The sequence below is a fragment of the Epinephelus fuscoguttatus genome, linkage group LG2 (assembly GCF_011397635.1).
Source record: "Epinephelus fuscoguttatus linkage group LG2, E.fuscoguttatus.final_Chr_v1".
NCBI classification, from domain to species: Eukaryota; Metazoa; Chordata; class Actinopteri; order Perciformes; family Serranidae; genus Epinephelus; species Epinephelus fuscoguttatus.
Genome location: NC_064753.1, coordinates 4,565,940 through 4,680,758, shown reverse-complemented (window position 1 = coordinate 4,680,758; position 114,819 = coordinate 4,565,940). Strand labels below are relative to the sequence as shown.

Sequence of the window (114,819 nt, the reverse complement as noted above, 5' to 3'; positions counted from 1 at the left end):
ACGCGGTTATTTTGCGTGTGGTATTTGTGTAATTTCTCCTATTCTATTTTATTATTCCTGCATATTGGGGTCCGTAAACAGTATTACAGTTGGATAAATTGGGGCTGACTGTAAAGCTGTGACTCTTGTGGAGTCAGTGAGCCCCATGTATTCATGTGCGTGCCATGTGTTTACACTCTTGCCTCATAATAGGCATATCATTGTAGTAATTTCACTGTATATGGTGAGCTGTTTTTGATATTTTATACAGGTGAATCGAATCGAATGCCTGCTACTGACGACACAATAAAACATCCATTGGTTAAAAGTAATTAATACACTGAGTAGTTTTTGTTACCTCAAGCCTGGATTATTGTAACTCTCTATTATCAGTTAGCTCTAGTAAGTCCTTAAAAACTCTCCAGCTAATTCAGAATGCAGCAGCACGTGTACTAACAGGAACTAAGAAACGAGATCATATTTCTCCTGTTTTAGCTTCTCTGCACTGGCTCCCTGTATCCAGAACTGAATTTAAAATCCTACTGTTAACTTATAAAGCTCTAAATGGTCAAGCTCCGTCATATCTTAGAGAGCTCATAGTGCCATATTATCCCACCAGAACACTGCGCTCTGAGAACGCAGGGTTACTCGTGGTCCCTAAAGTCTCCAAAAGTAGATCAGGAGCCAGAGCCTTCAGCTATCAGGCTCTTCTCCTGTGGAATCATCTTCCTGTTACAGTCTGGGAGGCAGACACCGTCTTCACATTTAAGACTAGACTTAAGACTTTCCTCTTTGATAAAGCTTATAGTTAGGGCTGGCTCAGGCTTGCCCTGTACCAGCCCCTAATTAGGCTGACTTAGGCCTAGTCTGCCGGGGGACCCCTCTATAATACACCGGGCACCTTCTCTCCTTCTCTCTCTCTCTCTCTCTCTCTCTCTCTCTCTCTCTCTCTCGTATCCTATTACTGCATCTTGCTAACTCGGCCATTCTGGATGTCACTAACTCGGCTTCTTCTCCAGAGCCTTTGTGCTCCACTGTCTCTCAGATTAACTCATATCGCAGTGGTGCCTGGATAGCATGACGTGTGTGGTTGTGCTGCTGCCGTGGTCCTGCCAGATGCCTCCTGCTGCTGCTGCTGCCATCATTAGTCATTAGTCATACTTCTACTGTTATTATTCACATATGATTATTATCACACATGTATACTGCCAGATACTAATATATACTTTCAACATATTGTACCACAGTAGCCAGAACTATAACAATAATATTATTACTTTCATTAATGTTGTTGTAAGCTACTGTCATTACCTGCCGTCTGTACTGCATCTCTCTCTCTCTCTCTCTTTCTATCTCATTGTGTCATACAGATTACTGTTAATTTATTATGCTGATCTGTTCTGTACGACATCTATTGCACGTCTGTCCGTCCTGGAAGAGGGATCCCTCCTCAGTTGCTCTTCCTGAGGTTTCTACCATTTTTTTCCCCGTTAAAGGTTTTTTTTGGGGGAGTTTTTCCTTATCCACTGTGAGGGTCCAAAGGACAGAGGGATGTTGTATGCTGTAAAGCCCTGTGAGGCAAATTGTGATTTGTGATATTGGGCTTTATAAATAAAATTGAATTGAATTGAAGAGTACTTTGTACTTTTACTTAAGTATTTTTTAAACACCAGTACTTTTACTTGTAATTGAGTACAATTTAAGCAATGTAACAGTATTTTTCAGTACTCTTTCCACCTCTGTATATAATTGCAATAAAGTGATGACAAAGGTCCATTAAAAACAAATAAGTAGCAGCAATGTCTATCAAGTATTATAAACAGCAATATAAAACAGTAAAAAGATGAAAAAGTTAAATAATTTAGAATAGAGTCTGCCATAAAGGACAGATATATAACAACAACAACAACAACAACAATAATAACAACAATAAAAACAGTAATATGTAAAAAATAATGTCTGTCAGTCAACCAAAGCAGCAACACTGTAAAACAACCATATCATCTAGCATATACTTGAAATGATCTACCAATTTCAATATGTCTTGTAAATTGTTCCATTAATGTGGGGCGAAAAAACTAAAAGCTAATTTACCTAGCTCTGTACTGATTAGAGGAGTTTCGAGGGATAAAAATGTGATCATGTGATCATGTGCGATGAGAGATGGATTTGATTTTTAAAAGAGAAGTGATGTAGAAGAGTAGCTTTCCAATCAATGCCTATAAACAAAAAGGAGACTTTTTCCCCTTCCATCATTGAGAGATGACCATCCCACATTCTGATACAGGTCACAGTAGTGAGTTATAAAATCATCCCCAGTAACAAAACGGAGACAACTGTGGTAGACTGTATCAAGGGATTTCAGTGTGGATTGAGCTGCATGCATATACAAAATATCGCCATAATCTGACATTATAGTTGACTGAGCTTGTCATCTAGCCAGATGCCAAGGTATTTGTTATCTGTAACACTTTCAATGTTGGTGCCACTGAGGGAAAGGATGGAAAAGGCGACAAGATCACACTTCATTGACCTTGTGAATAACATGAATGAAGTTTTGGTTTAATTTAAAATAAGTCGAAGTTTTTTGAGGGATTTCTGCACGCAGTCAAATGCACACTGAAGGTTTGATACAGCTTCTTCTAGTGATGGTGCACAAGCATAAAGAATTGTGTCATCTGCATAAAAATCTTCCACTTTTTTAATCTTAAAAACTGGGTTCTATCAGTGAGGTAATCCTGAAACCATTTAGAGGATGCTTCATCAAAACCCAGCAAGGCCAGTTTATGCAGAAGCAGTATGTGACCAACAGTATCAAAAGCCTTTGACAAGTCTATAAATAAGGCCACACAGTGTCTCCTACGATCTAACGCTGAAACTATATCATTTAGAAACACAGTTGCTGCTGTAATGGTGCTATGGCCGGATCTAAACCTCTATATATGTATATTGTATATACTATATATAAACTTTATTAATCCCACTCAGGGCAAATTCAACTTTTTTCACTCCGTTGTCATTAACACACAGGTCCTAAATACACACACATGCACAAACAGGACCTATACATGCACAAAGTGGAGAGATGTCAGAGCGAGGGGGCTGCCTTGCTCAAGGGCATCTTGGCAGTGCCCAGGAGGTGAACTGGCACTTCTCCAGCCACCAGTCCATGCTCTGTGTTTGGTCCTGATGGGGACGTGAACCGGCAACCCTCCAGTTCCCTATGGAACTGCCGCCCATTTACAAAATATTCCAACACTTTAGCTAGGTAAGATAGTTTGAAGATGCTTTATTTCTTTGTAAAATAAACTCACTTAAATCATTATTAAACCAAGGGTTACATCTGTTTTTAATCCACAGTCTCCTAACTGGTGCGTGCCTATCCGCTAAGGAGTTAAAAACAGACAGAAAGCATTGCAGTGCCAGGTCAACATCTGGGATGAGACTTATGAGAGAGAGGTCCCTGACATGTAGGTCATGTAAGAAAGCCTGTTCAACAAAGTTTTTAAATGACCTCTTATGGATATACTGCGGTCCCATTCTTTTTGATTTACAATTTCTAATGCAGCCCACTGGGCAGTGGTCGCTAAAATCAATAGGGAACACACAACTATGTGAATAATGATGTGGTCTATTGGTAAGAATGAGATCTTAGCAGGGAGGAATGACTGTGAATTTTCATATTCGGTCAAGTCGGCTCTGTGATCGTTTGGGTGAGATTTAATTCTGTGCAAATGTCTTTCAAATCATCAGCTACATGGGACATCCAATTTAGGTTAAAATCTCCTAAAATAAGTGTTTCAGAACTTATCAGAGTGATAAAAAGATCTGATGAACTGTTAAGAGCATCTGAACCAGCGGAGGGTGGAGGATATACACCTACAGTACAATAACCAGAGTGCAGCCATGCAGACTCATTTTAATGGTAACGGCTAATATTTCGAACTGATCTGGGACAGAGTTGGAGATTTTTACAGATGCACTTAAGTTGTTTCTGGCATAAATAGCCACTCCATCACTAGGAAAACAATACATTTTTGCCAAACTTCATCTTAACATTCCGGACTATGTAGTCTCCTATGATCACAGTCGTGAATTCGGATGGCGTGGGAGCTATGCTGGAAACGGCTGGTGTGTCATGAGTTGGCATGGATAAGGACGGAGATGTGCAATGTGATGATGGATGCGGCAATGTAGACATCACCCTGGAGCTTCTTAGTGGCTCTGGAGTAACTGCCAGGGTGGAGGCAGGCCGCCTTTGGAGAGCCGGACTGGCTAATCGCTCTGTGGTGCCCATAGAAGAGCGTCTCATCACGGCATCTTTCATAAGCCTACAACAAGAAGGGGATATCTTTGGACGGGATGAGGGCCGTAGATTTGCCTTTCCAGTGGACTCGGAAACCACCCCTGCACTGTTATCCAGCAGCGCCAAAGAGGCTGCAACTGCCGGGGCCGCTGTCGGAGGGGGGTCCAGGTGACAAACACACAGACCCGTGGCGGCAGGGGCGGCAGCTGGATGGACCGGAGCGTCAGCAGACACGAGAGGGACCCAGCTGCAGACATGATGGCGGACATGGGCGCCGCCATATATCCAATCCATACCGGAAGTCCATACCGGAAGTTGGTCTGTGTGTGTATTATTTGCGGAAGAAGAAGAGGAAGAAGACAAGGGAGAAGACGAAGAGAAGAATGCAAACAATAACTTACACGCATGACTAAGAGAAAGAGCGGTAAGGGAACGAGTCTTTTAATTATTAGAATTAGACAACTTTATTGTCTTTGTACATAGTACAACGAAATTCTGTTCTGCACTTAGCACTAGCAGTACTAGCTAGTAGCTAGCACTAGCATAGAGTACCAAGCTGCTGCGTTTATACGCGCCATCATCTTCATTATCTTTTAACATGTGTGTTATGTTCTCTAAGATGCAGTTCTACGTAATCTCGGCATGCACAAATTACTACCACCGGATGGGTTTAACTACATTTGTTGTGGAGGGCACGATTGGTATTAACTTAACGTTAGCTGCTCAAGGTCTGTTGTGCTCCCTTTCATCAATGTCTGTGTGTAATCAATCAATCAATCAATTTTATTTATACAGCCCAATATCACAAATCACAATTTGCCTCACAGGGCTTTACAGCATACGACATCCCTCTGTCCTTATGACCCTCGCAGCGGATAAGGAAAAAGGAAATGATGATGATGGCAGCAACAGCTCCCCTTTAACGGGGAAAAAAAAACGGTAGAAACCTCAGGAAGAGCAACTGAGGAGGGATCCCTCTTCCAGGACGGACAGACGTGCAATAGATGTCGTACAGAACAGATCAGCATAATAAATTAACAGTAATCCACATGACACAATGAGACAGAGAGAGAGAGAGAGAGAGAGATGCAGGTAATGACAGTAGCTTACAACAACATTATTGAAAGTAATAATATTATAGTTCTGGCTACTGTGGTACAATATGTTGAAAGTATGTATTAATATCTGGCAGTATACATGTGTGACAATAGTCGTGTATAATAACAGTAGAAGTATGACTAATGACTAATGATGGCAGCAGCAGCAGGAGGCATCTGGCAGGACCACGGCAGCAGCACAACCACACACGTCATGCTATCCAGGCACCACTGCGATATGAGTTAATCTGAGAGACAGTGGAGCACAAAGGCTCTGGAGAAGAAGCCGAGTTAGTGACATCCAGAATGACCGAGTTAGCAAGATGCAGTAATAGGATACGAGAGAGAGAGAGAGAGAGAGAGAGAGAGAGAGAGAGAGAAGAAGAAGAGAAGAGAAGGTGCCCGGTGTATTATAGGGGGGTCCTCCGGCAGACTAGGCCTAAGTCAGCCTAACTAGGGGCTGGTACAGGGCAAGCCTGAGCCAGCCCTAACTATAAGCTTTATCAAAGAGGAAAGTCTTAAGTCTAGTCTTAAATGTGAAGACGGTGTCTGCCTCCCGGACTGTAACAGGAAGATGATTCCACAGGAGAGGAGCCTGATAGCTAAAGGCTCTGGCTCCTGATCTACTTTTGGAGACTTTAGGGACCATGAGTAACCCTGCGTTCTCAGAGCGCAGTGTTCTGGTGGGATGATATGGCACTATGAGCTCTCTAAGATATGACAGAGCCTGACCATTTAGAGCTTTATAAGTTAACAGTAGGATTTTAAATTCAATTCTGGATTTTACAGGGAGCCAGTGCAGAGAAGCTAAAACAGGAGAAATATGATCTCGTTTCTTAGTTCCTGTTAGTACACGTGCTGCTGCATTCTGAATTAGCTGGAGAGTTTTTAAGGACTTACTAGAGCTACTTGATAACAGAGAGTTACAGTAATCCAGCTTAGAGGTAACAAAAGCGTGGACCAATTTTTCTGCATCTTTTCGGGTCAGGATAGGCCTAATTTTCGCAATATTACGCAGATGAAAAAATGCAGTCCGTGAGGTTTGTTTTAAATGAGAATTAAAAGACAAATCTTGGTCAAATATTACTCCGAGGTTTCTTACGGTAGTGCTAGAGGCCAGAGCAATGCCATCAAGAGAAACTATGTCATCAGATAAAGAGTCTCTGAGTTGTTTGGGGCCAAGTACAATAACTTCAGTTTTGTCTGAATTTAACATCAGGAAATTGGTGCTCATCCAAGTTTTTATGTCCTTAAGGCAGTTATGGAGTTTAGTTAATTGATTACTTTCTTCTGGCTTCATCGATAAATACAACTGAGTATCATCCGCATAACAATGGAAATTTATAGAGTGATTTCTAATGATGTTACCTAAAGGAAGCATATATAGAGTAAATAGGATTGGTCCGAGCACAGAACCTTGCGGAACTCCAAAACAAACTTTGGTACGTAATGACGATTCATTATGAATGTGAACAAACTGAAAACGATCAGATAAATAAGATTTAAACCAGCTTAGTGCAGAACCTTTTAGGCCAATTAAGTGTTCCAGTCTCTGCAGTAGAATTTGATGGTCAATTGTGTCAAACACCGCACTAAGATCTAATAAAACAAGTACAGAGACAAGTCCTTTGTCCGAAGCAATCAGAAGATCATTTGTAATTTGTAAACAATGTTAATGTTGGTCAGAGACTATTACTGCCCTCGCTTGATGTGTTGGTTAATTTAGATGTGTAGTTTGCAGCGGGGTTAATATGTGTCCCTCTGCTTTTTGGTATGTTGTGGTGTAAAACATTTGTGCACACACTCATTGCACACAAGCCATTTTTTCCCAATTTTTGGTTCACCTGGTGTCCTTGTGTATTAATGCTTGTATAACCTCAACCCTGTACTGCTCAGTCAAGTTCTATACATCATACATATTCTAAAAATAGTAACGAGAGTCGTCTCATGTGGTATACAACATGAGCGACCCCGAGGGTTAACCGGGTCAGATAAATAACGTATACATAACCCCGGGTGTCCGCAAAAAATACATTTGTATTATGTTTTAGTAATGCATCAGAGCACTTAATACACATACATATGTGGATACATAAATAGCTGTAGTGCCTCCTCCACCATGAGTCCTTTAGATCGGTAAAATATGGTTGATGTTCAGTATGTTTTTCAGCTATCAAAGTTGACTGACTTCTCCTTTTTTCAGATGCACACCCTCTATACTGAGTGATGAAGCCAGTCTGGGGCACACAACCCTTTCACCATCAGAGTTTGGGTGTCCTCTCTGCCCCAAATTTAAAACCACAAATGAGAGCGCAATCCAGAGGCACCTGAAAAACCATACGGAAAATGCACTTCATTTCCATGGTATGTTGATGAGAAGTGTCTGTTTGAGATCATATACTTCTACATGTAACAGTAACGTTTAATGATATTTGTTTGGGACTAAACAAGACATTTTAGGTTGCATCCTGGAATCTTGTGATTTATGGAACAGTGGTTGACATTTTATACCATTTTCTTACACTTTATAGACCAAACAAATTATTTTACTGTTTTTCCATTTTTTGCCTTTGTTTTTTTTCTACTTTTGAGATTGATATGGATATCTGGAATAAAACCTTGTTCACAAAAAAAGAGAACTTCAAGTCTACTTCTTTATGTTGCCAGTTCAATAGTATAATATTGTGTTTACATGTGTTCCTGAAATATAATAGAATACATCTGACAATATGACAATCTAATTATTACGTTCATTTAATACTTAAATAGTTACAATTAACCATATTGATGTAAGAGTAAGTATGACATTTGTTGTGTCCATGGTTTTCAGTTGTTTTGAATGACCTGACAGTAATCTGCATGTTGCAACTGTAGCCCAATAAAGTGCTCACCTTATTTAATCTTTGTTAAAACTTAATCCAACTAAAATTCATGTGTTTGCTGATCTTCTGCAATTTTTGTGGGTTTAACTTGTTGAGGTCAATGTTATTCCAAACAAAACATGATTGTATTTAAAATCATTGTTGAAATAATTGTATTATTATTATTAATATTATTATTATTTATTTTATAATATATATACAGTACAGGCCAAAAGTTTGGACACACCTTCTCATTCAATGCGTTTTCTTTATTTTCATGACTATTTACATTGTAGATTCTCACTGAAGGCATCAAAACTATGAATGAACACGTGGAGTTATGTACTTAACAAAAAAAGGTGAAATAACTGAAAACATGTTTTATATTCTAGTTTCTTCAAAATAGCCACCCTTTGCTCTGATTACTGCTTTGCACACTCTTGGCATTCTCTCCATGAGCTTCAAGAGGTAGTCACCTGAAATGGTTTCCACTTCACAGGTGTGCTTTATCAGGGTTAATTAGTGGAATTTCTTGCTTTATCAATGGGGTTGGGACCATCAGTTGTGTTGTGCAGAAGTCAGGTTAATACACAGCCGACAGCCCTATTGGACAACTGTTAAAATTCATATTATGGCAAGAACCAATCAGCTAACTAAAGAAAAACGAGTGGCCATCATTACTTTAAGAAATGAAGGTCAGTCAGTCTGGAAAATTGCAAAAACTTTAAATGTGTCCCCAAGTGGAGTCGCAAAAACCATCAAGCGCTACAACGAAACTGGCACACATGAGGACCAACCCAGGAAAGGAAGACCAAGAGTCACCTCTGCTTCTGAGGATAAGTTCATCCGAGTCACCAGCCTCAGAAATCGCAAGTTAACAGCAGCTCAGATCAGAGACCAGATGAATGCCACACAGAGTTCTAGCAACAGACCCATCTCTAGAACAACTGTTAAGAGGAGACTGCGCGAATCAGGCCTTCATGGTCAAATAGTTGCTAGGAAACCACTGCTAAGGAGAGGCAACAAGCAGAAGAGATTTGTTTGGGCCAAGAAACACAAGGAATGGACATTAGACCAGTGGAAATCTGTGCTTTGGTCTGATGAGTCCAAATTTGAGATCTTTGGTTCCAACCGCCGTGTCTTTGTGAGACGCAGAAAAGGCGAACGGATGGATTCCACATGCCTGGTTCCCACTGTGAAGCATGGAGGAGGAGGTGTGATGGTGTGGGGGTGTTTTGCTGGTGACACTGTTGGGGATTTATTCAAAATTGAAGACACACTGAACCAGCATGGCTACCACAGCATCCTGCAGCGACATGCCATCCCATCCGGTTTGCGTTTAGTTGGACGATCATTTATTTTTCAACAGGACAATGACCCCAAACACACCTCCAGGCTGTGTAAGGGCTATTTGACCAAGAAGGAGAGTGATGGAGTGCTGCGGCAGATGACCTGGCCTCCACAGTCACCGGACCTGAACCCAATCGAGATGGTTTGGGGTGAGCTGGACCACAGAGTGAAGGCAAAGGGGCCAACAAGTGCTAAACACCTCTGGGAACTCCTTCAAGACTGTTGGAAAACCATTTCAGGTGACTACCTCTTGAAGCTCATGGAGAGAATGCCAAGAGTGTGCAAAGCAGTAATCAGAGCAAAGGGTGGCTATTTTGAAGAAACTAGAATATAAAACATGTTTTCAGTTATTTCACCTTTTTTTGTTAATTACATAACTCCACGTGTTCATTCATAGTTTTGATGCCTTCAGTGAGAATCTACAATGTAAATAGTCATGAAAATAAAGAAAACGCATTGAATGAGAAGGTGTGTCCAAACTTTTGGCCTGTACTATACATATATATATATATATATATATATATATATATATATATTCATAATTGTTGGTTGCTTCAAAGTTTGTAAATGTATTGCTAAAATAAATAATATAAAAAAGACAGACTTAAAAACCGACTTCTGAGGGAAAAAACTGACTTCCGGTATGTATGAAACTTCCAGTATGGACTTCCAGTATCGTCGACACGAAGAGGATTGACTTCCGGTATGGACTTCTGGTATGGATTGGATATATGGCGGCGCTCTTGTCCGCCATCTTGTCTGCAGTTGGGCAAAGAGCATGGATACCAAGAGGCGAAGCTCCGTTGAATTTTTGCCAACAGCCACTAGGGGCGCTAACGCCATTTTGGACTGTTGAGCTTGGACTGTTGCGCCCAGACAACATGCAAGATGTCAAGGAGAGAGGACAAAAAAAATAAAAGAAAACAGTGTAGTGCAATTAACTGCAACAACTATCAGTGGAACACCCTGCACCTGGCCTTCCACCGTTTCCCGAAGGATCCCGACAGGTAAGAACTCCTGAGGTGTACGTTTTAAAGTGTTTTAATATCAATTTAATATGCCAGTTTTGGAGGGAAGATAACACTTACAGAAGATTAACTTAATTACTCCTTCAAAATCACCCCATAAGCCACTCTACCAATATGTATATATATATATATATATATATATATATATATACATACACATACATACATACATACATACATATCTATCTATCTATGTACAGCTATATATATATATATATATATATATATATATGGCCTCTTGGACCATTTATTTCAGAACTGATTACTGCTTTAGCATTAAAATATATCATATTAAAATAGCATATATATTATTATTATTATTATTATTATTATTATTATTATTATTATTATTATTACTGTCCCCTTACTGTACAAACTGTAAATAAATCTTTATTCCTGAATATATGACGTCGCCACTAATGTGTTTCTAGTTAAAATATTGATTTTTTTTTTAAAAATTTTTTATTTTTTGGTAGATTGGCTTATGGAGTGATTTTGAAGGAGTAATTAAGTTAATCTTCTCATAAGTGGATGTAATATGTAGAGATACCATCTAGGCCGTTTTTCTTTGTTTGTTTTTTTTTAAAGTCTATATTTTGCTTTACAAAAGCATTGTAAGCATAATTAATAGTGATATACTTCAGTTTGTCTGTGTGTTTTTGTATGCAAGCGGGTCTGCTGCGGTCTGCTGACAGTCCAATATGGCGGTAGTAGGACAAAACCATGGGTGAGTCTGTTGCTATGGGGTGGAGTAAGATGTAGTCCTCAGAGTTTACAGATGGCATGGTTTGTGGACTTATTTCTCCAATAATTTAATAGCCAGACGTCCAGTAAAAAAATTCATATCCGGTTAAAAGACATTGTTTAAAAACATCCAGTATTTGCAGAGTGTATCATAAAGGAGAATTAAAACCGGGTAAAACAGTTCATGAAGGAGCTGTGTTGACACCGATCAGCTGACTGTCACTTTGGATGCGGAAATCACAGAGGCCTGAAACAAAGAGGAGAACAAAACTCGGCAGAAATGGTGTTGTTGATGGTTAAATGATTGGGTGAGACAATCCAATTACAGCTGGTAGCTTCTTGTTGTCAGAACCTACTGATATGGGCCCAAAAACTGGGCCTGCTGCCAAGATCAGGCGCTGGTAGGTTTGCGCTGGTGCGGTTTGTCTCACAGGAGTATGGCAGCGGTCGGACTCTGTTAACTTGAAATCCAAGTGTCCAAGTGTAAGTGAAGCCCTTTGACCATTAAGAATATGTAGATAAAAACAACCACAATCTAAAAGGTGTATTGTTAAAAAGGGCTTAAAAACTGGTTAAAAAGTCAATTTACGACAGAGACTCTGTTAACTTAGGTTTGGGAGCGGGGCCACGCCTAAACCACATCCCTTACTTGTCAAGCCTACTTATACCTGGTCAACCCACCCTGCTCCGCTTGTCTCAGATTTCTCGACCCACCCTTTCTTTCCCTTCTCTTCATCCATCACCCTCCCTACCTCATCCCTACCAACATTCTTTCATCCTCTCTTCCCTTCCTCCACCATCTCTACTTAGTCAATCTGGTGCATGACTTACCTTTTTACTAAAGCCTTTTGATGTATTTTATCATGGTGTCTGTTTTTAACTCTTAACATAGCATATCTGCACTGCCTTCTGTAGCACTTTGAAATTTGTTTTTTATGAAAAGTGCATTACAAATAAAATTTATTATTATTATAATTATTATGCCTCTCCCATGTCTCTTCTAGGTATTGTCTGGGGGGCCTTTTAGCAGCTCAGGTGGTTAAAATGCCTGAGACGGAACCCCCACACTGAGTCTCCCTCTGCCCGACTTCCAGTTCATCCTCCCAGACCAGCCTAACAGAAGTCATCCCTCTTTCACCTTCACCCCCACTTACATCTATTCACCATTCCTCAACAACTAACACCTCCTGAATAACAATAAACATTTAAACGACATATTGCTGTGGCGTGGTCCTTGCTAGTGAAAGGCAAATTAAATGCATTTCGTATAAACAATTATGTGACTTGGTAGGTACGTTGTTGCTGTTTTGTTTTGGACCTTAAAGTGTGTGTAAACACACACTTTAAGATCCAAAACTTTTTGGTGCACTCAGATATATTTCTCTGAAAGTATGGTGGCAAATCTGTTCAACTCTGTGTTAGTAAGCACTTCTTTATCACACCTTACAAGTGTGACATATCAAGATGCTGATCAAACAGGTGTGCCTTGGGATGCTCACAATAAAAAGCGTCTCCAAAATGTGCAGTTCGATCTCGCAACACAATGTTACAGATGGGGTGTGCCATTGGCATACTGTCTGCAGGTATATGCAGCAGAGCTGTTGACCGTGAACTGAATGTTCATTTTACTACAATAAGACGTCTTCACTGTCATTTATGTGAATTTGGCAATACATCCAACCAGCCTCACAGCTGCACAACAACAAACTGCAGTCAGGTCAAGACTTTGATAAAGATGATGAGCATGATGATGAGCTTCCCTGAGATGATTTCTGATGGTTTGTTGTTGCAGAACTTCCTTGATTGTGCAAACCAATAATTGCATTAGCTGTTTGGGTGGCTGTCCTCAGACGTTCTTCTTCCCACGAGCTGTTGCTGCCATCATCATCATTTCCTTTTTCCTTATCCGCTGCGAAGGTCATAAGGACAGAGGGATGTCGTATACTGTAAAGCCCTGTGAGGCAAATTGTGATTTGTGATATTGCGCTTTATAAATAAAATTGAATTGAATTGAATTGAATCATCCCTAACACTGACTGTGAATAACACACTGAACATAAAATGGGCTGATGTCTGGGACTGACTTGTCTGCATGATTTGATCTACTTAACTTGTTTCTATTTTTTTATCTTCTATTTGATCTATTTATGCTTTATTCTTGAATGTGTGTATACACAATTATGATGCTAGAGCTGCCAAACTGTGTTTCATTGTTCTTTTAACAGTGACAATATATTTCTATTCTATTCTTGCAGATGGAGGATGTGGAGGAGCTGGTGTGGTTATACATGGTCTGCAGTTGTGAAATGTACTGCCAAAATAATGAAAACAACATTGAAGACATCTTATGGTAGTAAAATGAACATTCAGCTCATAGCCAATAGCTCTGGTGTACATTCCTGCAGTCAGTATGTCAATGGCATGCTCCCTCAAGGTTTGCGACATCTGTGGCATTGTGTTGTGTGATCAAACTGAAAATTTTCGAGTGACCTTTTAATGTGACCATCCCAAAGCATAGTAAGCTGCTGTTTAATCAGCATCTGACTTGTCAGGTGGATGGATTATCTTGGAAAAGGAGAAATGCTCGCTATCAAGGATTTTAGCACATTCATGACCAAATTTGAGAAAAAATATACAAGGCGCATAAATAAGTATTGGATCTTTAACTTAAACCTGTGAAAAACGGAAGCAAAAACAAAAGCGTTATGTTTAAATTTCTGTTAAGTGTAATTTCTAGGAGATGGGGTTGGGTCTGGAGCTGTTAGGACAAGGGTGTTCTTCCAACTTTGCGTCAGCAGTTTCTGGAAGGTCATCTCCTGTTCAGCATGACAATGTCACCACGCACAAAGCCAGTTCCATTAAAAAAATGGTTCTCCCAGTTTGGTGTTGAAGAACGTTTGCATAAACCTGACCTCAGCCCCATCCAACACCTTCAGGATGATCTGGAGCCCCAGTTACATTGGACCTCACTAATGTGAAGGGGAGCAAATCTCTGTGACCAAATCAGGTAGATTATTTCAGACCGTTATAGACTCAAACCAGAGACTATAATACCAAAACCATACCATATATAGGATTCATTTTTAATGCATAGCATAAAACAACTGAGGAGCAACAAAGCTTTAAACATGAATTCAAATGAGACCACATTAAACTAACTGCAACAATGTAGTTAAATGATTGATTAATGTGATTAAAGGGCCACTGTCTAAAATGGGTTGAAAACCGTTGAAAACAGTGACATCAGTGGTCAAATTCTAGATTGTAATGAATCCCTCATGAGCAAGAGACCAGAGTAGCGTTCGGGAAAAAGGCCAGTTTATTTGAGCACTCCAAAAACTCCGGTAACACTCCAGGGGGTAAAAGACTCCGTCCCAAACTCTGACTCTTCTAGCGTAACAGACACAAGCCGTAACTTTACACACATACTCGTTTACCATACCGAGTGGGGACCCCACCTCCCCTCTCTGCTCCACCAATCTCCAGCCCCACACTGACTGACAGCGTAGCCTGTAAACAGAGCTCAGCTGGGGCGTCAGTGGCTTGGTGGTGGAGCAGGCGCCCCATGTACAGGGCTGTTGCCGCAGCGGCCCGGGTTCGAATCCAGCCTGTGGCCCTTTGCTGCATGTCATCCCCCCTTCTCTCTCTCCCCCTTTCACGCTTACCTGTCCTGTCCATTAAAGGCAAAATGCCCCAAAAAATATCTTTAAAAAAAAAAAAACAGAGCTCAGCTGTTTATTTAGCCTAGCAATATCTCTGGACTATAGTAGCTGCAATGGACGACTTTGAACGTGATTTTGAAGAGTTTCTTGTAGCGGACACAGACCCAGAGCCATACCTGTTTGAGCCGGAGCATACAGATGAGGAACTTGGATGCTGAGTGGGCGAGAAGAGAGGCTGAATCCTCTGCTCCCATTTTGCTGCACAGAATGGGATTCGGTGCTACTGCTACCATCGTTGGGGAGATATATCATCAGGAGGAAAAGCGCTGCAGAGAGTGCATCACAAGGAGTGAAGTTGCGTCTTCTTTTCCTCACAGATGACGGTTTGGGTTCATTCTCTCCTGTTGTGTGGTAAGTGTGGTCCGTTCGCAAACTTTATAACTAAAAAAACTTTTCACTACTCTCTATCGATGAACTACTAACACTCTCTGCTGTTTCCTCCTCCTACATGGCGGCGCAAGATGGTGACCTCTCTAAAGCAAGGCCCTTGCTATATATATATAAGAGCATAATTATAAGGCTACGAAAACCAAACAAATTTTATTTTATAGCAATTATACACTTATATAAACATATTAATGGGTAGAATATTCAGATTCAGATTCAGATTCAGATTTGACAATAAACCATGCCAAATATTACACACTGGCCCTTTAATCAATTAAACAAATAAGAAAACTGAACAACGGGAGGACCATGCTGTATGGTGAGGGAGGCTGGGGTAGGGCTATGCAATGAACAATGAAAAAACAAATAAATCACAAATTATGTGGGCAAACTATGGATTAAACACAACACACAAATTAATCAAAATAGATCAAATAAATCCACAACACTCAAACGTAACCTACTTAAAGAAAAATAATTCAAACCACACAAAGCACAAAAAGATTTGCTAGCCATACTGACCACTCTCCCCCTTTAATGTGGCAAGGCCTCGCACAACAGAACAAAATAAATGGCCCACTAAATTCACATATTAAAGGAGCTATATGTAAGAAATCTAAAGCAAATAGTCGTAAAATCCTCCTAATATGTCACAGAGACTAAGGAATAATGTTCATATAACATACTGATCTCACCAACAACAATAGTACAGCCAGAAATATCCACATTTAAAAAAAAATTTTATGGTCCGCAAATCATGTTTGTGTTTTGAATTTGTGTTTTGGCCTGTTGCACCACCCACCGCCGTCTACCAGTCACGCAGTCAGTAGAGTCTCAGCATCAGTTACAGTTACGACTGAGCTACAGCAGCACGGCAAGCAGCATTAGCAGTGTCCCAGTACATAGCATTAGCAGCCGGCTCCTCAGCTGTATCCCGGCAGCAGCGTTAGCAGCAGAGAAGCCGGACTTGCTCGAACGGTCTGCTGGAAAACCAAAGATCAAGGACGCTGCGACGCGGCCCTGCCACGGCAGCCACCCATGGGCAATCAAATCTCCAGTGTCTCCAGTGTGCCGCTGTCCAGCAACCTCGAATCTGTAGGGGAGGGGGGGCGGACACGACTCGCGGCAGTATTTTGAATTTGAGTGCAGTAACCGTTTTGGTCACATTCTTACATACAGCGCCTTTAAAGGTGCAACAAAATCAACTAGTTGTGGGAAAACTGTGGTTGGCTCCTCTATTTAGGTGTTGGTTTTAACTTGTAAAACAAGAAGAAAGTTGTTCCTCTCAGTGAGAGGCTTGCAGGTGACTGGACTCTTAATTCTTGGCTGGCATGCTTCGGCAACCACTCCAAGGTTTTATTTCAACCAGACTAACCCAAATCAAGCAGAAAACAATTGCAAGCCTCAGTTCTCCTCTCAGGTGTGTCTCAGTGCAGGCAGAAAAGCCCAGGTGAGTTCCCCTCTCATCTTTATAGACTCTGCCCGCTTGCCTTGGTCCCAGTGCTGGACCTGTTGCCCTTCCCTGCTACATCTCTGCAGCAGGTTCAGTATGTGATAAAAAAAAAAGACTGAAACCAGAAGAGTGAAGCAAGTTACGGCAGCACCATAGAAATCCAACAGCCCATCCATGGACCCTCATAAAGGCCTTATTTGATGATTATGATATGCTGTATTTGCTGTTGTTTAAATGGTTTTCTCATATGACCTTTTCTAGTTCAAAAGATCAAAAAGTGTCTCAGTCAGACAAAGAACAAATAAACAGTTAGAAATTCACCTAGAAGAGAACAGAGCAGAAACAGCACTGATACAGTTCTCAAACACTCTCAAAGTTCCAGACAATCTAAATCCAGAGAAATATTTAGTCCAAACACATTACCAAATACGTAAATGTCCACAAACTGCAATTACATTATTTATTATTATTATTATTATTATCATTCTTATTCTTATTCTTATTCTTATTATTATCATTTCTTCATATTTCTCCATATTATCAATAATTTCCTCCATTCACATGTAAATATGCCAACTGCTTGCTGTTAAAATGGAGGTGAACTCTGGGCTTTTCGACTGACACCTCTCTTGAGCCAACAGGAGCTTCTAATGCTGTTGCTATCCTATCGCCTTGATAGCTGATGAGGGCCTGTGTTGAAATGAAGTGCAACCCTCACACTTCCTGGTCTACCAATAGCCAGTGACTGGCCCTATGGCTTATGGGTCTTGTAGTCAATGACATTCTGGACCTCCTCAGGAGGTTTGAACTGCTTCCTGGCGCTGCAGACTGTTATAAATGTACTTAAATGGTGAACAAATGGTATCCATCCATCCAGCCATCCATCCATTAGGAGAAAAAACACAGTCTTTCTTATCAATATAGGTTTTCTGGAAGTGTTTTTATATACAGTAAGCTCCTAGATAAATTTTTCTGTCTGTGTTTACTTGTTTTTCACTCATAATCACACATTCAATACATTGTTTTGGGATTCTTTTTTTTTTTTTTTGAAAAGCGCTTGGACAAAACCTTAGAAAAACCTGTAAAATGTTTATTTTCTGTGATATTGTTATCTACTTTAAATTTGGACTAAGTGAGCCTTCATGATATGGTCCCACTGTGTTTTCCAGCCAATAAGTCCCAGTTCCACTCATCTGCAGCATCTTTTTTCAGAAAATATTCAGGCAAAGGTAAAACAATAACCCATTTATTTCAGTGTGTTAAAAACTTCTATAAGGGCGGCATGGTGGTGTGGTGGTTAGCACTCTCGCCTCACAGCAAGAGGGTTGCCGGTTCGATCCCGGGCGTGGGAGTCCTTCTGTGCGGAGTTTGCATGTTCTCCCCGTGTCAGCGTGGGTTCTCTCCGGGCACTCCGGCTTCCTCCCACAGTCCAAAGACATGCAGATTGGGGACTAGGTTAATTGATAACTCTAAATTGTCCATAGGTGTGAAAGTGAGCGTGAATGGTTGTTTGTCTCTATGTGTCCCTGTCCAGGGTGTACCCTGCCTCTCGCCCGATGTCAGCTGGGATAGGCTCCAGCCCCCCCGCGACCCTCAAGAGGATGAAGCGGTTAGAAGATGAATGAATGAAAAACTTCTATAACTCAGTGACATAAGCACTTTACTGAATTTTACACAACCTTAACACCCATGGTTTCAAAATGCTTGCATGTCCACATACTTTGTCCACAGACAGTGTAAGCTAGCTTGCATTGTTAGCTGCCAAATAACACATCCCTTGGCTGGAAAAGAAAAAAGAGTCTCATCTGAATGTGGCTGTTGTTAACTCCACATTTTTGCATTCAGTTTTCATCAGGAAATACTTGCTGCAATGGACAATTTCTCACAAACAAGCTCCAATGCAGTCCCTTTCTGAGTCTGAAATAATACATAGAACAAAAACACAGTATTGTACTGTACACAGAACTGTACCCCATTAACGCAGACAGACAGCCGTGCTCTAACAAAAAGGTCATGGCCTTTGAAGAGCTGGAAAAAAAACAAGAACTATATTTGTGTTATAAGTGAAGATTTATTTCTATAGCAATAACCTTTCAAAACAGAAATTGCAGTGTTCTTCACAATTAAGCGCACAAAGCGCACAAGAGGCAGAATAGAATATAATAAAGAATTAAAAAACAGGACATTATTAATAGAATCAGAATCAAAATCAGAATCAGTTTTATTGCCAAGTAGGTTTTCACATACAAGGAATTTGGCTTGGTGTATTGGTGCATAACAAAGAATATAAAATATAGAGTAATTAGAAGCATATAAAAATGAAATACTATAAACAATTAAATATAAAATCTGAATGCAAATAACAATAATAATAGTAATATAAATAATATGCACACTGTAAATATGAATAGGGTTGTGTGCAAATAACAGTTGTGCAAAGTACGGATGTGCAAAATCAACAGAATGCAGTGTATAACAGGTGAATGACCAGGATGATGAAGAGATTTCCGACTGTGTGTTAGTTGCAGGGGCTGTGGGGGGCAGAGTAATAAAATGTTCCCCACTCCACACACTCTAACATGAATAAACAACAACTGCTAGTAGTACAAGGATGTCAACAACAAGGACCAGAAGAAAAACTTCATTATTCTTAAAGGCAAGGGTGGAAGTGAAAGATTCTTTTTTTTTTTTTAGCAGTTGAACGTATTATCCTTTCATTATGGAGAAATTCCTACGGGGCAGTAAATAAGCGAGACTGAGCTGACTTAATTTGAGGGAGAACTATGGCAATTAACAGTAGGATCTCCACCCAGTGAGGCTCTGCCCTGCATTCTCTCTTTGAACCAGCTGATAAGCAGAGTTTTTCTGGGTGCCTTCATAGCTATGTAAATAAACAATTAAGATCTGGAATTCAAGATGAGGGAAACATGCTTGCACTGTGTTATTCATACTGTCACAACCTTTCCTTCTTCTTTCTGTTTTCGCTCTCCATATTTTTCTCTCTTTTATCAGCAATTCTCTGGCTCAGTCTCTCTCCGCACACAGAAACACACATTTATCAGGTCTGTTATGAAATACTGTCAGTAGCATGTGTGGATTGTGTTTGTGTCTGTTTGTGGATTCAAATGACTGCTTTCTGGATGAAGCTCCGTATGTCACATCAGCATATTATGAACTGATTGTTGTTGCTTGGACTTCCGGGAACAATGTAGCTTTGTTTGTTTATTTGTTTGTTTGTTTGTGGCCGCAGGATGTCTCAGTAGTTGAACAGATAGTTTGAGCAGAGAAAACATGCAAAAAATACAGCCCGTTCTCATTCCCAAGTCATTAAATGCTGCCTCTCCGTCAGTGATTTCAGTGTCGGACACAGATGCAAAGAGCCACCTTTCACGGTGGTATGATATATCCCATCACACTGCCAGGCAGCATCAGTTTATAACGCAGCTGGACAACGTCAGTTTGAAATGTCGCTGACAACAGTGTAATATAAAGAGCTGGAAAGTCCCTATAGGGCGGGCAGGAGGGGTGGGGGATGGGTCCAACAAAACCCTGAGTTTCACCTAGGAGTTTGCTGTTCGCTTACCATGTGAATGTTGAGTCAAACCGTGATGTTTTTTCTAAACCTCACCACATGCTTTTGTTGCACAAGGAAATAAACAGAAATACCAGTGGGGTTTTTAGGCCTGGGAGTCCGAGGCTTCAGTTCCAACGTTTCAGAAATAGCCTCAGATAAATGTATAGGCTGTATATGTTTATATGCTAGGCTTTTAACCAAAACCAGTAAGTACAATCACGTCACACCGATTTTAGCCTCTTTAATTTAGCTTCCTGTTTGTTTTGGGATTGACTTTACAATCTTATTGCATACTTTTAAGACTCTTCATGGCCTGGCTCCAGATTACATTTCAGTCCTTTTAGTCCCTTATGAATTTTTACGTAGTTTGAGATCTTCAGGCAGATGTCTTCTGTTTGTTCTAGAGTCCAGGCTGAAGACTAAAGGGGACAGAGCTTTTAAAATCACAGTCCCAAGGCTCTGGAACAACCTGCCCGAGGATATAAAGCTGTCTGAGTCACTGGGCTCTAGTTTCACAGACCGGGCGAGGCGGGGGCGCAGCGCACCTGCGCTTCGCCAACGGGAACTGCCCATTGGTTCGACAGCCCATTGTTCCGACCATATTAAACTCATTGTTCCAAAGTCCGTTCCGAAATCATCATGATGCCCTGTGGTTAAGGTCTGGTTAGGTTTAGGCACAAAAACCACTTGGTCAGGGTCAGGAAAAGATCATGGTGTGGGTTAAAATGAAAAAGAAAGTGACAAACACATAAGCTGTGAGCCTGCTCTGCCTCAAGCCGGTCACAGCGCACCATACACCCGCCGCGAGCCGTTCAGCACCGCAGACAGTCGGACTAATGGGATGTCGAACCAATGGGCTGTTGAACCAATGACATGGACCCTCGCCAACTGGGTGTGGCCAGGCAGATTTCACAAGTTTGGCACACTGGCGCAGCTACTCCTCTTTCCCACCTCCGTCCCTCCTACCTGCGCAAGTCGGAAAGAGGGAGGAGAGAAGGCGTGGAGTGGGTTTAACACACATCACACCAATCAAATGAGCCCCTCTCCTCGCCCTTAAATGTGCCGCACAAAGGCGTAATGAGAGTTTACTCAATTCGCCATGGCAGAAGAGAGCAGCAGCGTCAGATGGCCAAACTTCTCCCAGGAGGAAACTGATGTTTTGGTCTGCGAGGTCCAAGCTCGCAGTGTCCGAATATACGGAACTGCGAGCAGACCTCCACGGGCTGACGATGCAAAGGTAGCCTGGGAGGAGGTCACCACAATTGTAAATCAATGTTGCTTTCCCCCCTGTGCACGTGTGCGCTCTCTCTTTCTCTCTCGCAGTCTCACTCTGTTTCTTTTCTTTTGACTTTTCTAAGATGACAGATGCTGAATATATACTCCCTATCTGATGCTGTGGCTGTTTGTGGTTGGCTGAGAGGGGTGTGAACTCAGTAGTTTCCAGCTGTGTTAATCAAATCAGGTTGGGTTTCCATTACGCGTGCCAAACGTGCCAAACGGTGCCAATCCCCTTTGATCTGACATCAGATGTGACGGGACAGTCGATATAGAGATACATTTATGTGCTGATTGCAGATAGTTGCATTGAATAGTGTTTTTTTTTGGGTATTTATTGCCTGATATTCTGGAAACCTGCCTGTGAGGTTTTGGTGACATGTGCGCACTGTCCGCCAGTCAGCTAAACTTCGGCTTATACCGGTTGCGCTCCGCCTGCGCTGACAGTAGACCTGGTTTCAGCTGGCGAGCTTTTAGCGCACCTTGGGTGAAGCCTTTTGGCACTAAACTGTCACTGCGCCAAGATGGATCTGTCGACACCTCCCCCTGCTGCGCCGCCACACCCATCTCAGCGCACCTCGGTCTGCCAAACTACCAAACTGAGCGCGCCGCGGGTTTCGCTGCTCGAAACTAGCTCTGCGCGGGATTCACCACCCTGTGTCACTTTGCGCTGCGCCGGGAAACTAGAGCCCATAGTCTTCATTTAAGTCTCTCCTAAAAACGTACCCTTATCAGTTGTCTGAGAGTTGTCTGTCTATTTTTTTGCTATATTATTGATTTTATTTCCCATTTATTATCTTGATTTTTGTTTTTGGCCTTCTTTATTTTATCTTTTACTTTAGTGACATTTACTTAATTTTCTATTCTCCTTGTGTTTTGATAATTGTGTTTGGTTTTATTGTACAGTACTTTGTAACTGTGTTTTGAAAGGTGCTATATAAATAACGTTTATATAGAATAAGCATTAGAATAAACTTCATGATAAAAAAAAATGCCCCAGATTGTACTTGGTAAATGGACCTGCATTTGTATAGTGCCTTTCTAGTCATCCGACCACTCAAAGCGCTTTATACACTACGAGTCACTTTCACCCATTTCCATACACATTCATATACTGGTGGCCGAGGCTACCATACAAGGTGCCACCTGCTACTCAGTTTTTAACACACTCACACACTGATGGAAGCATCATCGGGAGCAATTTGGGGTTCAGTATCTTGCTAAAGGATATTTCTACATGCAGACTGGAGGAGCAAGGGATCAAACTGCTGATCCTCCGATCGGTGGACGACCCACTCTACCTCTGAGCCACAGCTGCTACTTCAATAATATACTTAGTTATATTCCACCACTGTTAACATAAATACATACATTTAACAATTTTTCCAGCTCTAGTCAATACATGTTTAATGACAGCAGTTGTAAAGTATTCTGTTTCCACTCAATATGTATTACTAATAACTGCTAATATCTTCAACATCACAATTCATATATACTAAAAAATTAAAAAAAAATAGTTTATAAGGGTTAATAAGGTAACGTATTGCATAAAAAAGTGTAAAAGAAGAGCTTGTTTAAATTGTACATTTCCTGTGAAAACAGAAGGGTATTTTGAAAAGACATAGTGCATACAACAAGCTTAACTTGACGCGGTGTCCTGGAACTTTAACAGCAGACATAGGAAGATATAGTTCATATGTAGACCATTGGGAATATGAACACTTTGGAAAACATCAAAAGTTTTATCAGATCAATTTTTAACTATTATGGGTTGAAATACGTAACAGTAAGTAGGGGCAAGTAGAAATAAAACCACAGCAACAAAGATAATACTATATCATAGTCAGTCACTGACCCAATTAATCTGCTTCCCCACTCAACTTGTCACAGCGGATGGGGAAACAACAGAAAATACAGAGGAAGCAGAAGACAGAGAGGAAGACATAAGGAGTGAGAAAGGTTTAATGTCTAGTTGAAATGAGTCCACTTCTCCCTTATTGTCATTTTTGTTCTCTTCCAAGTCAGTGAATTTATTCTTACAGTGAGTGGAGCCATTTACTGAAAACTTTTTCAAGGCAGTGTCCTCATGAAAACTGCAGCAGCAGAAGAGTCCGCCTGTCTGTGTGGATCATCAGATGGATGTTAAAAATATTCCACAATGCTAAAATACAAGGAGAGAGTGAGAGTTGACTGTGAGGGAGCAGACCTGGATCTTTTGCAGACAAATTGCAGCTGTATATGACAAGAGTTTTAAAGCGATACTCCACCAAAGCCTATGTTTTGAGAATTAAATTCTCCTGTAGCCTTTAAATATGGGTCTTAAAGGAGATGTAAGCAACATGCAGAACATTAATATAGCGGCAAACCTCTATCGGCTACGTAAAGATATAGTGCACTAATGACATCAGAAAATTAAGTCACACTACTTCTGTGTGTTGTAATCTGAACTTCTCTGTTTGTGTTGTGGTAGACTGTCCAGCCATGTGTGCATGTTAGTGCATGTGAGTCCCTCTGTGTGTATCCCATTGGCTGGCTAATCGTCAACACTCTGCATATGCCAGTCACCGCTGATATCGGGAGGGTGTCATTGCAGAAGCATAGCACCCAACCTCAGCCTTTCCTCCCAGGTTAACAATATTAGCTCTGTCAGCACTGTTGTTGTCTAGCTTATGGAGTTAGCACTGTTAGGTGCTAGCCACCAGCTCATCAACCCCATACTAAAACTTGTGTGCAGACAATTCCGCCCCAGATTCTGATTCATGTAATTGCTGTATACAGCTCCTTTAAAGGTAACGTTTGCTCCTTCATGGAGGACAGTAGCTGTAATCAGCTCTAAGAGTGGATTTTGGAGGTGACCCAGCACATCAAGGACTCATATCAGAACTCCAAAAAAAAAGTTTCAAACCACTCCTGCAGTCATCTACCTGTGTTCTATCTAGTAAAATGTGTCTAAGTACACAGCTTCCATCGCCAGTGGTGTTACATTTGTTTGTAACCATGTGGTTAGATTTAGGAAACAAAAACACCTTGGTTATGTTTAGGAAGAGATCTTGGTTTCAGTTGAATGTTAATAAATGAAACACACTTCATTCCTCAGACTGGGTTTTGGATTGGAAAAGGGGTGGATCTTGAGGCCCCGTCTTGGCAACCCATTCACATTCTCAGGTTGTCAAATAATGACACTGTTACCTATTCACAAAACAAGAGACGCATGGGGCTTTTAGCAATCCTCAATGCAATAGTAGACACTCAGAGTAACTGACATAGTAAGCCCATGTAATTAGGAGTTTGGGGTGGAGGGATGGGTCAGACAAACACAAGACTTCCACCCAAGAGACTACTGCTCCTGTCCAGTGTGAAACCAAAAGTCACTGTTGAGTTATTTTAATTATATAAGTCGCGTGACTAGTTAACTTACATTAGTTAGTGGCAACATACCTATTTTAACCCAAACCATGATCTTTTTACCTAAACCTAATTAAGGAGTTTTGTCTCCTAAACCCAACCAGAGGTTATTTTGACAAGACTGTACTCATGTAACAAGCTGACTTGTCCTAAAGTGACATAAGTTGGGTTCTTAGAGTGTCAGAGTTTAAAATGCAGGGCTGCTGCATCTATCGTTTCCATTATGGGACGCCATATCAATACATGCATTGTGTCTTTTAAAATACACTTCTGTTTTCATAGGAAATGTACAAATTCTGCTTGTTAGGTGCATACAGTCTTATTCAAAATAAACTTCCAATGTTGGTAAAGCACCCCATGTTTCTGATTATTTTGTTGTGCAACAAAAGTATGTGGTTGGGTGTAGAAAAAAACATCATGGTTTGACTCAACATTCACACTAGAAGTGAACAGCAGGCTCCTGTTTGTTGGACCCATCCACCACCCCTCCCAGCTGGAGTTCCAGCTCCTTATATCAGGCTGTTGCTGGTGGCGTTACAAACTGCCGCCGACCGGAGCATTTCACAACGCTGTGAAAGGTGCCTTTGTACGTCTGTATCTTACGCAGACATTCACAGACATAGCAGTGGTATTTGACGACTTGGGTTGGTGCCCACTGCATCAACAACTGCTACCGCCCGGTGCATATTATACCACTGCAAAAGGTGCCTTTGTGTGCAGTATCTTACACCCCAGTCACTGACAAAGAGGGGGTATTTGACAAGTTTAGAATGAAAACAGGCTGGTCTGTCCGTTCAGAATGTGTCTGGCCACAAAACCAAAACAATGTCCAAAAAAATAAACATAAAGAAAGCTTCTCAGAAATAATGATTGATTTTAAACCCCATTATATAGATTTTATCCATTCCCATAAAATTTACTTATCACTGCTGTCAGCACATTTATAGCTCAGTGGATAAATATCTCCTGCACAGAGAGGACAGAGGAAGAAGTCATCTGGACCTGTGATATTATGCACGGTTGAAGGAGTCAGGGGTCTTGAACTGATAGCCAGGAAAGACCTTGTTGCTATGGCAACTAATGAATCATGTTGGGAGGGGGGGCATGCATATAGTACAACATCTCCAGTAAAGATGCTGAAGAGGGCTATTTTACCAAGAAGACTAGTAATAACACTCATTTGTTGGGTATCGGCAGTCTCCTCCCTCTTCCCTCATGTTTCTTGTGTTTTCCCCTCTCCCCTGTGTGTCTTGTCTGTCTCTCTCCCCTGTCTGTGTTAGTCTCTCCCTTGCTGCAGGGCGTGGCTGGTCACTCTCTATCTCCTGTTCATCCCTGCCTTCTCTGCCTCCACTGCCTCAACTACACACCTGCTGTCAGTCAGCCTATCAAGAACTCACCTGCCTATCCAATATAAAGACTCCAGTTCAACTTCCAGTATTCATCAAATCATCCATTTCCCATAGTGGTAACAGCACTGACTGAAGAACCTTTGTGAATGTTTTGCTGCCTGTTTTTGCCTTTTTGTCGGCTCTTTTTCCCTGACTGCTGTCTTCTGTGCTTCAGGTCTCATCTACAGTCGTAAGCCAGCCTTGCCCTGCTTTGTGTCTGTCCCTGAGACTCTGAGGATTGTGTTTGGACTTCTCTGCCTGTCCACTCTCTACCCCTTTATTTTTGGAGAGTTTTTGTTTGGTGATATTTTTACTTACTTCATTTTTACATTCCATTAAATTTTTATCATCTTTTGACTTTTTGTCTCCGAGTCTGAATTGTTGCGTAGTGGGTTCTATTCAGTACTTAAACCTAACATCATTAGGAGAAGCATCCAATACATCCTGACTCAAGCAGGAGTAATGATGGACCAGTTGAACGAAAGGTGGGATAGATGACTGGGCCACATGTGTCCATGTATATAATGTTATCAGTATGAGACAAGGAGGATGAGAAGATGAAGACGACTCAGTAAGAAAGAGGAAGAAGTGGAAGATGAGTCAGCAGAAGTTCTGACCAGCTCTCGAAAAAATGAAGCGCTGGATGTCTGTCAAGGCCTGTTTGGAAGTGAACCGAATTCCAGAGGAGACGAAAGGCAGTCTGAAAGTTGAGAACAGTGTGAGGCTGCATCACAGACGGCCTTCAATACCATGCAAACACACACATACACATACACACACCAGTAGTCTGCAGTGCAGGAGGATTCTCCATCTTGCTGTTCCTCTCTGTACACTCCAGTAGCAGACCTAATTGCAAAGTGGGACATTATATAGGGCACATTGAAAAAAATGTAGGGCTAAAAAAAGAGAAAAGTGAGAGAAGGCAAGTGAGAGCAGTGATGCAGTAAAGTCCTGCAGTGTCCAGACCATGCAAGCACACACACACACACACACACACACAGTGTGTGAGGTTTCATGTTTAAGGTACAGGCCTATGACATTTCCATTGCCAGGTCACTTACACATGTTCATTAGGCACAAGTTGTGTCTAATGTTTGTGTCTTTTAACTTGATATGTGGCCGATGGCTTTGATTGTCTGGCAGCATGCGTTTCCCCTCAGGGAAACGTTTGAACTACATTTACAACTACAGTGTGTGGGACACTTTGGCAGAAGCATTGATAACAATAAGAAAATAAATAAATAAAAAACAGTGGGAGAGATCTTTGTTTTGGTTCAAAATGTCCACTTTTTATTGATAATACATTTTCTCCTTTTTTTAAAGGGCCACTGTGTAAAATGGGTTGAAAACCGTTGAAAACAGTGACATCAGTGGTCAAATTCCAGATTGCAGGGCTCACCCGCTCACCCCTCCCGTCGGGTAAATGACGGTGGCCTCGTAGGGACAAAAGCCTTGCGCAGACATGAGTTTTTCAGGAGTAGGTCTATCTAGCGACGAGGTGAATGTTTACTTAGAAATCTAAACCATGTTACGATATTGTAATGAATCTCTCACGAGCAGGAGACCAGAGGAGCGTTCGGGAAAAAGGCCCGTTTATTTGGGCACTCCAAAAATCCAGGGGGTAAAAGACTCCGTCCCAAACTCTGACTCTTCTAGTGTAACACACACACTTCATACACACATTCTCGTTTACAATACCAAGCGGGTACCCCCCTCCCCTCTCTGCTCCACCAATCTCCAGCCCACACTGACTGACAGCGTAGCCTGTAAACAGAGCTCAGCTGTTTATTTAGCCTAGCAATATCTCCGGACTATAGTAGCTGCAATGGACGACTTTGAACTTGATTTTGAAGAGTTTCTTGTAGTGGACACAGACCCAGAGCCATACCTGTTTGAGCCGGAGCATACAGATGAGGAACTTCGATACTGAGCAGGCAAGAAGAGAGGCTGAATCCTCCGCTCCCACTTTGCTGCACAGAATGGGATTCGGTGCTACTGCTACCATCGTTGGGGAGATATATCATCAGGAGGAAAAGCGCCGCAGAGAGTGCATCACAAGGAGTGAAGTTGCGTCTTCTTTTCCTCACAGATGACGGTTCGGGTTCATTCTCTCCTGTTGCGTGGTAAGTGTGGTCCATTCGCAAACTTTATAACGAAAAAAACTTTTCACTACTCTCTATCGACGAACTACTAACACTCTCTGCTGTTTCCTCCTCCTTCTTCCTTCCTTCCTTCCGCTGTCTTCGTTGGTTCATTTATACACGCGAAACGCGTTCTCTGGCTGGCTGGATTGTCCGTTCGGTCTGCCGTACATACATGGCGGCGCAAGATGGCGACCTCTCTAAAGCAAGGCCCTTGCTATATATACATATAAAAGCATAATTATAAGGCTACGAAAACCAGACAAATTTTATTTTATAGCGATCATACGCTTGTATAAACATATTAATGGGTAGAATATTCAGATTCAAATTTGACAATAAACCATGCCAAATATTACACACTGGCCCTTTAACTATAGCTTTGTGGTGCAATGGAATAAGTAATGTAATTGTGTGCTTTTACATTAAAAAGTCAGCATTTATCAAAAGTATTCTAAAAAATGTCTTTATCATATTATGCATGCATACTCTTATCATGATGGCCCACCGGCAGATGGAGACATGAAATACAATGCTTTTCAATGTATGTAATAATTATTCATTATGTAATATAAGAAAAAGCATGTTGGCTGATTCTCATAGTTCATTTCAAAGCCAGTATTGGCTGATACCGATTACATGCTGATATTATCGTGCATCCCTATTTAATATCAACCTAAATAATAAGGTCTATGAAAGTAAGTTTTGCCACAGAAGTTCCCTGTACAGCTCAGGACCCTTAGTGGGTACTGTGTGTTTTAGTGCTACATATTCCCAAACAAAAGTGCAGTCAAATTACTAAAACTGACCTTTTGCTAAGTCCCACCCCAAAAATACAGTCTGGCAAATCACAGTGTAGTTTAGCCCAGCTCCAAAACAGGTCTGACAACTACACAGCTGTGCTCTGTAGGTTCTCATGCAATCTTCAGATTCTTTATTTTCAGGCTGGTTTTGTAGATTGAGCTAAACGTGCCTGGAGCACATGTAATGATGAAACTCATTGTTATCTGGAGAGTTTGGAAGGAGATATAGGCTATGTGTATTCTCCATTCCAAAACCAAAATAAAACTCTGAAGTGTGAAGTTAGATTGCTAGCTAGCTACTAAAGGTGTAGCCTACTGAACATGCTACTTGTCACGGAGTAAAACCCAAGTTTTAAATTGACTGTTCTGATGGGGAGCACTCTGTTCAAAGCAGCAGACAGACAAGTTCAAGGTGTGCAACAAGACCCAGCCCCGGCTAAAAGTCCTTTTCCTATAATAAAATCAGTGTCCAAGTCTTCTTCCTTGGGGTCCCAGGAGAGGCAGAGTCCAGGAGAAGGTCGGTACAGAGCCTGAGTACAGAGAGTTTTGTTAAGAATTGGGTTCGTTTGTTCAGCAGCTTCGAGATGTTATAGTTATATACTCAAATAAATAAAACTAGAAGTCCATGCACTGGGTCGTTAGTTATAAAAACACAGTAAAGTAAAACAAGCAAAATTTGGATTTGAAGACAATAAATGACCCAGGCTAATTCTGGTGAATAAAAACAGTTCTAGGACGTAGTCTTTTCTTCGTGACAGATGGCTTTAGAATCAGGAAAAATTAAGGAGAGGTACTTAGCTGACAGGAGAGGCGAAGCGTGCTTCACCTCTCCACGTGTCTCAGTGCGTCTGCTCTCTTTCTTCCGCTCCCTCGCTGGAGCCTTTCCGCTGCCGGGGCACCGCTTCCGCCGTTCTCCCAGTCAGCCTCTCTCAGTGGTGCGCCTCCTGATTCTCCTCACGGGGCTACGCGTCGTCGGCCCCTCCGTTGCCACTGCTGCTTCTGCTGCTGCTGCTGCTGCTTCACCCTCTCGCCCTCTTGCTCCGGTACTCTTCGTCTGTCTCCGGCTCGCTCCTCGTGCTTTCTCCTGTAGCGTCTTCCCCCTCTGTTTCTCTTGCACACCTGTGTCCGATTGCCTCCCCGCACACAGAGAGAAAACCCACACCCCTTAAGTGCGCGCAGCAAGCGCGCTCTCCCAGTGCCGACAGGTGTTCCAAATCAAAAATTAAGGTTGTGCACCCAGGAGAAAGGGGAAGAGGATAGACTTGTGCAGAAACAAAAAACGAAATAAGGAAAAGGTTCCGTCACACACACACACACACACACACACACACACACACACACACACACACACACACCCTGTAACACTACTAATGCTTTATAACGATCATAACATTAAATAAAGACCCACCCTGCTCTACAGGAACCAGTGAAGGGAAGCAGCAGCTGATTTTCAACCAGCTGTGTGACATCACAGTGCGTGCAAATGAACGGTGTTTGTTTCCTCCGGGGCTGCAGTAGCTCGGTCCATAGGGACTTGGCTTGGTAACTGGAGGGTGGCCTGTTCGAGTCCCCGCTCGGACCAAAATATGGAGCGTGGACTGGAGAGGTGCCAGTTCACCTCTTGAGCAAGGCACCAAACCCCTCAACTGTTCACTCTGACATCTCTCCATTTAATGCATGTAAAAATGGTCCTGTTTGTGCATGTGTGTGTATTTCGGGCATGTGTATGTATAGGACAACAGAGTGAAAAGTGAAAAATTTCCCCCTTGGGAATTAATAAAGTATATAAAATTAGGTCCAGTGGCTGGTGGTGGCATGGGGGGGGGGAGCCAAACAATATTCATCTGCACACTGTGATGATGGTGATAATGCTGACGAAAACTGGCAAGGTTTCCCTTTATATTCAGTGTCTTCTGTCTCGATTGCCAGTGATGTGGTGCTTCACTTTTACACTATGATTTTTGTTGCAGAGTGAGTTTGACATCCTGCATATATCTTTCAAACAGATATTGTAGACTGCCTCTCTCTGAAATAACTTTTATGTTTTCACAAAAATTTGATATTTCTTGAGGGTGTGCAGTTAGTTAAAGTGTGGGCACACCATAGCTTCTACAGCTTGATGGACCATCACAAAGGGGCGGGGCTAAGCAAAGGGTCTGAATAGGACTGAATAGGACTTGAGTGTCTTTTTATAAATCATTCAAATTGTTGTAATTTTTGGTATTAGCTTAATCATGTTGTGACACCTGTTACTGAATTATCCTGTTGAATTAACCTGACCAACAATCACCTTCTTTACCCCACCAGGCCAGTTTTTGCTTCCGGTATGAATGTAACATCAAGTCCTGTAATTTTTTTCCAAACTTTATCATGTGTTTTGTTGTTGAAGGAAAAAAAAAATATGGTGCTGTACTAACATAGTACGTTTATTTTGAAAGAGACTGTGGGACTGTATGCAAACTGTACATTTCCTGTGAAACATAAGTGTATTTTGAAAAGACAAAATGCATGTGACAGGCTGAAGTTGACACAGTGTCCCAGAACGTCAACAAGAGAAGCACCCAGTGTGATGAGGTCTGAATGACAATGTGTTGCCTGTTTAATACTAACAAATAAATAAATAAATATGCAACACTTAAAATATAACCTTGGTGGCATGACATCTTAGAAAGAAAGAAGCAGAACAAGATGAATGTAGAATATCACAGAGCAGAAGCTTGACCATTGTGGAACACCATATTTCAGATAAACTGCAGGAGCTGCGACATTTAAAAAATGAAAGTGAAATCAATCCTGAGCCCCAATTTGTGGGGGGGCATGGAGGTCCCTGCTGATGGCATCAATACTCAGGAGGATCAAAGTGGGATGATTGATGATCGCAACCCTGCTGATTGATCTGAAAAGAGTTCTGCCTGCTTCCCTGGAGAAATAAAAATCACTAAGTCACTGACCAGCAGTTCCAGAGACACCTGGGTGATTTTTACTTTGTGGATGAGACCACTGCCTTCTCTCTCAACATTTGGTGGATCATCATTACCCCTCTGATACAGTTCAAGTTCCTGTCTTCCTTTTGCAGATATAATTACTTAAGTATTTCTTTTTATATGCTTGCATGCTCCAGTGCTTCAAGTTGATGCATTAAGATGAAGATGGGGTCATCTATTTGTTGAGCGCACCTTTGGCGGAGCCTACTTGTACACTGTTCACCAAGTGTACACACATCACAGATGCCCCTGTTTGCTTCACTCTATCTCTCTCACTAACTCCCTTTCTCTGAAAGCACATTAATCATAGCAGACTCCCACATGTTTTCACCTCTACCTCCTCCCCACCCTTTTTCTCCCACTCCTCCGGATCTCTTCCTCTGGTGCTGGAAGCATGTGGGTCACCAGCAACTGGAGGACTGTTTTCGCTGTGGTGGAGGGAGAACCAGCTGAAGGCTGTATGAGCCAAATGAGACACAGCTTTCTGACAAGACGGCTTCTTTTATTAGAACCAAGTCTTGGTGGTTTCCTCCACAAACCATGAGATCTGAACCAAGTTGACTTTATGTCAGTGTAAGTGTAAAATTGTGCAGTTCAGGCTTATAAATGTGGAAATGGGTGATTCATCCCCCTGAGAAATAAAAAGGAAAAGTCTAATCTTGGACTGTTTCATATTTGAACAGACAAAAAAGGACATAACTGACAACGTGGTGAAGGGCAAGAGGAAACTGAAGGCAAAAAGATGTAATTTCCCTTTGATCAGTGACCACAAGGGTTTTCATAAAGAACATAATAGCAGCTAAAAATTGAAGACCCACTGAGAAAACTCGGTCTATCCCTCTACATATCTGTAACACTGTTTTTCACAGAACATTGTATCAAACGAGATCATGAAAGCGAAGAAGGGAATTTCTTCATGAATATCATAAGGTTGAAGACTATTATAGCTGCAGCTCAAAAAAGGGATACACCATTCCATACCAAACCATAGGTCATATAAAAGGATGGGATACAGTTCGAACCTGCTTCTCCCTTTCATGATTAAATATACTGAAACACAGAAAAAGTTAGTTTTACACTGCAGATCTGGTTTGTTGTTCTGATATTAAATTAGGAGACATTGCCATCTAGTGGCTTCATATGCACATTACATTATTCTGTAATACATCACCTATCAGTGGTGGACACTCACTCAGTACATTTACTCAACAACATAATGAATACATAATATATATAATATAAATCTCCGAAAAACACCACTCTATATATAATAAGCAATGACTTTCAAATTTGAGCTAATAATGCAATTAAAATGACATGTATCAGCAACTAATTGGTGTGTTTAATTTGCACTGTTATATGATCTTTTCCACAAAAAAAATAATGTCAGTTAGATTAAATACATTTCCCTCATATATGTTTTTTTCCACATGTAGGCTGGCCTGTAGTCTGCATGTAGCCTCTCTCACTAAGAAGATGAGAAAATATCATCTAAAACTTTAATGATCCCTGTGAGGAAACTCAGTCATTTGCAGCAGTGGATAGTAAAGGGATATGAAAAAGGAATAAAAGAATATAACTGAGCATGGACTTAAAAAGGAGCAGAATATTTGTCCGAAGATGAGAAACAGCATCGAGAAACACATCATGAATATTATATTTAGCAGGATTTTTTTTTTTTTTTCATTCTTGGCTTTGAAATGATGAATCTCCTCCTCTGTTATTGCACTCTAGCATTCAGCTCTCACTGAAATTGCACAATATTGTGAAAGTGCAGAAGCAACACCCATTGTTTTTTAAAACCCAACTGTGTGTTGTTACTTCAAAGACGTGTGTCCTCTTCTGTTCTCAGGCTGCAGTCTCTGGAGAGATCGCTTTGTGTGTCCCTGTGTGACTGCCGGTACAAAATGTGGGTCTTAAAACAATCCTTTCTTCTTTGACTGTGAGAGCCGCAGACACCAAACCTGAAGAAGAATTAACTTTTCTTTTTTTCTTTTTCTTTCTTTTTTTTTTTTTTTCGTAAATTGTACATTAGCAGCACCTTTTAAGTTTGGATAGTTCTGCATGATAAAAAAAAAAATTATACTAAATTTTTTTCAACATTAAAGTGTTTCAAGGTACCTCTTTTTAAGTATTACAGTATAATATATAGGCTACACTGTAAAATATCTGGCCGTACATCTACAGTAAATTACTGGCTACTGGTTGCATTACTTTCACAGTTAGTTACTGTATCATTTTTATAGTGAAATGACTGTGAAATGACAGCTGTATACTGTGATCGCACAGTAGTTATGCCTGCATATTATTGTGATTTAGCAGTGATTTCCCATAAAGTTATTGTATTTATCTGTAACTTCACAGTTTATGTACATTGGATTAGCAGTATGCTTCTGCAAAATGACTAAATTTACCTGCAAGAATTTCACAATAAAATTCTGAATACATTTAAGTTTCACAGTTGTAGCCTTTAAGATGATAATAGAGTAATTTATTGTGAAATGTAACAGTTACTTTCTGGAAATAATTTGCAGTGTATATTATTAAGTTAATGTGTTTTTTTGTGTGTTGCATGCACACATGCCCTGCGTGATTATTCATCATTATTAAAGGTCCAGTGTGCAGGATCCAGGGGGAGATATTGGCAGAAATAGTATAAAATGTGATAAGTGTCTTGTCTTTAGTGTATAATCACCTGAAAATAAGAATTGTTGTGTTTTCGTTACCTTATGAGCCATTTAAATCTGCACAGGGAGCAGGTCCTCATCTACAGAGATCACCATGTTGCACTGCCCCCAGTGACACCTACCGGGATTTCAACATTGATTTCTAGTTGAAAACTGGTTGATATTTGGTCTGAACGTCTAAGACCTCTTTTCACCCTCCTTTCAACCAGTTAAAATATGGTTACAACATCAATGTGTCAAAATTACTGATTTGTTCAATTATTCTGATTATTTGTCCAGTTGTAGGTCAGGAGAGAGACGATACTGATTAGTGTAGAATGTAAGGTATTTCTCCAAATTCATATTGCGCTGGTGGGTGAAATGTGGTTTACATAAAGACATAATTTCAACGCATATAATGTTTAATATAAAATGTCATAAATATGGAACTATCTAACATTTAACATGTAGATTTAGATTTAACATTTCGATTTCACATTAAACATCTAGATTTAGATTTAACATTTAGATTAAACATTCAACAATTAGATTTAGAGTTAATATTTAGATTTAGATGTAACATTTAGATTTAGATTTAACATTTAATATTTAGATTTAACTGTGACATTATATTCATATTTCAGATATTGCAGTAAATGTGGTAAAAAGTGACTTTAAAAAATTCACACCACTTTTTTAAACGTTGTTTGAAGCTAAATGTGGCAAAATGTCGCTGTTAATTTCAGTGCGAGCCACTTTACAAACGGCACCACATAAACACACATTAGCAGGTGTGAGGTTAGTGGCATGTTGCAGAGGTGCCAAACAGTGAAGAAGAATCATTGATTTGTAACATGAAACTGTTCTATTTAGTATTTTTACCACTTTTTTTTTTTTTTTTTTTTACCACAGACCTTTGGTCTGTTTGTTTTAGCAAGCAAGAGACCTCTGCAGATAATTCAGCTCCTGCTAAAAATCTCCTAAACAAGAAGTTTCAGCTGCTTGCATTCTGCATCCTCATCACTTGATTTCACTTAATCCCCCTAAGTCTTACACACTGGACCTTTAATGTAAATGTTTTGGCAATTGGTTCTACACACAACCCATGACAACTAAGGGGGATTTCTATTAAAATCAGAAACGGAAATCTGGCAGATCTTCTGCTACCTTCAAGTCTTTCCACAAATATCCTAAGAGGTTCAAGTCCAGAGGTTAAGCCACAGTGTTGCTGAATGCTTCAGCCCTTTGTCATGTGGACTTTGGAACAGGTTTTTCCCAGGACCTCTCCGTATTAAAATACATTCATCCCTACCCCATTCTGATCTTGCAGTACCCGCTGCTGAACTAAAATGTCCCAACTGTTGGAGGATTTGGTAAAAAACCTCTAAAATTCAATTCATGTAAGTAACACTTGAAGGATAACTTTGGTATTTTTCAACCTGGGCTCTATTTCCCCATGTGTATGTGTGGGTACGGCAAGATGAAGTTGTGGCTAGTTATGCTACAAATGGATGCTAACACTCCTCTCCAGACACTGCGCCTTGCAGACCATCGGGTCTGCAGTGCTCACTTCTCCCAAGATGACTACTGCCAGCCGAAGAAGAGAAGACATCCAATCCCGAAACACCTCTTCCTCAAGAAAACGGCTGTCTCACGAGTAGAGAGAGCTACAGACACAGTGGAGGTAATGTTATATAAACAATGTTCGAAACGCTTAGTATGCTATTTACAGAGATAGCACTGGCAATCTGAACCAGTCAGTGGCGAAAAAAAAAAGGTCAGTGCGCAAATTTATATGGGACGCATTTGACCCCGTTACCGTTTTAGCTCGTTTGGCAGCTGCCAGCTGCATCTGCCTCCCTCAATACTGAACCAATTTTAGAACGAGTTGTACCCATGAATCATACGCACACATACACATGGGGAAATAGAGCCCAGGTTGAAAAATACCAAAGTTGTCCTTTAAAACATTTTTCATAGGGTTAGGGTTAAAAGTGTAATTCAAAACATATTTGTGGTTAAGTTTAAACAGAAGTTGAAAGATTTAGATGTATTGTTGGATTAATTTTTAAATAAAGAAACTATGCTAAAAAAAAAATAGCGTCCCTTGTTTTCATGTCACTACCGACAAGAGTTTTAATGGGTCTGGATTTTAGCCACACCCCTGAATTTCTGAGAAGGGGGGTAGCACTGCACCCCCGTCCCAGATGGCTGCGTGGTAAGCCGCTGACTCCCATCATTTTTTAAATAAATGTCTTTCAAAGTCTGAAAATCAGTGTACACATGTTCTCTTCAATTATGTAAAAATCTGGGGGGTTTATGCAAAATATTGTGTTTTTCTGTGTGAACTCTTCAAACATGTGTTTGTTAGACATGTGACTGCTAGCATTCTTTAGTTATCCTGAAAAATAGCCAGAAATGTCACTACCGAAACCTATGGTAAAGATTCGGTAGTGACATAATCATTTCGGTAGTGACAAAATGGAATGATCAGTAGTTAAACCCCATAATTTTGTGGTCCAAAGTCTTGCTCTTCTCTGCTTTACTCTATACTCTACCCTTCTCTACTATACTCTACTCTGTTCTGCTCTACTATATAATCTGCTCTACTCTACTCTACTCTACTCTGCTTTGCTCTGCTCTGCTCTACTCTACTCAACTCATTAATCGACTCTACTCTGCTCTACTCTATAATCTGCTCTATTATGCTCTACTATACTCTTCTCTACTCTGTTCTTCTCTATTCTGCTCTGCTCTACTGTACTCTGCTCTACTGTACTCTGCTTTACTCTATTCTGCTCTACTATACTCTGCTTTGTTCTACTCTGCTCTACTCTTTAATCTGCTCTACTCTATAATCTGCTCTATTATGCTCTACTATACTATGCTCTGCTCTTCTCTACTCTACTCTGCTCTACCCTACTCTGCTTTACTTGGCTCTACTCTGCTCTACTCTACTCTACTATACTCTGCTCTGCTCTGCTCTATAATCTGCTCTACTCTACTATACTCTGTTCTACTCTTTAATCTGCTCTACTCTACTCTGCTCTACTCTTTAATCTGCTCTACTCCACTCCACTCTACTATGCTATGCTATGCTATGCTTTGCTTTACTCTACTATACTCTGCTTTACTCTATAATCTGCTCTACTCTTTAATCTGCTCTACTCTTTAATCTGCTCTACAATCTGCTGTACTCTACTATGGTCTACTCTGCTCTACTCTTTAATCTGCTCTACTCTGATCTATTCTGCTCTACTCTTCTATTTAATCTGCTCTATTCTTTAATCTGCTCTACTCTGCTCTTTTCTTCTCTACTCTTCTTTTTAATCTGCTGTACTCAGCTCTACTCTACTCTTTAATCTGCTCTACTCAGCTCTACTCTACTCTTTAATCTGCTCTATTCTGCTCTACTCTTTAAACTGCTCTACTCTACTCCTTAATCTACTTTACTCTCTCAAAAATTAAATTGTTTTATTGACCACAAAACATTTGTCTTTGTAATATTCCCACCATAAGGCATACATATAATCATATTCCCTATAATGCATAGGGAATATGATGCAACCTTAAAAACAGAATAATGGTCACTACCGAAACAGGACAGTCACTACCGAAACACTGGGTGTTTTGTAAAAAATAAAGTATATTGAGTTATTAACTAAAGTATTATGATGTTAATTGGTTACATTTATGTTCTGTTTCATCAATTATTAACTCTGAAATCAATCTGATCAGCGTTATGCAGTTTACAAAGAAAGATTGCATTTAGATTTTGAAGAATTCTATAATTTGAACTTCAAAATTTGTTAAAATATTAATTTTTATAGATTTAATTGTGAAAACCTTCAGTCAAAATTTGTAAAAATTTAAATCTTTAGACAAGGGAAGGAACAAGCCTAACAGGTTGATATATATTTTTTGTATAATATAATACTATATGTTTTGGTAATTTTGGGAGAGGAAAAACATTCCAAAACAGTCTGAAAATACAATATAAAAATCTACAGTCATTTTACTAGATATGTGACCTTTACATATGGTACAATATATATAGGGACAAAGTTTTGGAAATAAAACATACAAAATTTCAAAATATATCCAGCCTAACTACAGTTTGTCAGTCTGGATCTGGAAGTCCCACAGGATCTTAGCACAGTGATTCTCAACCACCTTAGGAGGTGTTTTCCATTCTGACTTTGAGACTTCCAGTCCAATTTCAATTTCAATTTCAATATCAGTTTTATTTATTTCTCAAGGGGGACAGTGTGCATTAATGAACATTTTCATAGAAATAAAAACATAAATGCACCCAACTGCAACCAAGGGTTGATTTCCACTGCTAGTCCCCCCGCCAGATGGTGCAGACAAAAGTTCCTAAAAAAGTAAATACATTAACCATAATATAGATGAAGCAACTACAATAAATAAAAACATAACAATCACAATTTCACAGTATAAATTGCAATGTGACAGACTACAGCTGCTCCTAGAGGCAGCAAAACATCCTTTTATCTTCAGGATTGTGGTTACAAGACCAGCCACAACTCAGCCCTGAGCAAGTGCAACCGTCCGCTATTGACGAATCAACAGACTGCAGTGTTTCTAGCTCCACCGTTTAGTACCAGATCTGTGTGCTAGGTACCTCAACAGAGAGCGAACCTAAAATGGGGATGGTAAGGGATGGTTCCATTGGTATCATCCAAAACTTATCACAGTGGAAATGGAAACAATGTGTACCGAACTGAACTGAATGCCAATGCACTACACTAGAACACTGTTTTTCTCTTTATTTGAAAAGCACCTGGACACGCTGAATGTCACAGGATGTTGGTAATATGCTGACATTAGCAAAACTACTAGCGTTGCAGTAGACAAGTCTTTGTCTGAAATGCACTGTAAATTGTGGGCCCTTATATAAACAAAGATGTGTGCCTCTCTAAATCATGTCCAATCAACTGAATTTGCCACAGGTGGGCAATCAAGCTCCAGAGATTTCTCAAGGGTAATCAAAGCAAACAGGCTGCACCTGAACTCTACTGGAAAGTCATCACAAAGCCTCTGAGGTTGATTTTTAAATAAACATGCAGAAATGTCTACAGGTTTTCACACAGTCATAGGTATATAGGCTGTTGTGTGTAAAATTAGGGGTAAATTTTTTTTTAATCAATTTCAAATCAAACCTATAAAACAATGAAGCGTGCTATGTTAAAGGAGTCTTATTACATTCAGAAGCCACTGTATGGTATTATACACTAAATTAGCCACAACATTAAACTCACTGGCGAGTGAAGCGAGTGAACAATGATAATCCCATTTCAATGCAATGTCCTGCTAGGAAACCCTTGGTCCTGCATTCATGTAACAAGGTTATTAATGTTACTCGCTTCTCCTGCCAGTGCTTTTAATGTTTTCGCAGATTGGTATTTAAGATCCAAAAATAGCTCTGAGCATGCTCACAGTGGTCTAAGAGCCCATTTGGTTTGATGTCCATCATATTTGTCACATTCAGTTTCTTCAGGTGAAGTTAACTAAAAGCAACAATCCGTAAGTTGAGATGTACTGACGGTACCACAGACACACATCATACAGGCAAAAAGATAAGTTCAATAGGCTTTATTAAACTTCTTTCGAGATGGTTTAGGGTGATCTGACAAAGTTCACCTCTGACACAGTATTGCACCAAGTTAAGCCTAAAGTCACCAAAAGGCCAACAGCATCGCTATCTCTTAAAAATAGAGGCAGTAGAGAAAATATGCCATTTGAACATTTTTCAGTAGTTAACCTTTTTCATAAATAGATTCAGTTCATTGTTTTGTCCATCAATCACAGCTTTATGTACAGATTATTAGGACAATGTACCACAAACTCCTCAGCAACTGTGCATTTCTACAAAATCTGTTGACTTAACAAGCCAGAAAACATCTGGAGACAGGACTGCAGATTGTGTTTTTACACCTTCTTTTTTATCAATCACATTTTCAGACTAAACAATCAAGAAGAAATGCAGTCATCAAAGATCAGGCAGGGAGGATAGAAATGCATATATACATACATACATACAGTCCATTACAGATACTGTACAGCATACTCTCTGAAAATGCAAACATAAATACAATAAACCTTTACTACACACAGTATGTACTTTCTTATCATCTGCTTTGTTTTTGCAGTACATTTTCACTGGTATACCATGATACCAAAGTAAATTTAAAGATATATGGAAACCACTGTCTCCCACTATCTTTAACAGGCATGAGAGCACTTAATTCAAACTACCAAGGTAAGGATACAGACACCATTGGCTTTGCAGTTTAAAGGGAACAGGGTGGGAGAGGTGTAGTGTGTCTGAGCTTATATAAGATGATTATATACACATTTGGAGCTTCAGTGCATAGTTTTAACTCAGCATCACGATTATGTGCAAGGTATGAAACCAGGCAGGCAAAAGAAAACAGCAGCTGGTGCAGACATTTGTGATTGGGATGCACTGCGGTCACTGACGGGATGTTTGCATGTTTGTTTCCAGCTCAGGAAGGGAAACAGGGTGGAGAGGTGATAAGATTATAAAACAAGGTTTACACTATAGTGTTAAGAATGTATATGGCTTTCTGCACCTTCTTATGCTTTTACATTAGAGGGTTACATTGAACTTCAAGTCATTCTTCTTCTACTCCATCAGTTTAAGGATTTGTATTAAAGATTAAATTTTTTTAAACTCGTTTCTAATCAGGATCTAAAAAGAATAAACTGTAGGTACCCCCAACACGTGCGCTGCGCATGCACGCACACACAAACACACACACACACACGTGTACTTTAAGGCTTGGTTTAGAGAAAGAAAAAAAAATAGTTGTTTAACAGAAACTCACTGTGTTCAGTCTTACAAAAAATAACTACAAATAAATGAAGATTACATTAAATTATATTTTGTGGAGAATTTAATCTGAAATCTTTTAAAATGTAGTCAACTGCCTTGCTGTGGTTCAGATCCATCTAACTGCAAACTGCACTATCATGTATTGGGCAGGTAACCTAAACATCATCATATTATCCTGGCAACATGAGAGAGGACAGGTGTGATCTGACAAGAGTATGGAGAGCCTCTCCAACTGCTTTAAGTGTGCCACTTTTAGTGTTTCACAATGCTTTACAATAAAGAGAGGATATTAAAATGCTGTTAGCTAAAAAACAAACAAACAAAAAAAAACTTGACTTCAGCTTTCAGTTTTCACCTTGAGCCAATTTGTGTAATTTCCCAGCGTGACCTGGCTACAGGGCACCAGTGAGGCACATGAGGACAAGCACGTGTATTGTGAGCAAGTAGGCCAGAAAGAAATATCTAGAGCGGGCGCGGCTCGTCAGCAGCCTGGAAAAGTAGAGGCTCCTCCCTCTGAGCCACCGTCGACACACCACCATGCCACCTTTCACCTGGAGGCACAAAGAGAAAACAATCAGGGAAACAGCCCTTCAGTCATATAATGATAGGTCAGTGGTTTATTTGAGGCTGTCTACAGATATGCAGATATTTTTGAAAATGGATATTTCCCCCCTCCATTTAAAAAAAACATCCTGTCCGCACGATCTTCATTTTAGAAAACATCTCCATCCACACTATAATGTAAAAGGATATAGGTTAGGATTCCCTTTTTCAAATTACCCACTGGAGATCTCATCAATATTGATTCTCATTCCATAACAGGACAGAGCACCTCACTCAAAGATACGAGTGATGCTCTGGACATGCAAAAGATCTCCTTCCATAACTTAATGACAACAATCTCACTGTTGAATATTGTCCCACCATCTGCTGGTTTGACTGGGTCTGATCAAAAACTGTCGCTTCTGGCGGAATTTAAACTGTGGATGCTGAGGTGGACAAAATAACAGTATGCGCAGCAAATGCCTCCAATCGTCCATAAAGTGGTGCAGCAACACAAAGTTAAGATGTAGTCATAAGACCTAGCAGTGCTAAAAAACACACAAACGGTAAATAAACTGGTAGTCCGATGCTGTTATTGTTTCTGGCCATGGATGTAGGGCTCGACAATACGGAGGATATCAAGTATCATGACATTTATCGACCAAATACCTCATTATCATTATTGCGACGTTTGGTGCTTCACAAAATATTTATACATAAGATTTTTGATAAATAATCTTCAGTAGTGTGGATATCATGTCTAAAGGCAAATGAAAGAACAACTAGAACAGTCTGGTAAGCTCAGAAAATGACATCACTTTACTGTAATGCAGCCTTTAAAACCAGAAAAAGACACGCTTATGATACTGTTATGATATTGATATATTGCCCAGCACTACATGGACACAGTGTTGCAGGCGGGTCCTGTTCATGCCTGTAGAAGTTGCTTGGTGACACATGAAGTCAAAAAAGTTAAATTTAACAGGTGTAAAGCTACATCGAGTGGCTTGCAAAGCAGTTTTTGCAAGCCACTCAGCTTGCAAAAACTGCTTGCAAAGCAGTTTTTGGGCCCTATTGCATACACGGACGAAACTGGAAGTTGTATGTTGCTGGCGCATGCTAATTACACAAAGCAACAATGGGGTTGTGTGATTTGAGGAGATGACGTCATTGTTTAACCCACCGTTTTATATGTTCATATGGATACAACAGCATCTTTTTTCACTGCACCAGAAACCACTAACACTTCCTAACATCTGGCTTTTTAATGTAATGGGAGAGGTTACAATTCACATTCACACTCAGGTGAAATGAGTAGTCACGGATATTTATTGATTCCAGCTGTGAATGGCATTGATGGAAATACAACACCTGGGTGAACGCGCCAATTTAGCCCCCAAGCCAGTGAGATGCAATGGTGCTCCATCACAAAATACCACCCATGTCTGTCCCCGCAGTGCTCCAGCATTGTTCCAAATTAGTCTGCACCAAGTTTGAAAGAGATACTGAATAGGTAAGAGAAATATAAAAAGAAGTAATCACCTTAACATTTTCACAGCCCTCAATGCTGCTCTCTACCTGTTGTCCTGCCTGTCCTTGACATCAAATGTGACACACCATAACCCCAATTTACACTCCTCTCAAGATGATTAAGGGCTAAGTTAATGATAAAATCCTTTGTTGTGTACTGCGCACCTTTCGTGTTATTAGAGGCTGGTTTGGGTTGAGACTGAGGGCGTCCCACTCCTCTTCTGTCTCCATGTCGATACTGAAGTCCCTCTGACTATCTCTAGACACACTGGAACCAACACTGCAAAACAAAAACATTTGAAAAAGTTCTGCACTGTTGAATATACAGTATGTAATGTATGTGTGTGTGTGTGTGTGTGTGTGTGCACACGGCAGTGACAGAGAGAGAGAAAAGTGACCTCTTTGCTCTGTCCTCAGCAAGACGAAGAGCCTCCTCAGCTGTCTCTCTTCTCGCTCTCTCATCTGTCAGACTCTGCTCCAACTCAAGCAGCCTGAATACACACAAAAACATGTAAATATTTTCATGAGCTCAACCAACTACACACATTAATATCTGTAAGATAATATCACACAAAACTACACTGAAAAATACAAAACCACACAAAGAAAAGCACAGGTGTCATCTTTTCACCTTTCTCTGAGCTGAGAGGCTTCAGCAGTTTCAGCAGTCATGGAGTTGTTGCTCCTCTCCTGTGGGGCTCCAGGTGCAACCTCAGCACATACTAACCCCTGGTGGTGGGTGCACAGCATTACAGGTATATAGAGATGCAACTTTTTTGTTGCAAGATCATTTAATTGCATTGTTTGGCGTTATTTATAACATGACAGTACAGAGAGACAAGAAACAAAAGGAGGAAATGAGGATGATGCAAATATCTCCCACCAGAATTAAAATGGGTATGATGGAAATGACTTTTGACCGTCAGGGGACACATATCTGTTTATATCACTTCAAAAAAGACCAAACAAAAGCTGTATCAAAAGCGTGTGAAGTGATATAAATAACATATCAAAAACAGTAAGTCATATAGAATAGGCACAGATGCAGCTGCACACTGACACACACAATTCACCATTGGAAGCTGTGTAGCCAACGTGAGAATGAAAATGTCAGAGGAATCTAGTTTCAGTGAATGAGGGCAAAAGTATCAGAAATGTAATAAAAATGTTTTTTTTAATCTGATTTAAATAATCACTATCGATTTATGACACAGATCATTATCTTAAGGGCCAGACACACCAAACCAACATCAAAGAACTAGTAACAACTAAGGTCGACTGTTGCCTCGCGTCGCCAGTGGCTTTGCCGAAAAGTTGCTTGAACACACTGCAAAGACTACAGTTAACGACCAGCTACTTTGTACATTCAGTGCCTGCATGTAAGGAAATAACTCTCCACGCCAGCAGGCGGTGGTAGTCTGTATTGGTCAAAAGGGAAAACAGGAGACCAACAGGACAGATTCAAGGCGCTAGGTAGTTAGCCAGTTAGTACATTAACAACACAACCTGATGTTGACAGAACAAATGATATTTAACGTGCACATGCTAACAATAACACAAACAAAACCCTTTCTGCTAAATGGCTAAATCGCTAAAAAAATGGCCTGATATAACACATTTGTTTATATTTCACACCTCTTGACCTTCATTGTTGTTTGCTTTCCTCACTTCCGCTTCTCTTGTGCAGTAAACTGAACTGCCAATCAGAGTGATTTCACTCACTACCACTGATTCAACATGCTGAATCGGCTGAAAAACAGTCAACAAGTACCTGCAGTGTGGGACACACTGAAAATACTTGGGCGACATGCTCACCAACAGCCAGCTTTCAATTTGGTGTGTCAGGGCAGTAATGTGGAAGAAAAAGTACCATAGAAACACCTTCTACATGAGCAGCACAGACATGCATGTGTTAAGGATTTTTTTTTACCTGAGTCTGGCCTTGGACTTGGTTTTCCAGCCAGTGGCAGCGACTCTGGGTGTCCCTCAGGGATTGGGAAACAGCCCTCAGCTGATCTGCAACAGCACCTTTCTCCTCTACTGCCTGCTGGAGCTGGGGGGGGGGGGGGGCCGACACACATACATGGTGATGCAGCATTTCAATCCTCAAATTCTTATGTAGAAAGCAATACCAATGGCTAGAAATCTGTAAAATCTGTCTGTAATCAGATCTCCAACATTATAAGTTTATTGGATTAATCAAGCAGCCATCTACATAGTATACTAGTATACCTTCAGGTTGAGTTGCTGGAAGTAGTGGTCTCGTTGTTGGATCTCATACATACAGCGCTGCAGATCTCTGTGGAGCTGGATCCTCTCTGCCTCCAACCTACTCACCACCTTGTCCATTCCACTCTGACCTGCCAACACAACTGGTTCCTTTTGTGTAGAAGGAAAAAATAAAACACCTCAGAACAAGAGGATTTTGATTTAAAGAAGAAAAAGAAAAACTGACTGCTATTTGATTATTTTCACATTTGGTACAGGGCTGGGCAATAAAACAGTGATGATATTTATCTCAATATAACAATAATAATAATAATAATAATAATAATAATAATATATTCCTGGACAGAGACCGCAGATATAATTAAACCACCCATAACCTGTAGAGGAGGAATCGAGTGCACCTTAAACGCCACTTTAAATTTCTATACTGGTTTAGTGTAAAATAGTGTTTTTAAAAGGATTAAAATGTGCACAGATGACAAGTAAAATACTGGAAAAAAACTACGACACAGATCACAGTTTTCAGAAGAAGGCAGAAAATTCAGTTGTATAACTTACTGCAACTGGCAGTGTGTCCGTCCTCTCTGTGTTAGACCTTGATCACAGAAAAACCTTTAGTTCATAACACTTTAGTTCTACGCACTCAAGTAACACAGCACAACATATCAAATTTCTCATTTAACAGTAGTTTGGTCTGATACCACAGGCCTGACCATACTGCTAGAATCTACAGTTACTTCCATGCCAACACATAGAGACAGTAAGCTGACTACATGACAGCAGCAGGCGATCACTACGGTTTGGAGAAAATCAAACCTCTTACTTGTTGAGGTATGTGACACAATTTCTTGTTTGAGCCAAGAAATTTTGGGAGAAGCTACACTTTAAGTACAAGCTGTGGTCTACCACTGTTAAGCCCAGGTCATACCAATGATTTGCAATGAGACAAGTTAAAACGTGCAACTACTTGCAATTTGCCAGTCTCCCATGTTCTAACAACCTGCTGGTTCACACTAATGCAACTTGATGAGATGATGTATCATCTCTACGCAACAACTCTCTGTTCTTCCGTTCTGATTTCCAGCTTTTAAGGCTTATTTTGAAACAGAGGGCTCAGCAGGTATGGAGCACCTATTGCAGCAAGCGAACATGTTGTCTGCCGTCATTTTGACTTGACCAGCAGGCTTTACTACAAGCCAATTGGCTGTTGCAACAGGTGACATGCTTTACGTTCTAAAACCAGCCGAGTTGCAGTCGAACTCAGACCGGCCAGTTCACAACTCTGCAACTTTCCTCTCAATTTTAAGTTACTCTTTTAATTAAAAGTACATGTTTAGTTTATCTTTACTTATCTTCAGTCTGTGTTTACCTCAGATCTGTTGTTTCTTCCTTGTAGCTGCTGATTTCATTTTCAGGTGGCATTCTGTAAGTTTGCATTGTCTTTACGGTTTGCTGTAGTTCATCCATATTCCGCCTCGCCTCCTGCAAAATCATCAAAGTCATTAGTCACAAAGATAACACTACTCATCTTAAAAAACAATGTTATCAAACTGAACTTCACCAACACCAGAACATGTGCAACATGTCCAACAAAAAATACCATGCAAGTCATAGCAATGATATCATATCAGGGTTGTAAATTAACTTTCTTGTCCACCTGGCATTGTGGCTGGTGGATTCCAAAATCTACCAGCCACACAATAGATTACCACTGTTTTTTGAGTGAATCAGCCACTTGCATATTTTACCAGCATTTGTCTGGCGCTAATTTCCAACCCTGACGTTATGTATTAAAAAAATCTAACTAGACACTTCATGCTTTCCACAAAATGAAATCCAGCGGAGAGGAAGTGCAAGCAACAGCCAAACTCATATCACAGCTGAAGACTTGACTTACCAGCCCTTCTTTCTCATTCTGGAGAGCACTGACGCCACTTTCTTTTGACTTTTCCACACTCACAGAGGTGACAGTCTCTGGGCTTGACCCTTGCCTAGACTCAACCGCTCTTTTGGCCCCAGCCAACTCATCCATCAGCCGGTCACGATCATTTTGGAGGCTGGCCATGGACCTGGAGAATGCAGACAGCTGTCTGCTGTACATATTATTCTCCAGGACGACCTGCTTCATGTCCCTTTCCTTCCCTGACAAATCCTTTGACAGCTGATCCAACAAATTGCTCAGCTCTGTGTCAGAGTCTTTGCTCTCTAAAGCTTTTAATTTTTGAACAAGGATGTCCCTCTCTTTAGCAAACATCGCCAAGTCAGACATGGCATCCTGCAGACTGCGCTCAACCTTGTTCAAGGCTGCTTGAGTTTCTCTGAGTTCTTCATCATATCTGTTTCTCAGGATCTTGAAGTCTTCAATGAGCTGGTCTCGGTCATTCTGCAGAGCAGCCATAGCTTTGCACATGGATTCATTTTGAGCCCTCATGTCTTTGCTTTGTGTTTTGGCCTTTGATAGCTGTTGCTCTATTTCCAGTAGGTCTTTAGCCAGCTCTGCCACCCTTTGATCAGCTGTCTCCCGCTGGTTTCTCATCAGCTCCACCTCACGCTCGAAGACGTCCAGCTCGTTGTTGTATTTGTCCTCAGCTTCAGCCAGCTTTTTGTCTGTTTCATTTTCCACTAGGTGCATTTTTTCCTTGAGCTCATCAGTAAGGATTTTCTGAGAAAGAAGTTTTTGCTGGAGGTCATTACATTCAGCTGCTTTGGCTGCCACAGCTTCCTGCAAATCAGTAATCACTTTGCCTTCATTTGTCATGGCTCTTTCCTTTTTCAGAGTTATTACATCAGCCTCCAGGGTTGAAACCTGAGCTTTGAGTTTAGACATCTCTGCTTTTAAAGTATTGCTCACCTCTTCTTCCTTTTGAAGTTCCAACTGGGACTCTCGGTATTGCTTTTCAGCTGCAGCCTTTTGGTTTTCTAGGTTTTTGATCACATCCTGCTGCTTCTTCAGCAGCACCTTCAACTGGTTGTCCTTCAGGAACAAAACCTGATTCAAATCCTCTCTGTAGCGAACCAGCTGTGCCCTGAGCATAGCGTTCTCTGAATTGAGATCATCCATTTGATGCAACAGTTTCCTTATTTCATGTTTAAGGCCTTTGGTGGCACCACCTTCCCCATCAGCAGAGCCCTCTTTACTCTTTATCCCTAACTGACTCTTTGCTTCAAGTATTCTGTATTCTGACATCAGTCGCTCCCGTTCACTCTGTAAAGACACCATTGAGTTCTTGAGTGATTCCATCATAGCAGCCATCTGCTCCTTTTCCTGGGCAGACCTGTTAACTGTAATTTGCAGACTTTTGACCTTTGCTTCAAGGCCTCTTAACTCTTTGTCAGCCTTTTCTCTCTGGTAGCGTGATGATGTCAACCTGTCCTCATACACTGCTACCTGGGTGCGGTAATTAGCCTGGAGTTGTTCTAGATATCCTGACATCTGCCCATCTCTACAGGACAGCAAAGATGAGATCTCAGCATCTTTGCCCTGGAGGAGTGTTTTCAGCTGCAGAGAAATTCCCTCCTGCTTCTCAAAGTCGGCTTGAACTTTGTCATTTTGAGACTGTAAAAGGAGCAGCTGAGCATCTGAGTCCGCATATATCTTCTCTATCTGCTGGAGATTTAGCTGCATTTGGGAAATCACATCCTCTTTGTCAGCAAGCTGTCGGGTCAGTGCGATTTTATCTTGTTCCATTCTTTCAGCGTGAGCACTGAGTTCTTTTACCTGCACAGTCATAAGCTCCATGGTCTCACTAAGTTCAGCATTGCTAGCGCTCATGACAAACAGCTGTCTCTGCTGTGCAGCAGCAGCGACAGAGTATTCATTAAGAGTCCTCTCCAGTCTTGACTTGGTCACTCGTAGTTCATTCACCTCTTTATCTTTCACTCTCATGTCTTCCAGGAAACGTTTGATCATAAAACCCTGTTCGAGGAGCTGATTATCCTTCTCATGTAATGTCTTTTGGTACAAATCATTCCAAAGTCTGGAAGCATCTGCACCTTGAGGAGTGGCAGATAAAGCAGACAGCTTTGCCTCATTAGTCTCAGCTGCTCTTCTTAGAGTATTTATCTGTAGATCTTGAGAGTCCAGGTGCTGCCTCAGTTCACTCACTTTTTGACTTTCTTTATCTTTAAGTGCCTTAAGATCATCTACCTGTTGCTGTAACATAAACTGATTCTCCATGTAAGAATTGAATTGCCTCTCATCTATATTTTGGGGAGATTGTGGTTTCTCCATGACCTGATCCTCAGACTTTTTACTTTCCTGAGATATTTCCAGAGCCAGCCGGTCTCTTTCAGACTCAACCATAGAGATCTTTTCTGTGGCCTGCTGAAGGAGATTCTTGTGTGTTACCAGCTCAGCTTCAACTAGTTTACTTCTATCCTCTAAAACAGACATTTTCTCTGAGCTTTTCTTCAATTCTTTCTCTAAGTGTTCACAGGCAGACCGCGAGGTCTTCAAAGAGCCCTCTAAATCTAAAATCAGTTCCTGGTATTTTATGCAGTTTTGCTGCAGCTGATTTATCTCCAGATGCTTTTCTTTCAGTAGCTCCTGCAGTTCTTTCTTCACATTCTTGGAGCCCTCACTGCCTCTCTGGACCGTCTTGAGCTTCTCCTCAAACTCTCTGACTAATTTGAGCTGCTCCTCCTCTTTTTCTTGACGAACTTGACAACTCATCTCTTTACTGGCTGTCAGCTGAGAGGACAGCTGCTTGTTTTGGGTTTGCAAATCAGAGACAGACTCAGTCAATTCGTCAATCCTTTCAGAGTTTTTGAGGATCACAGTTTCCAAATATTCATTTTCATTTTTCACTTTGTATGAAATTTCTTGAACATTTTCAAGCTCTTCCTGCAGAAGAGACTTATCATCCTCCAAGATTTTCACCTTCTCATTAAGGCTAATGGTTTCCTGGCTGTGTCTATTAATTATGTCTTTGAGCTCTTTAATGTCATCTACTTTCTTTCCCAACTGCAATTCGTGATCATTCTGCATCTTCTGAATTCTTTCAGAAAGATTTTGCTTCTCCTTTTGTAACAAATTGTTGATTTCCAACTGAACACAGAGTTCTGTTTTCTGGGCCTCAATCTGGGCAGTTAGTGAATTATTCAAAAGGAGTGCTTCATCGAGTTTAAGCTGCATGTTATTTGTATAAATATTTGATTCCGAGTACTTCTCTTCCAACAAACGGCTAATGTCCTCTTGCTTTTCTGTCAGTTGGGTATTTTCAACCTCCAATTCAGCAAGCTTCTCCTGGAGGTCCTCTGATGACCCTTTAAGTCTGGAAATCTCTGCCTCCAATTCTTGATCTTTATCAGTAAGCTCACACATTGCCATTTTGTGGTTTTCCTCAAGCTCAGTCAGCTCTTTCCTAATTTTCTGATTCTCTTCCTCCAGCTCCTCAATCTTTTGCTGTTTCTCTTTGGAAAATTGGTGCATCTTCTCTTTAATTCTTCTGTTTTCTTCATCCATCTCTCTTGCTTGTTTCTCCAGAATCTCCATCTCAGTCTCATGTTTGTGGATTTTTCTGAGGGCTTCCTGCCTATCTCTTTTAGCCCCCTCTAAAAGCTGTCTCATCTTATCCATTTCACTGCTAACATTTTCATAAGCTTGTAAAAGGGACTCATACTCTTGTTTCAGCTCAGCGTGCTTTGACTTCCACTTGGACAGCTCCTCTGTTTGAGAGTCTTTAAGAGATTCAAGCTGGCAGGAGAAAGCTTGTTTCTGCTGGGTGATGTTTTCTATGGTTAGTTTCAAGCTTTCACAGGCTGCTGATAGGTTGCAATTATCATTAGCGATGCCATCAACTTCATTGCTGAGTTTGTCTTTCTCCTTGTTCAGAGATGATACGGTGCTCTCCAGGTCCATATTTTGCTGCCTCAGCTTCAGCACTGATGATTCCAGAGTTAAGTATTCAGCTTCTTTAGCTTCATGTTTGGCTGACAGCTTTTCTACTTTGTCTTTGAGTGTTGCATTTTCCTTTAAGAGTTCTTTCCTAGAAACTAAAGCTGCTTGAAGTTTCCTGGTTAGGAGAGCAATTTTTCTTTGGTTGTCCTGATTATTCATTTTGGTGCCATCATCTTGAGATTTCTGAAGCTCATCAGCCTCTGTTCTCATGTTTTCAATGGTAGTTTCATGTATTTTAATTTGCTGCTGTAACTGCTGTTCAAGTGCAGCAATAAGGTCTTCCTTTTCTGAAATTTGAGCCTGAGAAACTAACAAGGCATCATCTCTCTCTTTTAGTTCCCTTTCGAAGTTTTCAGCGCATTTACAAGAAAGACAGATGGATTCTTTGTTAACATCTTCCTGTTTGATGCACATTTCAGGGTTTTGTTGATGTAGCTGCTCATTTACTTTCTCTTTAAGTTGCTTATTTAGAGTAGTTACCTCTTCACTGAGTTTATCGATTAATCTGAAAGCATTTTCTTTTTCTTGCTTCAACAAATCCAAATTCCTTTGTTTTTCAGTACAATGCCATTGTGCTTTTTCAAGCGCTTCAGTCAAAACACCTTTGTCATCACTGAGCTTCTGCTGGGTTTCTGCCAAAATCTTTTGGATAGTTGAAACTTCCAAGGATTTCTGTGAAGCTAAGGCAGCTGCTGTCTCAAGTTCCACTTTCATCTTATCATTTTTTTCCAAAAGAGCCTTGTTTTCTTCCATCAAATGTTGATATTTTTCTTTACTTGCATGCATGTGTTCCTCAGAGATGCTCAGCTGGGACTCCAAAACTCTGTTTTTATTAAATAAAGCTTGCTTCTCTTGTTGCATCTTTAGCTCAGCAACTTTAATTGTTTCCTGATATTTCTCAACCTGTTCTGTTTTTTCTTTTACTTCTGCAAGGCTCTTCTTTAAGTCATTCTTTACCTCGTGAAGTGTTGATTTCAAATCTTTTGCTCTTTGCTCCATGACTACCAGAGCCTCATCTTTACTTGCCATCTCAAGAGACATGCTCTCAAATTTGGATTTAACATTTTCTAGCTCTGTTTGCAAGTTTAATAAAGAATGACACTGGCTTTCTTTCTCAGCCAGAGACATCTTCAAATCTTGTAGAGTTGTATCCCTCTCCTCCACAAGCTGTCTTAAAGTGCCCAGTTCATCTTGATCAGACACACAGCTTTTACGAAGGTCCTCCAGTTCCCTGACTTTTTCGTCAAAGCGTAATTGGACGGCGTTTAGCTCGTTTGTCTGCTGACAGCGTTGTTCCAAGAGAACCTTGTAGTCAACTTTCAGCTCAGAAAGTTCTTGAGTTAATTTCTTTTCACTTTCTTGAGCTTTCTTTAGTGTCTCTTTACGTGCCAGCAGGGCAGCCTGGGCCTTTTTCTGTAGCATCGCCTTTTCAAGCTTCATCTGTGCAAGCTCATTTTCCAAATCAACAGTGGTAGCTGTGGAAGAAGATTTGTCCTTTAATTCATCTTTACATGTCTTGATTTCATTTTGAAGCTCTTCTAATTTCTGCGCCCAGAGGGTTCTTTCTCGCTCAAATGCTTCTTCTCCCTCAGCAGCACTGGACTGCAGCTGCTCCATAACAGAGCTTTTCTCAGTCAGTGTTTGCAAAGTTTCTGACAAACACACTTCTTTCTCATTGATTGAGACTTGCAAAATGTGTTTTTCTGACTGTAACTGTTTGACAAGTCCTTCACTTTCTGTTTTGCGATCAAGTATCTCTCCTTCTTTCTCAAGAATTTTCTTTTCGAGAAGAGCAACAGTTTCTTCGTACATTTTTGCGGTGGCCTGAGCTTGATTCGTTACTTCCTGTAATTTATCCTGTAAAAGTGAAACCTCACTTTTACTATTTGTACTCTCTTCTTTTTGGTTTTCATACTGCTCAATTTTTTTCAACAAATCCTTTCTTACAACAAGAGCAGCTTGAAGCTTTTTCTTCATTGCATCTTTTTCTTTAGACACCTTGGCTAGTTCATTCTTCAGATCATCATTTTCTTTAATCAGCTGAAGTTTCTCTGAATTCTTGGTCTCAATTTCACTTTGAGAGCATGAAATACATTCCTCTAACTGCTGAGAAATTTCTTCAAGCCTCGTCATGGAGGTTTTGTGTTCTTCCGCCATGCTTTCTAACTGTGCTGTTAGTGATGCTTTTTCCTCACCCAGTTTCATTCTTTCATTTGAGGCAGATTCCATGACTTGGGCAATAGATGCATCCTTATCCCTTAACTGCTGACTAAGTCCAGCAAGTAATTCCTTCTGCTGACTTATCTGAATACTCATACAACTGATTTGGTCATCTTTTGCTTGTGACTCTCTGTATAAAGAAGACTGTTTGACAGTAGCTTCTTTCTCTTTCTCTAACTCAGCACTGAGCTGAGTCTGTAGATGCTCTACCATCTCCTGCAACAAAGCTATTTGCTGACCCCTCTCTTCACTCCTCCTCTTGCTTTCATTAAGTGTAGTCTGTGTTTTTTGTAACTGTGTGATAGTTTTATCCAACTCATTTTTCAAAGCATCTACCTCAAACCGATGACTTTCTTGTAATTGTTTTATCATGTCCTGCAATGAGGTATTTTCTTTCTTTCCAGTAGCTGATCTCTCAGATGGGGTTGGTGGTGAGACAAAGGAATCTTTGTCAGTGTCATTTTTTCTCCCTAGAAGTTTTTGTAACTCAAGTTCTGCAGCTTTTAGAGCCTGTTGCAAATCATAGTTGTCATTATCCTTTTTCTGGACAGATGCTAATACCTTCTGAAGTTGAATCCTTGCTGCTGATGCCTCCAACTCTTTCGCGCTCAGTTGATCAGACCCCTGCCTAATTGCAGAGGAAGCCTCTACTAGTTTCTCCTGCAAACTATCCAGGTCTCCTTTCAAAGCACTAACCTTAACATCTTTAGACTTCATTTCATTTTCAACACTTCTCAGTTGCTCTGCAAGTAAATTCTTATCCTGTTTTTCTCTATCCAGGACTAACAACCACTCTTTCTCAGAATCCTGCAGAATTTGCTCTATCTTTTGAATGTTTTCTTTTAATAGAGAAACCTCTTCATCTTTGGCACTAACCTTTGCTTGAAGGCTCTCCTTCTCCGACATCATTTTCTCCATTATTTCATTCATGCTGCTGGACTGCTGCTCCATTTGAACCTGCAGCTCCCCCTGCGATGCCCATATTTGATGATGCTTCCTTTCCAGCTCTTCCCTCTCTGCAAGATGTTTTCTAACTTCCTCTTGTAAATGCGTGTTTTCATTACTGAGCACAGAAAGAAGCTTCTGGTGCTCTTCCTTTGACAAACTAACCTCCTCATTTAGTCTCTTATTTTGCTGCTCTAGTTTCTGCATTTCTGAAACCAGCTGGGCTGTGTGTTTGGCCTGGGATGTGTACTGGCTGTTAATTGCGTGGAGAGCCATTTCTCTCTGTTCAAGGTTTTCTGTCAGTGCATCCATCTGTGCCACAACTTGAAGATGTTGTGATTTGAGTCTTTCTATTTCAACAGTAAGCAGTGACACGCTTGCTTGATGAGAAGCAAAAGCTTCGTCCTTTTCCTTTGAAAGACTGCAGTTGAGGTCCTCTGTCTTCTCAAGTTTGTGATGGAATGCAGACAATTCATTTCTCAGTGTTTCTATCATGGTCTTTGCTACCTGATGTTCATTATTGATGTCTTCCAGTGACTTCTGAAGGTTGGACACTTCACCAGTTCTTTTGGACAACTGCTGTCTCACATCTTGTAGCTCCTCTAAGTTAGCTGCATATTTCTCTTGTAGGTTGTTCAGGGCACCTTTTGTTTCCTCTGCTGACTTTCTGAGGTTTCCAGACTCAGTGGACAGTACCTGAATACGACTCTGTAGCTGTGACACCAACTCTGTGCTCTCCATGAACTGAATTTTGAAGAGCAAAGCCTCATCTGCTCTTCTCTGAATATCCTGAAGAGACTTTGATTGGTCTGAAAGAGCTAACTCTTTTTCTTCCAAAGCCTTTTTCAAACATTCCACCTCAGATATCTGCACTTGGAGGGTGCTGTTGAGCTTTCTGACTGATTCTTCAAGGTGTGAAGTCTGTTCTTTTAAGCTCTCACACTCAGCCTCTTTGGCTTGTAGATTTGAATTGAGACTTTCAACAGCAGCTGAAGAATGACTTTGAAATTCAAGACTTGTCTGTTCCTTTTTCTCTAAAGCATTTTTCAGCATGGATGACTCAGAAGAAAGACTGTTAACTTGCCCTCTGAGTTTACAGACAGAATCTTCAAGCTCTGAAATTTTTGCACTTAAACTATCATTGTCATTTGCTTTCTGTTTGAGCTGCATCTCCTGGTCAGTAATCCTGCCATTGAGTTGCTGGATTAAATTCTCCTGCTGTTTCAGAGACTCATCTTTTCCTCGCACAGTCAAAGTAAGCCTCTCATTCTCTGAGACGGCAGTTTTAAGTTTGTTTTCCCCATCAGAGACTGCTGTTTGAAGGTGTGTGACCTCTTCTTGTGCTTTGGTCAGCTCTGTCACAGTTTTTTGAAGTTCAGATTTTATTCTTGTATTCTGCTCATTCAGTGCATGAATGTTACCTTGAAAATCAGTGATCTCTGCTTTCCTCTGGTCCTCCTTCTGTGACAGCTGACAATGTTCTGCAGTGAGTTTTTGCACAGCGGACTTAAGGTTGGTAATTTCAACCTCCGTCTCTGCAGCATTTTTGCTCATGGCACCAAGCTGAGTACTAAGTGAGATCACTGACTCATTCCGTTTATTCAGCTCCTCTTTGTGGTTTTGAAACTCGTTTGTTACTTCTTTCAATGTCTGTTCTTTTTGTTCTATCTGCTGTTTTGCCTCCAAGCACTCTTTTCTGAGTGACTCTATCTCACCCTGCATCTGTGATACGAGGGCTTTTTGTTGCACAACTTCTTCTTGGTAAAGGCTACACTCTTCTGCTCTCTGCTTAACAATTGTGTCTTTCTCCATTAGCCCTGACTTGAGGACGGATCCTTGTTCCTGAAGCATAGATACAGTATCCTGAAGTTGCAGGAGTTGGTTCTGCTGAGCTTCCAACTGTGAACTCTGCTGTTCTACTGTTTGTCCTTTCTCATTCAACAACGCGTTGAGTTGACTAACTTGCTTTTCAAAGCCGTCAACCTGCTCCTGCAGACTTTGAATCTGTTCTTCTCTCTCCCTTAACATTTTTAACAGATTAGTACATTCACTTGTTTTCTCAAGCAAACCTTCAGAAAGTGACTGCTTGCTTTCCTTGAGCATCTTTTTTAATTCATCTTCTGCGACAATGAGCTTCTCCTTTTCCTTCAACAGACTGTCAATCGTTCTCCGATTCTCTGAGATTTGAATTTCAAGGCCAGAATTGTGTTCTTGGAGTAAACTCCTCTCAGTGGTTAGTTCAGAAACTGATTGGCTGTTCTGTGTTAACTCCTCTTGCAGTCTCTGATTGTTTTCTGTTAGACTGCTAATCTTCATGCTAAAACTTGAGCTCTGTTCTTGAGTTGCTTTAAGCTTTCCATTAAGTTCAGCAAACTCCTTTTCTCTGGATCCACAAGCAGCACGGAGTTGCTGATGTTCCTCAGTGATTATCTTGATGTGGCTGTTTAAGCTAGCCAGCTCTGTTTGCCTCAGCTCTGCTTCAGACTCAAACTTTCTGGCATTTTCTTCCATGACACGGATTTGCTCACTGAGAGACGTAACAGTCTGGTTTGTATCATTCAATTCTTCTTTGTGTTTCTGACACTGTTGGGTCATATTTTTCAATATTTCTTCTCTCTCCTCAATTTGCTGGCATAGTTGTGAGTGTTCTTTACTAAGTGATTCAGCTTCTGCTTGTAGCTTGGATACAATATTTTTCTGGTGTGTGACTTCGTTCTGCAAACTGTGGTACTCTTCCTGCTTCTCTTTCAACATTGTATCCTTCTCCAGTAAGCCAGACTTGAGACTGCATTCCTGTTCTCGCAGCAGAGACAGCGTCTCCTGAAGTTGCGTTAGCTGTATTGTTTGGGCCTCTATCTGTGTTCGATGATCACTGACAGTCTGTTCTTTTTCTGCCATGTCATGCTGGAACTGGTCTACCTTAGAAGTCAAGCTTTGCACTTGTTCCTGCAGTTGTGTCACCTTCTCATCCCTCTCTCGTAGTAACTGGCTGAGATTACTACATTCATTTGTTTTTGTCAGTAAAATCTCTGAGTTTGAATGAGTGCTTCGCTCAAGAACTTTATTTAACTCATTAGTTTGAAGAGTCAAATTCTCTTTATCTCTTTGGAGCCCTTCAATGATGTTGTTGTTTTGTGAATGCTGCTTTTCCAATATGGATATTTTGGCTTGCAAGGAATCTTTTTCAAATGTAACTTCTGCAATAGTTCTTGCGCTTTTAGTTGCTTCCAGTTCAAGTCTCTCTTTCTCTTTTGTGAGGCAATCTACTTGATTCTCAAGACTGTGGTTGAGTTCAAGAGCAGATGTAACCTTTTTACTAAGTTTATCAACATTCTGCTTCTGTAGCTCAAGTTCCTCTGTCAGCTCTTTGTGTTTTTCTTGCAGCTGTTTTTTCTCTGTCTTCATGCTTTTTAATAGATTCTTGAGTTTGGAGATATTTTCAGATTTACTTTGAAGTTCACTGCTTAATTTCTCATTTTCTGAATGCCTGACTTGCAATTCAGTGTTGAATTTCTGCCTCTCGTCTTTGGCCTGTTTATCAGTTGCCTTAAGTTGGTTTTCCAGTGACGCTATGGTTTCCAGTTTCTCTTGTATCTCCTTTTTGATGTGCTCCTCACTCCGTACTTGCTCTTCTAATTGTTTGGACAATGTCTGCCTTTCATTACTGTATTTTTCCACCTGTGCCAAGAGTTTGTTCTGTTCATCCTTGAATGATTTTAGTTGTTTTTCATACAGCTGTTCTTTATCACTGAGCTGTTGCTGTAGCTGCTCATTGCTGGTATTTTTGTCCCTGAGCTGTAAAAGAAGTTCTTCTGACTCCTGCAGCTTTTGGGTGGATAACATCAGCTGTTCCTTTAGTGAAGTGACATGTGTTTCACATTCGGAAAGATGATTATGATGGCTCATAATCTGTTTCTGAATCTCCCCCCGCAGGTCCTGAATGGTTTTCTTGTCCTCTTCAGCCTGCTTTATCAGATGTTCCAACTCAGCCCCTTTAGACTCTCTTTCCTCTTTGGTTTTGACCAACTCCATCTCTGTATCCTTGAGTTTCTCGACCAGCTCTGTGATCTTCCTATCCAGGGCTTGCTGGTCTGAAGTCTGGGAGTCTCTGATAATCTTGGCCTCCCGCTCTGCCTTACTCAGTGCATTTTCTACATGAACCAGGTTCTCTTCTTTGAGTTTAATCTCGTGCTTCAGTACTGTGACCTGCTCTGCATACTCCGCCATGTTACCAGATAGGTTTGAAATCTCCTCTTCCTTTTCCAACAGTACATCTTTAAGTCTATCAATTTCCCGCTCGCAGCTTTGAAGGTCATGGATGAGTTGGGCTCGTTCTTCCAGGTGGGCAGAATTTAATTTGTCCAGCTCCTCGTTTGTCTGATCCAGCTCAGTTTGTAAAGTTTCTATGGTGACTTCTTGCTTTTGTGCCTGAAAATGAAGAGAGAAAAATGATGAAGCATCGAGTGAGGCAGCAGAAGTTTTATCACCAGTGCAAAGCTGTATAGGACTACCGTGCAATGGATTAAGAAAAAATAAAATTAAATAAAGAATGATGTTCAGATTAATAAAAATCACACCTTGTCCTTCAGCACATTCAGCTTCTGTGTGAGGTCAACAACTTCTGATTTTAACTCAGAGCACTGTTTCTCTGAGCCGCTAAATTTCTTGGAAACATTCTCAAGCTGCAAAAAAAGAAACAACAACAAAATGAACTATTGCTAAATATGGAAGTGTGATAAACAGAAACAAACAAACAAAAGTGTGTCTTACAGTGTGTTCAGTCTGAAGGAGCTTATCAGACACCTCTTTGTACTGAATTTCTTTTTCACTCAGGGATTCTCTGAGGCTGCTGATGAGCTCAAGTTTCTCAGACGTCTTGGCCAATGTATTCTCTTTTTCAATGAGTGAGCTTTCCAGGCATTCTTGTGTGTTACTCAACCTAAAAAACACAATCATAACTGTCAAAACAATCTCAGTTAAAACATGTACCATTTGAAATATACCAATATTAAATATATCTATATTAAATACTAGGATGTATGCAACAATGCCAGGAAAAGAAAAACACATATCAGGCAGACGATACCACTCACAGGCACAATGAGGATTTGTCAGTTACAGAGATATTATTCATGTCCTGTTTGTGTCTTTGGCACAGGTTTTGTCACAGTTAAATTATCCACAGTACTAAATGTTAAAGACAAAACTTAAGGAAATGTTAAATACAGCCCAGAATAAACAATGATATATCTTCTCAAGTGCCTTGTAGTGTACCTTCTCTATTATTTTAAATAATGAATGTGCTCTCATTTCAGAGTGCATGTTTGTCATTGAAACTCTTCCCCCTCACCTATGGCGTTGAACATGTGATCATGTGATAATAGCTCTAATGTTCTACATTTATACCTAAGTGATCTGTAGGTTTATAATGCTCTAATCTGATTGTCACCAGTAGGATAAATAGGAGCTACTCAAAAGTAAATTTAAGGGTGTGTTGAAACACAAGTACATGAAACAGATAGTCTGTGATTAAAAAATCAAGTCTCTCCTCTTCCTACTGCTTCTAATGGCTTTTGCAAGAATCTACTGCGGTGCTGGCAGCAACAACCAATCAGAGCTGAGGAGTCTCTAATGCAGCTGTCAGTCATGTCAACCGCTCTATGGACTGCAGGCAGCATTGATCAAATATAAATCAAGATTGTGTTACTGCATTGCCCATTTCTCACCTCAGATGTTTTCAGAAACATATTTTAGTAGGGGTGGGGGGAAAAACAGTTCTACAATACATCACGATGCGGACATGGACGATTCAGCATCAATTCACAAATGTCAATAAACGTTTATGTAAGTGTTTGTTCATATCATGATGTTGATGGAACAAAAGAGGCAGAACTCAACTGTGATGTCAGTGTAGCACCTGGACAGTCTACAACACAGACAAGCTAGAGTTAACTTGTACTAATTCATCTTCACGAAAGACAGCAGTTGTAAGCCTAATTTAATGACTAAATAATAACATTTGAACACATGAAGTATACTGTGAATACTTACTTATGCCATCACCCAGAGACTAACATTAACGAGAGGAGCAGCGCTCAGCTTGTATACTGGCTGACCAACCAAATTAAAACATATCTGTCGTGAAGAAAATAACTCTCTGCTAAGTCTGTTTTACCTTAAATACCGTGTACCTGGCCTGCCCAGTGTCTCGGCTTTTTCGGGCGCAAACGGAGTGAGAGGCTGCTCACAGCTCCTCTGCTGGCATAATGTAAACAACAGCACAGCGGCTGCCGCAGAGCACTCTGCTTCCCCCTCATGCTATTCTTATTCATACAGGAGACTTTAAGGTTCTTTCAAATTAATTTACTCAGTCATCAATGCAGTAACTGCAGTAACTGCAGTAACTTGAATCTTGAGGTCCCTGGAGTTTCCCATCCCCATATTTTAGTGTATTGTTTAGCTGTAAAACGAGAAAGTTGGTCTGGCTGGTGGGTGGTGCTTTAACTATATCCAACATGGCAGCCAGATTACAAATGTTCTCATCTTACAGCTGCACAGTACACGAAAACATCTGAGGTGAGAAATAGGCAATGCAGTAACACAATCTTGATTCATATTTGATCAGCGCTACCTAGTTTGACAGTTTAACAGCAGTTCACAGGCAGTGATTAACATGATTGACAGCTGCGTGAGAGACTCCTCAGCTCTGATTTGCGGTTTTCGTTTACATGCAGTCAGGCCATTAGAAGCCCTACAAGGCAATCAAGAAGGCAGAGGAATATGTTTTTTTCACAGTTTATTTGTCTCATTTAGTGCTGTGTGAATATAGTGACAGTTTCAGCAAATATGAAAAAAAGTTATTTTTTAATAAAGTTCCCTCCACATATTGTGAAGATTGATTTAATTTTGTAGTTTTCGTTATTCATTTATTGATTGATATTATTGTTTTTTACAAAATTCATAGAAGGTTTGATTTCACTTGATGAATCTCACCAATCAGGATACATTCTGTGGACTTGTTTGAGCCTAAGGCAAAATAGCACATGATTTGAATTAGTGCTTGACAGTTACAGGACAAGAAGGGACCTTGACTTTTGCCAGATGGTGTTCTTACTGGAAGGTTTTGTTGACTTATTTTTGCATTTTGTATTTTCTGCTGTTTGGTGTAACGAAGTCATGCCAGAGACTATTTCTGAAGAGTGGATCAGTTTTGTAGGAGAAGGAGCACAAACTCAATATGTTTCTTTGAAATCGCCCTGACATTGAAACTTAGTCTCTACACTTTAAAGGAAGCTACCGTTAAGTTTTTAACAATGTTTATTTAATTGCTAAACAAATGCTTTCTAGAAACCAGGAACTGAGGGTGGATACTACAAGTTGAAAATAATTTCGTTATTAGAAATGAATAGGCAGCTTTCATAAACAATCTTTCACTCTGCATCCTGCTATATTTCAGTGTGATAAGAGGTAGCTATTTCTGTTGTGAATGAATAGCTTACCCTTTGAGCTGTTCATTGAGACTGCTAACAAGCAGCTGATGCTTCTCTGCATCTCTGCTCTGTTGACTTCGGACGCTGGCAAGTTGGCTCTGTAGTTTGTCTGACTCATTCTGTTGTGGCGGAAAAAGAAAGATCAATGCGTAAAGATTAAATACAGAGCACTGGATAAAAAAGTCACTGCACACGGATATGGATGACAGCAGACTTGCTGGAGAACAACATCAAAGGACACTTGTAATTAACAGTCACTGTTATTATTATAGTCACCATCAGAATCTTTGATATTATCAAATTATTTCCCCCATTAACATGGTATTAAAGAACTATCCTATATTCACCACTTTTGACAGTTACAAATAGGGGTGTATGGATCCATTGATCTGGATCGATATATCGATTCGATGATCAACAATCCAATATCATGGATGCAAAGTGAAAACATCCATCAATATCATCGTCTTAAGGATACGGCACTATTTTAAAGTCTGTGTCATTGTCGAACAACAGCAGGCAGTTGGCAAGCAGCTGAGAGAAAGATGATCAGGATAACGCTATTTACTTGGGAAAAAAAATCAGCAGTGTGGACATATTTTGGATTCTAGAGAAAATACAGGTCAACAGACAGAGCGCATGCACATGTAAACAATGCTGTTATGAGATAGAACACGACATATCTGCCTGGACAGGCATCACACTCTGCTAACCTCCTGCAGCAACAAGAGCTGCTCTGTTTCAACAATGTTAGCTGAAAAACGTGCATGCAGGCTGAAATTCTACCCTGCTGTTCTGTTGGGAGACACGGTGACTTAAACCAACGGTGAGTAAGAAAAGGTATAACTAATACATGGAATTTGTTAAGGTATGAGTTAGGGCTGAAACAATTCCTCAAGTAACTCGAATAATTCGATTACTAAAAAGCCTTGAGGCAAATTTGCTTTGTTAAATTCAGTACAACTATACAGCGCACTGAGTTTCTCATAAATGTTTATGTCTGTTAGACAACCCGCTTACGTTACTTCCGCTGTAGAGCTATAAATTAATCGTCAATAATCTGTCTGACGTGTTATAATGAAGGTTGAAATATCACCGCCATGATGTTTTGCAGGTAGGGCTACATGTGATGAATTAGTGGCACGGGCGCTATTAATAGCCACAGATGTGCATAATGGTCGCACGTAATGACAGCTGTTCTGTCGGAGAACCACGTTGGTGCGAGACAGTCTGTAAAACTGCACTTCTTCTCTGCCGTATTTTTAACTGACAGATCTAATGAGTGGTGGAGCGGGCACAGATATCGATGTGCAAACTGATTGAAGGGTGTTTCTGTATCAATTTGTGTCTCACTGCGTGAGAGTAAACAAAGCTTGTGCATGTGCGCCCAGCTCCACAATGACTGAGATATAAGTGCACGTGAGGCTTTATGAATCCATAAGCTCCATAAGTTTAATATCCAGGCATAAAGGAACTTTCAAATTCAATACTTTATCAAGCAGCCAGTGGGTCAGATCAAGCAGCCAGCGGGTCAGATCAAGCAGCCAGCGGGTCAGATCAAGCAGCCAGTGGGTCAGTAAGTGGGCTAACAGTGGTCCTGAGTGGAGTGTCTATAATTATGGCAACAATGACATTGAGTGACAGACCTGCCATTATGTGACATTCTCCTCTTGATTTAATATTTCTCCAATATGTCTCGTTAAACTCTTTCCACAGAAATACGGGACAAACTGCATCCCGTACTGATTCAGTAAGGGACAGTACATTTTATTTTTCAATATGGGACGAGGGCCAACTCTGTCGTTTCATGCCTTGGTGTGGCGCTGGCGTCAGTCACATCACTTATCCTCAGTTTTACTATCCTTACTTTTATCCAGACTTCCACAGGAAAAGAGTTTGCTGCATTCCAGAGTTTTTCCTGGGGAAAAGAGCTTGTAACTTTTATGAACACTACCGTGCTACTCGGTCAATTAATTAACTTCACTACTGAAAAGCTATTTGACTCAGAAAGTAGTGACGTCACCACCACACTAGTGAGAATGCTGTTAAATTCGTAAGGTCGCATCTTGTAGTGAGCTATTTCCTCACACTGATTATTTTTGACAGTATGAGAAATAGTGGCGTAGTGCGAGTGCGTATGAAATCGGTCATTTGCGTGACTGGTTGACAGCTCTGACTTACAAAAAAGGAAACAAATTTGTCGCTCAGTTCTCTCTTTTCAGAGACCTTTCTAATTTTCTCTTTTATATATTACTATTGTCCTTAAATAAAGCTAAAGTAATTTCATGAAAACACGCAGTATTTCTTATCTGATTACTTGATTAATCTCCAGAATGTTCGATAGAATACTCGATTACTAAAAGAATCGATAGCTGCAGCCCTAGTATGAGTAGAGAAAATCTTCACTAGCTGCTAGGCTAAGTGCTTAAGCTAATGATGGGTGATGAACAAAAAACAACTGCTTTGTCTCTGAACCTGAACAGTTACTATTGAGCCTAATTTTTTACTTTCGTTAAATGATCTTGTTGTTAATCCATGTTTTATGGCTGTTGGGAGAAGTTTGGCTTCAAGTTTTAGGAAAAAGATAATGGCTTGGGTTAAAAAGAAAATATTTCTTCCAGAAAGGTTAACTTATCCCATGTGCTGTTTTATGTGTGTTAGTGGAGTCAATTTAAAGAAAACTTTAGTGCACTTATGCAGTTACAATTATTTAAACTATTTATGTGTTGTTTTGATTTTTAATGGCCAAAAGCAAAAAAGAAAGGGGTGGCAGCTTCTGTGATCACAATATAATCTCACATCAATTGCAGGCTCCTGAATCAGTATTTTATCAAAATTGTATCCTGGCAGACTTTGTGATATCGGCAAATATCGTATCATTGTCCAAAGAATCGATATAATATTGGATTGTGCTCAAACTAGTGATTTACACCCATAGTTGCAAAGTGAGTCTGAGAAGTGTGATTTTACGATACCCAGTGAGTCTGCGCCAGTACACTTACTTAAAAACAGTTTAAGAACAGAACGTGTCTGAGATTAAACAAGCACACCACACCATTAGCCAGCACCGCCAGAGGGGCTCTCCAGCGCACACATACATGAGAGGCCAAACACACCTGAGAGACCCAAAATGGCTGCTCTTCTTCATCTACATCAAACGTCACCTGTGTTAGAAGGGTTTGTTACAAAATCCTAGTATTCGGGGGTGGAAACATGCAATTCACTCATCGTTTCCTCCGTAACTCATTAGTAAGTAAGTAATGACTACAAGTTACATTTCACAGGGTAAGACAATAATGAACAGGTCAAATACTGGTTTGACTTAGTCCTGGGGTATTGACATAGTATGGGATGTTGGGTGGGGTTATGAACAGTCAGGTTACCTGCAATGCCTCTATGCGGGCCTGCAGCTGCAGTCGATCCTCCAGATCCTGACATCGCTCCTCTAGGCTCAGTATCTGCTCCTGCAGTTGGTTCCTCTCCAGCTCCAGCTCCTCTACAACAGACCGCAATCCATCTGAAATCATCAGCAAAAACGACAGGTATAAGGGATGTGACATGAACAAATAAAAGATAGTTACAAATAAAGGCCATTGAAAGGAGGTGGATTTGACTTCAACAAGACAAATTCAGCAGTAGAATAGCAGAGTTGTGTTACCGAGTCTCTCTATTTACAGAAATACTGTTTTCATTCACTTAGTAATTCTGTTGTTTTTTTCATTTGCTGATAGGTAACCATCAATGAGACTTCCAGAATAGATGTTTCAGATTAAAAGCCTGCAAGTGGCTCAAAGGGGATAACTATTTGAAAGTTTACTGTATTGTAGGGCTGTCACATTTTATTCAAAAGCTGAACTATTAGTGCAGGATGGAAAAAAAATTATAAACAATGTCTGTCTGAATTCAAAACTCACAGTACATAAACTTAACACGTCATGCCTCACTCAAGAAAGGGCGTTCATAAGAAAATTAGGCTATTGTTGTTTTCTTTTTAAAAGGTATGCTAAGCAGGTATTGTCCCTTACTCCTTGTGAACAGTATCACCGACAAAACTGAAATCGAAAACCAACCCCAGATTCCATCTTACAATATCCATCCATTTTCATCCGCTTATAAAGGGCCGGGTCACGGGGGCAGCAGGCTGGGCAAAGTATTCCAGACACCCTTATCCCCAGCAACACTTTCTAGCTCTTCCCAGTTCACCCCGAGGCATTCCCAGGCCAGATGAGATATGTAATCCCTCCAATGTGTTCTGGGTCTGCCCGGGGCCTCCTACCAGTTGGACAGGCCCAGAGCATCTCTAATGGAAGGCGTCCGAGAGGCATCCTGATCAGGCGCCCAACCACCTCAACTGGCCCCTTTTGATGCAAAGGAGCAGCAGCTCTACTCTAAGCTCCCTCTGGTTGTCTGTGCTCCTCTACCTATCTTTAAGGCTGAGCCCAGACACAACTCGGAGGAAACTCATTTCAGCCGCTTGCATCGGCGATCTCATTCTTTCAGTCACTAATCAGAGTTCATGACCACAGGTGAGGCTTGGGATGTAGATGGACCAGTAAATAGAAAGCTTTGCCTTCTGGCTCAGCTCTCTTTTCACCTCGACCACCTGCATCACTGCAGATGCCGGGCCAAACCACCTATTCATCTCACACTCCGTTCTACCCTCATTTGTAAACAAGATCCTGAGATACTTGAACTCCTTCCCTTGAGGTATTAATTCTCTCTCTTTCACTATATATATGTTTTTTCTGGTGCAGTGTCCCTGACTTTTGTAACAACATCCAAGATACCTGCTGTTTAAGGTCTGGCACCTGGTCATTAGCTTTTTATAAAGTCCCGACTTAACCTGCCTGCTGTGCCCAGGGATGTTCCCAACAAAACAAAATAAGAAGAAAATAAGAAAATATAAGCAAAGGACGGAATCTCTGCAAATAAATACACAGCCACACACTTCTGTGTGAGTCTATACGTGCTTTTTGTAAAGAATGTCATGCATAGTATATTTTTTAACACAAACCAAATTACGAGTATTGCCTCATGGCTGTATGCCTGCCAAGTTGCAGTTACAGTTTACATCTATGTTTGTGAAAAGATGGATGCTCCACATACATCCTCCCCCTCAGCAGCGCAGAAGATCTATACAATTAGCACAGTTTCAAGGAGGGCAGCCAGAATTAATAATCACCAATTCAGTATTTGATCAAATGTCTCCCCTTCTGTTTCTAAAATATGATGTTGAATAATGGCCAGAAAAGTGTTTTTGCAGAATATTATGATGTCACAGTAAAGTTGACCATTGACCTTTTGGATATAGAATAACATCACTTTATCATTATATCCTATTAGACATATGAGCGGAATTTTGTCATATTTAGCATAGGAATTTCTGATTTATGGCCAAAAACATGTTTTGTGAGGTCACAGTGACAATTCTAATAATTTCATCCATGAGTCTAAAGTAGATGTTTGGGCCGAATTTGAAGAAGGCCCTCCAGGCCTGCTTGACATATCACATTCACAAAATGTGACAGATGCAAGGTCAGAGTGACCCTGGCCTTTGACCACCAAAAGTAATCAATTCATCCTTGAGTCCAAGTCCAAGTTTGTGCCAAATTTGAAGAAATTACCTCAAGGTGTTATTGAGATACTGTGTTGACAAGAATGCAACAAACAAGGTCACAATGACCTTAACCTTTGACCACCAAAATCTAATCAGTTCATACTTGAGTCCAAGTGGACTTTTGTGCCAAATGTGAAGGAATACTCCCACATCCACACACACACACATACACCGACGTGACACGGTAACTGGTGAACAGCCAAGCAGCCACGGTGGAAACAAAGTGAAGATAACTCCAAAATGACTCGAGTTGACGGCTTACTGTAAGTGACATTAACCCTTAGTGAGTAAGAAGCCAATAATTTATCAATACATGTGTTCACCAAGCATGAACATTTAAACATGTAGACAGCCATATTCAATATGCTCCGTCCACAGTCTCTCATCCAGCGACACGAATGTTATGTCTTACACAAGGACAGCACGCTAGTTCATCTGATAGCGAATTGTAAGCTCAAATGACAGCTGTCTATATGCAGACTAACTTAGTTCGACACTTATCGTCAACTACTTTTAAACTTAGCTGCTGGCTGAGACAAACAGCCCCAACTCTCTCTACAAGCGCTAATGTTACCATATTACCAGCCAATAAGCTAGCGGAGTTGAAGATAGGGCACATGGCAAATCATCTACGTGATCACGCTAATTTGAATACATTTTTCGGAACTCTGAGGTGCAGTAGAAACACAAACCACACAGATTACCAGGAATTCTTTTACTCAGGTAAATAAATTCCTGGTAATAAAAGTTCCTGGAAATGGACTGTTTTCAGGTGGCACATCACCTTTTTTTAATGCACAACACACTAGTTTAGGTAGAGGAAAGGGGACACAATGCCAGTTCATAACAACCCATCTCCTCGGTTTTAATGCACCACATACCTCTGAAAAGACTATCTCATTAAAATAAAAAAAAATAAATAAATAAATAAAATAAAATAAAAAAATATATATATTAATAAACAAATAAATAAATAAAATAGATAAATAAATAAAATGGATAAATAAATAAAAAATGAAATAATGATAAAGACTACATATACATCTAGACATAGGGTAAGGTGTTGTGCCGCATACAGTCCGGGGCACACGGGGGTTGGGGGGGGTTCCGGGGGTGTTGGGGGCCGCAGGCTGGTCATGTGTGGGTGGGTAGGGACATGAGGCATCACATTAAACATCTCATAAAGACCCCCCCTCCCCCTCCCTTCTCCTCCACCCTCCATATTATTATTATTATTATTACTATTATTATTATTATTGTTATTATTATTATTGTTGTTGTTACTTACTTATTTATGTTATTTTCTTTATGTATTTATTTTTTCCTTCTGTATACTCATCTCCATCTCCATGTCTGACGATTATAATATTTATTACTATTAATACTATTATATTATATATTACTGTCTTTCTTACTCTCAAATCACACACACACACACACACACACACACACACACACACACACACACACAAAATCTGTTGTTGTTTGTTGTTCACACCTGTTTTCTGTTTGTCCTGTATTGTCACTGTAATGTCATATTGCACAATAAAAAAAAAAAAAAAAGTTCCTGGAAATGTTGGTGGAAAAGGGGCTATGGGGTTCCTGAGATATTGCATTCCCGAGAAGGGGACGGGCAACCCAAAAACATAGTGCCTTAGGCCAAGGCTATTGCCGGCGCGGAGGCATAAAAACTGCAGGGGCAAGGCTGTTTGCTTAAGTTTAAAAATGCAACTGCTTAAGGTTACCATGACAACAAATTTAAAGCTATCTGTAAGCTTGGTGCTCAAGTGAAGCAATGAAGGCACCACAAATTAACGGAACTATGCCCCTTCTACAACATAATTTATGATTTAGCTATGCAGGTTTGCATTAATTCTAACAAATTATGTGTCGTTTTCATGTGTTGGGACTTTTCTTTTTAAAAGTGTGACAGCCCTACTGTATAGGTACAGATGGGGAAAAAAGAAGTAAAAATCTATAGGATAGGACAATCAGTGGGAAGGTATGATCACAGGGTCAAAGTCTGTCTTTTAAGCATGAGCTATTAGAAAGTATATTGATTGGCATATGCATTAATTAACAGACGAGATGTGAAATGCAATTCCAGGGTCCCATGTTTTGCCAAAACAACCAAAAAGTACATCAGTCAGTTGTTTTTTTTTATAACACAACTCACAAGTTATAATTTCCTTTTTTTATTTTTTATCTCTATTTATTTTTACAGATAACTGCTGATGGTTTTTTTGGCTTTATGACAAGCAGCATCTTAAAAGACAACAAGAAGGGATAAGAGGAAATAAAGAAAAAACAAGCAGAACATGCAAACAATGAAAAAAAAAAAAAAAAAAACTTACCACAGATGGGGAGTATCTTGCCACCTACAGTAATATGATCTCACAAAATTCAGTGCATTCAGTGGACTAAACCCAACAAACACTAGCCAGCTCAACCAGCATGCACATGTCCAAAGAAAATACTGTAAGCTGATGAAAATGCAAACCAATGAATGAGTGTCTCAGTCTCAGGGTATTATCAACTGTCCCAGAGGATTTCTTTTTTTTTTTTTTTTGATAAATGTGAGATGATCTTAAATTTAGCTTGCTACAATGTCACTCATCAGATTAATCCACTAGTAGAAATGAAAGCAAGCTGAACCAAGTTAATCCCAATAGTATGTTATACACAACGACCCAAAATAACCCAGGTCTTTCATTCACAGTATTTGCCGGTTAGATGAAAAATGAGGAGAAATAAAAACAACAGCCACAATCCAGTGCTCAATAAAAACATGTTTTGAGTGTTATGGTGAATACAACAAAATAGCAACCCAAAGAGAATTTCCTAAAGTAATGTGCAGATGAACGCGTGCATGCCAGTGTAAACTGTCTAGCAAGTCTCACACCTGTATCAGGAGTACTGTACTCTGGCCACCAACCTCCCATATTCTCTCCCTCCATCGGGGTTGTGCTCTCAGAGGCGCTCCGTGGGTTCTGGAATGAGGTCTGCCCATCAAATTCAAAGTCCTCCTGCAAGTGGGATATGCTTAATTGAAGCAGGGTAGTGGTAAGTTATAAAACATCTATTCTGCAATTACAGGCTTGACCACATCCGTATCCAGCTCCGTGTTTAATGCATCAGACCTTAAATCTCAAAAACAGAAAATAAGGGTAATTCCCAAAATATCATACTATTTCTTTAATAAGAGTGTAAGTCCAAGATCAATATGTGCTATTAAGCCATCAACTATTTTGTTTTATTGCAATTATTGTTACTCAAAATGGCTAATTTCTGATTTTTTTCTCACAGATTACAATTCAGTTTGCTACCTTTATCAACAACTTCACCTCAATGGTAAAACCAACATAATTACAAATGAACAATTTGGTAAAAAAAAAAAAAAAAAAAAAAAAAAAACTATCAAATTGTGATTATATTGACTAATGTTGCAATTGGGATAAGATTCACGACGATGGAGGGAATGCTTTCACTGAGGCCATGGAATTGGAATTGGCAGCATGTGTACTGTAGTACCATATTAAAACTCTGTAAAGGCAGATTAATTGTTCACGATCTTATGGTGTCAGATCACACATCTCTATCTTGACCTTCGACCATAAAATTCTAATCAGTTCATCACTGAGTCCAAGTGAATGTGCAAAATATTAAGAAATTCCCTAGAGTGGTTCTTAAAATATCATATTCACGAGAATAACACAGATGCAAAGTCACAGTGACCTTGACCTTTGACCTACAACCACAAAAATCTAATGAGTTCATTCTTGAATCCAAGTGGACAGTTGGATTCAAGTTAGGATCTGTACCAAACAAAAACTGTTTTTTTAAGTGTGTATAATATGATTTGCAGTCTGAGACATCTCAGCAGCACTGTAAATCTTAATTTAGAATGATATTTTGACACATAGTTTGCACTTAACAAATACTGTGATTCCTGGATTTTGGATATTGCACTGGGCCATATTGCGATTTCGATACAATTCTAATAAATTGTTTGGCCCTAAACACAATCATTTAAAAGTAAAAATTAACTTAAAAAGTAACTGTGGAGAAATCATTTTAACTGAAAAAGCAGGTTCATCAGGGTACTTGCGGACTGGCTTCATAACTACTCCCAACCAATTTAAACTAGTTAAAATAACAGAAGGTATGCCTGGACCTTTACTTGTGGAGCTTGTTGATGACAATACACAGCACAGTGAGTGCTGACTGTAAAGCCTACTTCAGCAGAAAGCAGTCATGTATCTTCAAAGTTTGTTTGGGCCAAGTTTAATTTCTGTTTGACCTCTGGTTGTTAGGTGATTCTGACTTGTTTATTTCATGCAGGACAGGGCAGTAATTGATAAAACTTCCATGTTTTTGCAAATAACGAAAAGTCATGCAGTTAGCATATTTGCTGAAGATGCTGGTTTTTGTTCCCTTGGTTAGAACAATGTCACTGGAAACAACACAACACATATAAGCATTTAACAAATGTCTGATAGTATGCTGGTATAACCATGGCACAATCACAGTACTGTCAGTCTGTCCACCTACCTGCAAACTTCGCTGGGCTGGAGCTGCCAGCTTCTTGGCCCTGTGGTGACCGAGCCCCTGAGCTTGAGCCAGCTCCTCCTCCAACTCCTGCTGCCGAGTGGCCAGTGCTGGATCGGAGCAGCCAGGAAAGAACCAGTCATCCTCAATCAGTTTTGTGCCACAGGGAGAGGGGGAATGTTGGGTTGGATTGAGGATGTATATATGGATGGAGGTCAGTGGGTATAAAATGGGTAAGACAGAAAGATGGTAGAATGAAAGAAGATGTTTTTCCAAGACAGGATGGAGGAGATAGAGAATAGATAAGTGTGCTGGCATAGACTGTGTTGATAGTGGTTTTGATGAAGAGGGAGATGAGGCACTTTTAACACTACATATAACCTTTGTAACATAGAAAACAATTTCATCCAGCAGTGAAAGAAAAACTAGAAATGCACTGTAAGAGAAGTACAGAGACTAAGAGAATCAAGGATGGAGACAGAAAGTTTCTCAAACTGTATCTATGCACTTTTGTATTTGCATAAGGTATGTGGACCCGGGAAACACTTCAAAAGCAACATTCTGGTGAGAGCCATGCACACCTAATTTGCATAGCAAAGGAAAACAGCAATCAAACATGTGGGAGACGGGGAGCACAAGTGGCTGTGGGAGGAAGGAGAGGTCCCATTTTCATGAGTCACACTTAAAGCCTGTGTTTCACCACTGTTTCTTCAAAAGAAAGACCAGACAACTATTTAAGAGTAACACAGCGCAGGTAGAGATCTGAGGGGATTCTTGCAGTGCTTTTAGTTTTAATTGAGACTTTCATATTGCAGCATAGGATGCAAGCAGGGTAATGCCAAATTGATTAGGCAGAACAAAACATGTTCCCATCTGTTTTGTGACAACAGGCTGATATTTGATGTGCAGGGGAGGGGAGAGGGGGAGGAGGGCAGCTCAAAGCAAAGGGTGGGGCAGAAAAAGAAAAGAAGTTCAGTGGATTAAGTAGTGGTCAGTGTCAGTTTAGTGTTTAAGCAGTGTTAAGCAGAGATGGGCTCTATTCAAAAGAACTGTGCAAATACTACAAGCTTATAGTAGTAGTAAATATCATTCAGAACATGCAGCAGGACTGGGTAAGATCATCTACACTAAGAAAGTAGAATAAAACAAGAATGAGGCAGAATAGAAAGACTGCCTTGTGCTTGGCACTTCACTGGCCACAGCAGTAGGGATTATATGTGGAGGATATGTAAGAGCAGGAGAAATGAGAGTATCAGTCATCTGCTTTAATATCTTAGAAGTAAATCTGTCTTGTTTTCTGGTACTTTTCTTCTTTCTAAGCCTGAGAATGCCATGAAGCAGACATGTCTGGCATACAAAGCATGCAGCTTATTGGGGCTTTCATAAAATGAAAGCAGAAAACTGTGTTCATATGGCACTGACTTGCTTTTCTAGAGTTGAGGCCATTCAGTTTTCAACATTCATTGATTTATTTCCCCCCAAAATGATTAGTTATGTAAATTAAATCAAACTGCAAAGTCAAAAACCAACACCTTCGTTGCCCCCTGAACTAACTCCCCTTAAGTTAGGGCTTTGGGTCGAATATAGTATCTTGCACCCTGCATCACAGACTTCTTGCTGCCCATTGCTGGCAAAGGTATTGGTCCTCATTTATCAATCTAACATACATACAAGTGTACATTCGAACTCAGAAATAATTTAACAACAGGGTTCACATGTAATTCATGAAACGTTCCTATCTTGCCAATCACAGCATACGAACAATCGGCCTCTGAAAACAATCGTTATTTACATATCCTGCCCCAAATATTCTTGAGTTTAGAGGCGTTGCCCCAATGTTAACAATGTAGAGAGGTGTTATATGGCCCAGAAGAGAAACTTCTCTGAGCTGGAAATAGAAAAGCCAATGTCCAAGGTCCAATTTAACCAACTGGTTTGATTTGGTATCCTGAAAAGTGCCATCAAAGGAAGTCAGTAAAACACAGTATGAAAAGCAATCATTGCTGTGGTCAACAGCGTTGCAATGGACCAACCTATGGCATACTATATTAATAACTTTAGCTTATATATTATATAATATTGATATTGTTATAATAGCCTTTTCACATAAAATTGAGGAGCATGTGGCCTCGTGTACTGGGTCTGCTTCCATTTCGGGCCCATTCTCGGAACCTATCGGCTGTATTCGGCGTCTGACTTCCGGCAGGCGGCGATACAGCCTCTGGGGACAGACCCCCGATTTTTTGGCATTCCGGTTTGATTTAGGTGGATGAGGCGAATTTCCGTTTCCGACTTCTGTTTATATATAAGTAAATACGCTGAAACATTGCGGTGGATTCAGAGTTTGCAGTGACGCCAATCATGTTCCGCCTCGTTAGTTCACCGCACGGAGCATTTAACCTGGCAACAACTGCAGCCGGCTCAAATGTGATTGATCAACATCACACGGACTACAAACACCCTAGCACCGGAAACCAGGGCTCTTCTGCTCTTCTTCTGGAGTCTGTATATAGAGACTATTTCAGGCCTAACTGGTGGCAGAGGAGACACAGATGCACCACCTAAGTCCATTCCATTTTAATTATATTTTTATATATATATAATTATATCATATATATTTATATTTTTGATCTGGTTTGTCATTGATTAACAGAAAAAAAAGGAAGAAGAAGTTTCAGATCAATAATAGTCAGGCATCAGTTGTGTTTAACCTTCGATCAGACTGGAGCCAGTCCCACAGAACCAGGCAACTGCCAGCTGTGATAAAGAGCCAGGCTTTGCATGAAAATGACCGTACGCCATTCATTTTTATAAATGAGGGCCACAGTGAGCTGCAGCAGCAAAACATAGAAGAGAGAGCTCATCAGCAAGCAGTGATGTTGATGAAGTTGTAGTCAAGATGTCTCTTGATACTGTTTATAGCAATTAATAACCTTCATCATTTGACTTAGTGAAACAGCATGCCACTGCCACCTTAAACCCACATTAGAGCAACTTGTGACACTTTCCACATCAGCAACAAAAGGGTAATTACAGTATTTCTAGCAGCACTTTAAGGCAGCACCAACAACAGCATACAGCAAGCAAGTTATTTAATATGTATTTGTATTTGGCCATTGTAGCTCCACCTGTATTAAATCACAAAATGTTACACCAATAGGAGTGACTGGATTAACTGCAAAGTTCAAAAAGACTAACTACTAACTAGGCCTGAGCAAGGACAGGAAAGGTTTCTGTTTTCCTCTCAGCATTAGAAGAAACGGTGGTGCAGTGAGACGCACGGCTCGATACAACTCTGGCAACAAATTAACGGCAGCAGTTTTCCAGAAAGAGTGCTAATTACTGTGAGGGCTTTGAGTTGAACTGTGAGGCTTTGAGTCTTGTTACTCACACTAGGTTCATCTTCTTCACTTTAGTGATTCAGTAATTTAACAGTCAGTGGTACACACAGCTGATTAAAATCAACAGCCATAATTAAAGTAAAAGAGACCGCTTGCCTTTTCACTTTAAGCACAACTGTGGTTTTATTTCACTTAAATGAATAACAATTATATTTTGTGCGCTCCTTTGAATGAGAAGATGTATATAAGATTATTGTTTAGGTGGTCAAATATTTGCACTTGGCATGTCCATTTCTTACTCGTAAGCTTTTGTAAAATATTCTAAATACCATAACTTTAATTTCGCTTGTATATCCTGATCTTAAAGTAAGTCATTGAATCACAAGAAAATATAACATTTGAAAAACACCTGGACTTTGTGAGCTTTATTAGTAATGACTGACACAATTCATTTGTAATAAATAGGATAACTTCCACTTAGCCCTTTACACTATTAGCCTTCAAACAAAGACAGCCTATATCAAAGTTATTATAGACATTTGCCCTCTTCCAAGAGTTAGCGCAAATCCTACTATCCCAACACAAAAAAAAACAAAAACAAAGTTGTTTCATTATATTTGATACTGAGATATTATTATTGATGGATTATTCCAAAAATATTTAAGTGTAGCCGCACCTGAAATCAAAGGATGAAATAATAAACAGTGGGACAGACAAACAGAGAGAGGTGAAGGAACGAAAAAGAGGAACACAAGAGAGGGGAAGAAAGGGGGAAACAAAGGGGAAAACAAAATGGCAGATTTTCAAATGCAGCGCAACACTGTACTGCCTGTAGCTCACCATAACAGAGGTGAAATTCAGGGGAGCTGCAGGCAGTACAGTGAGTAAGAGCTGCACTGGAGGTTTAGGGGAGCCTGCATGCACAAAACTGATGGGAAACTGTTCTGTGTGGCTGCTCCCATCCCTGGAGCAGGGGCAGGAGGAGGGGAGTGGGGGCATAGGTCCATGAGATGGGAGGCAGCACAGGGTAAACCAAATGCTCCCCATTAACAGCGGAGAGCACAGGCGAGGGATATGAAAAGGAAAAATATGTTCAGTCAGACAACAGAGGACATGTGGTAAACAGTAAAACACAAAATCTAAATCTCTCCCTCGCTGCTACACAACATGGTGGTGGTGTAGATGTTGTTGGTAGTGGTGGTGGGGGCAGGAGGCAGGGTATTAGGACAAAGTAATAGGAGTTACAAAATTTCCACTTAATAAGGTTAATTAAATTTTATTGAATTATGCTGAGAGATATTTCTAATATTTTGTTCTCTGCGTCTATATCTGTTATGATATACTAAATATTTGAAACACTACAGTATAATGCTGTACACTTAAACAGCATTGCAGATTACAGCCTCCAAAGTAATGTCAATTTTATTTATATGGCCAAATATCACCAATTTGCCTCAAAAGGCGTTATAATCTGTACAGCACCAACAGCCTCTTCCTTTTGTTCCTGTATCAGGAAAAACTCAGGGAGAAACACAGGAGGGATCCCTTTCCTAGGACACACAGGCATACAATGCTGATTAAGTTTTACTCCTCTCCTGATTCAAACGCTAAAACATTTTCAAAGGGGTAATCAAATTAATAAACTAGTAAGTTTAAGGATTAGAGAACAAAGTGGCTGTACCTATGGCCTAGGCTCTGCTTAGACGTCTACCCTACGCGATAGCCTACACCAGCCCTATTCAATTAGCGGAGTGGTCCGGACAGGGATTGGTACCGAGACCTGGTATGAAATGGCCCGGGGAAAATTTAATCAAGACCGCAATAATGATAACAGATAACAGACAGCAGAATGAATGACTGATAATGATGTCTGTGTGCTTTATGCTTAGATACCGTTACTTTTTTCACTCAGTATTGTGATTTCAGGATTAATTAATTAATTAAATATATATATATACATATATATATATATATATATATATATATATATATATATATATATATATATATATATATACACACACACACACACACACACACACACACACACACACACACACACACACACACACACGGCTCTTGCGAGTTAAGTGAAGCCAGTTTATGTACTTGTGTGAAACTGTCCCCATTAAGCAATGTTTAATCTGTGTTTAAATCAATCAAACTTAACAATTCTTCACAGAATCCCCACTGACTGACATTTTGGAGATGTAACTGCAGAGGGACATACACAGCACTGCACAAGTATAAAAGCTCACAAAGGTTTAGGCCACGCATGTGGCATTTTTAATGAATTGAAGTCATAGGGGTCTGTATTCAACAACAGCAAAACTGTGCAATATAATCCAAGTCTCATTCATCCAGTCATATGCTCAGTACTTCACAGTCATAGTCTAGTCATAAATCTGTAACAAACATTTTGTTTTGGTTAGGTGCCTATTCAAACTTTGGTTCGAGGTTTGAAGTGTATGGGGGCTTAGACCATTATAATCAAAGTATAGGATGACCATTCCCATGCTCAGTTATGTCTCATAAGTTGTTACAGCAATTTTTGGGTTGAGACCATCTGGGTGCTAAAGGTAAGTATTTTTTTACCACATGCCAATTGATAAAAATGGTCAAAAAACCCTCCAATAGATGACATTATCACACTAACCCTAACCCACATTACATTAAATTTCATGAGACTGTGATTATCCTAAAAGTTCAACATAATAAAATCTACCACTAATTACACATTTGAACAGTTCCTAAATACAAAAAAATGTACCCTGTGATCTATATATGTAAATCAACAGGTGACTTCTTCTCTTTTAGCAAAATCCTAAATGATTGATTTGGCTTTTTTTCCCCACCTGGACCTTTATGCTCTGCCATGTCTCCTCTAATCATAACCGAGGAGTTGCTAATTACTTCGCTTTCAGCCATGTTTGTTGTTGCCAGGGGAAACAGTATGATGTCAAAATGTCAACAAGTCCAAATATCTCGAATATCACAATATGAATTTTCATATGATGTTAAAAAATATACCAGCATTTTTGTGAACAAGATGATATGGCCCACCCCTACTAGAGGTCACTACAGGTAACTTTATACAGTGATGTCCATTAAAGAAATGGTCTCACTAAAATGAAATGGCTATTATGGAGGCTAACATCATCATAACCGAATAAAATTGGGCCCATTGCATCTACAAGAGTCTCAGCTTCCCAGTCAGATCCAATTTATGCAATTCCAAGACTGTTTAGCAACCTCAGTATGCAGAAATATTCAAGCCTAACAGGTTAAAAAGCACATTTATACTGCATACAAAGAGGTGCTTTTTTTTGTGCCCAAAACAGTGTGGGACTAGCATAAAATGGGCATGTCTGTAAATAGGAGACTAACAGGTACCCATAGAACCCATTTTCATTTAGATATCTTGAGGTGAGAGGTAAAGGAACCTTTCACTCTAGCTTTAAAACTTCTGACCTGAGAGGCAGCCCTCTTGGTGAACTGCTCTATGTCTGCCTGTAGTGTCCTCTGTTGTTCCTCATATACCGCTAGCTTAGCCTCCAGCATTTCTTGCAAACATTGAACACACAATGTTCATTTTGAGATTACAGCTATTAAAAAGCCTTCTAGAGCCTCTGAAAACAGGAATGTCAGCTGGGATTGCCAACAACCTGGTGGGTGATAGAGGGTTAAAACATTTCCGCATAAACAGTTTCATGCACAGAGGAGTAATGCAAATGCGTTGACGTACCGAAGTGTTTCAAATGTTACATTTAAGCACAAAGGCGGGTTTGGTAATTACTGAGCATACATCTGGAAAATTGAGACCTGGATTATGCTGCACGAGTTGTCTGTGAGTTTGTAATAAATATTTGGATACAGTTGTGCACAGGGTGAGTTATTAAATAACAAATGATCACTTGGGGGATGAAGTATTTCTTAAAGAAATATTTTAGATACTTGTAATTTGTACAAACCAGAAAAATGATTTTGCTTAAGTTTGTGGCACATGCTGCATTATGCACAGAGGTAATAATCAAAAGGAAGATTTCCAATCACATATTAGTTACTTAAGTGTAATTTTTCATTCATTGCATGAGCCTGTCAGTGTGTGAGATTCTCTACGCAGATTAGGTGTGCATTAGGCAAATATGTGAACATAAAAAACACCAACATCCATGTGTGATTTTCTATACAATATAAACAATGGCGCAGGCTTTTCATTGAATTGTGACTCTGATAGTTACTCCTGGTTACCTCATGGTGATGAACAACAGAGCCTGTTGAGTTTGTGTCTTCCTCAAGCAACAGCCTTACCCTCTCTTTCCTCCTCCATGTGGCTGATGCGGAGGGCCATGGCAGCCTTCTCCTCCTTGGCGCGGTCCCTGGCGCTCACTGCCTCAGCTACCATCTCCTGCCACTCCAGCACCTGGCTCTGGGTGTCATCAGCACTGCCGGACTCGCTTGCCTGTGACCAGAAGGAGCAGAGAGTTAAAGGAGATCACCAATGAGCAGGTTTCATAAAGCTGCAACATTTAGGAAAAGCCTGAAACCCTGACCTGAGAGGCTGCCCTCTTGGTGAACTGCTCTAGGTCTGCCTGTAGTGTCCTCTGTTGCTCCTCATATACCACCAGCTTAGCCTCCAGCATTTCTTGCAAACATTAAACACACAATGTTCATTTTGAGATCACAGCTATTAATAATGCATATTAACTATAATTCTAGGGAAGTTAAGACATAAAGTAGAGAAGTGAAATTTACAAATGAAATGTGATATGCTGATGTTTATGTTACACTTGGGAAAAAGCAGAAGCCACTCTGGTTTGATTTTGGTACCATTCTTTGCTTTGAGCTCCTCAAATTGCTCTAATTTCCACAGATTTTCCTCCCTCTCCTCCTCCAGTGCTGTGATACGACTCTGCAGGGCAGTCAAGTCTGGGAGGGCAACTCCAGCCTAAAGGGAACAAAGTAAACATCTTTTAAATGGCTCTCATTTTTTGCCTCGCAGCCTTGCTCAGGAGTTCCTCATGCATTTTGTTATGCTTGATATTTTTGGATATTAACATATTTTTCATCTGACAAGGGATAACAAGAGTGCATTTCAATAAAGAAAAATCTAACAGGGCATCTATAGAAAGGAGCATAATCATTAAATCCTTGAAAATCAAATCTGAAAATGTTGTCATCTCACCTGGCTTTTCTTCAGCTCCTCCTCCAATTGTCTAATCCGAGATTTCGACCAGGCTTTCATTTTCAGGAATTTGGCCTCTGATCTGCTGGCCTCGTCTGTTTTTTGCTTTGCTTGGGCTGCAAAAAATGAAGAGAAAGAATATCAAATAAAATCAGTCTCTATCAGATTTGGGTTTAACAGCTGCCCGGTACAAGTGGAGACAGACTCTGAATTGTTTTCCCGTTGTGACGCGTCTCTATAAACCAAAACTCAATTTGAAGTATTGTCTACATCTTCTGCACCGTGGCTCTGATAATTCCTTTAAACAAATCTGACATGTGGTTTGGTGCTGCATGAACCTGCCTTGCATAAAAGAGCGCAGAGAAGGAGAGGAGGAGCACAGAGCTGGAGCCGCTGAGATTTTTTAAGAATATATAAAGCTCATTTAGAAGAAAATTGTAAGAATTAGTACATGGCTATTTGAAAAAGAAAGAGGAGGAGAAGAAAATGGGAGGAAGAGAACAAATTGAGAAGAGGAGAGCAAAGGAAAGCAGTAGAGAACAAGGGAAGGAGAGGAGAGCAGAAGACACTTAGCCTGATTGTTGCAACTGCCCATTTGTTGATTTTGAAAGGCTATATATTGTATAGACCACTAAAACATGCACAATGTGGCTTTGTTTTCTTTGTTGTTGTCTGTTATAAATGATAAATGTAAAAAGCGAATGTGTATTTGTTGCAGCTGTTAGGTGCACATAGTACTGATCTTAAGACACCTCAGATAGACATTTTCCCTGCTCATTACTGTGCATAAATATATTGAATGTACTTAGGCCTAAAGAGCTCCTCTGGTGCCAGCACTTATGAAACCTCCTGGCAGGGTGCGCTATGCAAGCGTACAAAAAAATGTTTGTGGAAGGGATGCCCTTTTTTTCACTTGAGCACCTGTCTCTGCATGGCACTGATTTACGCATAATCAAATGCAACTAGCTGCTGACTATCTTAAACCACCATGAAAATTTCTCTTTATTTCTTCCGCAACAGTGAGACTGAATAATCCTAATTAAAAACAACCAACCTTCCAGCTCAGCTATCCGTTGGATGTAGGCTGAATCTGCAGGTATAATTCCACTTCCTGAGACCTCCTGACTGGGAGGTGGTTCTGCTACCGAGGCTTTCCTCAGCTCCTCCAGCTGCCCCAGGAGATCCTGCTGCATTTGGGCCATCTGTGCCTGATGCTGCTCAACCATTCGCTTCACCTCCGCTTGCTGCTTTTCCATCAGGTCACGAAGTTGTGCCCGCATCACATGCTTCTCTGCCTCCATCTTGGATTCCAGGCTCTCTCGTTCTACTTGTAGCCGACGCAGCCGCTCTGTAAGCTCCTGTGGGGTGAAAAGATGATGAAGAGGACAGATGAGTTAAGAGTTAAAGAACTGCATTAAATTTATCAAGGCAGAATACTTACGTAAGCATTTAAAAAAACCAAGCACATCATCACCAAATACACAGCAGGAAGAAAAGAATGTTTAAAGTGAAAAAATGTTGTCCTTTACCTTTATCTGTTGGTCTCTGCCATCTACCTCTCCCTGCAGAACGTCAATGACCTGCGCTTTACCCAGCAGCACTTCCTCCTTCTCATGAAGCTTCTGTTTTAGAGCCTTCAAAAGCTAAGGAAGAGACAAAAAAGATGCGTTTTCATTACACAACAAACATTGAAAACTTTCTATGATCCATGTGTTGCAAAGTAAATGTTGCTACATCAGTAACTTGACTGTGGTAAGGCACTCGTGAGTATCCTTTGAGTAGTACATAAGTAATTTAAGTAATTGTACAATAACAATATTACAAAGAGAAGACAGGAGAACTTCTGTTAGTTAACAGAATAAGTGTTTCCTCACTAATTCATTTAGAAATGAGTGTTGTCACTACCTGCTCTAAGTCTGCGCTGGCATCAGACTTTGCTGCTAGCTTGAAGAGCTCCTGTTCATGCATCTGGTTGATCTCCATCAGTTGGTTATCTTTCTGAATAATAATGTCTTTGAATGTCTGGATCTAAAAAAAAACACAGTGTGCATCATCAGATATACCAACACTTCTCATAAAAATTACGAACAGTATCAAATTGTACCATAGACGCGTCACTGCTTGCATGAATTTTGAAGCAAAGTTCCTGTGCAACCAAACAAATTAGCTAGAGTAACAACTGATTGCTTTGGAAACTTACATTCTGTTTGTACATGCTCTCCTTTTGAGTGTACTGCTCCTTCTCTGTGGCCAACAGCTCTTTGAGGCTGTCCGTCTGCTCCTGCAGCAAACTGTAGCGCTCATCTGCTTCTCCCACCTTCTTGTTTAGGCTCTGCACCAGCAGCTGCAGATCCTGCATTGCTCCACTGTCCTCTGCTTCCTGAGGAGGTAGGGTACAGTATAGCACTGATGAGTAGACTTAGCACAGATGAGTAGACTGACAATATACTATAGAGTGCAGGACATGCAACTAACATGCATTATTGCATTTTGGGTGGAACTTAAATGAATAAATGCCTGGGAACACTTTATCATCAGTTATTGCTTCTGTCCTAATCTCAAGATGTGAAAATGTTTACAGTGAAAAAGTTCTGAAAAGATGATGTTCACACCACATTCTTGTGAGGGGTATGACCTTTTGTTGTGGTGCAGATGTGATGGGCTGATCTCCTGCTTGTGCTGTTTGCAGGTGAACAATATATGCCTCTTTTTCTGCCAGTTTCCTGTCCCTCTCTGTCAGCATGGCGTCCATTTCTTCACCCCGCTGCCGCTGTGACTCGACCTCCATCCTCTAGAAGAAAGAAGTAATCAGCTTTTCATTAGAAAACTACAATCACCACCTCGTGGTTGTATGCTATCGTTGGCACGGACACATGAAAACAGACTCTAATGCCTGTTTGTTCACTGTAAATGTATACCTGGGAAAATCAGAGCTGTCTACCTCAGTCAATTAAACCTTACAAACCCCACCACATCAGAAAAGGGCAGATTAAACAGTAAAATGAAAAAAATGAAAATTGCCGTTTCTATGAAGTGCAAGATATCAATAAATAGTTCCAAATTGAGTTCAATTAAAGGCATAGACGTTTTGAGCCCTGAATTAAAAGCACTGAGAGCTGGAGCAGATCTCAAGTTTTCTGGGAATTTGTTTCAGATATGTGGTGCATAAAAACTGAATGCTGCTTCTCAAATATTAAGTTTGGGGACGGTAAGCAGACCTTAATTGTCTTTAAGTGTTTAAATGGTCTGGCACCGTCTTATTTATCAGAGCTTGTACAGCCTCACAGTACTTCTAGAGCACTTAGGTCGTCAAACCACCTGCTCCTGGCAGTACCTCGGTCCAGACTCTCTACTCATGGGGACAGAGCCTTCTCAGTGGCGGCCCCAAAGCTGTGGAACAGCCTACCATTCCAGGTTAGAGCTGGACAGTCTGTTGAGCACTTTAAAACATTACTGAAAACCCATCTTTTCTCCTTGGCGTTCAGTCCCTGCTAGGCAAGAATCCTTGGCTTTTACTCTTCTTACTCTTTTATTTCCCTTTTTTAATCTAATTTTTAGTTTTTTTTAATTGAGCCCTTACTATTTCCTTTGTTTTATTTATTATGATATTTGTGTATGATTATTTTATATTTCAATAACTGTACAGCACTTTGGTCAACTGAGGTTGTTTTTAAATGTGCTTTATAAATAAAGTTTGACTTGACTTTGACCTGCACCAGCCCATCCAAGAAGTGTGTATTGTTCATTGCAGAGCAGCAGATCAGAAATGTATTTTGGTCCCAAACACACACACTATTGTTAGCCTGTCTAATGTAATAAGTCATTAGCAACTGGACTTAACGAACAAGTCAGGAAAATAAAGAGTCTTTGCTAATGGTTCCTTTGGGCTTAACTTGTTTAGAGCTAGGGCTGCACTCTATCTTGAAAACATGCAATATGCGATAATGTTGAATACAGCGATAGTATGACTCGTGATAAATAAACACATATTGAAGTACACAGTTTGAATGTCTTTTTGCTTTAAGTTTGTGCTGCCAACACAGACCCCAGAAAGGAAATAGCCTATGTACACTGAATAGAAAAATCAATAAAATGCTGTGATGCTGATAATTTTCAATGTTGTGAGTCCTGGGGAGTGGGGACCAACAGCTGGTCATTTGAATGGGTCCCCAATCTTTGTTTTTTGACATACTGTAGAGTTAAACTGGTGTTTAATGTTATTTGGTTATAATTATAGTCATATTGATGTATGTTGAAAATGTATCTGAAAGTTAATTAAAATCCCAAATCTGAAAACTTTATTTGCAAAGCCACAGACAGTATATGTATTATTATAATAAATAGTCTATGTACAAAATATTATACAAATGTCCCATTTTGAACTGAGTTTGGAGAGCAACAGAATCACCTACCCAGTATAAGGTCAATCAGATGATACATAAATGTGATACATAAATGTGATTTGTGGTAATCTGTGGTAATCCTGAGTTTTTATGGATCATCCATAAAAATGTAAACATGTTACTGTATAAATTTAATATTCAACATCCTTAGAAATATGCTTATTTTCTTCTATTCTAAGAAAAGTTGGTCTTGGGGTGAAAATATTTTTTCAACAAGGCGCATCCCTTGGACAGTAAGTTCATCGGAACATCACTGACATGAGTCAATACAGTATTGATCAATAGGGCAATTGCATTATCACAATGTAGAATTATCATGGGACGTGACTATGGACAGCAAAGCACCATCGTCACTGACTTAAGTGATGATGTAAGATAACATGGATGTCTGTTGTAGTTACCTACATATTTGTGAATGCGAGTGTATTTTATGAAAATATAAGGTTATTGTCTACTGGTGGTCTGTGCTGCCCCTCTATCTTTACCAGGAAACAGCAGTGCACTGAGCTTCAGAGGCGGTAATGAAAACAGGTGGGTGGGCAGACAGACAAGTGTCAGATCTGCGCAGAGCACGAGAACACAATCACTGATACATCAGGGATAGTATGATAATAACACTGGAAATGGTTTGACTCTCAGTGATTTCTGTGACAAAGCCCTAACAAAATATTTATTATTAATCTTCTAAATATAACAATGACTGGAAATGGTTTGACTCTCAGTGATTTCTGTGACAAAGCCCTAACAAAATATTTATTATTAATCTTCTAAATATAACAATGCAAACCCTCTGTGTGATACCACTCACGCAAAATAACATTGTTTACACAGGAGTTTACGAGGAGAGCCAATCTATCTCATTTTGCTGTACATAAAATTACTCTGCCTTGTTTTCCAGTTCCTCTTGTCTTTGTGCAAGCTGCTGCTCTAGTTCCTCAACCTTCTTCTTTAGTAAGACAATCTTGCCTCGACTGGCTTGATCCCCTCCTCCTTCTGATGGCCCCTACAGGGAAACAAGAAGACATAGAATAAATAACATAAAATCAGGAACACATTGGACTACATTTGCCAGAAGACCAGTAACATGACTCAAACTGGATGCTCATATTGCTCTTATTTATTTGCTTACATATTAGCAGTAACAACTTCATAAGTCGATGATGCATGTGCTTTACAATGAATCTGCACTGTATCCTTTGTGCCCCCTAGTGGTGAAATTGCTTATTGCGTAAATATGAATTGGGATTAAAATTCAGTCAGATACATATCAGACATAGAGTTAAGGTTTATGGAATTTATGCATTCATTGTAGGTATTCACATAAACTGATACAAGCATGGATGTGTGTGCATGCCTCTACCTTTTTGCTGTGTGTTGGCGTGCCCTGACCTCCCTGTTGTTTCTTCAGCTCCTCCAGCTGTGCGGTGAGGGAGGTCACCTTGGCTTTGTTCTGCAGACGCAGCTTTGACAATCTGGACTCACATGTCTCTTTCTCCACCTGGGTCAAGGACAATATGCTCTTTATCTCAAGCTTGACATATGATAAATTACATGCTTTATGCAGAAGCAATTCTTACAAGAACATTTGAAAACATGCTGCCAAAAATGTTGACCTGGACAGTGTGAGATGAATGGTAGTGTGATGATGGCCTGTGATAGAATGAATGTCTCTGTTTACACTCTCCTGTAAGGTGGCTTCTACGCCAGGCATTTACTGTATCGTGGCTGAACTCTAATCTCACATTCTTGTCTTTAGTATTGTGTAGTAGACTTTGACTTGGGAGTTTAATAGTTAACTAGATCCTGTTTTTTACAGAGTGGACTCACTCAGTGACTAACAGGAGCAGAAAAACTCATGTGACCAACAGTGCCTGGCTCTGTCATATACAAATCCCTCTCAGATGGCACCAGAGCATTCAATATTGTTTTAAGTACAAGGAAAATCACATTAAATATCCATCCAAGCCAAAACACGTGGAATTATCATATCGGTATTTTAAACACAAAGTGACTGAAATTAACAGGCTACAAAACAAAACTGAGAAACAGTAACTTCATAATAACCCCCATGAAACACTGTGCTTGGCTTCGGTGTAGCTGCAGTTCAGGTTTCAACTGCAAAATAAGGGCACTCCAAAATCCATCTAACTACTATTATATTACAGGTTTTCTAAAGATGAATTTTAAATTTGGTCCTAATAATGATTTCATTGAACCAACAGATATTTATTATGTGTTATAACTGAGGATGCATAATATACATTGGGCTGAAAAATTATCAGCCTATAAAGAGACATTTATTTTTACTATTATGTATTTTTCCAATAATGACATTATAACTAATAAATAGCGCCAATAATACAAATCCAGATTGCTTTTGTTGACTTAATAAGGGCAGCATCTACACACCTCGACACAATATGTGGTGGTTCACCTTTAAAGTTGGAGCTGCCAAAAAAACAGAAGAAAAAGAGCAACAAGTCCAGCATGGTGACTAGAGAGTCAAACATGTCAACGCTGCAGTGTAGATGTCATTCACTGTTTTAGAGGAAGACAACACAATTGTCCCAAAGGTCTGATCCCCGACCGCCAGACTCCCCACCAGATCAGCAAACTTCCCGCTGCCGTTAAACAGGTAAGATACAGCACTGATGGACCGTCTCTGGAACGCTAGCCCAACATAAGCAGCGGCTCACATCCAACACTGAACATAGAACACCTAATAGAACCACCCTTAAAGAACATTCTAAGGCTAGGGGAAAAGAGTTCAAACGGCCCCACCAAACTCACACCAAGAAGGCTCCATTCTGTCAATAAACCCATTAGTGACCATTGGGTTAGCTGTGTGATGCTACAGTTAGCCCTTAATTTGTATTGTTTCCTAGCAACCCAGTCTGGAGCATGTCAACCCTGCCTGACTGTGCTCACTCAGCCTCTGCCCCTCTGCTTATACAGTGACAATCTCTATTTCTCTCTCGGTCACTGCGTGTGTGTGAGACAGAGCCACTTTATTGTTTGAGATGAGTGTTAATGTGTGAGGTAAATCATTAGGGCATTGTCATTCTACTTGGTAGATGTCAGTTAGTCTATTGTGCAACGATGAGGTGGTGTCTGGATGTGTTTATAAAAGTGTAGCTTGACAATACAGACATTTCTCACAGATGTGAGGCAGACCTGCCCATGGGCATCAGTGCTGGACCGTTCATATGAGTCAGCTGTCACTCTGTTTGTCTCTGTTAATAGAGTCTTCGGTCTGCAGACTGACAAACCAGGGATTCACACAGTGACACTGGGCTTCATAATACCTCTCTTTCTCTCCACAAGTTTTAACCTTTAAACCTTTTGTGTTCATTTAGTATGTTTTTTTTATTTTGGTTTTACAGTTAGCTATGAATTTAAGACTGAGAATGACTTTAAAGTCATTTTACTTTCACATCCCTGTATTTATTATATTTATTTGTGGTGTAGGGTTCTATGGGGGCAGGGGCGTTGAGGACCATTTGTCAATACTCCCTCTTTCTCTCCCTCTTTTTTACCCTAATGTTGGCCAGTATGGAAGAGTCAGAACTGTTCATTGTTTTTGTTGTGTTAACAATAGTGCTATCAAGTAAATTTGGTTAGGTCAGAGCCATGGAATCTTAAATAATCTATTTTTTCTCACTGCAGTTTGTAAAATTATTTTAAAAATACAAAAAGGTGAATTATCAGTTACAGTATCAGTGTCAGTAATGAGAGGGAGGTAATTATCAGTTATCGGAGTTCTCCAACAGTGCTCCTCATATTTGTGTTACTTTTCAGTAACCCAGTTTATTTGAGGCGAGCTTCTTGAAGGTAGGAGAGAAACTTTCCTCACCTTCAGTTGGTCATCTTTGGCACGAAGTGCTGCATCCTTCTCCCGAATCATCTCCTTCAGCTGAGTGACAAGCAGCTCAGTTTGGGTGAGCCGGTCTGCCATTTCTTCTGCAGCAGCCTCTCCACCACCAGCAGCAGCAGCAGCAGCAACATGGGGAGAGCCTGGACCCTGGGGACAGATGAAAGAGATGGTGGGCTGGTGACCCAAAAGAAGCACTGCATTTGGTTTTGAATGCTGCACCAAATGCACATGCTGGCTAGACAACAACTGAACACACCCTGTGCTGGAATAAGTATACTGGTACTTGTCTGCGACAACATTTTAGAGAGCCATCTGGAGTATGCCAGCTTTAGAGTGTGTGTATTTAACTGTGTGTGAGATTAAGGAGCTCTAGGACCTAGCATCAGGAGAAAACAGAACCTAAATAAAACAGAGATTGTAACGCTTGTGATTGCTGAAAGAGGACCTATAATGGAGCAAAAGGGATGCACTGATTTCAGTTTTTATTTTTGGATACATAAATACTATTCTGTAACTGTTATCTTTTTTCTTTTTCAATTTCAAATCTGTATACCTCACTGTGCCAAACAGATTGGGCCTATTACATGATGTGCAAGGTAACATGAGATTGTAAATACACACCAATAGCTGATGGTCATACACCTATATTGTGTATAGACTTGTGGAAATTTTAATGACATTATTTGAGGGAGCTTATAAAACTGCGCTGTTACACTTTTTAAAAAAGACACTGACGGAAAGGGTCTATTTAATGTGGATCAGACATGTGTGGCCAATACATGATCCATCTCAAAAGTCAGTAAATGTCACAATACCAATCCAGTGTCTGTCAGGAGGAACAAGAGGGCTTAATAGTGAAAAGGAATACAAACAAACATGACTGAGGTAAAAGCTAATGGATGTCTCAAAAGATGAGTCATGTTGCTCTTTTAACACTTCAGATTAGTAGCTATATGGATGAGTGTGAGTTGAGTGGATTTAATGTTTCTGAGCATTTTTATCAATCACTGATTCCCAGCAAGACCTAATATATGAAGATAACCATACAGGCAGTGCAGTAAATAGATGGGGATGCAGGGGGGATTTAAGCTGGAGCAGTGATACCCCCTCACAGGAAGTGTGAGCTCCAGTTGTCTGAGTTAAAGCCCTGAGCTCAGCAGTCTACCTAATTCCAGTCTATCTGAACATGAAACAGACTGCAAAGCTTTCGCTGGGTTTTATTTGAGCCCATTAAACATCTAGTAATAAAGATAATATGAAATGATTCATGAAAACAGCTATTAGTGCTTGCTTACTTTATTCTCTCATTAGACATTTCAGCCACCAACTAGCTACAATGACTTGTTGCCAGTCCAGTCAATGTGTATCATGTGACACTAATAATGTTTTAATGGTCATGCAGTGCAGCACTTGTTTTTAAATTAGAAATTACTTCGCCTAATGTTAGAACATGTTTTGGGATTTCTATGACCCTGACACATGAACCTGTGTTTCTCTTTAGTGACCTCCGTTTCAGCACAAGCCATTTTCAAGTCTGGAATTACTGCATCCATCTTTTTTTTTTTTAATGGTTCAATGGAAACAAGTCGTGAGACATGTTACCCAAACACAAAATATGTGATCATTCTTAATGTAGACACAGATTACAATGTGACCATTCATTCAAGTAATGAAAAATAAGTACATGTGTACTTACTCCAGGGCCAGGCTCTCCCTCTTCACCGGAAAGCCATTTCAGCATGGTTTAGTTTAGACCTAAAAGAAAAACAGACAGACAGAAAGACAGACACATGCACACACAGAGTAAATAAATCATTCAGAATCCAGAAAAGTGTCCATCTTACTGCTGGTCATTGCGTCTGTTCCGTGGTTTATTAGCATTTAGGAAATGATTGTTTTCAATCAAACAAACCAGTATTTCAAATTTATTCAAACCTTGACTTTATCTTTGTCTTCACTTTATGCCCCTACATGGTGATGGCATGGCTAGTCAGAAATTTAAACCAATAAAGTCTCACGGACCCTTGACCCTTCACTAAGTCGCGCCCCTCGAATGCAGACTGACCAATCATAGTGTAGAATTAGCCAGTTACACGGCTGTGCTCCGTAGACTCTCATTCAATCTTCTCAGCTTTTCTCAAATTTCAGGCTGGATTTATGGTTTTTTTAGCTTAACAATGTGCCTGGGGCACATGTAATAATGATACTTATATGTTTCTTCGCCATTCCAAAACCAAAATCAAACCCTGAAAAGTGCAGGGTTAGCTAGCTAGCTAGCTATTACAAAGCAAAAGCAGCATGTGTATACATTCAGCTAGCTAGCTAGCTAACTAACTAACTGAACGTATACACATGCTGCTTTTGCTTCTTAATGATAATACTTAATCAAGGACTACCCTGCTCTACAGGAACTAGTGAAGGGAAGCGGAGAAACATTGTCAATATTCAACCAGCTGTGTGTCATCGCAGTGTGTGCAGATGAGCGATGTTTGGCTTCTCCTGGATCTGCACACACCACAGTGACACACAAATGGTTGAATACCGGCAAAGTTTTCCTTTATATTCATTGTCTTCTGTCTCAACTGCCAGTGATGTGATGATTCACTTTATCACGGTGAACTGTAGCCTATAGTCGGGCTTTAGCTTTTAAGTATCTATATCTTTTTAACCTGTTTTTGCTGCTGAGGGAGTTTGACATCCTGGATTTATCATTCAAATACATATTGTTGACCTTTCTGTCTGCTTCCCTCTGAAACTGCTTATTTGTTTTTCAAAAGAATTGATCATTTTTCTTGAGGGAATGCAGTTAATTACAGTGTGGGCTCCATGCTCGCTCTGACAGCTTGTTGGACCATCACAAAGGGGCAGGGCTTAGGGAAGAGTCAACTCTACCCCTCCTATCAAGTAATAATGCCTCTATTCTGCCTATTCCATGGATTTACATATTTGACTGGAGAGACAGGGAGGGACCCTGTCTCTTGACTCCAACATCCTGACTCAAGTTAAAATAAAGTAAATTTACAGAGCAAGACAGCCTCAAAAAGCTATTTCACTTTTTACATTATCTTATTATCTTGAAGACTTAAGGCAAACCAGACCAAGCTCGTGAACATGTGTAATTGTATGGTTAACACAACATTACCTCCAAAGAGCAGGGCTGATACTGTGTTTTAATTAATGAGCAGGCCCTCCGGAGTTGCAGCCAATACAAGACTATACTCTCTCGCTATTCCTTTCTTAAAATATTTACAAGCATCCTAGAATAGCAGATGACAGATTACGAAGCACAGGCTTTCAGGTCAGTTCACAGGGCAACCTGAGTAGCAAGCCATAGGTAGGCCACTTCAGTCAAGTGATCACTGGGATGGTGGCTTAACAAAGAATCAAGCATTTCTCATCTTACAGCTGGTTGCAGGCTCCATTCCAGTAGCAGAAAGGCGCAACCTTGTTTAAACCTAGACTGACAGAGGTGGCTCCTTGTGCCTGCTGTAGCTAGTGCCACAACAACAAGGAGACTAAACTGGCCACGACTTGAGGCCTGGTATGAGGTGGAGTACACTGACAGGGTGCATGACCAGCCGAATTCATTTAGCTTGCTGAACAGTCCAACCCACGTGACACAGGGAAAATCAGGTCAAACTGGTTCTTTCAAGCATAACAGACGGCTACAGTGTCCTCGATGCCACTGTGACTAACTGGTATCTTTCTTGAATTTCATTATCAAGCTTTATGTAATCCATTTACACAAACACAAAATTAACGAAAAGTCACTTATTTGTGAGGCGCAATAGGCAAAAAGCGCAGGTGCACAATCTGATGAAGAACCGCTCCCTGATTGTGATTGAGTTAAGACTCTGAGGAATACATTTAAATGGGCAGATTAACGTGTAAGAAAGAACACAGTGAAAGATATAGACACTGCAGACAGACGCTAAGGCTATGGAAACATACAATCTACTCCGTCTCTCCTGAAGTCCATCATTTCGCCGAATATAATCGTAGTTTTCGAGAAACCTAAAGCGCAGAAAGCACAACAAGAGTATTACTGACTGAGAGGGAGGAAATTCCCATTGTAAACATAGCCTAATATTGCTAAAAGTCACGCGTCACTAAAAGTTATGCGTGAGAAACGGAGGGTTTAACATTTGCTTAGCTTGCACCTCCAAACGCTATATCAGTGACTGAACCGTAACTTACCACTGTTTATTTAAACCACAAAGGCGTCACGTGTACCACAAGAAGGCACTGCGGGTTGGGATGGGCGTCGTAAGGTCGGCCAGGTATTTGAACAAATACCAGTTACAGCCATCCAGCTAGCTAACTTTATCTTGCTAAATGCTAACGTAGCTAGCATTGAACTGCATCTTGACTCGCCACTTGATTAAATAGCATGGTCTAGCAACTCACACCCGATTAACATTACTTACCGGATTCACAACTTCAAGTAGAATCCAGCTGCGGCCTCACAACGTCGACAAAATCCCGTTAAATTACATCTTATTCCGTCTGATGACGAAACTGCAAATGGGCAGAGATCTGCATTGGTCACGTTTGTCAACAGTCAACTGGGAAGAATCAACGCATGCGCATTTCTGTCATGGTGACAGATGCCTGAGGAAACCCAGCTATACATTTGTATACTATTACTCGGGCGATAACAACAACAAAAAATGTGCATACCGCTCATGGATATAGCTGAACCTGTTAGAGATATGTAAAGGTGACGTTCTTTACCAGCTAATCATATGTCCTTTCTGAGGCCTGTGTTTTCAATCAAAGAGGAAACAAATACCAAGATAAAATTCACTTACCATTTCCGTTTTCGTTTAAACATTTAAACAGCCTTGTACGAATCACTTTGCGGTAACGTTACTTAAAAACTGAGGGGGAAAAGACGGTTTAAATTAACTTAAAACTCAGGCAAAATCAGGAAAGGCTCTCCGTTAAAAGTATGTCTTTTAATAATGTTATATTTTAGTTTTTAAATTCAGCCCATGGCATCAATTCCCAGTTGTCCCATCAATGCCCAACAACTGTATTTGAGTCGAGCCCCTGCTCCTCCCTCTACAACTTCCCTTGTGGCAGCCGCACACAAATCGAGCACCCGAAGAGCAGCATCACTTAGGCTATCCCTCATCTGCCCTCACGGACAACCAGGTAACGAGTTTTGCCCTGAGCCTCAGCATTGTTTGTCACTGTTGTGAAATTTAACCACTTTTAAAACATTTCACTATAGACAGTCTAACTTCCGCAATAACCTGCCAGGTATAAAATAGCCAGGTATAAAATCCCACTATCTCCAACTCTCTGTCAGATTCGGGTGAGCAGAGACAAATGCCTAATTTCTTTCCCACTTCCACACATATTTTTCAGCTAAAACTCAATTTGAAATAAAGTTTATGTCTCCCATGTTGTGTCTCTGATAATTTATTTAAACAAAAATGACATGTAGTTTGGGGCTGTGCTGCCTTAAGAGCGCAGAGAAGGAGAGGAGGAGTGCCGAGCTGCATGCGTCTGTTCTTTGGGATTCTTTTAGAATATTCAGAGCTTATTTAGAAGGTAATTATAAGAATTAGCGCCTGACTATTTAAAGGAAGAAAAGACGAGGGCAAAAGAAGGTAGTGGAGAATAAGGAGAGGAGAGGGGGAGAACGCACAGACAGACAGACATTTTCTTTGCTCATTACTGTGCACAAGGAGCTTGGGCCTCAATGGGCATGCCAAGCAGCATGTGGAAGGGATTCCCTTTTTTTCTACTTGAGCACCTGCTGTGAAGCTATCACATAGGCAACTGTTAGGTAAAGAGGTTTAAAGGCTAAGACTAAATCCATACAGGAAAGCCCCCAAAAGGTCTCCATAAGCTTGGTGACTACAGAGCTGTGTTGACACTAACTCACAGAGCATGCTTGTGTATGATTTAATATTATGAGAAATACCAGAGCCAATCTAATGTCGAGATAAGCCCAATAAAACACCACAACATTCTTTGGGCAACAAAATAGGTCCCAGAGCAGGCTTTATAAAGTCAAAAATACTAAAACATACAGACTAACTGGTATGGTCTTGTGTTTATTTTGAACTTTACAGGGGTGTTGAGGACCAAATTTACAATATAACCACAGCTGACAAAAAGGAAAAAATAGAAAGAAAACCTGAATCTACCAACTGATGGAAGACATAAAAGGTTATTGTCAACAACAAATTAATTTCCCTTACTTTCCATATTCACACTGATCTAACTCACACACTCCTGTTAATCACCCTCTCCTTCATTTATGGTCCCTATTACTGCATTTATTGTCCTTATCTTTCACATTCAGATGACCTGTCAAAACAATAGATTGGATAAAAGACATACCATAGTATACGTTTTAAACCAGGCACGCACAGAATTACAGCAAGACAATAGCAAAATTACTGTAAATGCATGGACTGAATTGTCTGTATTGACTTCATATCAACATGCTAAACTATCACTGTCACTGGGCTCACCTTATGGCCCACCCTAAGGAGAGTTTGAATAACAATTGGTCTTTAGTATTCAAAAACAGAACATTTTGAACTCATGTTTGGAGACATACACATTGAAAAAAATGTTGACTTAAAGTATATGAAACAAAACCCCAAAAATATTTTCAATACTTTTCAAATGTTGAAGATTTGGCCAAATGATACTGATCAAAAGATTGTGACCATTTGGTCCAGAGTCACTGGAGATAGGACAAACCATCACACTGTTGCTTTTGTAAAATGTTGACATTTTTTTATGTTGCAATGGCCATGAAACTGTATAAAAATGGCACAATGACCATTGGGTGTTTCCTTTTTGAAAAAACATCTTCATCCTCTTCATCTTCATCGTAAGAGGATTAGCCTGCTAGTGTATGTGATCTATTAAGCTTTAAAGGAGCAGTGTGTAGGATTTGGGGGGATAAATCGGAGAAATGGAATATAATATTCATACTTCTGTTTTCATTAGTGTATAATCACCTGAAGTGTATGATCACCTTAGCATTATTGTGCCAAGCTTGAGCCCTTTATATCCTCCTAGGGAGCGGGTCCTCTTTCATCCACCATTTTGCACCACCGTGTTTCTACAGAAGCCCAGAATAGACAAAGGAAACACTGGCCTATTGCCTTTTAAGTTACCTGAAGTCCATCATAACTGATGAGAGGCTTCTCTTCAAAAACAGAGACCACAGAGAAATTGATTTAATGAAAGATCCTGGCTGCATCCCCAAGCTGTTGTCCCACATCCAAAAAACAATCACTGATCTTATCATGAATCTTGGACCCCCAGAACAAAACAAACAAACCTAAAAACAAACATGATGATTCCCCCAAAAATCCCCAAACAGGTATGGACAACACTGCAGGCAGATTATTAATGTCCCTTAGTGTCCAATCATTTATCATAAAAACACACACTGTACATTATAAAGTCAGGGTTTCTTCTCCTGCTGGTCAATGAACCAATCACAAGGCCCAATGTCCAGTCTGAGCTGATCCATCACCCATGGGTCCTTTTCAGCCCCTTCAATAAATTCTTCCAAAGAAATCTGACCTAGACAATTCACGAGAGAAACAGATTGACACAATCAGAATCTTTATTTGAAAGTGAATCTATGTTTATCAAAGCACAATTATAACAGCACAAGAATAGAAGAAAAAGATCACCAGAAAGAAGGATTTGTGTTGAAATTATATTTATGTGAGCACATTGTATTATAATCAACTTGGAACTTACTGTCTTTATTCTTGTCCACCAGATCAAATATTCTGTCACAAATATCTTCAATATTCCCTGTGATGCTCGGATCCTTGTGCCTCTTTATCTTGTTGATGATCTGAGCAGATCGAAAAAAGAAAAAAATTACTTCAGATGTTGTAAAGAACAAATATCATTCCAACATTTCTGCCATTGTTGCACACTTTATACATTTTAGACATTGAACAGAATTATGTCCCTTGTTAATCCACTTGTTTGTATTTGTATTGTGTATTTTTTAAAATCAAGTTTTAAACTTAATGGGCTCTAGTTTCGTAGACCGGGCGCATCGGAGACGCAGCGCACCTGCGCTTCGCCAACTGGGTGTGGCCAGGCGGATTTTGCAAGTTTGGCATACCGTGCACCCTGGTGCAGCTACTCCTCTATCCCACCTCCGTCCCTCCTACCTGCGCAAGTCGGAAAGAGGGAGGAGAGAAGGCGTGGAGTGGGTTTTACACAGCCCATTCACATCACACCAATCAAATGAGCCCCTCTCCTCGCCCTTAAATGCGCCGCGTTTTGGTGACGTGCGCGCACTGTCTGCCGGTCAATCAAACTTAGTAGTTGGTATATTACATACAGTAGATGTCAGTCAGTATGCCCACAGTTTGGAGAAGCAGGCTCGAGTCCATCAAGAAAGCTAAGCAATGCTTAGGATAGGGGTCCGCCAGAAAAATGTATTTTAGCCATCTAAAAAAGTCCCCGAAAAAAATTAAGTATCAGTTGAAGTGTGTGCCATATTGAGAATATTACTTACCCATAATGTCAGACAGCCCACTCTAATGGGGAAGCTGTTAACTGTTTCATTTCCCCATCTATGCTCTCTTCAGAGCCACCAGACTCCATTGACAAAAGCAGTAGTTTTAGCTTGTTGATCACGGAGCTGCGCGTCAGTCAGTTAGTTTGTGTTATTGTGTGAGTTTGGTGTTCACCAAAGTTACACAATAACACAAACAAAAAAACTGATTGAGGTAGCAGTACGCCAGCAGCTCCGTTCAGCAGTATTAAATCATTGTCTTTGTCAATGGAGTCTGGTTTTGTTAAGAAGCAATATAATGGCTTTGTTTTTCTGATGGAAATCACTGTCTGGTAAAGCTGTAACAGGTGTGACTGAACCCAAATTCAGCACTCTGAGACAGGCAGTTGGTAATGACCTTTTTTCATACACAAGGTAATAGGAACACGCTGCAGCTCGGCAGGAACAGGGCCTTTAGAGTGCTGCAGCTCAGAACCGGCGGGTGTTGGGCGGGTCGCCGACTGGACTCTGGGTGCGAGTGTCGGATGGGTCGCCGACTGGACTCTGGGTGCGAGTGTCGGATGGGTCGCCGACTGGACTCTGGGTGCGAGTGTTGGGTGGGTCGCTGACTGGACTCTGGGTGCGAGTGTCGGGCGGGTCGCTGACTGGACTCTGGGTGCGAGTGTCGGGCGGGTCGCTGACTGGACTCTGGGTGCGAGTGTCGGGCGGGTCGCCTACTGGACTCTGGGGGCAGGAACTCTCGGTGCAGGAGTCAGCCACACCGCCGACTGGGCTCTCGGTACAGGAGTCGGCAAGGCTGCTGAGTGGCCTATGGGTGCAGGAGTCGGCCGGACCGCCGAGTGGGCTCAAGGAGCAGGTGTCGGCCGGACCGCCGAGTGGGCTCAAGGAGCAGGTGTCAGCCAGCCTGCCAAAGCAGAAACAGGATTTGTGTCTGCTGGGACTCCCAACACCGGAACAGGAGTGACGTCTGCCAGGATCCCCGACACCGGAACAGTAGTGGCGTCAGCCAGGACAACAGATTGAGGGACTGGCTGGATTCTGGGTAACTAGGACTGAGGCTTGGCCTGGTTGCTGGCAGGACAGGCTAGGGATTTCTTCCCACGTCTGGTTATCTGGTTGAGGCTCCGAGGACCTCCCAGGGACAGGCAGGTTTCTAAGAACGGGCCGACAGCTGGGGTCCGCTCAGGATGTGGAGGCTGCAGGCTAACAACCCCAAACCTAACTGACTTAAGTGCAGGCTAAGAATTAGAAGTGCTCGCAAAGTCCTCAATCCAACTCGGTAGCGTATTCCTTAGCCAAGGCCTCAAGGAAACCTCCTGGTGTGCTGATGACAAGGCTGCCTATCTGTCATCACACACATGACATATCTCCAATCATTTTTTAAACACATAAGTTTAAATGTCATTTCAAGAAGATCTCCAACCGAGTCCATGAATGGTTGGATCATTCTGTGGTAGCTCCACAGTGAGGGAGAGTGCGCTGGGTTCATTTCTGGCCAGATTGTTCTGTAACGGGTGTGACTGAACCCAAATGCAGCACTCTAAGGCAGGCAGACAGTTGGTAATGACCTTTATTATACACAAGGTAATAGGAACACGAGCAGACGGTTAATTCTTTGGGCTCAGAGCCCATACACAGTCTCTGGGTTCAGGGTCCAGGGAATGAGCCAACAGGTAGGTAAAAGAAGGACACACACACACAAGGCAGTATTTGGAGTCTCACAGCAGGCAACTGACAGGAGGTTGGAACACTCACTTTAAAATGTCTCGGCAGGAAAACACCACACAGCTACAGGCAGATGGAAACCAGAGACACTGAGGCAGAACTTGTAATCAGGGACAAAAGGCTGGGGTTTACCAGGAAACAGACGACATAGACGGGTCTGGAACAAGCAGAGTCGGTACCATGGAACCAAGCCAAGAGTGAATGCTGAAATGTCTTGCATGAGGTTGAAGAACAATCTGGCAGTGAGGGAAAGGCAGCAGCTGCTTTTATGCAGGGAGTGCTGATGAGGAGCAGCTGTGTGCACAGGTGAGTGGAGTTGTCTTGATTAGGGGGCGTGGCTGGCTAGGAGGGTGCATTTACCAGGAGCAGGGGCCTGTATCACGAAGCGAGATCAACCTTTCCTGGGTTACCCAGACCTATCCTGGGTTGACTAACCCTAACAATGGCAATCAGGATAATCGGTATCACGACGCTGGATATCAACTCGGTAACTCAACCCAGGGTTGCTTTATCAAGAGCCGTGAATGCGCACGCAGTGGACCAATCACAATCATGAGAGAAGCGCAGCGTCACTGAGCGTCCTCACAGAGCGCCATATGTGAGGGAAAAAAAGTATTTCTCGTGAGGATCAGAGATTAATTCTACTAAAATATGAGGAGGAGAAAAGCAACATTACAGAAAAGGCCAACACCGTGGCAGCTGCAGGAGGAGGAAACATGCGTGGCAACGCCTAATGGGATGAATAATGCTTAGTTTTAGTTTAAATTAGTTTATTTGCACATAATGTTAAAAACAGACAGTATAACATTTACAAGATTAAAAAAAGAAAAGTGCCGGAGAGGTTAGAAGCCACTAAAAGCTTATCAAAGAAATTCCCCTGTCAAAATATCAATGAAATCACATAATGGAGAAGAAAAAAAACGGGTCAGGAAAGAAGAAATAGAGGAGGAGAGAGGGAAAATCAAGACAAAACAAGGTAGCAAATAAAATGATGTGCAGGTTAAATGACTCATCACTGGTTCAAGTAGCTACAGTACCTGTACCTGTACATCTGAAACTGATCACACCCTTGAATCCCATGAAATCAATGCTGCGCAGGTGAATTGCGTGTATCATCGTCTAACATCATTGCATCTGATAAATTGGTCTTCTTTGTCATAACGTTATATATGCTATAATAAAGCTTAAAGCTGACGCCACAATTAAATCATATCAACACCAAATTGATAGTCTGAATACAATCATCCTGATATTGAGCTGTGTTAGAAATTAACAGCTGCGCAGAAATATACCTAGTGTCCCTCTTTAAAAAACAAAAAGGAAAATCCCTCAAACACCATGAAGTGTTGACATGATAGGCTACTTTCCACATTTCCAGCAGCAAAGCTGTCAGTTAGGCCCATTATCTTTAACAGGGATCATTTCCTCCAAAAAAAAAAAAAAAAAAAAAAAAAATGTTGGTACTAATTAATGGTGCTATTAAGTGTCTGCAAATGATCAGTTTCTTTCTTATGAAGGGGTGGGATGAAATTTCGACTTCTTTCCACTCCTTTTTGAACAATCTTTTCATTGTCTGTTGTTGTTGCTTTCTTTTTCTTTTTTAATGTTCAAAATAGACTTTCAAATCAAAATCAATCAAATGAATTAAACTTCCCGTCATGGCTGGGCTGAATTTCTGTCAGCGGAGTCATTTTTTTCCGAACAGCTGATTGGCCAGTGGGTGGTGCTTTTTATAGGATCAGATTCAACCCTGAACTTACCCTGCTCCGGAGCAGGATAGCCGTTCAGAGTAAGTTACCATGGTGATCTACCCCAATAAGAACTGAACCGGCTTCGTGAGACCAAAAACCCAGGGTTAACCCTGAAGTTACCTCGCTAAGACATTAATCCTGCTTCGTGATACAGGCTCCAGGTGAGAGAGAGAAGCAGACTGTGACAAAAGCACTGAAAATACTCTCAATATAGCGTACACTTAAACTGATATAGAATTTTTTAGGTGGGACATTTTTTAGATGGCTAAAATACATTTTGTTGCTGCCCCCATCCACAGCAGTAGATTGCTTAGCCTGACTATTGACAAGTAGGCCTACCTCATACAACCCCATTTCAAAAAAACAAACAAACAAAAACAACTATCCCTTTAAAGGTCCGGAAAACTTTTTTTTGTTTGTTTATTTTTGTTTTTGTCAACTAGCTTCTTACTGTGAGCAGCAGTGCTTTACTTGGATACAGATTTTTATTTTATTTTATTTTATTCTATTTTATTTTTGCCAAAGTTTAAATAATTTTGGTTATATAGCATGAGAGTTTTCCATATGTGTATTTTTGTCTATGTTCTTATTGTTTTGAATTGGGCAGGATTCAGTTAGAAAAATGGGATGGTGCACACCTCCATGCACCAGTCAGCATTTAGTAATATTTATAGTGGTGGTTTGAGGGATTGTTTGCTTGTGTTGCCAGACTACGGTCAATCAAACCACACCCACACAGTGCGGCTGAAGCAGATAAGCTGAGATATGTAAATGTTGAACTCTTAATAAATAATATCTAAGGATGTTTTCTTTATAACTGAAACTTTGATTTGATTGTTGTTTATCTGAATTTATCTGTATTACGTTTACTTTGGGTTTTAAACCAAGTTTTCAGGGTGTTAAGAACTAGTTAGATTTATTTACAGCTACTGCTAAGAGAATGTTAAAGGGGAACTATGTCCACTCAAAATTCATATACGTTATTCCTTTGGCCTAAAGGCCAAAACACACCAGCGGCAAATGCTGCACGTCCAAAAATACGCTCCTATTATTTACAGTACAACCCCACACCTGGAGCATGGACATGCTTCCACACTCCACAGCACTTTATGCCACTGTCCTATTTCCAGCCTCACCGTTCCCAGACTTAAATGCATTTTCCCCCCGCTCATTCTTTGCTTGCACATACCAGGTCCTGTAGGAGCTCTTTCTCTCTGTTGCTATGGCAGCTCGACTCCTCTCTGCATCATGAATGCATAATGAGAACTCTGTAACCATTGCTGTGTCTCATGTTTGACAAAGAATGGATGAGGAGAGACTCGTTGTTGAGGTTGAGCTATATCTCGAAATATCTTGAGAAATATCTCGAGGTTGATGACCCACAATGCCACCATTATAAAGACAATGGCAAAAAAGATATTGCCTGGCGAGTCATGGCAAATTAACTTTAATTAAGTGCTCTCCACACTTGATTTTAAGCTAATGCATAGGTGGAAGAGGTACAGATCTGTAAGTAAAAGCAGTAATAACTTTGTGTGGTCGTCTGATAACAAGCTGCAGTGCGACGTGTCCAGTGTGTGCTAGGAGCCGCACTTGATGCAAGACACATGGTGGCGCCAGTGTGTAAATATTAGCCAAAAAAAAAACAAAACAAAAACACTTTCCAAATCCAAAAGCTAGGGAACCAAAACTCGAATTTGTGATGTCATAGGGGAGAAAGTCTGGAGCTGCTCCATAGACAGTAAATGGGGAGGCTGTGGCTCATAGAGTGGGTGATCCACCAGGGGTTTGATCCCCTGCTCCTCCAGTCCGTATGTTCAGTATCCTTGGGCAGGATACTGAACCCCAAATGGCTGTCACATCAGTATGTGAGAGCGTATGAATGGTTACTGAGTAGCAGGTGGCACCCTGTATGGCAGCCTTGGCCACCAGTGTGTGATTGTGTGTGTGAATGGGTGAATGTGATTCAGAAGTATAAAAGCGCTTTGAGTGGTCAAGAAGACTAGAAACGTGCTGTACAAGTGCAGTCCATTTACCATACAGTCCATTTAAATGGTGAAAGATGTTCTAGATGATATTGAGAGCACCTGAGTGTATGGGGACATTTCTGTTTTGGACCTGAGAACTCAACAGTAGAATAAAGCTCATTTGGGTATAAAAAGAAAACAAAACATTCTGTGGATCCACAAAATCAGTCTTCTATTTATTATACCTTTTTACATAGAACTTGTGCTATAGAGCTGCAACAAAGTCCCTTCTTTGAGCAGCCTTTGCACTTTTACACAGAACCAAAAGGCCACAGCATCATGCAGCTCCAGTGTGTGATAAGCAGCACTTTATGAACAATAACAATGGCATGACATGGCAACAACAATCATTTCTCTGCTATATGGCGGCTGATCTCGCCCTCCAGTCGGAGGGTAATGAGCTCCCAGACCTCATTGTTTTCCAAATTTGAGGACATTTTCAGCTGATGTTCTTTTGTAAGTTAGCCACTAACTGCTCAAGCTGCTTTGTGAATCTTCTGCAGTATGTTGCATGCATAACAGGTCATGCATAACATGTCGTCAAAACATCCTGCTGACTGCCCTGCCTGCCCTGTTTTTATACAGAGGTTGTTTACTACTTCTGCTCCCTGGCTCAGAGGCGAGACAACTCTGCCCCCCCATTCTGCAATATTAGCCTTTCTACAGAACTGCCAGGTGGAATAATATTTCCACCTTGAATAGGCAGTGTAAAAGGTGCTCTTGTCTATGGAGCAGCTCCAGATTTTATACCTTATAGTTTGAGACTTACTTCTCTGGTTTCTGGCTTTGAAAGAGAGTAGCTCATGTTCACATATATTCATCAAACTTTGCTTGGCCATGGAAATAACATATTGGTATACTGATTTTGGTTGGTGTTTTTCCTTTAAACTTGATTTGATTGACACTTTATCTATTTCCATGTGGAAAAACAATTAACTTAGAAAGCTACTAGTTACCGATTATACTACTCTTTGAGTACTAACTTACTTTTGTAAAATTCTGATATTCACCTTTTGGAATAGAATAACAAGTGAGAAGAATCTCTGTAAAGTCAGAAGATTTCTGAATATCAAAGCAAAACAATCCAACTCTAATTGTTATTCAAACCCTGGTTGTAGCTTTGAAAATAATTCATATTCTAACAGTCTATTATTGCATTGCAACAGTGTTTATAACACTTATCTCAATACACTTATGATATTGTGGTGACTCAGCAAAATATTTTTAGACTGAGACTGATGACATGCCATTTGAATTGAGCAAGATTGTATTCAAAGCTCTTCAAGTACTTACAGCAGAGTGATATACATTGTACACACATGTTAGAGAGTATTTGTAGCTACATATTCTAGTTTTAAATTTTTTAACAATATCTCATCTGTCTAAAAACAGTGTCCTGTTGGTGCATATAGTATTCTACAAATTTGTGACCAATTTGATCTGACAAAATATTCTGAAGTAAGTGATGCAAACACAATTTTTAATCATAAATAAAATTAGTGAATACTTACTCTGACAATGTGTCTCACTTCCTGTCTGTCCAGGCAGCCATTTCCATCTCTGTCATAAACTTTAAAAGACCATTTCAATTTGTCCACCAGTTTTCCACGAAGAACAAGATGCAGCGCTGCCACATACTCCAGGAAGTCTATTTTACCATCCTAAGAGGCAAACAGGATGATGGATAGGTCAGTCAGTCATACTGCCTTCCAGCAAAGACTAATGCAATATTAAAGCAAACACTGACAAATACTGAAGTTCGTCATCAGCAATGTTTTATCTAACAATATATTCCCTAAAATAATGTTCACTTATTTCTAGATTCAAATCTATTCTATATCTCTCACACACAAGATATTGTTACATTACCTTATTTGTATCAAAAGATCGAAACAAATTTTCCATATATGCAGATTCTTCTTCTGTGGAGTTGCTGTCGATCCCAAAGATTCTCTTGAATTCATGCAAGTGCAGATTTCCACTTGGACATTCACTTGCAAATTTACGGTAAAGTTCCTGGATGTGTTGAAGAGTCACTTCCTTATCATCTGCTCCACTTTGTGCTTGACCCATGGTTTAACTACAAAGAAGCCAAAAAAAGTTGCTAAAATTATTTTTAAAAAAAAACAGAGAGAGAAGTTGTCAAGCACATTCATCACTGTGCACCAGCCGTGGATCCATGGTCTGTGCCCCCAGCAGAGGACCCGCTGTAGGCTATTTCAAGTTAACCTGCTGGACAAATCCTATTGACTCTCAGTGATCTTCTCCAAATCCCTCTGGAGAATGTTTTTCCTTAATATTTGTACTTCCTAAAATCTGACAAAGCTGCTCCATATTACTCTGAGGAAAATAACTGATTCAGTCAGTACTGAGCCCTAACAAATTTGATTGTAAACAACAGCCCCTTTGGCTCTTTGACAGCAGACAGAAAGAGTGGATTGCCCTCTGAGGACAAAAAGCCTCCGCGGAGCTCTCAGGGAGATTAAAAGATGTATGACGTCAAAGCCTGAGCGTGGTCTTTGTAAAACAGTTTATCCACTGAGGTCTGTCTAAGCACTGTTCGCCCAGCCTGCCCTGACTGATACATGTAGAATAAATAATGAACCTGTACTGGTGCTGTTATCAAAAACACACCAAAGCCCCACTGTGCACCTGTTTTGAGGATATAAAAATAAATCTGAATGATATCATAATAACTGAAGAGTTTGGGTTTTAAATCTGCATTTTGTGTTTCTCAAATTGTCTATGTTGTAACAGAAAACACTGATAACATTAAAACAGCTGAAGAAAGTGATTTAAGTTTGATTTGTGACTGAAAAAAGAAGCCGGCTCCCAAAAAAATAAAATAAACTTGAATTTTCACCTTGTGGTTGTATGCCACCATGCACCAGTCAAGTTTCTCTTACAGTTTACATCCATGTCTGTGAAAACATGGATGCTTCACACACATCTTCCCCCTAGCAGCACAAAAGATCTATACAGTCATCACAGATTCAAGATGGACACCCAAGATTGGCGTCACCAATTCAGTGTCTGACCAAATGTCTCCTCTTCTGTTCCTCAGATATGAGTCAGAAAGGGTTTTTACAGAAAATTATGATGTCACAGTGAAGGTGACCTTTGACTGTTAAGATAAAAAAAAATGTCAGCCCTTCATCATTACATCCTATGTGTGTAAAATTTTGTCATAATTAGCATTTGAATTCTTGAGTTATGACCAAAAACATATTCTGTGAGGTCACAATGACCCTGTTGTTTTGTTTTTGTTTTTTGGTTTTTTTTTTTTTTTTTTACCTTCGACCATCAAATTCTAATCATTTCATCCTTGAGTCTAAGTGCATGTTTGTACCAAATTTGAAACAAACAAAAACAACCACCAACCCTAAAGTTGTCCCTAAAATATCATGTTGACAAGAATGAGACAGACAAGGTCACAGTGACCTTGTACATACATACATACTTTTAACATATTGTACCACAGTAGCCAGAACTATAACTATAATATTATTACTTTCAACAATGTTGTTGTAAACTACTGTCATTACCTGCATCTCTCTCTCTCTCTCTCTCTCTCTCTCTCTGTGTCTCATTGTGTCATACAGATTACTGTTAATTTGTTATGCTGATCTGTTCTGTACGACATCTATTGCACGTCTGTCCGTCCTGGAAGAGGGATCCCTCCTCAGTTGCTCTTCCTGAGGTTTCTACCGGTTTTTTTTCCCCGTTTTTTGGGGAGTTTTTCCTTATCCGCTGTGAGGGTCTTAAGGACAGAGGGATGTCGTATGCTGTAAAGCCCTGTGAGGCAAATTGTGATTTGTGATATTGGGCTTGATAAATAAAATTGATTGATTGATTGATTGACCTTTGACCTTTGATCAAAGTGGACATTCAACATATTAAATCCCTTAAGGCGTTCTTGAGATATTGAGTTTATGAGAATGGGACGTACGTATGTATGGATGGACAGACAACCTGAAAACATAATGCCTCTGGTGGCAGCAGTTGCCAGAGTGCTCACTGGCCTGTCATCACAGCCTTTCAAAGTTTTAACTATTAACAGTGCCAAAATGCATAATCCTTCTAAAATGTGTTGACACATATTATGTTTGAGCCCCTGGTGTTCCAGAATCGTATTTACAATCTGCACTGGCACGAAGTATACATTTACTCAAGTATTACACCTGTGTATCATTTTGAGGTACTTGTACTTCACTTGAGCATTCTGATATCATGCTATTTTATACAGTACTACTACCACAGTACATCTCAGAGGGACATACTTTTTATGTCGCTACATTAGGTATTACAAGTTACTTTAGATTATGATTTTAGATTCACAGATATAATATTCTTAAAATACATTTGGTATAAACTGTATGGCAGGGATTGGAATTAGCACCACTTTGACCAACTACAACAGTTAAATGTTACTTTCACTGTAGATGCATCTACATCAATATAATGGCCCATTTTTTACACAAGTGCTTTTAGTTTTTAAATTCTAACTACATTTTTTTTCTTCTAATACATAAGTAACATTTAGAGCTGATAGCTCCAGTTCAGCTTAATTATTCTTTGATTATGTAGTGAATTGTCACTTATACTCTTTGGATAAACATCTAGCGAAATAGCGAAATAGTTGAAATTTATTTATATGTATACATATATGTATATATATATATATATATATATATACACACATACATACATACATACATACACACACACACACACATATATATATACATACACTGAACAGTGGTCGGGCGGCACGGTGGTGTGGTGGTTAGCACTCTCGCCTCACAGCAAGAGGGTTGCCGGTTCGATCCCGGGCGTGGGAGCCCTTCTGTGTGGAGTTTGCATGTTCTCCCCGTGTCAGCGTGGGTTCTCTCCGGGCACTCCGGCTTCCTCCCACAGTCCAAAGATATGCAGATTGGGGACTAGGTTAATTGGTAACTCTAAATTGTCCGTAGGTGTGAATGTGAGCGTGAATGGTTGTTTGTCTCTATGTGTCAGCCCTGCGATAGTCTGGCGACCTGTCCAGGGTGTACCCTGCCTCTCGCCCGATGTCAGCTGGGATAGGCTCCAGCCCCCCCGCGACCCTCAAGAGGATGAAGCGGTTAGAAGATGAATGAATGAATGAACAGTGGTCATCAACTAAAGTCAACTGATTAGCTCAGGTTCAAGAGCAGGGTCAGGCTTCAGTTACTTAACGCCTGTCAAACCTACTTCTTCCTTCCTGTTCTTATATTTGTCCCTCTGCACTCCCTGTTCACACCCATTCAACCTCTCAACCCCTTTCAACGTTTCTCCTACTCAATCATGTGCACATTTCACTCATTTCTCCCTTCCCCAGGAACTGGCCAAGCCTTGTAATTGACTCAGGTAACATCAGCACCTGAAACGGTCCCATGTAGTCTCCTCTTTTCTGTCCTTTATTACATTTGTCCCAGTGTCTGAATATTCAGATAATTAACATGGAATAATAAGACACCGGGCGGCATGGTGGTGTGGTGGTTAGCACTCTCGCCTCACAGCAAGAGGGTTGCCAGTTCGATCCCGGGCGTGGGAGCCCTTCTGTGCGGAGTTTGCATGTTCTCCCCGTGTCAGCGTGGGTTCTCTCCGGGCACTCCGGCTTCCTCCCACAGTCCAAAGACATGCAGATTGGGGACTAGGTTAACTGATAACTCTAAATTGTCCATAGGTGTGAATGTGAGTGTGAATGGTTGTTTGTCCCTATGTGTCAGCCCTGCGATAGTCTGGCGACCTGTCCAGGGTACTCGCCCAATGTCAGCTGGGATAGGCTCCAGCCCCCCCCCGCGACCCTCAAGAGGATGAAGCGGTTAGAAGATGAATGAATGAATGAATGAATAATAAGACACCAAGGATTAGTGGTAAGAACTTGTATGACAGGGAAAAGGGGGCCTAGACCTTCTGAATGTGTGTAAGTACTGCATTTAACTCTAGCTATTCTTTGAAATGAGTCTGTGGCCTTAATTCAAGAGACACAAGATGGGAAAGCATTAAACAGGAAGCTTTAGATATGTTAAAAAAAGGTCTCATTACAGGGGCTGTGGTTTGGCCCCCTGTGTAAGAACACTGTCAACCCTTTGATTCAGTTTTCTTGTTCCACTGTGAAAATATTCCAGAACCTGATCGACTTCAAGATCAATAACTCTCCATTATGGAACAACTATAGGTTCATGTTGAATGGCAGGCCACTTAGAAATGATGATTGGGAATCCATGGGTATTAGGACTTCAGACGATATGTCAGCAAGTGGCTTTTGTATGCTGTTGCAGTTCAAAACCAGTAGAGGGCCTCAGTGCTATTGAGACAGTGAGAACATGCAGGAAGTACCGTCCAGACGTAAAACATTAGGCTGGTTGGAGACAAACTGTACCTCGCCTGGAAAGTGGACGAGATCAGGCAACTGCAGTAGGAGGCCGTGACAAAAAGCTGTGGTGAAGTCAAACAGTTTCCAGCAGCCCTCAGTCTGTACAGGAAGTCACAGAAACATTCACATATGATATCAGTTTATTAAAGTATTATCAGACTCATATATCAGTATGGTCTCAGTCTTAAATTGTTTTAATTGTGATAGATTGATCTATTAAAATACTTTACAGGCGTTCTGTAATTTATGTTCATGGTTTAACCTCCATTTTACATGAATTCTCATGTAAATCAGCATCATATCAGTTTGCTGCTGCAGAGCAGACCTGTCCCCTCAATTACATAGGCTAAGTAAATTGTGTCTGACTAGGTTAATATTTTCAGAGGAAAAAAAACCCAACACAAGAGCTTTCATTAAGGCTCAGTCAGACACAGTCAGGGCTTCACATCTGTACAGATGTTATTTTAAGAATCCTTACATCCCACTTACGACAAGTCTTTGTGCTAAATACTGCAATAATTAAAACAGTCCAATGTTAATATACAATACATTATGTATAGTTTATGATGAATGTATTCAGTCTCTGACTACTGGGCGTCATCATCAGTCACACAACATGTTTTCTGTTAACAGAATAAACCTTTAAATCAGACAAATAAAATTTAAATCTCTGAAATTCAACAAAAATGAAAAGTTTATCCAAAATGTCATCTTGTTGAGTCAACATCTAAACCAATCAGCTGTTAGATCAGGTTAGAGCCAGGTGTTTCCCATCATGCACTGGGTCTTGCAGTTGGTGCAGAGCACCTGCAGTGCTGTCCACTTTTGTATGACATCGGAGCAAATTGAGATGAAGTTGGACACAAAACTATCCGGCATGCGATCGTTGGTAATTGATTTGCGCAGGCCTGGCTTATCTCGAATGAGCCTAGTGTTTAAGGATGAGCTAAGGATGCTGAAAGGCTTTACAGCAAAAATACATGTAGCCAGTGATGCTGACAGTACACTGACAGTAAACAAAGTTCCACCCATTGAGCAGTACCCCATTCCACCAATGGAGGATACGATAGCTTGTTTAACTGGAGGAGAACAATACACAAAGTTAGGCATAAGCTATGCATATTAGCAGATAGTGCTAGATGAAGAATCAAGAAATCTGCTGCAAGGGTCCAAAGGACAGAGGGATGTCATATGCTGCAAAGCCCTCTGAGGCAAATTGTGATTTGTGATATTGGGCTTTGTAAATAAAATTGACTGATTGATTGAAAGGACGCCACAGTGAACACACACAAAGGGCTGTTTACATACATGAGGTTACCTTTTGGTGTGAGTTCCAGTCCAGTCATTTTACAGCATATGGAGGGTGTGCTGATCTGATACTTTGCTGTGATTCTCCATCCAGATTTGGAGCAGTACTGGCTCACTGCATGTCAGATAAGAGGAACCTATAGGGTTTGCATCACATACACTTTCAGACAAAGAGGGATTAGCTGGGATTTTTGGAAAAAAGTAATTTTACAAGTATTTGTATGGAAGGGAAGTTGTGATTTGCACAGATCCTAAGCCACTGATAACTTTAATAAATCTATGTCAAAGAGGACATTTCAGAGGATTATGACATGGGCTGTACTGTTAAGAGCACATAACTATGTAATCATGTACAAAGCAGGTAAAACCAATGGTAACGCTGATGCTCTTAGCCATCTCCCACTACCAGAGAAACCCAGCTGTCCAGCAACAGAGGAGCATATACTAATGTTGGACCAGGGTCAAAATCCATTGATGGCATCAGATCAGCTTCAGAAATGGACAACGAAGGATCCCATTCTCTCCAGAGTGCATGAGTATGTCCTGAGAGGATGACCAAATAACCGAGACAAAGACTTTATGCCTTACAAACAGAGACAACATGAGCTGAGTGTACAGGACGGCTGTGTGTTGTGGGGAGCCCGCATTGTGATACCAGAGAGGGGGCAAGCTCCTGTGATGGAACAGCTGCATCAGTCACAACCTGGGATGAGCTGCATAAAAGGCCTGGGGGGAAGTTACATGTGGCACCTGCATGTGCATCACTCCTCCCCTGCATGTCCATCACTCCTCCCATAGAGAAGATCCTCATAGATCATGCTGGTCCTTTAATGGGTAAAATGTTCCTAGTGATTGTGAATGCACACACATTGTTAGATATATAGCCAGTGACCACAGCTACATCAGCTGCCACAGTAAACTTCAGTACACATGGTATCCCTGAGATGATTTTATCTGATAATGCACAATATTATGCCAGTGAGCAAACCACAGAGTTTATGAAACTAAATGGAATCACACATGTCAGATCAGCACCGTACCACCCCCCATCCAATGGCTTGGCAGACAGATCTGTTCAAACTTTCAAAGAGCTCATTAATAAAGAGCACAGGTGATACATTGGAGACAAAGCTAAACAGGGCTCTGTTTACCTATCACATCACTCCACAGTCAACATTTTGACTGTCACCTGCTGAGATCATGATGGGTAGGAAGTTGAGCTGTATGCTTGATCTCTTGATCTCAAACACAGGCTTAAGACAGAAGGTGGCAGCAAAACAAGCCAGCCAAAAGGCCTACCACGACAACATGCCAAAGAATGCAACTTTAAAGCAGGAAACCCTGTCTGTACAAAAAACTATGGATGTGAACCTAAACGGATACCAGGACTGATACAGGAGATCACTGGTCTAGCTTTGTACAGAGTTTTGCTGAGAAATGGCAGCACATGGATTAACTGTTGAGCAGAGATCTGCCAGTTCTGATACCAAATTTGACACATGAGGAAGAATATGGGGTTCCTTCACCAGTAAACAGCTTTGGGCCACAGAACACAGGTAACTACACAAGTGGAGGAAAAACCTTTGCCTGTTGTGAGACATGGAGAACAGAGAACCCAGTGATTCACCAACTAAGGAGTTCTTAAGATCTCAAAGAACCAGGAGACCCCAAGCTTATATGAAAGACTTGGTGAGGTAAAGGACATGTCAGAGACTTAAAACTGAGATTGAACTGTTAAAAGACATGTGTAAGTGGGAAAGTAATTAGCCTAGTAATTTGGCGTCTGTTTCCGCTCGCAGCGGGCAGCTGGTGAACCTGAATCTGGAGGGAGATGGTGTGATTTTATGCCAGGCTAGTTTAGATTAAATTAAACTAGACTGGCTGTATTGAGATGTTTTAATAGTGGTTTAATTTCACAACAAACAATGCTGAGGCTTAGGACAAACACTATCGTTACCTGGCTGTCAATGACGGCAGATGAGGGAGGCGTGATGCTGCTCTGTGGGGTGCTTGATTTGTGTGTGGCTGCCAAAAGTGAAATTAAAGAGGGAGGGGCAGGGGCTCGACCCAAAGGCGGTTGTCGAGCATACAACACACTTTTAACTGGGAATTGATGCCATGGGCCAAATGTACAGCCATCTATCCACAAGAGTAATAAATAAAGAAAACATGGACCATTCATGTAGCTTCTGGAGTCTGTCTCAAGTTAACTGTGTCCAGAATGACCTCAGGAGCCCAGTCTCACTCCAGAGTTGTCGAAGTCCGGTGCTTGGCAGTGACTTGTGGTGTCAGACACCAACAAAAAAAGGCGTCCTTTAACGTCCGCATGATGTGCAGACGGTTTAGTTTAACAGCACCCTGTGTTCAATCTAGTTCAATCTCTGTCATCCTGGGTACTGTTACACTGTTAAATATTTGGTCAGTTGTGATCTTATTTGCATATATTTAAAAAGTCTTTATTTGCAACCCCACATACAGCTTTAAGCTCATCAAAAGTTCTTAATTTTCTGTCATGTGGATTTATCATAGCGTGATATCTTCAGATATCAATGAAATAGCCTATGTCATCTTCAGTTGAGCTGACTTTTTTGCTGTACATCATAATATTTCCATGATGCAGTTGCAGCCTCCTCCAGTTCCACTATGCTACTGTGCACAGGACTAACATGTAATATATAGTTCTGCCATTTGCGGAGCCTGGGCTGCCTACAGAGACCAGACTTTTTCACAGCATATTCAGAAGACATGCAGCTAGCAGATCGTGAGGAGATGTTTGCTGTATGTGACTTAGCCTGGTCTTTAGTTTACAGGGGCTCAAACACAACTTAACCACAACAACAAATTTCTGCATGACTATACATCTTAGTAAGCCTGCTCCCTGTTTCATTCACCTTTTCTTTTATTGTATACTCACTAACACAAACAGAGATAAAAAAAAAATGTAAATCAAAATAACAGATATCAATTTTAACGCTGTTCTCTTTTCTTTTCTTTTGAACAAAACATTAATATAAATCTGAACACTATTAAAACCAAAACTCAACTTGAAATAAAGTTTACGTCTCCCACGTTGCGTCTCTATTGATTTATTATTATTTTATTTTTCGGAGAACAGTGCTTTTCAGTTTTTTGTAAAGATGTGTTGATTTTGATGGTTATTTACTTCAGAAAGCATTTAAATTGTGTACAATGTGGCATTGTTTTGTTTGTTGTTGCCTGT

At 40.5% G+C, this 114,819-nt stretch overlaps 2 protein-coding genes across 3 annotated transcripts; both read right to left on the bottom strand.

Moving 5' to 3' along the window:
- Window positions 1–40,764: 40,764 nt before the first annotated feature.
- Window positions 40,765–94,427, bottom strand: si:ch211-220f16.2 (golgin subfamily B member 1). 2 transcript variants are annotated; one of them, XM_049602633.1, is made up of 29 exons: window positions 94,295–94,427; window positions 91,564–91,622; window positions 89,847–90,014; window positions 87,354–87,491; window positions 86,880–86,996; window positions 84,226–84,381; window positions 83,791–83,970; window positions 83,496–83,618; window positions 83,120–83,233; window positions 82,645–82,948; window positions 81,591–81,706; window positions 81,236–81,353; window positions 80,959–81,050; window positions 80,716–80,867; window positions 73,068–73,218; window positions 71,452–71,542; window positions 66,283–66,416; window positions 62,909–63,018; window positions 60,180–60,348; window positions 59,987–60,091; window positions 55,341–59,837; window positions 47,715–47,827; window positions 46,904–46,940; window positions 46,349–46,495; window positions 46,047–46,169; window positions 44,748–44,845; window positions 44,515–44,607; window positions 44,282–44,396; window positions 40,765–42,594 (listed from the first exon to the last, which is right to left on the bottom strand). In XM_049602633.1, exons 2-29 carry the CDS (start codon window positions 91,606–91,608, stop codon window positions 42,436–42,438), a joined length of 7,965 nt encoding a protein of 2,654 aa, XP_049458590.1. In that variant the 5' UTR covers window positions 91,609–91,622; window positions 94,295–94,427; the 3' UTR covers window positions 40,765–42,435. The 2 variants fall into 2 exon arrangements, with proteins under 2 accessions (XP_049458590.1, XP_049458591.1); XM_049602634.1 differs by having other exon boundaries at window positions 71,419–71,542; window positions 73,068–73,174; window positions 80,717–80,867.
- Window positions 94,428–95,958: 1,531 nt separating this feature from the next.
- Window positions 95,959–105,989, bottom strand: LOC125905523 (guanylyl cyclase-activating protein 2-like). The gene is made up of 4 exons (XM_049603526.1): window positions 105,764–105,989; window positions 105,406–105,555; window positions 97,614–97,713; window positions 95,959–97,430 (listed from the first exon to the last, which is right to left on the bottom strand). Exons 1-4 carry the CDS (start codon window positions 105,965–105,967, stop codon window positions 97,309–97,311), a joined length of 576 nt encoding a protein of 191 aa, XP_049459483.1. The 5' UTR covers window positions 105,968–105,989; the 3' UTR covers window positions 95,959–97,308.
- Between the last annotated feature and the right edge of the window lie 8,830 nt (window positions 105,990–114,819).

Bases quoted from the DNA above. Each gene is read 5' to 3' on its own strand.
- si:ch211-220f16.2 (XM_049602633.1), bottom strand. From the start codon at position 91,608: ATGCTGAAATGGCTTTCCGGTGAAGAGGGAGAGCCTGGCCCTGGA. The intron at 87,492-89,846 runs GTGAGGAAAGTT...TCCTTGACCCAG, and splicing joins CCAAAGATGACCAACTGAAG to GTGGAGAAAGAGACATGTGA. The intron at 44,608-44,747 runs GTGAAAAGATGA...GTGTGTATTCAG, and splicing joins GCCTCTCAGCTCAGAGAAAG to GCTGCTTGAGTTGGAGCAGA.
- LOC125905523 (XM_049603526.1), bottom strand. From the start codon at position 105,967: ATGGGTCAAGCACAAAGTGGAGCAGATGATAAGGAAGTGACTCTTCAA. The intron at 105,556-105,763 runs GTAATGTAACAA...TTTGCCTCTTAG, and splicing joins GATCTTTTGATACAAATAAG to GATGGTAAAATAGACTTCCT. The intron at 97,714-105,405 runs GTAAGTATTCAC...CGATCTGCTCAG, and splicing joins AAGTGAGACACATTGTCAGA to ATCATCAACAAGATAAAGAG.